Here is a 144,179-nt window from a genome sequence, read left to right as displayed (position 1 = left end):
GAGCAGCGGGGAGGTTCATGGTAAATTCATCCCTAAACCTAACCCTAAAGCCTAACACTCAAAAGAACCTCTACATTTTAAATCCGGCCCCTGAGCATAAATCCTAACTGTCACCCCAATGAGGGTGGTTTGAGGCTAGTGAGGGTGGTTGTTACAGGTTAGGATGATGATTATTATTTCGGTGTTTGTGGTTATTGTTATCATCCTCATATCATTATTATTAGTATTTATTTGTTTCCCTTCCACAGATAGTTAGGTTAAACGAATTACGATGATGGCCAGGCCGTACTCAGCTTTTCAGACAGGAGACGGGGCTGATGTTCAATCTTTTGAGGGGCCCATCACCACCTGGGCTATGTCAGGAAGGGGCCAGGGCGGATGAGTCCCAAGGGCCTGGCCGAGGTGCGAAATAGTTGGCGGTAGTCTGCCCAGCCTCCCCAAGGTGACAACAGCAATTCTGCTGCAGGGCAATCCAGCACATTGATTTACAGACGAATCTGCAGATCTTGGAGGGTCATTATGAGGAGGTGATCGTGGATGGAAGGGTGGACCACCAACAAGCATGGGTGGTACTAAGTGACTGCATAAAAATACATTAGTGAAATCCAGATACCATTAAGAAGGCAGCGGAGGTTTGGAGGAGATGGGGTTGGGGTGGAGTCGTCTCCCAGGAGGTCAGCCGCCTCAGCGGAATCCCCCCTGACTGGCCTCGGTAATGTCAGTGGTGACCCGGGCCTCGGGCAGTGTGGCTATAGACTGGAAGCATGTGATATGCCCGGGTTACTCGGTGAAGGCCAGGGGACCGGTGGGGAGACCTGTGCGGCTTGAGGTCTCCCCTTGGGGCCCCTTCAGGCGGGTTCCCCTTTGATCACAGTCCCTGAGACCCAGGCAGTTGGGGTCTGGGTCTCGCTCGGGAAGAAATTTGACCCTTACAGATATCAGGGCCATAAAGCACCGTGGGAGTGGGAGGGTGGTGGGTGTGGTTGTTGTTGTTGTTATTATTATGATTAGGATTATTATTTCTGTTATTCTTATTGATTATTGTTATTATGTGTATGGCATGATGTTTATGAGGTTTGGTTATGGTAGTCATCAGTTGAAATTGGATATTATTGTTATTTAGGATGAAGTGAGGTTTAAAAATTTTTTGTGGTTATTAATAGTAATATGGGAATGTTGGTATTATCATTCTTTTTATTTGTATCTATTTTTTATTATTATGATAATGATGATTATTATTAAGGGGTTTTTGTGGAATTGAGGATGATGGTAATGACACATTACGTGCATTTCATTAGCTCTGCACTCCTTTGCTTTGCACTCTGTCTATATTTAATATTTTGTGTATTTCAGAAACAGTTTTATTGCCAGGAATGTTTTCACAAACAAACGATTTGATTTGTGTGTGTTGTGTATGCATGTGTGTTGTATATTTACATATATATTTTGTTTATATTTACTTTTATTTTTCTTGTATACTTCTATATCTTTCATCCTGTTTCTTACATTTGTGTTTTTATTCTTGTTATTGTTGCTGCTACTGTCGACAAATTTCCCCTTGGGGATTAATAGTATATATCTATCTATCTATGGTAATCATTGGTAGTTTTGGGGTTGTTATTATTTTGATGGTATTTTGGGGGGGGGTGTTAATTGGAGTAAGTAAGAAAATAAAATGAGTTTCTTATAAAAAATGTTTCTGTTGGTTTTTGGGGTGGAATTTGGGTGGTATATACTTAAAAATCAAAACTTCTATTTGGGGATTATCCAGGTATTCTTAAAGATTTGATTCATTTCCAGTAGAGGAGACATTTTGAACCAAGAAAGACGGAAATGGCATCAAAATGGCTTCCGCTAATTTGGTCGCCACACCCTTTTGGGCAAGGAAATGTATGTTCTCTTAAAGGCTTTATTTAACAGGGTTTAGGGACATCTCCCAGGTGGGGATTATAAAGTTGGGGCCCCTCACCGTGCAGAAGGAGAGAGATGTGGAGGTAGTAATAAAATAAATAATATTTATTATTCGAGGAGAACCATGAGTGAACAGAATTGTTGCGAGGATAGGGGTGAGTGGTACAACAAGTTGATCTACTCACCCATTGAAGTGCCATTAGTGATATATGGGTTCTGGAGAATTCCTTTTTGGAATACATTATTATATAAGTTCAAGTTTTCGGCTTTGTTAGTATTTAGGTGAGGACCCATAATTTATAATTGTTTCTTTAAATAGGTTTACAGGAAGACCAGTCTTGGAGTGTGCGTTGTATGGGACACAAGTACTGGTTCAATATGAGAGGTTAAATGGAGTATCTTACTTACCGCTTTATCTCTCCAATTTTGATATATTTTAAGACTTATTTAAAGAGCACCAAGGTAACATATTTATTGCGATGGAATGCTTTGGCTTAAACATGGAATTTGTTGAAATTTGAGCGTTTCAGGTGGAATACCTTTGACAGGTTCATCTGAATAAACTAGAACAATGACGTAAAAAAAAACTTTATTCAGTGACCCTTTCAGACTTTTCATTGGATAATATAATTCCAGGACTTGTACACCCTGGGAGGGCCAACTCAAGTGAGAGTGTCTAGTGAGGGCCGACACACTCGATGAACTTGAGATCCACGACTGATGACTTGTTCTTTTGGGAAGTCTGAAAAGAAAAAAGGTTACTCTTGTGTAGGTTAGATGTTCATCAAACACCATTAAATGTTGCAATTTAACAAACCAGAGGCTCAATATATACAAATTAATACAATGGCCTTGCATCAGAACAAGCGGAGACTTACCTTATTGTGAATGGTTTGGGTGGGGTTTCTTTTGGTTTGAAGTTTGAAGGGGTAAAGTTTTAGTTTGAGTTTTGAATTCTGAGGTTTGAATTTCAAATTCTCGTTTGGGATTGGAGGTTTGGAGTTTGAAGGGTTGAATTTGAAGTTTGGATGTTGGGTTGGAGTTTGGGATTTGAGGTTTGGATGTGGGAGTTTTGGGATTTTGGGGCTTGGAATCTTAAATTGGTGGTTTGGACTCTAGAGTTTTTGATCCTGGTTGTTTTATGATTGGTTTTTAGGGGGTGGTGTGCCAGGAGGTTCTTATTCGGTTTTACTATAAGGCAATTCAGATTTCTAGCCCCTAACTCTAACCTTGTACCGGACCTCGACCTGTACCTTGACCGGATTCCGCTAAAGCTAACACAGTCACGATGTCGGGGTTAGTGGGTTGAAGATCTAATGTGGACGAGGCATGTCTAAATAATATTAACCGGCCTGTGCCATGGGTCTCCACTAACTGCGAAAGCCTTCGAGGTGGACGTGGGGGGTCTCATGGAGTAGATTTTTCTTTTCTTTTCCATTCAACTGCCAAGCCATCGAGGCGGCGGGAGAATTCATGAGTATATTGATTTCCTAACCCAGCCAGAGCCATCGGATCTCTAGGTGCCTTTCAATAAACCAAGTGATCTTAGACCTACCCTCAATCGCCCCCCGTTGGGAGGGTTCTTGTTGCCATCCGTTTCCCCCCTCTCCGCGACGTCCTTCCCTTAGGGGTTTGGGAGGTGCTTGGTGCTAACCTGCATTACTCCTTCCATTCCGTCCCCCGCGCCCTAGTGGAGAGGGTTCTTGGTGTGATTACACACCGCCCCTCTCTGTAGCCCCCATTTAGATACAGAATGAGTGGTCAGGGGTCAATACACGCCCTCTCTCATCTCTGCCCCATTTAATATTTGAGGAAGGTGTGGATCGGCTTGAGGTTGGTTTCTTTCGCTCCAGTCTGACCCACACAACTGAGGGACAAAATATTAGGATGACGTTAGGTCAACAAAAATAGGAAAGAAAGCAAACTGACAGAAAAGAAAGAAAAAGAGAAAGTAGAAGAAAGAAAGAAGATGACACACCACTTGGAATTTAATGTTAATCTATTCATGGTACTGACGAGGCATTGAAGTTGATCAGATGAGTGACGTTATTTTCTTTTTAATTAAGGAATAACCCGTATTGTAAAATTATACATATTATGCATTCAAATGAATCAGTACTTACTCTCAACAATTTTTTAGCATTTGACGTTTTAAAACATCAAGACATTATTACATCAAAACACATAGGCACTTTACCTGGCTAATTGCTCCAATTTAAGATTAGGCTCCTCCTACCTCCCGACACTCCCTTATGGAGTGACGGGCAGGTATGCAGATCTCACCCTAAACAAGGTGAGGGAAGGGTTCTTGGTGCAACCATACACCTCCCCCTTTCAGTTCACTTCCTGTCCGGTTACACCAGTCGAGTAAACCAAATACTAATATTCACCATCATCCTACCTCCGACACTCCCTGGATGGAGTGACGGAGTGAGTATACGAACTTCGCCTAAACAAGGTGAGGAAGGGTTCTTGGTACAACCATACACCTCCCTTTCAGTTCTGCTTACACAATCCATTTCAAACCTCAATTACTCCCTCTTCAAGATAGGGTAATATACACCTAAAACTTAACCTTAAGATTTTACTCTAACCTCACTGTGCCAATCCCTCCTACTCATCATATTAATTTCAACCTCTACCACTCTTCTAAAATAGTCAACCTCTTGACGCCTCCTTTTCCTCTTTCTCTTCTCCCCAGGCCTGCAGATCAATATGTGTTTGAATATGCATATTAAAGCACTTGTTGATGCATAATGATAATACACACACACCTGGTACATTTAAGAAGAACAAGCCCCAATTAACATTTGTATCAAAAGCGATTCTTATTGGTGAAAAACGCTTTAAAAATCACTTCCGCATTAGGCCACGCCTGACTTGGCCATTTAGGCGCAAATTACCCAACAGCACAACCACAGTATTTTGGACCTAAACATTTTTGAAATAAACGCGACCTATATTAGTATTATAAATACTGGGCCCCCTTCCCACCACAGGCGGACAGTTTAGATTAATAATTAATTACGAAAATATATATATTTTTTCTACCATGAAAAGGGTGTCTGGACAATGAATTGAAGTCAATTGAACACATTAATTGAATCTCCTTGAGTTTCTCCTTTATAGTAAGTGGGTAAAGGTTAATTGGTTTGTATTTAAGGTAGGAACCACTTATGTTATAGGGCCCTGATAGGTGTGTCCTTGGGCAAGACACTTAACCCTGAATTGCTCCCTGTAGCTGCATCTACAGTGTATGAATGGAACAGGATTGTGTAAGTCACTTTGGATAAAAGCGTCAGCTAAATGACATGTAATGTAATAATGTTTCTTTAAAATAGGTTATATAGGAAGACCAGTCTTGGAGTTGTGCGTTGTATGGAACACAAGGACTGGTTTTAAAACGTAAAACTGTGTTAGTATCATTAGCCCAGAGGATTTGAGTTTAAAAGTTTAAACCTTTTTAATTTTTTATTTAAGGTTTTTTCCAGACTATCTAAAAAACTTGATCATTCACTTACACTTTTTTAATAAGAAAACCTTGTAGACCACATATTTGAAGTCACATATTAAATAGTGCAACTCAAACAAAATCTTTGTTCAAATAAACAATAAAATACCCAGTAGACGGTCCACAGAATAAACTAGAAACAATGGCGTCAAATACTTTAGTTAGTGACCTGTTTCAGACTTCTTTTAGTTACATAATTCCAGGGCTGTGTACACCCTGGGAGGCCGCCTCAGGCGAGTGTCTAGTGCAGGCCGAAACACTCGATGAACTTGAGATCCACTACTGATGACCAGTGGCGGTATGTTTACAGAGGCGCGTCCGCAGGGGGCGCTAGAGCCACCCCTCTTAAAATTTTGAGATGAAAAAAAGAAGAAGAAGAAAAAAATATAATATATCCTGTCAAAAAACATTATATACCAAATCATTTAAATAGCAAATATACCGTGTTGATTGGCGCTTAAATGTGTGTGGGAGACCGTCAGCCTGTCAACAACCACTTAAAGCAACACTATGTAACTTTTGGACCTTAAAATAACAGCTTGAAAAAAAATTTGCCGCTACAATGACTTTTAATATGACGATCTATCGCGTCTCCCTATTGCCATCGGGGTCTGTAGGGAAATAACTCCGCTATGTAAGATTCTGGAGCCGCCTGCATATCCGGCGGATGCATTCGACCTGCTTTCTGGCAGTGATTACGCAATGTCATATAGTGCCACTCCACGCTCGCAGGCTCCAGTATATGCGAGCTATGTAGCTGGTGTTGTCAACAATATTGTATTCGATCACACGCATCTACATTTGCAGTCCCCCAAAAACAAAAGGAACGATTGCATTTTACAAGACGCTGCCTTCTGCAAAGCCGCAAACAGCTGATCGACCAGGCAGAGACGGGCGAGGCGCCTGCTACTCAACTCTCGCTTACTCACCCTAGTCCGGGTAGGCAGCTGGACTGCTCACAGTGTTCCCAGGTCTTCTATTCGCACCTACCACAGTATGAATCCAAATAGAAAGTCGCCGTTGCTGCAGTTTCTGAGTCCGCCCGTCAGCCGCCCAAACAAAACCTCACACACACCTCCCTCGTCACTTTTATAACCCGTGACACGACAAATAATAATAATAATAATATTATAATACAGGACAACACATGATCCTGTCACAAAGTGTATGCGAGGGCTGTATCTATCACTGGGTATTTACTACACTGTTCATACTAAATACCAAAAACCTGAAGGGGGCCAAAGAAGAGTTACATAGTGCTGCTTTGCCAATGTCATAAATACAGTATCACACGAGAGAAGCCCACGGCTGGGTCCGCCCAACGTAAAGCAAAGTAGCAAAACATTTCACGGTGGTTTCGCACATTTTCTCATTACGTGGATTTAAACATGAATTAAAGGTGCAAATGCGCCCCACAATGAGAGATACCGCTTATGTCACGCCATCGGACTATTCGGCAAGTCAGAGACTGCATCGCTCCCCTCAGCTCAGAGAGCTCTGACGGAGCATGGAGCAGGTAGCTAACGGAGCTGTTAGCTGAGCTCAGTGAGTACTGTTTTAGTTTCCGTCTGTTGTTCCAAAGTCCTGGGACTGAAACTCTGGACTATAAAACGGTGAGGGATCTAAAGAGCTTCAGACAAGTGCAAAGCACGAATCTTGTCAAGAAGTTATCTAGCTAAGAGCATGGAGCTAACGAGCTAACAGCATGAAGCTAAACTTGTTTGTAAGAGCGGCAGAAGGACCGAATCTGGCAATGGAACACAACGAAGCAAAGTTCTGAAAACAGACACATTCCCTCCAGAATAATGGAAACAGGTTATGACATGATTGACTTTAACCAGAGAGTTAGTGAGGAAGCCTGACCACTTTAAAGAGAGGAGCTGTTTGTGTCTGTTTGGTCAACGAAATGTACAGCGTGATCTCTTCTCATTCTATTCTGTTCTGAACCTTTTCATGAGGAAACTTTATTCAAACCTTCGAAACCCAACCCAATGTTTCTTAAGTTGCTCTTGGAAACCTCTCATGCCAAAAGTTACAGTGTGTTGATATTGTTGTTGGACCTGTTAGAGTACGTGTTCTTTAAATAAATCTTAATATTCTATTCAAACCCTTTTCTTCTCATTGTTGAGTGTTATTAAAACCACGCCTAACCGCGCCGCCTAAAATTCACCAGCCGCCACTGCTGATGACGTGTCTTTGGGGTCTAAAAGGAAAGGGTTGTTTTAATCACGAAGTTAGGCTCATTAAACATTATAAAGTGGCATTTAAAACAACTGGATACTACCTTTAAAAAAAACAATCATTTATAAAAATTAATACAATAATACCTTAAACAAACGGTTACTTCCCTGAAAACAATTTTTTATGGATAACGATAACAAAAGGACATCATTCAAACTTGTATAAAGCTGGGCTTAACGACAGCTACCGCCCGTCTGCAGCATGAAGGGGCTCCTGAGGGCTACTCTAACCCACTGGAGTGAATTTATGAGAGATCCAGCCGGCCAGTCCGACAGATTAAGTTTGAGGACTGTCTCGATGGCCAGGAATACTGCTCAGCCCGTCCGGCATATTGGGTTCTGAGGGCTTTTTCAGAACGCTTAGGATCCAACCCTAACCACTCCTTACAATATATGTATACCAAACTTTATTATCAAACCAGTATTCCTCTTTTTACTGGCACGTTTGATTATTCTTCTCACCGTTATTTTTTGAATCCTTTAGTCAGTTATTTGCAAATAAATGAAGCATTAATACGAGCTGCTGGTCCATGCACAGTGACGCTAAGCAGCTTTGAGAGGCACATCCTGTACTCAATAATAACACTATAACAGATGGATTATGTCTTCGCGCCTATGGGTCCTAAAGGACACCATATTTGGGGCCAGGAATCAATTCCAATAAAGAATGTTTTAGGGTTTCTAGAGGGCATTTTTTTGCACATCATATTTTCGGTGGTAACCTTGAATATTCAGCAGGTCACATGCGTTGCCTATAGGCCAGTTGACTATTGTTCTAGAAGGTCGTTGGTCAAATGGACCCAACTAAAAGGTCTGTTCTGAAAAGGGAAGTGACGTCTCTTCTATTGGCTTCACAGCGTTCCTACATCATGAAAGGTCATAGCACACATCTATTGGTACTATGCCCAATCTCTCTGTGCCAATGAGACACACACACAGTAAACAAAGGTTCTAAATGGTTCAAAAGGCTTTGTGGTTCCCACAAACCATCACCTACTGGAAAAACCATTCTTTAGTTTGAGGCACCTTTATAGGTTCTTTAAAGAACTTTATCGAAAATGGTCTTTCTAAAGAACCCTGGTTTGAAAGGTTCTTTGAGGAACCATAATGTGCCTTAACACATTTTGAAGGTTCTTTGAGAGACCTTTATAGGTTCTTTGAAGAACTCTTTTAAGGACACACCCTTAAAGAACCCTGCTCGAAAGGTTCTTGAGGAACCATAATGAAATGACCTTAGAAGAAATTTATTTTGACTGATCAATATTACACTCCCTCCCCTCTTAGGACTAATTTGACCCATTCAATGTTTAATGTCGGTGTTCTTCGGTAGTCAACAAACAAACATAAAGTGCCCACACTTAAACTCAAAACAATATTAATTCTAATAATTTTCTGGAGGTTTTAATTGTTGGTGTCAAATTGAACCGGCAAAAGGGTAAAATATGTTAGTAAATATAAAGGTAACAGGAGGGGGCAGAAGATTGAATCAACAAATGACCCAAAGGCGGGGGAGGGTGGATATTGATTCGGGCCTCAAAATGACCCTAAGGGCAACACAAGGGTTAAATAACCATTTTTGAAGGTTTTGAGAGACCTTATGTTCTTTGAAGAACTTTTAAGGACACATGGTTCTTCAAAGAACCCTGGTTGGAAAGGCGTCTCTCGGAACCAGAAATGGTTCTTCTATGGCATCACTATGAAGAACCATTTTCAGTTCCACAAAGAACCTTGACGCTTGGTCATAAAACATTTCATCACAATAATGGATATATTTATAGTTTTATACTTTACAGATACAATAAATGTGTCAATGTCTTAATATTATTTATCGTGGATATCTCTTTTCTGAAGTGGTCGCTGTTTCCACACATGTAAGCCTGAAGACGTTGAGTGTTGGAGCAGCGTCCCACCTGTGGTGTGGAGGGTTTCCTCTGATCCATTACCTTCCACCCCCAGAGTCGCATTAGGACCGACGTCTGAGGCTCAATCTATTGGATATGAAACATTAATTCCAGATTGACCCCCTCCTTATGTGTTTTGGTCCTCACCTTGACCAGGAAACACAAGTAAACACAACGCTGATACTACTTCGCACTCCACAGGCATGCTGTGTTAGTGTGTGTCACATGACCAGATGACATGCAATTGTGGGATCCAGGCTGACGGGGCAGCATTGAGACTCATATAGGATGATCTATATAGACGCTTCTTTGACATTTCAACTGGACCATATAGGGCAAAAGAAATGCTATTAATATATTATTATGTATAATTATTATGTCATGTTGATTTAGTTAATGCTTGATAACGTGGAGAGATCAGGAACACAAGACTTAGAGATCATTTAGAGGCTGCTTTCAGGAGTTATTCATATTTTAGTTGGAAATATATATTGCACAAAGAAATGTGCATTTGAGTTTATAAATTAAATATGAACAAATCTATTCATTGAAAACTGGCAACTCACATGAACACAGGACTAGGGGGAAGATATCTCCTCTAACATATGACTGTAAATCCATAAGTCAAATATATGAGTGTAACCATAAGCTACATATGATCAAAATCATAAGTCAATATATGAGTGTAAATCCATAAGTCAACATATGAGTGTTACCATAAGTCAACATATGTGTGTGTAACTGTGTCAACATATGAGTGTAACTACAAGTCAACATATGACTGTAACCATAAGTCAACATGTGTGTAACCATAAGTTACAAATCATTCTTTTCACATGACTCTTCCAACGGACTGAACTTTTTACACGTTACCATAATATTAGGATACTGAATGTACTTTTTTAACCCAAAGAATAATCTTATTTAACCCCGCCCCATATCCCCGTGAATATGGAGGTACATTTTAAAGGCCACCAGACATGTTACTAGCTTTAACTTCCAGAAGTGATGTAAGAGGGGAACCCCGAGGTGGAGTTGGGAGGAGAGTCAGTTGCTTGTGCGCCAAATCATATATTATAAGGGACACTATTGTTCTTAAACAAGGACGGAGGGGCTGGGCATTTACGCATTTGGTAAAAGACGCAGAGCGACGACAACGCTTATGTATTTAATCCGTTGTAACGTATAACACAGATATGACTTCCTGTAACCACCACACAGAGAACCCATAAACCCTGAGAATTGACAGTTGTTTTTCATAAACAGCTCCGATGGTGGAAGGAAACCCAGCGGAACAGGAGTTAAATGAATGAACTCTTCTCCCTTTATCAGAGATTCTTTTTATCGAATGATTTATGTTTTACAAGTGAAAAAGGTGCCTGCGTATCCCAATGAACATGAAGTCACGGGCGCAGCGCGCCAGCGCGCGAAATGCGTGGTGGTCCTCTGAGCGAGTTCTTCGGCGCGCTGGCATGGTAACCACCCTGGACACCCTGCTGCAGCGGCCAGTGCAGCATCCGTCCGGGGTGGTTAGGACTTCCTGGCCAGACCGGTGCTGCTCTTCTTACGCCATGGAGGGTTTAATGACTGATTTGCTAAAGTCCTCGCAGCAATCCCGAGGCTGTCCGGGCCTGTACCAACTCTCGGATACACCACCAGAGAACAATCTGCTTATATATTATGTGCTATTTTTCTATGACGACACCATGTATAATGTGACTGAGTACACCTGGTTCACTTCTACTCAGCTACCCTCATCCATTTACTCCACCACAAATACATATATCACACATTCCCAAAGTAAAACCTTCACTTTGTGTCAACAAATGGTGCAACTTGTCCAAAATGATTAGAAATGAAAAGTATCAGGACCCTTCTCATAAAATGGGATTAAATGTGTGAATCTGGAACCATGAATAACGACTTCCATGGTTATCGGGTTTATAGTTTGAGAAGGAAGGTGTCATCAGCTGATTTCACCTGGCACTGCAATGGCAGCCCTAGTTACCCAATGCTTTAAAAAAGATGATCACATTATTCAGATGAACAGCCTGCACAGACTCCCTCCGTTTGATCATGGGAAGTGACTCATCACCACTTTTAGACATCTCAGAGCTAAGAATCTGGAGAAAGGGCTTCAATCATGACTAATAATTGGAATTAAACTCCCAACTGCTTTTAAATATGAAATATCAAAAGTCAGGCCTTTTGAAATAGTGGATGGAAGGTTCAAGTACAGGACTTTTCCCAGAAGACGACTGTGAAGCCAAACCTGACACATATGGTGAAATAATTGTATTTTGGGTGATGGAAGGCCTGAAATGTAATGTGAAGAGTATCACAGACAACGGCCGGGAGGAATCCTCTTCCTCAGGAACAAGCCACCAGTTAGAGAGCTCTGTTATGGATAGGTAGAAACAGGTACATGTCTGTGTCAACAGGTCTAGGATCCTGGTGGACTAGAAACAAGAACACACATGTATGTGTCGTAGGGTCTAGGATCCTGGTGGACTAGAAACAGGTCCCATGTAGCTGTCATCAGGGTCTGGGACCATGGTGGACTGAACAGATGCACATGGCTGTGTCATCAGGGAGCTAGAGTCCTGGTGGACTGAAACAGGTACACATGAACCTGTCGTAGGGTCTAGGATCCTGATGGACTAGAAACAAGTAATACATGTAGCTGTCATCAGGGTCCTGGGATCCTGGTGGACTAGAAACAGGTCCACATGTAACATCATCAGGGTCTAGGATCCTGATAGACTAAGCTCAGGGCATCTTAGCTGTCATCAGGGGTCTAGGATCCTGATGTGACTAGAAACAGATCCACATGTAGCTGTGTCATCAGGGAATTCTAGGGATCCTGGTGGACTAGAAACAGAAAGCCACAATATGTGGCTGTGTCATCAGGAGTCTAGGATCCCAGATGGACTAGAAACAGGTCACACATGTAGCTGTCATCAGGGTCTAGGATCCTGGTGGATTGTGAACAGGTCACATGTAGCACATCATCGCAGGGTCTAGGATCTGGTGGACTAGAAACAAGAGTACACATGGGCTGTCATCAGGTCTAGGATCCTGGTGGACTGAAACAGGTACACATGTGTGTCATCAGGTCTAGGATCCTGGTGGACTAGAAACAGGTCCACATGCATGGCTGTCATCAGGGCTCCTAGGATCACAATTGTGGACTAGAAACAGGTCCACATGTAGCTGTGTCATCAGGGTCTAGGATCCTGGTGTGGACTCAAAGTCAGGTCCACATGTAGCCAGGTCATCAGGTCTAGGGATCCTGGTGGACTAGAAACAGGATCCACATGTGGCTGCTGTCATCAGGGTCAGGATCCTGGTAGACTGCAGAAACAGGTCCCACATGTAGCTGTCATCAGTGGTCTAGGATCCTGGTGGACTAGAAAACAGGTCCACATGTAGCTGTGTCATCGGGTCACAGGATCCTGGTGGACTAGAAACAGGTACATGTAGCTGTGTCATCGGGGTCCTAGGATCCTGGTGGACTGAAACAGGTTCACATATGGCTGTCATCAGGGTCTAGGATCCAGGTGGACTAGTAACAGGTCCACATGTGTAGCTGTGTCATCGGGGTCTAGGATCCTGGTGGACTAGAAAACAGGTCCACATGTGGCTGGTGTCATCAGGGTCTAGGATCCTGATGGACTAGGAAACAGGTACACATGTAGCTGTCATCAGGGTCTAGGATCCTGGTGGACTGTGGTTCAGGTCCACATGTAGCTGTCATCAGGGTCTGGGATCCTGATGGACTACTGGAAACAGGTCCACATGTAGCTGATGTCAATCAGGGTCTAGGATCCTGGTGGATCAGAAACAGTCTCCACATGTAGCTGTCATCAGGGGTCTAGGATCCCGATGGACTCAGAAACAGGTACACATGTACTTGACTGTGTCATCAGGGTCTAGGATCCTGAGTCGGACTGAAACAGGTACACATGTAGCTGTGTCATCAGGGTCTAGGATCCTGATGGACTAGAAACAGGTCCACATGTAGCTGTGTGTTACGTCCCGCCTCCCTACTCTGCGGTAGTGGCTCTTGAGGGGGACGCTACATGAAATAAAATAAGAAAACGCGAAGCACAGTACAGCGAACAAAAAGCTTTGTTCGCGTAACCACACAACGTCACTGGAGAACGGGTAAAAGAAACAAAAAGACGGAGGGGACTTGGACCAGCCACTCCAGCGGCCGTCGAACCCAGAGTCTTCCTCCGCTGCCCAACACACCACAGAACCTAACGGGACCAACAAAGACACGAAAACAACCTATATAACACGTCCTCCAGGAAACACAACAAAAGGCAAAAGCGCCTCGGCACAGCGGACCCCTCCCCAGTAATGAACTTCCTTCTTCTCCTTCCGTCTCCTCCTTTACACTCGGCTGATTGGCAACGGTGAACACCCGCGCCAAGCTCGGCTGAGTGTCAACTAGGAACACCTGGAGAAGGCGGAGCCAGAGGCGGGCCAAGTGCACCTGCCCAGCAGAGAAACAAGAGGACAACACAAAGGGGGGGGGGAGTACGTAACACCCCCTCCATAAGTTAGTGATTTTTTTAAATTTTTTAATTTTTTAAAACAAAATAATCACAACGAACAACCGTAGTTGACCGGCGTGCTCACCACCACTCATTCCACCCAATAACTGCTATATTATAAGCGTGACAATGCATCCGCCAACACATTATCCTTGCCACGAATGTGTTTGACCTCAACATTGAAGGCTTGCATGAAGATACTCCAACGCATCAACCTTTGATTTGTGTTGCGCATTTTGTGCAGAAACACAAGGGGGTTGTGATCAGTGTAAATCGTGACAGGAATGTTTGATGACCCCACGTATACCTCAAAGTGGTTCAAAGCCAAAACCATAGCGAGTGCCTCCTTTTCGATGGTGGAATACACCCGCTGGTGTCGATTGAACTTCTTTGAGAAGTATGACACCGGATGCTCCACTCCCTCGACATCCTGAGAAAATTTGGTTCATTGAATCAACATAAACAACAAAAAATGGACCGGGATATAGGGGGGTATCTTAGAAGATACGACCCTCCCACCCTCGCAATCCTTTTAGTGGGTTCTTATAGGAATAGGGCAGGCCGAAACACCTGATGAACTTGAGATCCACTGCTGATGACTTGTTCCTTTTCGGTGAGTCTGAAAAGGAAAAGGGTTGCTTTTAATTACTTGTTAGGTTCTCATTAAACATTATAAAATGTGGCATTTAAACAACTGGATACTTACCTTTTTTAAAATCATTTATACAAATTAATACAATAATACCTTAAAACAAACGGTTACTTACCTGGAAAACAGTTTTTATTATAACGATAACAAAAGGACATCATTCAAACCTTAGTATAAAGCTGTATTTAACGTATTGGTGTTCACCGGCCCGTCCGTGCATATGGGGTTCTGAGGACTACTCTAACCCACTCGATGAATTTGAGATCCAAAAGCCGCCGGGCCAGTACGGACGGATTAAGTTCTGGGGACTGTCTTGATGGCCAGGAATACCGTTCCTTTTAATTAGGACCGTCCGTGCATGTTGGGACTATGATATTTTATGGGCAAACTCCATAGTCCTAACCCTAACTTAACCTTAACCACTCCCCCTTTCAATAGAAAGTAATGTACACCTAACCTGTACTTTTACCCTAACCTTAACCACTCACCCTAACCACTCCCCTTTACAACATAAAGTAATATAAACTTAACCTTAACCACTCCCCCGTTTCAACAGAAAGTAATATACACCTAACCTGTACTTTTACCCTAACCTTAACCACTTATCCTAACCCTAACTTTAAAAAAAAGCCAAAATATTCACTCCGTCGGGTTCGGCGTCCCTTCAGAAACACCGCGCCGTGGTCAGCTCGGCTGCCACAAAGAGTTCATCTCTGTGGCTCCGGTGGTTTCATGTCGGACTCGGTAACTGAGCGGAGTGAAGCCCTAACCCGAACGCGGGGAGATTCATGAGTAAATTCATACTCTAGGCCTGACCCCAGTCCTGACCTCAACCATGCCTCTCTCTAAGTACAGTAACTTTAACTCTCACCCTGACCTCAACCAATTTGCAAACCCATTTCCAGGAAGAGGAAAGAATCCCCCCATCCCGGGTTGAAGATCTACCGGACGAGGCAGACGAAGTGACAATCGTCGGCCAGTGCATTCCTTGGATCTCCATTCAACTGCCAAGCCGTCGGACGAACGCGGGGAGATTCATGAGTACGTTTGATATCCTAACCCTCTAACCCTAACCCTAACCCTCTTACCCTAACCCTCTGACAAATTTCCCCTTGGGGATTAATAAAGTATATCTCTATCTAACCCCAACCCTATCCCTTAACTTAACTTTAACCTTAAACCTTAACTCTAATCCTAACCCCAACCCTCTACGGACATACTCTATGGCCCCAATCCTAACCCGAACTCCTACCAGACCAGTCTGTACAGTTTAAGTTCTGAGGACTCCTGGTACCCCCTAGGGCATAACCCCAAACCTATACCTAAACTTAACCTTAGTCCTAACCCTAAACCTAACCTTAACCACTCCCCCATACAACATAAGGTATTGTACACCTAAACATAACCTTAACCATTCTCCCTTTTCAACAGAAAGTAATATACACCTAAACCTATACTGTAACCTTAACCACTCCCCCTTATACCATAAAGGTAATGTACACCTAAACTTAACCTTAACCACTCCCCCTTTCAGTTCTGCTTCCTGTCCTGTTACACTAGCCCCCTTCAACACCGTCTACCTTGGGCCTAAATCTGACCCTAACCCGGACCTTAACCATTTCTCTTTATATACAGTCACTATCCCTGATAGAGGCCTTAACTTTAAGTCCTGAACTCAACCAATTCGAAAACCCAATCCCGGGTTTAAGATCTACCGGACGAGGCATTACTAAACAACATTTGTCGGCCCGTGCATTCCTTGGATCTCCATTCAACTGCCAAGCCGTCGGGCGAACGCGGGGAGATTCATGAGTAAATTCATATACCTAACCCTAAACTTTCAAGGTTTAGCTTTAGATTAGACTCCTCCTACTTCCTGACTCTCCCCGGGGTGGAGTGACGGGCAGGTATGCAGACTCGCCTAACAGGGTGAGGAAGGGTTCTTGGTGCAACCGTACACCTCCCCTTTCAGTTCTGCTCCCTGCTGGTTTGTCCCTTCAGAAACACCGCGCCGTGGTCAGCTCGGCTGCCGCAAAGAGTTCATCTCTGTGGCTCCAGTGGTTTCATGTCGGGACTCGGTAACTGAGCGAAGTGAAGCCCTAACCTGAACGCGGGGAGGTTCATGAGTAAATTCATGTCCCTAAACCTAACCCTAAACCCTAACACTAAAAAAAACCTCTACATTTTAAATCCGGACCCTGAGCCTAAATCCTAACTCTCACCCCAATAGGGTGGTTTGAGGCTGGTGAGGGTGGTTGTTATTGGTTAGGATGATGATTATTATTTCGGTGATTGTGGTTATTGTTATCATCGTCATATCATTATTATTAGTATATATTTGTTTCCCCTTCCACAGATAGTTGGGTTAAAACAGGGTACGATGATGGCCAGGCCGTACTCAGCTTTCCAGACGGAGACGAGGCTGATGTTCAATCTTTTGAGGGCCCATCACCACCTGGGCTATGTCAGGAAGGGGGCCAGGACGGATGAGGTCCCAAGGGCCCTGGCCCGGGTGCGGGAATAGTTGGCGAGGGTAGTCTGCCCAGCCTCCCCCAAGGTGACAACAGCAATTCTGCTACGGGGCAATCCAACACATTGGTTACAGACGAATCTGCAGATCTTGGAGGGTCATTATGAGGAGGTGATCGTGGATGGAAGGGGTGGACCACCAACAAGCATGGGAGGTGACCACTAAGTGGCTGCATAAAAAATACAAACTGGTAAATCCAGATACCATTAAGAAGGCCGCGGAGGTTTTGGAGGAGATGGGGTTGGGGGTGGGTCGTCTCCCGGGGAGGCGGTCCAGGCCGCCCCCTCCTTCCGGGTCCCCCCCTGACTGGCCTCCGGTAATGTCAGTGGTGACCGGGCCTCGGAGCCGGTGGCTATGGAGCTGGAAGCGTCGAAGTACGCCCGGGTTACTCCGGTGAAGGCCAGGGGACCGGTGGGGAGACCTGTGCGGCTTCGGGGTCTCCCCTTGGGGCCCCCTTCCAGGCGGGTTCCCCTTTGATACGGTCCCTGAGACCCAGCAGGCAGTTGGGGTCACGGGTCTCGCTCGGGGAAGAGAGTTCGACCCTTACAGATATCAGGGCCATAAAGCACCGTGGGAGTGGGAGGGGTGGTGGGTGTGGTTGTTGTTGTTGTTATTATTATGATTAGGATTATTATTTCTGTTATTCTTATTAGGATTATTGTTATTATGTGTATGGCATGATGTTTATGAGGGTTTGGTTATGGTAGTCATCAGTTGGGGGTGGATATTATTATTATTGTTATTTGGGATGGTGAGGTTAAAAAAAATATTTTTTGTGGTTATTAATAGTAATATGGGAATGTTGGTATTATCATTCTTTTTATTTGTATCTATTTTTTATTATTATGATAATGATGATTATTATTAAGGGGTTTTTGTGGGGGTGAGGATGATGGTAATGACACATTGCACATTGCATTTCATTAGCTCTGCACTCATACACACACTTTGCTTTTTGCACTCTGTCTATATTTAATATTTTGTGTATTTCAGAAACAGTTTTATTGCCAGGAATGTTTTCACAAACAAACGATTTGATTTGTGTGTGTTGTGTATGCATGTGTGTTGTATATTTACATATATATTTTGTTTTGTATTTTACTTTTATTTTACTTGTATACTTCTATATCTTTCATCCCTGTTTCTTACATTTTGTGTTTTTATTCTTGTGTGTTGCTGCTACTGTCACGACAAATTTCCCCTTGGGGATTAATAAAGTATATATCTATCTATCTATGAAGGTAATCATTGGTAGTTTTGGGGTTGTTGTTATTTTGATGGTGTTTTTTTTGGGGGGGGGGGGGGGTGTTGGTGGAGTGAAAGTAAGAAAATAAAATGAGTTTTCTTATAAAAATGTTTCTGTTGGTTTTTGGGATGGAATTTGGTCGGTATATACTTAAAAATCAAAACTTCTATTTTGGGGATTATCTCCAGGTATTCTTAAACATTTGATTCATTTCCAGTGAAGGAGACATTTTGTAGACCAAGAAAGACCGGAAATGGCATCAAAATGGCTTCCGCTAATTTGAATAACCACACCCAGCACGGGCAAGGAAATATTATGTTCTCTTAAAATACTTTATTTAACAGGGTTTAGGGGACATCTCCCAGGTGGGGATTATAAAGTTGGGGCCCCCTCCCCACCGTAGAAGGAGAGATGTGGAGGGGTAGTAATAAAATAAATAATATTTATTATTCGGAGAACCATGAGTGAACAGGGTGTTGCGGGGGATGGGGTGGAGGTGAATTTTGACAGGTTGATCTGCTCTTCGTTGAAGTCCTTCGTTGGTAAGTATATGGGTTACGGAGAATTCCTTTTGGAATACAGTCGTATGTAAGGTTCTGGGATTTTCATTTTGTTGGTATTTAGGTGAGGGACCCTTAATTTATGGTGTTTCTTTAAATAGGTTTTACAGGAAGACCAGTCTTGGAGTTGTGCGTTGTATGGGACACAAGTACTGGTTCAATATGAGAGGTTAAATGGAGTATCTTACTTACCCGTTTATCTCTCTAATCTTGATATATTTTAAGACTTATTTAAAGAGCACCAAAGAACCAACATATTTATTGCAAGTGGAATGGTTTGGCTTAAACATAGATTTGTTGAAATTTGAGCGATTTCAAGTGGAATACCTTTGACAGGTTCATCTGAATAAACTAGAACAATGACGTAAAAAAAAACTTTATTCAGTGACCCTTTCAGACTTTTCATTGGATAATATAATTCCAGGACTTGTACACCCTGGGAGGGCCAACTCAAGTGAGAGTGTCTAGTGAGGGCCGACACACTCGATGAACTTGAGATCCACGACTGATGACTTGTTCCTTTTGGGAAGTCTGAAAAAGAAAAAGGTTACTCTTTATTACTTAGGTTAGATGTTCATCAAACACCATTAAATGTTGCAATTTAACAAGCCAGAGGCTCAATATATACAAATTAATACAATGACGCATCAGAACAAACGGAGACTTACCTTGACGCGGACGGTTTGAATTTAAGGGTTTCTTTTGGTTTGAAGTTTGAAGGGGTAAAAGTTTTTAAGTTTGAGTTTTGAATTCTGAGGTTTTGAATTTCAAAATTCTCGTTTTGGGATTGGAGGTTTGGAGTTTGAAGGTTGGAATTTGAAGTTTGGATGTTGGAGTTGGAAGTTTGGGATTTGAGGTTTGGATGTGGGAGTTTGGGATTTGGGGTTTGGAATCTTAAATTGGAGGTTTGGAATCTAGAGTTTTTGATCCTGGTTGTTTTATGATTGGTTTTTAGGGGGTGGTGTGTGGGGGTTCTTATTCGGTTTACTATAGCAATTCAGATTCTAGCCCTAACTCTAACCTTGTACCGGACCTCGACCTGTACCTTGACCGGATTCCGTTAAAGCACACAGTCACGATCGGGGTTAGTGGGTTGAAGATCTACCGGACGAGGCATGTCTAAATAATATTCGCCGGCCTGTGCCATGGGTCTCCACTAACTGCGAAAGCCTTCGAGTGGACGTGGGGGGTCTCATGAGTAGATTTTTCTTTTCTTTTCCATTCAACTGCCAAGCCATCGGGCGAACGCGGGGAGATTCATGAGTATATTGATTTACCTAACCCAGCCAGAGCCATCGGACCTTTAGGTGCCTTTCAATAAACCAAGTGATCTTAAACCGACCCTCAATCGCCCCCCCGTTGGGAGGGTTCTTGGTGCCGTCCGTTTCCCCCCTCTCCGCGACGTCCTTCCCTTAGGGGTTTGGGAGGTGCTTGGTGCTAACCTGCATTACTCCTTCCATTCCGTCCCCCGCGCCCTAGTGGAGAGGGTTCTTGGTGTGATTACACACCGCCCCTCTCTGTAGCCCCCATTTAGATACAGAATGAGTGGTCAGGGGTCAATACACGCCCTCTCTCATCTCTGCCCCATTTAATATTTGAGGAAGGTGTGGATCGGCTTGAGGTTGGTTTCTTTCGCTCCAGTCTGACCCACACAACTGAGGGACAAAATATTAGGATGACGTTAGGTCAACAAAAATAGGAAAGAAAGCAAACTGACAGAAAAGAAAGAAAAAGAGAAAGTAGAAGAAAAGAAAGAAGATGACACACCACTTGGAATTTAATGTTAATCTATTCATGGTACTGACGAGGCTGAAGTTATCAGATGAGTGACGTTATTTTTAATTAAGGGAATAACCCATTGTAAATTATACATATTATGCATTCAAATGAATCAGTACTTACCTCAACAATTTTTAGCATTTGACGTTTTAAAACATCAAGACATTATTACATCAAAACACATAGGCACTTACCTTCAATTGCTCCAATTTAAGATTAGGCTCCTCCTACCTCCCGACACTCCCCTTATGGAGTGACGGGCAGGTATGCAGTCTCACCTAAACAAGGTGAGGAAGGGTTCTTGGTGCAACCATACACCTCCCCTTTCAGTTCTGCTTCCTGTCCGGTTACACCAGTCCCGAGTAAACCAAATGCTAATATTCACCATCATCCTACCTCCCGACACTCCCCTGGATGGAGTGACGGGTGGGTATGCAGACTCGCCTAAACAAGGTGAGGAAGGGTTCTTGGTACAACCATACACCTCCCCTTTCAGTTCTGCTTACACCAATCCATTTAAACCTCAATTACTCCCTCTTCCAAGATAGGGTAATATACACCTAAAACTTAACCTTAAATTTTACTCTAACCTCACCTTCTTAATCCCTCCTACTCACCATATTAATTTCAACCCTCTACCACTCTTCTAAAAATAGTCAACCTCTTGACGCCCCTCCCTTTTCCTCCTTTCTCTTCTCCCCCGGGCCTGCAGATCAATATGTGTTTGAATATGCATATTAAAGCACTTGTTGATGCATATGTGTGTACACACACACCTGGTACATTTAAGAACAAGCCCCAATTAACATTTTATCAAAAACGATTCTTATTGGTAGAAAAACGCTTTAAAAATCACTTCTGCATTAGGCCACGCCCACAACGGCCATTTTCGGCGCAAATTACCCAGCAGCACAACCACAAGTATTTTGGACCTAAACATTTTGAAATAAACGCGAACCTATATTAGTATTATAAATACTGGGCCCCCTTCCCACCACAGACGGACAGTTTAGATTAATAATTAATTACATGAAAATATATATATATTTTTTCTGCACCATGAGTCAAAGGGGTGTCACGGACAATGGGGTAGAAGTCAATTGAGACACATTAATTGAATCTCCTTGGAAGTTTCTCCTTTATGGTAAGTATAGGTAAAAGGTTAATTGGTTTGTATTTAAGGTAGGAACCCTTATGTTATAGGGCCCTAGTCGATGTGTCCTTGAGCAAGTCACTTAACCCTGAATTGCTCCCTGTAGCTGCATCTACAGTGTATGAATGGAACAGGATTGTGTAAGTCACTTTGGATAAAAGCGTCAGCTAAATGACATGTAATGTAATAATGTTTCTTTAAAATAGGTTATATAGGAAGACCAGTCTTGGAGTTGTGCGTTGTATGGAACACAAGGACTGGTTTAAAATAGGCTGTGTTGGTATCATTAGCCCAGAGGGTTGGGTTTAAAGTTTAAACCTTTTTTAATTTTTTATTTAAAGGTTTTTTTCCAGACCTATCTAAAAAAACTTAAATCATTCACTTACCTTTTTAATAAGAAAACCTTCATCAAAAGACCCACATAATTTGATCACATGTTAAATAGTGCAACTCAAACAAAATCTTTATGTTCAAAGACAAACAATATAAAATACCGTAGACCGGTCCACCTGAATAAACTAGAAACAATGACGTCAAATACTTTAGTTAGTGACCCTGTTTCAGACTTCTTTTAGGTTACATAATTCCAGGGCTTTGTACACCCTGGGAGGGCCGCCTCAGGCGAGAGTGTCTAGTGCAGGCCGAAACACTCGATGAACTTGAGATCCACTACTGATGACCAGTGGCGGTGCGTCCATAGAGGGCGCTAGGGCGCCACCCCTCTTAAAATTTTGAGATGAAAAAAAGAAGAAGAAGAAAAAAATATAATATATCCTGTCAAAAAACATTATATACCAAATCATTTAAATAGCAAATATACCGTGTTGACGCGCTAAATGTGTGTGGGAGACCGTCAGCCTGTCAACAACCACTTAAAGCAACACTATGTAACTTTTGGACCTTAAAATAACAGCTTGAAAAATTTTTTGCCGCTACAATGACTTTTAATATGACGATTTGCGTCTCCGCTATTGCCATCGGGGGTCTGTAGGGAAATAACAACGCTATGTAAGATTCTGGAGCCGCCCGGTATATCCGGCGGATGTACTCGACCTGCTTTCTGGCAGTGATTACGCAATGTCATATAGTGCCACTCCACGCTCGCAGCTCCAGTATAAGGGAGCTTTTATGTAGCTTTTTGGTGTTGTCAACAATATTGTATTCGATCACACGTACTCCACATTTGCAGTCCCCCAAAACAAAAGGAAACGACTGCACGCGCGCACGCGCCCCCCCAAAAGCCGGCAAACAGCTGATCGACCAGGCAGAGACGTGGCGAGGCGCCGCGTTCAATCCCCGCGCTACTTCACCCTAGTCCGGTCGGTGCTGGACCCGTTCACAGTGTTCCTGCGCAGTCTTCTATTCGTGATCCCGCCCGTTGTTATGAATCCAAAATAGAAAGTCGCCGGTTGCTGCAGCTCTGAGTCCGCCGTCGGTCAGCGCGCTCCAAACAAAAAAACCCTCGCGTCACCTCCCCCTCGTCACCTTTTATAACCCGTGACACGTACAAATAATAATAATAATAATATTATAATACAGGACAACACATGATCCCAACTCAATACAAGTGTATGCGAGGCTGTATCTATCGTCACTGGGTATTTACGACACTGAAATCGATACCTAAATACCTAAAAACCTGAAGGGGGCGCCAAAAGTGAAGAGTTACATAGTGTTGCTTTAAGTTAAATGTGTCATAAATAATATATCGTCACGGAGAGAAGCCCCGCCCCATTTTCGGGGCTCCGGCCCAACGTGTGTGTGCGGCAGCGAGCAAACATTTCACGGTGGTTTCGGCAAGGACGGCTTCTCATTGGCGGACGAAACATGAATCTTGGGGCACAAAAATGTGCGCCCTGGCCAATGACATCGTTTCTTATGTCACGTCACTGGACTATTCGGCAAGTCAGAGACCGGTATCGTTCCCTCAGCCCAGAGAGCTCCACGGAGCTACGGGAGCAGGTAGCTAACGGAGCTGTTAGCTGGAGCTCAGTGAGTAATGCTGTTTAGTTTCCCCTGTCTGTTGTTCCAAAGTCCTGGGACTGAAACTCTCTGGACTACAACGGGGTGAGGGATCTAAAGAGCTTCAGACAAGTGCAAAGCACGAATCTTGCCGCAGTTATCTAGCTAAGAGCATGGAGCTAACGAGCTAACAGCATGAAGCTAACCCTGTTTGCAGAGCGGCAGAAGGAGACCGAACTGGCATCGAAAACACAACGAAGAAGTTCTGAAAAACAGACACATTCCCTCCAGAATAATGAAGCAGGTTACAGACATGATTGACTTTAACCAGAGAGTTATGGAGAAGTTTGACCACTTTAAAGAGAGGAGCTACTTGTCTTTACAGTAGTGGGTCTGCTCTGTCACCCAATGTAACATGTGATCTCTTTCTGACTCTATTCTGCTCTGAACCTCTTTCATGTGAGGGTGAAACTCTTTTATTCTGCAAACCTCTGAAACCCAACCCAATGTTTCTTAAAGCTGCTCTGAACCTCTCATGCCAAAAGTTACAGTGTGTTGATAGTTGTTGTTGGACCGTGTTGAGCACGCTGTGTTCTTGAAATAAATCTTTTTTTACAATATTCTATTCAAAACCTCTTTTCTTCTCATTGTTGAGTGCTATTTAAACCGCGTCGCCCAACTGCGCCGCCCCCCCCCCCCCCCAAAATTCACCAGCCGCCACTGCTGATGACGTGTTCCTTTTGGGGGGTCTGAAAAGGAAAAGGGTTGCTTTTAATCACTTAAGTTAGGTTCTCATTAAACATTATAAAGTGTGGCATTTAAACAACTGGATACTTACCTTTAAAAAAAAAAAAATCATTTATAAAAATTAATACAATAATACCTTAAAACAAACGGTTACTTCCCTGGAAAACAATTTTTATGATAACGATAACAAAAGGACATCATTCAAACCTTAGTATAAAGCTGTATTTAACGTATTGGTGTTTACCGGCCCGTCCGTGCACATGGGGTTCTGAGGGCTACTCTAACCCACTCGATGAATTTGAGATCCAAAAGCCGCCGGGCCAGTCCGGACAGATTAAGTTCTGAGGACTGTCTCGATGGCCAGGAATACCGTTCCTTTGAACTGGGCCCGTCCGGGCATATTGGGTTCTGAGGGCCTTTTTCAGAACGCTTAGGATCCTAACCCTAACCACTCCCCTTTACAATATAAGGTTATGTATACCTAAACTTTTATTATTCAAACCAGTATTCCTCTTTTTACTGGCAATGTTTGATTATTCTTCTCACCGTTATTTTTGAATCCTTTGGGTCGCCGTTATTTTGCAAATAAATGAAGCATTAAATACGAGCTGCTGCTGGTCCATGCACAACAGTGACGCGAAGCAGCTTTGAGAGGCACATCCTGCACTAATAATAACACGATAACAGATGGATTATGTCTTCGGCGCCCATGGGTCCTACACACTCATATTTGGGGTTGGTGAATCAATTCCAATAAAGAATGTTTTAGGGTTTCTAGAGGGCATTTTTTTTTGCACATCACATTTTGTGAACTCGTGAATATTCAGCAGGTCACATGTTGCTCATAGGCCAGTTGACTATTGTTCTAGAAGGTCAGTTATCAAATGGACTCCAACTAAAGCGTCTGTTCTGAAAAGGGAAGTGACGTCATCTCTTCTATTGGCTTCACAGCGTCTCCTACATCATGAAAGGTCATAGCACACATCTATTGGTACTGAGCTCCACCCTCTTGTGCCAATGAGACACACACAGTAAACAAAGGTTCTTAAATGGTTCCTTAAAAGGCTTTGTGGTTCTACGAAGAACCATCACCTACTGGAAAACCATTCTTTAGTTTGAGGCACCTTTATAGGTTCTTTAAAGAACTCTTTAATGAAATGGTTCTCTAAAGAACCCTGGTTTGAAAGGTTCTTTGAGGAACCATAAATGGTGCCTTAAATAACCATTTTTGAAGGTTCTTTGAGAGACCTTTATAGGTTCTTTGAAGAACTCTTTAAGGACATGGTTCTCTAAAGAACCCTGGTTTGAAAGGTTCTTTGAGGAACCATAAATGGTGCCTTAACCCTTGTGTTGCCTTAGGGTCATTTTGACCCGAATCAATATTACACCCTCCCCCCGCCTTAGGATTAATTTGACCCCATTCAATGTTTAATGTCGGTGTTCTTTCGGTAGTCAACAAACAAACATAAAGTGCCTCACACTTAAACTTGGAAAACAATATTAATTCTAATAATTTTCTGGAGGTTTTAATTGCTGGTGTCAAATTGAACCCAAAGGGTAAAATATGTTAGTAAATATAAAGGTAACAGGAGGGTGAAACATTGAATCGGGTCAAAATGACCCAAAGGCGGGGGGAGGGTGTAATATTGATTCGGGTCAAAATGACCCTAAGGCAACACAAGGGTTAAATAACCATTTTTGAAGGTTCTTTGAGAGACCTTTATAGGTTCTTTGAAGAACTCTTTAAGGACATGGTTCTCTAAAGAACCCTGGTTGGAAAGGTTCTCTGTGGAACCAGAAATGGTTCTTCTATGGCATCACTATGAAGAACCATTTTCAGTTCCACAAAGAACCTTGACGTTTCTGTCATAAAACATTTCATCACAATAATGGATATTTAGTGAGTTTTGAGGTACTTTGACAGATACAATAAACAGGCCAATGTCTTAATATTTATCGTGAGACCTTTTTCTCTGAAGTGGTCGGCCATGTTTCCACATGTGTTTCCAGAAGACGTTGAGTGTTGGAGCAGCGTCCCACTCGTGGTGTGGAGTGGTTTCTCTGATCCATTACCTCCACTCCCCAGAGTCGGCTAGGACTCGACGTCTGGAGGCTCCTAATCTATTGGATATGAAACATTAACTTGTGATTGACCCCCCCCCCCCCCTCCCTTAAGGGTGTTTCTGGTCCTCTCACCCTTGACCAGGAAACACAAGTAAACACAACGCTGATACTACCAAACACTCCACAGGCATGCTGTGTTAGTGTGTGTGTGTGTGTGTCACATGACCAGATGACATGCACCGTGGATCCAGGCTGACGGGGCAGCATTGAGACTTAGTGGATGATTCATAGACGCTTTCCTTGACATTTCAACTGGACCATATAGGGCAAAAGAACACATTAATATATTATGTATAATTATTATGCTCAGTTATGTTGCATTTAGCACGTTTGATAACGTGAGAGATCAGAAACACAAGACTTAGGAGATCATTTAGAGGCTGCTTTCAGGAGTTATTCATATTTTAGTTGAAGAAATATATATTGCACAAAGAAATGTGTGCATTTGAGTTTATAAATTAAATATGAACAAATCTATTACTGAAAACTGCAACTCTCACATGAACACAGGACTAGGGGGGAAGAGCATTCTCTCAACATATGACTGTAACCATAAGTCAACATATGAGTGTAACCATAAGTCAACATATGACTGTAACCATAAGTCAACATATGAGTGTAACCATAAGTCAACATATGAGTGTTACCATAAGTCAACATATGTGTGTAACCATAAGTCAACATATGAGTGTAACCATAAGTCAACATATGACTGTAACCATAAGTCAACATGTGTGTAACCATAAGTTACAAATCATTCTTCACATGACTCTTCCAACGGACTGAACTTTACACAAGTTACCATACATAGGATACTGAATGTACTTTTTTTTAACCCAAAGAACAATCTTACGCAACCTCACCACATTCCCCGGTGAATATGGAGGTACATTTTGAAAGGACACCGTACATGTTACTAGCTTGTAACTTCCAGAAGTGATGCAAGAGGGGAACCCCGAGGTGGAGTTGGGAGGAGAGTCAGGCTGCTTTCAAAGTGCCAACCATTATATGACACTATTTGTTCTTAAACAAGTGACGGAGGGGTTTTTGGGGCATTTGATGCATTTGGTAAAAAGATGCAGAGCGACGTACAACGTTTATGTATTTAATCTGTTGTACGTATGTAACACAGACATGACTTCCTGTAACCACCACACAGAGAACGACAAAACCCTGAGAATTGACAGGTTGTTTTTCATAAACAGCTCCGATGGTGGAAGGAAACCAGCGGAACATGGGAGTTAAATGAAATGAACTCTTCTCCTTTTATCAGAGATTCTTTTTTTATCGAATGATTTTCATGTTTTACAAGTGAAAAGGTGCTCAGTGTATCCGAAATGGAAACATGAAGTCACGCAATGCGTGTGGTCCTCTCTTGAGCGGTTCTTCGATGCGTTGGCATGGTAACCACCCTGACACCCTGCTGCAGCGGCCAGTGCAGCATCCTCCGTCCGGTGGGTTGTGATCTCCTGGCGTCAGATCGGTGCTGCTCTTCTTTACGCTGCGGATATTTAATGACTGGATTTCCATAAAGTCCCCGCAGCAACTCGAGGCTGTCCGGGCCCTGTAACTAACCTCGGATACACCACCAGAGAACAATCTGTTTATATATTATGTGCTATTTTTCACATTTAACACCATGTATAATGTGACTGAGTACACCTGGTTCACGACTAGCTACCCCCCATCCCATTTACCCAACTACAAATACATATATCACACATTCCCAAAGTAAAACCTTCACTTTGTCCAACAAATGGTGCAACATTCAAAATGATTAGAAATGAAAAGTATCAGGACTTTCCGCAAATGATTAAATGTGTGAATCTGGAACCATGAATAACGACTTCCATGGTTATCGGTATAGTTTGAGAAGGAAGGTGTCATCAGCTGATTTCACCTGCACTGCAATGGCAGGCCCTAGTACCAATGCTTTAAAAAAGATGATCATTATTCAGATGAACAGCTCACAGACTCCTCCGTTTGATCATGGGAAGTGACTCATCACCACTTAGACATCTCAGAGCTAAGAATCTGGAGAAAGGGCTTCAATCATGACTAATAATTGGAATTAAACTCCCAACCTTTTAAATATGAAATATCAAAGTCAGCTTACCGAGAATAGTGGATGGAAGGTTCAAAGTAACAGGACTTTTCCCCAGAAGACGACTGTGAAGCCAAAACCTGACACATTGGTGTTAATTGTATTTTAGGTGATGGAAGGCCTGAAATGTAATGTGAAGGTATCACAGACAACGGCCGGGAGGAATCCTCTTCCTCAGGAACAAGCCACCAGTTAGAGAGCTCTGTATGGATAGAGTAGAAACAGGTACACATGTAGCTGTGTCATCAGGGTCTAGGATCCTGGTGGACTAGAAACAGGTACACATGTAGCTGTGTCATCAGGGTCTAGGATCCTGGTGGACTAGAAACAGGTCCACATGTAGCTGTCATCAGGGTCTAGGATCCTGATGGACTAGAAACAGGTCCACATGTAGCTGTGTCATCAGGGTCTAGGATCCTGGTGGACTAGAAACAGGTACACATGTAGCTGTCATCAGGGTCTAGGATCCTGGTGGACTAGAAACAGGTCCACATGTAGCTGTCATCAGGGTCTAGGATCCTGGTGGACTAGAAACAGGTCCACATGTAGCTGTGTCATCAGGGTCTAGGATCCTGGTGGACTAGAAACAGGTACACATGTAGCTGTGTCATCAGGGTCTAGGATCCTGATGGACTAGAAACAGGTACACATGGAGCTGTCATCAGGTCTAGGATCCTGGTGGACTAGAAACAGGTACACATGTAGCTGTGTCATCAGGGTCTAGGATCCTGATGGACTAGAAACAGGTACACATGTAGCTGTCATCAGGGTCTAGGATCCTGGTGGACTAGAAACAGGTACACATGGAGCTGTCATCAGGGTCTAGGATCCTGGTGGACTAGAAACAGGTACACATGTAGCTGTCATCAGGGTCTAGGATCCTGGTGGACTAGAAACAGGTCCACATGTAGCTGTCATCAGGGTCTAGGATCCTGGTGGACTAGAAATAGTTACACATGGAGCTGTGTCATCAGGGTCTAGGATCCTGGTGGACTAGAAACAGGTACACATGTAGCTGTGTCATCAGGGTCTAGGATCCTGGTGGACTAGAAACAGGTACACATGTAGATGTGTCATCAGGGTCTAGGATCCTGGTGGACTAGAAACAGGTCCACATGTAGCTGTCATCAGGGTCTAGGATCCTGATGGACTAGAAACAGGTACACATGTAGCTGTCATCAGGGTCTTGGATCCTGGTGGACTAGAAACAGGTCCACATGTAGCTGTCATCAGGGTCTAGGATCCTGATGGACTAGAAACAGGTCCACATGTAGCTGTCATCAGGGTCTAGGATCCTGGTGGACTAGAAACAGGCTGCATGTAGCTGTCATCAGGGTCTAGGATCCTGATGGACTAGAAACAGGTACACATGTAGCTGTCATCAGGGTCTTGGATCCTGGTGGACTAGAAACAGGTACACATGTAGCTGTGTCATCAGGGTCTAGGATCCTGATGGACTAGAAACAGGTCCACATGTAGCTGTGTGTTACGTCCCGCCTCCCTACTCTGCGGTAGTGGCTCTTGAGGGGGACGCTACATGAAATAAAATAAGAAAACGCGAAGCACAGTACAGCGAACAAAAAGCTTTGTTCGGTAACCACACAACGTCACTGAGAACTGGTCAAAAGAAACAAAAAGACGGAGGGACTTGGACCAGCCACTCCAGCGGCCGTCGAACCCAGAGTCTTCTCCGCTGCCCAACACACCACAGAACCTAACGGGACCAACAAAGACACGAAAACAACCTATATAACACGTCCTCCAGGAAACACAACAAAAGGCAAAAGCGCCGGCACAGCGGACCCTCCCCAGTAATGAACTTCCTTCTTCTCCTTCCGTCTCCTCCCTTTACACTCGGCTGATTGGCAACGGTGAACACCCGCGCCAAGCTCGGCTGAGTGTCAACTAGAACACCTGGAGAAGGCGGAGCCAGAGGCGGGCAAGTGCACCTGCCCAGCAGAGAAACAAGAGACAACACAAAGGGGGAGTACGTAACACCCCTCCATAAGTTAGTGATTTTTTAAATTTTTTAATTTTTAAAACAAAATAATCACAACGAACAACCGTAGTTGACCGGCGTGCTCACCACCACCATTCCACCCAATAACTGCTATATTATAAGCGTGACAATGCATCCGCCAACACATTATCCTTGCCACGAATGTGTTTGACCTCAACATTGAAGGCTTGCATGACGATACTCCAACGCATCAACCTTTGATTTACGTGTTAGCGATTTGTGCAGAAACACAAGGGGTTGTGATCAGTGTAAACCGTGACAGAATGTTTGATGACCCCGCGTACCTCAAAGTGGTTCAAAGCCAAAACCATAGCGAGTGCCTCCTTTTGATGGTGGAATACACCCGCTGGTGTCGATTGAACTTCTTTGAGAAGTATGACACCGGATGCTCCACTCTCTCGTCATCCTGCAGCAAGACGGCCCCAGCCCCAAATTCACTGCATCAACTGCCAGTTTAAAAGGCTGACGAGGTTTGGCGCTACAAGCACCGGAGCATTAGTCATTAATGATTTAATTTTCTGGAAAGCATCTTCACATCGCTCAGACCACACACGTGAAGGAACCTTGGGCTTAACAGATTTAAAGTTAGCGGGCAGCAATAGCTGAGAAATTTCTACAGGACCCTCTGTAGTACCCAGTCATCCCCAAGGAAGCTTAGCGCCAGGTCCGTCTGGAAGCCGGATGAAATGCCAGGATTGCTTTCCACCCACCTTGAGCTTGGACGGCCGATAGCATTTTAACCACCTTCCTAAACCGGCCAGGCGTTTGTCAGGGTTTACACGATATGCATGTTGTTTAATCGGCGGTGAGTCACCCACATCAATATCATGTTCCAAAACTGTCGTACAGGTAGGTACGTCAGAAAATAGTTGCTTGTTGGACTTGGCGCGGGTAACGGCACAGGCGAAATGTACATCAGGGAACTTTCGGCCCACTTTATCAGAACAATTTCCCATAGGAACTGCAGTCACCTCCGGCTTAACGAGTACTCTGCCCCCAGCTAAGTCATTCCCCAAGATCAAATCTACCCCCTCAATAGGAAAACAAGATCTAACCCCGACAATCACCGGCCCTGTAACTAGATCTGACTTGAGGTAAATATGATGCAACGGTGAATCTACATACTGCATTCCAAAGCCCCTCACAAGAACCCCGGAATTCACAGCCGACTCCTCCGACAGGGGCAACACACCAGTCACGATAAAAGATTGTGATGCCGCTGTATCCCTCAGAATTGTCACTGGAACCCCGTTGTTCTTTCCAAGCAACGACACCACTCCCTGCATAAGAAATGGAGCAAACATTTCCAATTCTGAATTGAGTGGTCCCGGTCGAGAAGTATTGACAAAGGACTGTCTCAGAATTTTTTTTTTCTTCCTGCAAAACATAGCAATTCGCCATAACATGACCTCTTTTCTTGCAGTGATGACACACCGGCCTATCCGTAGATCCCCACTTCACCTCTCCTGATTTGTCCTCAGTAACTCTTGGCCTGCTGGACTGCCATGGCACCCCAGCAAAGACTGGGGTTTCTCTGATTGTATTGTCCACAAACCCGGTTTGTGCCCGAGTCCTGTCACTGCCGATAGCCTTATGAGTAAGCACATAGTTATCCGCCAAAACCGCAGTATCAAACAATTTAAGCGGTTTTTGCTCATTGAAGTATGTGGCCACTGTGTAAGGCAAACAGTTCTTGAACTCCTCCATGAGCACTACGGTTTTCAGATCTTCTAGAGTTTTTATCCCCACCGATGAGCACCATCGTTCAAGCATGGAACCTCTTTTTCCGCGTGCGAATTCCACATAAACGCTTGTCTTGTTTTTGAATCTGCGAAACTTTTTGACGGTAAGCCTCAGGCACCAGCTCATACGCTTCACGGCAGAATAGCAGCTTTCATTTGCTTGGCATAACCTCGACTGACCTCCTCAGATAACGCAGCGTAAAACCGCCCGCATGCTTTTACCCACGACAGAACGCACTGCAGCATAACCGGCCACATGCATCTGTCACCGGCCATTTAAAGCGTGGTTGCAACACGCTCAAACAGGACAAAATAACTATCAACGTCTATCTCGTCAAATACTCGGGACAAACCGAGAATGTGATTTGCTTACGAAATCGCCAGTCTCCGCGATCCCAACTGCTGAGGCTGGCGGGGAGCAGCTACCTCCAGCTCCCTCAAGCATTGCCTCGCGTCCAATTTTCCTCATCTCCAACTTAAAATTACGCTCGTTCTCCTTCTCTCTCAGCTTCAGCTTAAGTAGCTCTAGTTTACGGTTGCTCAACGTCTGAGAGCCCTCTGTCTCAACGTTTGTATCACCGTGAATCTCCTCCTCCGACAACACCTCCTGGTCTATAAGCGCTGCCAACAGCTGTCCTTTAATAACTTGTTTCTTGCTCTGTTTATTGACTACAACCTCGAATTTGCCTACGATTTGACCAAGCTCCTGTTTGGTACACGCATCCAACTTCTCCCTAGTTGGATCCTCAACAAACCCTTCCAAGTCAAAATCCATCACTGCAATTCTCCGCTATACAGCCAATAACACAAATACATACGCTGTCAAGGGCCTTTTCCCAAGCACACTACTCATCAGCCCGAGACAGCCTTTGGGCCTTTGAGACGAAACCCCCCCCGCCAAGTTGCGTCCGCCTCCCCACTACTCTCGGTAGTGGCTCTTGAGGGGGCCATGAAATAAAATAAAGAAAAGCGAAGCACAGTACAGCCCGAACATAATATAATAATTGGGCTGGGGTGTATAATACTTTTGGGAAAAGCATCCTAGAAAAAATATGTTGATTCAGTCAAATGTCAACACATTAATAACTCACCTTTTCACCTTGTTTTTCATGAACATTTAAAAAAGAATTATTGCTTTTTTCAATAGTTACTATGGACACGTTATTTAGATAACTTTATGTCTGGGAAAAAATTGGATTACATTTGTTAACAATAATTATATTTTAACAACGCAGATCAAGTCTTGGATGGGAGGAGGCATTGACTTATCTGGAGTCATATGTCTTTTATTTAGAAAGTTCATATATAGTATTTTAAAATAAAGGTCATAGTATAGTATGTCAGAATAACCAAGAAGGAATCATTACAGAGTAACAACACATTCAATGAGTATGACAGAGTGTCTGAATAGTTGGTCGTCGGCATGGATCACGATCCAGACCTCCATGATCCATCAGATGGAGGTAGAGAGGAGGAGTGGGCGGGGCATCAGCAGCGCTATGGCATCAGACCCAGCTCTCTAGTGGGGTAATATGGTACTACAAGCTCTCTAGTGGGAGTGTGTGGTGCCTGGCTCTGTAATTGGGGTAATGTGGTACTGGGCTCTCTAATTGGGTAATATGGTGCTACAAAAGCTCTCTGAGTGGGGTAATATGGTGCTACAAGCTCTCTAGTGAGATAATATGGTACTACAGGCTCTCTAGTGGGGTAATATGGTACTACAAGCTCTCTGATGTAGAGGTAATATGGTACTGGATTCTCTAGTGGGGTAATATGGTACTACAGGCTCTCCTGGTGGGGTAATAGTACTACAAGCTCTCTAGTGGGAGTAATATAGTACTACAAGCTCTCTAGTGGGGTAATATGGTACTACAGGCTCTCTAATTAGAGGTAATATGGTATACAAGCTCTCTGAGTGGGTATGTGATTTTTACAAATACTCTGGTGGGGAATTATTATGGTACTACAAGCTCTCTGGTGGGGTAATAAACCACCAGGCGCCTGGCAGAGACTGATTATCACAAACTGAGAGCAGACCCAGCGCAATGGTGGTGCAGCTGTCCCTAGCGGACTGACCTGAACTCATTTATGTACGGTTGGGCACTAGCAACAACAGCGCTTCGCTAGCCAGCTAACAACATAACACCGTTTAGCGTAGCCAATTGAGTTCTACCGCTGGGGATAGACACACACTCTGGCATTGAGCACAATTGTGAGGGAGGGCTCTGTTGAGGTGAACACAGGAAGCTACAGAGTCCAGATGGCATATCTGAGGCAGTACTGAACCTGTGCTAACCAGCTAGCTCAGAGTGTTCACCACAATATTCAACCTCTCTCCCTGGCTGAGTCAAGTGGTCCCATATAACTCGAGATCACCCCTATTGTCTAATGCCCAGGAGTACTTCTCCAGCATGTATGAATGACTACCAGACGGTGGCCCTCACCTCGGTGGTCATGAAATGCTGAGAGAGCTGATAAGGACTACATCCTGCTTCCTCCCTTCCACCATGCACCCGCTGCTGTTTGCTTATCGCCCTAACTGATCCTCGGATGATGCTGTCACCCTGGTACTGCACGCCACACTCTCTCATCTGGACAGCCAGAGGGGGCTATGTGAGACTACTGTTCGTGATTATGGTTCGACTTTCGCACCATAGTCCCCTCAGACTGGCGGCAAACTGATTGAGCTGGGACTGAACACCCCTGTGTGTGGATCCTGGACACCTGACCCATGAGGCCACAGGTGGTCAGGAATTGTTCAGGCTACCTCAAATCCTCACCCTGAACACAGGATCCCCCAGGGGTTGCGTCCTCAGCCCCCTACTGTGCTCCCTGTACACACATGACTGTGTGGGTTCAGCTCAACACCATCATCAGGTTTCGGATGACACAGTGGTGGTGGGCCTGATCTCCGACATGACGAAGGCCTACCTGGAGGAGGTGCTGATCTGTCACTCTGGTGCCAGGACAACAACCTCATCACATGAATGTCACCAAAACTAAGGAGCTGATTGTGGACTTTAGGAAGGCACAACAACGAAGACGTACTCACCACTGAGATTAGCAGGACTACTGTGGAGAGGGTGAGCGGTATAAATACAAATTACATACCAGGATCGACATGGTCAACAAACACCAGACACTCTGGTGAGAAAGGCAAGGCAGGCGCCTCTACCACCTCAGACGCTGAGGGAAATTTAAAGTTTCCCAGAGGATCCTTCCAGTCCTTCTACTCTGGAGCTGTGGGGAGGCGTCCTGACAGGAAGCATCACAACCTGGTTTGGCAGCTGCTAAGCTCAGGACAGGAGGCTCCTGCAGAGTAGTGGATTAGGCTGAGCTTTATTCAATTTCACTCCCCACCCTGCGGGACTTGCTTTTCCAGGGGTGCAGAACCAGAGCTGGCAGGATCATGAGAGGATCCTCACCACCCCAAGCAACAGACTGTTTCAGCTGACTGCGGATCAGGCAGGCGCCTCCCGTAGTCACAGCTGCAAGAACAGAGAGACACTGAGACGGGTTTCTTTCCTCAGGCCATCAGGATTGTGAACTCCGACCTCACCAGGACCCCCCATAGACCCACACAGCTGCCCCTCTTAGGCACACACACACACACACACACACACACACACTTACTGTAAATGTTGTGTTGTTTTTGTTGTAAATAATTGTGTACTTATTTGCTATGCACATTCCTGCTGAGCATTGCCACTTTCATTTTCACTGCACACCTGTGTGTGTATGGCAAATAAAACATCTTGAATCTTGAATCTTGAATCTTGAATGTGGTACTACAGGCTCTCTAGTGGGTAATATGGTACTACAAGCTCTCTAGTGGGGTAACATGGTACTACAAGCTCTCTAGTGGGGTAACATGGTGCTACAAGCTCTCTAGTGGGAGTGCTGTAATTTTCTAAGCTCTCTGGTGGGGGTAACATGAATTTTACAGCTCTCTAGTGGGAGTAATATGGTACTACAAGCTCTCTAGTGGGGTAATGTAATTGTGTAATTTTTCTAAGCTCTCTAGTGGGGTAGAGCCACTACTAGGCTCTCTAGTTGGGTAATGTAATTTTCTAAGCTCTCTAGTGGGGTAACATGGTACTACAAGCTCTCTAGTGGGGTAACATGGTACTACAAGCTCTCTAGTGGGGTAACATGGTTCTACAAGGTCTCTAGTGGGGTAATATGGTACTACAAGCTCTCTAGTGGGTCACTATGGTACTACAAGTTCTCTAGTGGGGCAATATGGTACAAACAAGCTCCTTAAGATATGATGGAGCATCATCAGACTTTGTAGGTTAGGTAAATCATTTTAAATGTGGATTTTGATGTTACGGGGAGCCAGTGCAGAGCAGCTGAGTCATATGCTCATGTTCTTGTGTTCAATGGGGGACAATCATTTTTTAATTGGTTCAGTTCTGTCCGATAATCATCACACATAGCTATTTTAACATCCCATGAAGAGTTCTGATTTTTAATATATGAGTCTGACGTAAAAAGGAAAGAATCTGGCTCCAGGAAAAGTCATGTTTTTACATTTGTCTGGGGGACTTATGGCGGAGGCTTTGCTTAGAGGAACAGCTTTCCAATGTCACGCCGTCGGGGGGTACTCAACCACCCACTCTTAACCCATCATATGTAGCTCAACCAAAAGTTCAGTCAGGGCTAGTGAGGGTCCAGTTAGGGTCTAGTGAGGGTCTAGTGAGGGTCCAATGAGGGTCTAGTAAGGGTCTAGTGAGGGTCCAGTGAGGCTCTAGTGAGGGTCTAGTGAGGGTTCAGTGAGGGTCCAATGAGGGTCTAGTGAGGGTCTAGGGAGGGTCCAGTGAGGGTCTAGTGAGGGTCCAATGATGGTCTAGTGAGGGTCGAGGGAGGGTCCAATGATGGTCTAGTGAGGGTCGAGGGAGGGTCCAGTAAAGGTCCAGTGAGGGTCCAGTGAGGGTCCAGTGAGGGTCTAGTGAGGGTCCAGTGAGGGTCTAGTGAGGGTCCAGTGAGGGTCTAGTGAGGGTCTAGTGAGGGTCCAGTGAGGGTCTAGTGAGGGTCTAGTGAGGGTCTAGTGAGGGTCTAGTGAGGGTCTAGTGAGGGTCTAGTGAGGGTCTAGTGAGGGTCTAGTGAGGGTCTGAGGGTCTAGTGAGGGTCTAGTGAGGGTCTAGTGAGGGTCTAGTGAGGGTGCAGTGAGGGTCCAGTGAGGGTCTAGTGAGGGTCTAGTGAGGGTCCAGTGAGGGTCCAGTGAGGGTCTAGTGAGGGTCCAGTGAGGTTCTAGTGAGGGTCTACTGAGGGTTACCGCCTCATTTGGTTCATAGGAAGAAGAACAAAGATGATGGGTCTGAGTCATTAGTGTGGGTGTAGGCTTGAACTCTTTCCACACTTGACATGACAAAATAAACAAAGACGTGCAACTGGACTTCCCCTCCAACTACCTCAGGTGGGAGTTGAATACTTTTACTTCAATAGCAGGGTACCTTGAACCAGGTGGAGGGTTAGCCCAGGTAGCCTGAACCCGCTACAAAAGGCACAACATACACAAAACCAATCAACTGTATGGTAGTGGGTTACCTAACTGGAAAAGGTCAAATCAAAATGATCTGGTTTGAACTCAAAACCGTCTGAAACTTAATAAGAGTTCAGATATGGAAATTAAAGGCCCGTTTGGTAAGTATATTAAACGGGGACTCCAGATAATTAGAAGGCAAATCCAAAGCTTTACTTGAATCATTTGGTTTGGGTCGCTGTTGAGAAGTCCCGCTGTGAACTGTCAGAGTCTCTCTAAGTGCTGCTGGCATTCAGTGATATGAGTTTGAACACACTGAAGGAGAAGGTTTTTATTTCTGCCTGAATATTTCTTTTGATGCCTAAAGATGAGAATAGCTGTGACTTATGAGCTGGAAGGCACAATGGCACCTCACGAAGCCGTAAACCCTAGAGGTAGATAACAACCCCACAGAAAATGAATCTTTTAGAAATGTTTTTCTAAGGGTATGTCTCGGCATTTTCCAATAAAGTCCACTTGGAGACTGCAAAGCACCCTTAGAAGTGGTCACATCCCTATGCTAAGCACTTCAATGGACGATCCAGATGCAATAGACACAGAGTAACTGAAGCATAAACGCATTAAAGTGCTAATGGACACTGGATTGGCACCAGCTGTTTACCTATAATTCAATTCAACTCAGTCTACCCCCTGAAGCAGCAACTCAGTTCAGTTCAATGTTTGTGGTTCTGATGACAGGCAGTTCATTGTGTGTGTGTGTGTGTGAATTTTGTTTTTTTTGTTTAATTGTTGTATTCATTAAAAGACATAATTAATAGGAATATGATTTTCCTGTCCATACCAATTTAATTCACCCTATAAGATGTGAAGTCACAAGGACTCCAGGGAGGAAGCAGAGTTAGTAATATGTGATGGAGAGATGAACATTCATCCATGAGTAGAGAGCAGGAGAGGAGAGAGGTGCTCAGTGTATCCTAAATGTCCATAAGGAGAGAGGAGAGGGTTAGGGTTACCACCCAACCACTGTGACTTCATCGCAATACCACATATTAACGTATTCTATTGAATGACTTTTCTGAATCCACTAATCAACTGAACCTGAAAGCAGGAAGAAGAACAACCAGGAGGGAAAACAGCCAGGAGGGAAAACAGCCAGGAGGGAAAACAGCCAGGAAGGAAAACAGCCACAGGAAGGAAAACAGCCAGGAAGGAAAACAGCCAGAAAGGAAAACAGCCAGAAGGGAAAACAGCCAGGAGGGAAAACAGCCAGGAAGGAAAACAGCCAGGAAGGAAAACAGTCAGGAAGGAAAACAGCCAGCAAGGAAAACAGCCAGGAAGGAAAACAGCCAGGAAGGAAAACAGCGCTATTCTTGGAAGTGGTGTTATTCTGCTTTGTCTGTGCTCATGTGGTGGAAGAAGCCTCACGATGATCGAACCGGACTCGTTTCTGATCCCGTTTCCAACCACCAGGGTCATCGGAACCGTTAATACATGTTTCAATTAGTCATTTATGAGCCTAATTTCTCCAATGGTGACACACAGCAATACTGAGACAGCGCCTGACTAAGCAGTTTGTGGTCTAAGCCTGACTAAGCAGTTTGTGGTCTAAGCCTGACTAGGTCGTTTTGTTGTCTAAGCCTGACTAGGTAGTTTTGTTGTCGAAGCGTAACTGAGTAGTTTCCTGTGGAGACTAAAGTTTATTTGTAAAAGACTGTCTGCATATAACAAATATAAACTATTTGAAAAGGAGAACACCCAAAGTATTAGGACTAACTTTTCACGACATCATATCTGAGCCGCTGATGCATAAAACCAGTCAGACACAGACAGATCTCAGTCAGATGCTAGAAACAAAATGGTTTCTCTTGGCAGGTTCTGCAGGAGAAAAGATCAAAGGCATCGGCTGCTGAGGGGAGATTACTACATGAGACGTCAATGCATCTCAAAGAGGCAGTCAATAATAACTTATTTTGCACTTTACTGAACTATTATTGCCTAATATATACAGGACTGTCTCAGAAAATTAGAATATTGTGATACAGTTCTTTATTTTCTGTAATGCAATAAAAAAATTATTAAATATTAAAAGAATAAAAGGCTTGCAATATTTCAGTTGATTTGTATTGAATCAGAATGCATGACATTTTGTTTTTTAATTACAGCATTACAGAAAATAAAGAACTTTATCACAATATTCTAATTTTCTGAGATCCTATATATATAGAGATTAAACAGTGCAGGTCAGGGGACAATATTCCACCTTTTGGGACACCATTTGTCACTAGGAAGGGTGCAGATACCTCTGACCCCATCTCCTCGCACTCATGGTTTGACGTGCATACCAAAAGTGCAAAATCCTAATCAAATATGGTGGCACCCCTCGCTCTTGTAATTTGACAAACAATTTGGAATGATTAATTCGATCAAAAGCTTGAGATGCATCCAGGAAACACATAAATATTGTGGTGTTATGTCTCCTGTACTTACTAACAACTTACTTCAGTGCATATATACATAAGTCTGTGCTTTGTTTACTTTTAAAACCAAATTGATTATCAGTTGCTAAAATGTAATCTTGAAGCCTATCTAAGAGGATTCGTTCTAATACTTTAGAACAGGGGTCCCCAAACTTTTTCCTGAGAGGGCCACATAACGTTTGCCTTGTCTGCTGGAGGGCCAGCCGGGGGGGGGGGGGGGCGGTCCAAATGGGGAGGCGGGCCCGCGAGCCGTAGTTTGGGGACCACTGCTTTAGAAAGTATACTGGCCAGAGCAATTGGTCGATAATTGTCAATGCTTCTCTAGCTTCTCTCTGGAGTTCAGACACATATTCATTCCATCCTGGCTTAAGATTATGTTGTTTCGCCTTTTTTTTACAAAATGATTTGCTTATATTATTTAGACAATTCACAATGTTATCATACATTACACAGAGATTATTATTGTGGTTTTGATTTTTACAGTCGATGTTGCCACACAGAATCGCATCAAGCGGTATATCAATATTTCTGAGGCTCTTATCAGTTTGTGAATTGTAATGCAATAAATCATCTTCTGTGAGCTTTGACCAATCGACTTTAAAGTGGTGTTCATGGTTATCATCATCACTGGTCAACTCAGGTAGACTCTCAACATGCAGTGTCATAGAGACAGGTAGTGATCTGCTGTAGCTCAGACAAGATGCAACATCCTGGAGACATCATGAGCATCAGCTGTACATACACAGTGATGCAGCCAAGACGCGGTACGCCTGCTTCACTGGGAGACGTGGAGCTATTTACTGGCAAGAGCACTTTGCTGGAAAGAACCAACTCATTATCGTGACAAAATTGCATTAGGTGTTGACCAAACAGGGAGATATTATCTGAAATATCAGCGTTCATATCCCCCAAAATAAATATATTTGTAAATGCACTTTCTTTGACAAAAGAACTAATAAAAGCGAGCCTATGAAGGTATTCATCCTCGTTTTGGTTACTTTCATAAGGGGTGTAAACATTAAAAATGACAAAAACAGTCTTATTATGTACAACTTTAATTGCTATGCACCAGTCCACCTCCAGCTTAATCACACGGATTCAATTCAATTCAGTTTATTTGTATAGCCCAATAAAAAGCAACACGAGGGGGGAGCGGATTCTCGACCACTGCTACACTCCCTTCCGGGATGGATACAAAGCCCTCCTCCGCCCACCGTTCGGCAAATCGGACCACCGCTCCATCCAACTACTGCCCGCCTACAGGCAGGAAGCAAGCAGCAACCAATCGCTGTGAAGGAAGTGCAGCGCTGGTCGGACCAATGGTCTATGCTACAGGACTGTTTTGAGCGTGCTGACTGGGATATGTTCAGGGTCGCGTCCGGACAACAGCGTCAGTAGTCGCGTCCTCAGTCACGGGTTCATCAAGAAATGCATAGATGGCGTTGTTCCTACAAAATCGGTTGGTTATCCCAACCAGAAACCGTGGATAAATGGCGATGTTCGCTGCACTCCGCCGCGTAACACCATGCTGACTCGAATATGGCGGAATACAAAAAGCCGCTCGACCTCCGTAAGACCGCCGGCTCTGTAGCGGGAGTTCAGGAACAGGTGGAGGAAAAGCTCAAGAGCCATGGCGTGAGAGGTGTGTGGAAGGGCTACAGACAATCACGGACTTCAGAGGAGAACCAGCGGTGAAGAACTCCTCTACCTCCCTCCCAGGCGGGCTAAATACATTCTTTGCTCGGTTCGGCGTGAAGCGGCAGCCCGAGAAGGCAGCGCCGCCGAGGAACCAGCCTGCTGATCATCTCAGAGGCTGGCGTGCGCAAAGCCTTCAGCGGGTGGACATCCGGAAGGCGGCGGGTCCGACCACATCCGGGCGCGCCCTCAGAGCATCATGAGACCAGTTGGCAGGAGTCTTCGCAGACATCTTCAACCTCTCCCTGTCCCAGGCTGTTTTCCTGAGAGCTTCAAGATGTCACCATTGTGCCTGTCCCCAAACACCCCAAGGTAACCTGCCTGAATGACTGGAGACCCGTAGCCCTCACCTCGATTGTCAGTAAATGCTTGAGAGGTTGGTCAAGGACTTCATTTGTTCCATGTTGCCTGCCACGCTGGACCCATGGCAATTGCATATCGTCAAAACAGATCCACCGACGGCGCGGGTGCCATGGCACTTCTACCGCCCTTTCCCACCTGGAGAGGAACTGTTGTGTGCGAATGCTGGTTGTGGACTACAGCTCAGCGTTCAACACTATTGTTCCTTAAGCTCGACACTGTAAGCTCAGAGGTCTAGGCCTGCACTCTACCATGTGCAGCTGGATACTGGACTTCCTGTCGGGCCGCCGCCAGGTGGTGAGGATGGCGGTACCACCTCAAACCGCTGACCCTCAACAGGGAGCCCCTCAGGATGCGTGTTGAGCCTCTCCTCTACTCCTGTACACCCACGACTGCACGGCCATGCACAGCTCCGCGTCATCATCAAGTTTGCTGACGACACAACAGTGTTGGGGCTGATCACCCGGCGACGGCGAGACAGCCTATAGGGAGGAGGTTGGATCACTGGTACAGTGGTGCCAGGAGAACAGCCTCGTCCTCAACGTCAAGAAGACCAAGGAGCTGATCGTGGACTACAGGAGGCGGAGAGGAGGCACACCCCCATCTCCATAGGCGGAGTTGCAGTGGGAGGTCAGCAGCTTCAAGTTCCTCGGCGTGCACATCTCAGGGACCTCACATGGACCACGCACACCACTCACGTGGTGAAAAGGGCCCAACAGCCTGTATTTCCTTAGGCGACTGAGGAAATTCAACATGGCCCCATCCTCAGAACATTCTACACCAGTACCATCGACAGTGTTCTGACAGGTTGCATCACCGTCTGGTGCGGGAACTGCACCGCCCTGGAGCGTAGGGCACTACAGAGGGTGGTGCGGTCGGCACAGTACATCGTTGAGTGAGCTTCCTCCATCCTGGACATATACACCAAGCGGTGCGTGGCCAGGGCCAAACGGATGATGAAGACAATAACCACCCGGCCACAAACTGTTCACCTTCTACCGTCAGGCGAGGCGATACAGCAGGATCAAGTGCTGCACAAACAGACTCAGGAGCAGCTTCTTCAGTCAGGCCATCAGGCTGCTGTACAAGGGCTGAGACCCTCATTAACTCTACACACCAGAACATATTCTGTGAATATCTATGGCCATGGTGTATATTTTATTACATTGTTATATATATATATATTGTATATATACATATATATATATATAGTCTCAAAAAGTGTATATTTTATTACATTGTTTTATATATATATATTGCCATGATGTATATTCTATTACATTGTTTTATATATATTGTTAATACTTTCTTCTTTTTTGTGTGTGGATATTGTATAGTTTATTCTCATTCTTATTCTTTTTTTAGTCTGCTACTGCTGTCGGGTGTTTTGCACATAAGAATTTCACGAACCGATTATACTTGTATAAAAGGGGATGTGACAATAAAAACTTGAAACTTGAAACTTTCACAAATTACAAATTTGTCTCGGAGTGCTTTACAATCTGTACACATAGACATCCCTGCCCCAAAACCTCACATCGGACCAGGAAAAACTCCCAAATAACCCTTCAGGGGAAAAAGGAAGAAACCTGGAGGAGAGCAACAGAGGAGGATCCCTCTCCTAGGATGGACAGATGCAATAGATGTAATGTGTACAGAAGGACAGATTTAGAGTTAAAATACATTCAATGAATATGACAGAGTGTATGAATAGTTCATAGTAGGCATATTCCACGATGGAGACCTCCACGATCCATCAGGCAGATGGCGGTGGGGAGGAGGAGGGCGGTGTCTCAACAGGACAGTGGCGTAGACATGAGCAGGAATTCCACGGCACGGACGATCCATCAGGCAGATAGGATCTATGCCGTCTCATAGGGTCCGATGACCCCATGAGGCGTAAAGTCAAAAGGACTTCCGGGGAGAAAGCAGAGTTAGTAACGTGTGATTGAGAGATGAAAATTCATCCTTAAGGAGAGAAAAAAGAGGAGATAGGTACTCAGTGCATCCTAAAACGTCCCCCGGCAGCTATAAGCCTATAGCAGCATATCAAGGGGCTGGACCAGGGCAAACCTGATTCAGCCCTAACTATAAGCTCTGTCAAAGAGGAAGGTCTTAAGTCTACTCTTAAACGAGGTGATCAGGGGATCATACTCTTTATGCCACAGGATGGCGACCCCACCCGGTATTCTGCCACGCACTATTCTCTGGCTTAGATCTGTTGTGGATTCTCCTGCCCCATGAAAGTCTGTATTGATAGAATTAAGTTTATCCAGGTCTTGTTTGGCTAAAAAAGTCTCCTGTATCCACAATATATCAGCACTCTCCATTAAAGTGTCAATAACAATGCGTCGCGCTTTGTCCCCGGCGGACTGTCCTAGGCGCAAGCCACGAGTTATAGGACACAACTCTGATACTCATGTTTTCACAATCATAACTGCATGGCAGCAGATGTCCCGACCTCAACATGTCCCTTACAGCAACACGTGTTTTACCCCCGGGGACCCCTCAGCCGCAGCCTTGCGGGCTTCATAGAAATGCCGTACAAAAGTCCCTTCAGGCCAAAGCTGTGGCTCGTACATTTCGCCTACCTCTTTGCACTCGGCAGTACTTTTAAAGGAGCTAAACCGACTTGAAGTCGTGTCTATCTTTTGACAGGTTACATCGCGGCACAGTTTTTCCCTTAGATACCTCGCCCGAGCCTCGGAGTCCAAATCGGGCGAAAATGTTGTCGCGAACACACTCACCAGTTTAGTCTTTATAGTCTGTATGTCTCCCCCAGCACCAGTTCCAACAGTACCAGGATCTTCTTCTTTCTTGGAGGATGTAGACGAGCTCCGGGCTGTAATTCAGTGGCAGGTTTCAGGCGGCGACCCTCTCTGACCACACGGCTCCACACAGGTGACATTGAACTCTCAATCCAATCCGATCCGAAGTGGTTCACAACTAATAAAATAATATCGTCATGACTCAGAGTCTTCATTTTTATGACGAGGAAGTTTAAAAGTTCATCTTCCACAATGATTTTACCATCAAAAGCCTTGTAGATTTCTGGTTTAATTCGAGATAATGTGAGATAAGAGAATCAATTGGACTTCAAGGATTTTAAATTTGACTGAAACAGCGATAACATGTGTAACAATCACATTCAATAAGTTATAGAGGTAGCCAATTAAAATTAATGTGCTGATATGTATGTATTTAAAAAAAACAGATCCGGTCAAATTTGTATCAATTCATCTGTGCAGGTTTGCATCTAAATACACATGAAAAAACCCAGATCAACTGACCCCAGAGCCCACCAGAAGGTCAGCTGGCTTCCTGCTTCCTGCTTCCTGGTAAGTGGATCAGTCCCAAGATGCATCTGGGGATTAAACCCTGGTCCCGATCACCTTGATGCTGATGATACTGAAACCATCCAAGCTCACAGTAACAAGAACTGCATCTTTAAAAGAAAATCTGAGTCGTCATACCGGTGAGAATAATGTGCATACTAGCTTTTCAAAGTAAAAGCCCGAGAGTTGATGGGCGAGGACAACCTTGAACCACTTGGACCCGGAAACTGGACATTCCAAACTGGGGAAATAGTGGATGAGAGCAAACGTCCTCGACAGGACTGCTGTCTTACAATCCTAGTGATGAGAATAAAGGAATGAACATCAACATTCTTTCACTTTTTAAATGAATGTGTCATTTGCGGCCGGCTTTAAAAGGATGTGTGGACGAATCCAATTTGAAAGCTAACACGCCATTAATTCAGCATTATCCACATCATTAACTCTTCAACCGATCAGATTTAAATGGAAAATTATACCTGCAAAGGAAACAAGTTGGACTTAGTTTGGATGTGGTATGGTGAGGAAACCTACTAAGATATTGGATTTAGGACCTCAATCATTTTAATGGAAACGACTTAAAAACTCCTGAGTCAATAACAACCCATTTAAGCCAAATTAAATATTACTAGTATTTGTTATTAATGCAAACATGTGCAGGGTCCTTCACTTACATATTATAACAGAACTCTAGACGAAAATATTAACACAAGTAATAAGGGATAAACAACTTTCCTTTTCATTTGAATTCTGAGCAATAACCCCGTTGACATAACATCTCCAAACACACTAACCATCGGAGACCACTATGTTTTCAACCAGTTGGCAACCTTCGATACCCCTTTGGCAGGGCACTGGGACCGGTTGAAGATGGACAGGACGCTGGTGGGGCCAGAAGAAGACAGAGCTGGAATCTGTCTATTCCAAAAATCTGTTTGTGACTCCTGTGATGGAGTCTAGGAGTCTCCCTCTTCTAATTCAATTCAGTTTATTGTATGTACCCCCAAAGTCACAAACTCCCCTCAGAGTGCGTTACAATCTGTACACATAGACATCCCTGACCTTTGACCTCAAATCGGATCAGGAAAAACTCCCAAGAAATATATAAAAAAAACTTTCAGGGGGGAAAAAAGGGAAGAAACCTTTCGGGAGAGCAACAGAGGAGGATCCCTCTCCAGGATGGACAGAACAATAGATGCAGCCAATCGGATCAAGCAGGAGGCCCAAGGCAGCCAATAGGATGAAGCAGGAGGCGGGCTTTCCTTCCTGTTTTCCCGACGAGACGCTCATATTAGCGGTATTTAATTACGATAGCTTTATAATTCTAAATCAACTGACTCCTGCTCGGTCGGAAGTGCAACTGAAAGCCTCGCCATCGAGGCACGATTCACGGAATAGAGGGCGGTGTTCGCCGTACTCTTTCCTTTCTTTAAAAAAAAAATCTTGAACCCCAACTCAACGTCGGTTGCTCCACAGGCGCGTTTTTGCCGAGGCGTTTTTGGTGCGGCTGCGCTTTTAAAAGTGGCGTCTGGCGCGATCGTGCCCTGAAGGCGTTTGTCCTTTCTCTTCTCGGCTCCTGTTCGCCCATGGAGCCGCCGGCCGCTCGACATGAGACACCGGCATCCAGGAATTGAGATTATCCCGAGTTTCGGATTCCAATCTGAAGGTTGGAGGCGAGAGTATTCTCAGCCGCCTGAAACACAATCTAAAAGTTTTGCCGTGGTCTGTTCCACAACAACAATATGTTGGGTTTTTTTTGGGGGGGGGGGGTAGAAGGGAATGCATATTTCATTTGCTCCAGCAGAATATTAATCTCTGCCACGCGGTATGAACAGTGGGGGTTATTGATTCAGTTTTTATTTTCTTATCTCAGAAGAATGTACCACGGGCCCCCGTGTGTCTGTCGCTGCACCCCCCCCCCCCCCACACACACACACACACTGCTATCTGTCTGGTTATGGAAAGAATAGCCATGAATAACTCTATCGATTTTTCCACCATACATTTATTTTAATTTTTTTATTTTACTATGGGTGATTTAGAGTTGCGAGCTTAATGTCACACACACACACACACACACACACACACACACACACACACACACACACACACACACACACACACACACACACACACACACACACACACACACACACACACAGGTCTGTAGAGTTTAAGAGTTTTTAATTAAATAAACATTAAAGAAGTGAAAGTGTCCTCAACTCTATCCACTCCTCACAAAAGCGATCGGAGCCGGCTTCACCTCCTCCAGGCCGAGGAGAAGTCTCTCTCTCCTCCCTCCTCCAGGCCGAGGAGAAGTCTCTCTCTCCTCTCTCTCCTCCCTCCTCCAGGCCGAGGAGAAGTCTCTCTCTTCTCCCTCCTCCCTCCTCCCTCCTCCCTCCTCCAGGCCGAGGAGAAGTCTCTCTCTCTCCCACCTCCTGTTTTCGCCCTTTGTGTGTCTCCCTGACGAGGAGATCACCACCAGGTGGTCTCTTCCCACAGCTGGTCCCCATGCTCTCCTTAACGAGGGGCGAGGGGGTGGAGCCTCCTGGAATGTAGACCCCAGCCCCCACCTTTCCCCTCAGGCCCTTACAACACACACCTACACACACACACATACACACAAACACACACATGCACACACATAACTACACGCACACCTACACATCTACACGCACACATACACACATGCACACACATAACTACACACACGCACACCTACACATGCACACCTACACCCACACACACACCCTACACACACTACACACAACACACCTACACACACACACACACACACCTACACTCCACACACCTACACACACACACACATGCACACACACACACTGCACACACCTACACACACACCTACACCCCCACACCCCACTACACACACCCTACACACACACCACCCACACACACATGCCTACACACACCTACACCCCCCCACACACACACACACACCTACACACACACACACACACACACACACACACACACACACCTACACACACACATGCCACACACCCTACACCCCACACACATGCCTACACCTCACACCACACCTGCACACACACACATGCCTGCACACACACCCCCCACACACACACTGTACATGCCTACACCCACACACACACACACACACACACCTACACCCCCACACACACTTACATGCCTACACACACCTACACCCCCCCACACACACACCTACACACACACACACACACACACTTACACATGCCTACACATCCCTACACACACCTACACACACCTACACACCCACACGCTCCTCCTCCTCCTCAGCTGCTTGTTGCTCTCTGTTCTTCGTCACCTGTCAGCGGCGACGTGAGCTTCGTGTAAAAGTCATGTTAACACACCGTGCAGACGCCGATGTGGAAGAGCTGCCAGTGATGGAACAACACACACACACACACACACACACACACACACACACACACACACACACACACACACACACACCGTGTACGCAACACAGGAGCCGCCCCCCCACAGGGCTCCAGAGCTCCCAGTGACAGAGTGATGTTCTGCCGCCTGTGTTTACCTCATGTGGCTCAGCCGGCCTCAGAGCGCATGTTCATTGCTTTTTGTTCTTATTGTGTGTGTGTGTGTGTGTAAAAATAAATGGAGTAACCTGCCGAGCATGATATTGATGTTTCAGCTTCTCTCTCCGCTTCACTCGGCGACGCCTTCGTCTTAAAACAAGTGTCATGATCTGGAGTTTGTGTCTCGTTTTGTGTCTTATTTTGAAGTCCTTGTGTCGTCTGTCTCCCTGTGATTGGCTGCCCTGGTCCTGATTGTTTCCTCCTGTGTGATTGCTGGCCCCGCCCTCATTGTGTCCACCTGTGTCTCGTTCCCCGTTGTCCAATCACCTCCGCCTGCCTGTGTATGTAAACCCTGTTCGTCTCATTCTGTGTGGCTTCGTTCCGTTTGGTCCGCATTTTGTCGTCCTGTCTGGTTTGTTGGATTAAATATTGTTTTTTGCAGAAGTTGTGTCGGCATTTGGGTCCTCTCTCGCTGCGACATCCGTGACACCTCATGACAGCAAGAGCGTGAGCCTCGTCTCTCGGTTCATATTTAACAATCGCCGACGTGTTGAATACATGTGTGTATCTATCTGAATGACAGATTAAAGATTGATTTTGGACATATTTGTTTCGCTTCCTGAAAAGATACTCACGGTGGAAAATAATTTAAAAAAATTCTGAGTTAGTCCATGTTTGTTATATTATTATAACATTATATATAATCTGGTGCACACAGCAGGGGGCATAATCACAGGCAAGTGGGCGATGGGAAGCTTATTACTGACAATGTAATATTGCTTTCTAAATTGTGCCATTCAAACACATGTGTGTACATAATGTGTGTGTGTCAGAGTGGATTCATAATAATGGATGTATTGCTGGAGATCAGCGGCTCAATTGTGACTCGGTTGAGTCTTCACGAGATTCGTGGTCTCCTCTGTTTTTAGATCAAAATCAAAATATGTGGGGAAATATTTAAGATATGTGTCCAGGTCTAAACTATAACCTCTAAAGTCAAGATCAGCACACATGGATAGTCCCCCACTTCCATCTCCGGGACTACAGCAGAAACAACACGGAGGTATTTCATTCTACGAAAGACAAATAATGTGTACATAAAAATAAAAAAAAATGTATATTTAGAAAATAACGTGTATATTTAGAAATAGCGTGTTTATTTGGAAGATAACGTGTACATTTTGAAAATAACGTGTATATTTAGACAATAACGTGTATATTTAGAAAATAACGTGTATATTTTGAAGATAATGTGTACATTTTGAAAATAACGCGTATATTTAGAGAATAACATGTACATTTTGTAAATAATGTGTATATTTTGAAAATAACGTGTACATTTAGAAAATAACTTGTATATTTAGAGATAAACGTGTATATTGTGAAAATAACGTGTACATTTAGAAAATATCGTAAATTTAGAAAATAACGTGTACATTTAGAAAATAACGTACATTTAGAAAATAACGTGTACATTTTAAAGATAACGTGTATATTTTGAAAATAACGTGTAGGCTACATTTAGAAAATAACGTGGACATTTTAAAGATAACGTGTATATTTTGAAAATAAAATAAAGTGTATATATTTGGAAACAAGCGTGTATATTTTGAAACTGCGCCTCCTGTTTTGCAGTTAGCCTATCAGCATGCTGCGTCAGCAGAGAGTCGCTGCTTGACGACGTCCACGGACCAATAGGAGCCTTCAGCTCAACGAATTTTGCCGAATGAAACCATTTGTGGGAGAGAGGATGCTCTCCGACGGTCTGTGGACCTGGAGTCACGTGAATGACCGACATGTGGGCATACAGGTGATCCTGTCTGTTAAAATAAATACTGTTTATGATAAATTAAAGGACTTCGGGCTCCACCAGATTCGTATGAATTACCACACCACCTGGTATGTTTGAGACTTCATACGCTCGTCATCGCCAAACTGCATTCTGGGCTTTCTCCGTGTGATGGTGAATGGCACAGCGGGTCCGATTCTCATGGTTCCTGCCATCGAGCGTGTTCTGATTCATGAGGACCGTCACACTGAATGAAGCAAGACTTCAACCTGGGAGTCTTCTTGGCCCCTCCCAGGCGTGGAGATGGTGAAGGTCTGATAGGATCACCTGTCCACAGACGCATCTCATTGGGGAACGTGGAGAGCAAGAAGGACATTTATTCAAGTATTGAACTCACTTGGAAACCTTTCTGCCTTCTCCTACATTTCAGAGGAGGACATTTGATATTGTATCCAACTGCTTCGATCTGACAGCTATATTAGACTCATTTATTACTGTTGCCAAGGAAACATCGTACAACTCCACACTGTCAGTTTTCCAAGAAGCAGAGCTGGGTTTTTTCAACTGTGCATTTTAGATAAAGACATGAGAGCCCTCTCCACTGGACCATGTGACCCTTGGAGTGATTGAAGGTCACTGACAACATGACGGTCGTGGCCCGTAATGCGGTCCACATATGAACGCTTTACTGTCACACGGATGTGAATCACACACGTACTGCTGGTTTTGTGGTTCAGTTAAATATGAGCATGAGTATGGGAGCCCAGAAATGATGAACAATGATAATCAGATTCTGCTGTGATTAATTCTCATTCTTTAACCCTGACATACCTTTAGGTGGTTCTCACTTTGAACATGGCCATACCTTTGACTGTGAAGACTTGTTAGGGCTGGACTGGTCATAAGCTGAGAGTTATGATCAAGTAGCCAACAATAAGCAACATAATGGTCAGAATATGGCCGATATGCTCCGAGATTTCCGTGAATTCATACCTATATTCATACCCCACTGGCTGAGTGATGTGTCCTGCAGCGCGGACACATTGACATAGACACTGATGCAATTGAAACAAATGATTGTCTTATGCCACTAACAGCGTCTCTGTTTTCTGTATATTGTGTAAAATCTTAATTAAAAAAAAATGTATAATACATATTTATTTGTAAAAAAAATTCCAACGGTCATCCCCCCCCCCCCCCAGCACATCTGACCTCTGACCCTCACTGGACGTGTTCTCCTTACCTGACCCCTCTCTGTGAACCCCAGAAAGGATCGTACATCCCAGTAGATCAGTCACTTACATCACCTCTGAGACGAGTGGTCACAGTCTCAGAGAGGGATAGAGAGAGAGAGCTAGAGAGAAGAGAGAGGTGGTGAGGGAGAAGAGAGAGCAAGAGAGGGAGAGAGAGATGGTATGAGAGGGAGTAGAGAGAGGGGAAGAAAGCGAGATAGGAAAAGAGAAGAGAGAGAGGGGTAGAAAGAGGGAGAGAGAAAGGTGGTGAGAGAGCAAGAGAGAGAGACAGAGGGAGAGAGGGAAAGGGGGAGATTGTTTCAGCTGTTGGTGTAGAGGACATCATATTTGTACTCCCACATCTCTGTTCATATTGACTCATCTCCTGTGTAATGTGAAGATGATGTCATCACCTGTGTAACGTGAAGATGATGTCATCACCTGTGTGAGCGTGGATGCAGACGGTACGGGGGACGCTGGCTCGACCAATCACTGCCTCCTAGAGGGCTGAGTGGTGGGCGGTCCGTTGTTCAGAGGGCCGGCGGCTCCATGTGGATGAATTAAGAATTTCCACTCTGCATGTAAATGAATATTAGATTATTACCAGCCCTGCCTTTCAGCCCTATGTCTTGCATTGTTATTGTGTATTGATTTCATAGCCGTACAGAACAAATCATCTTCAAAGCATATAATATTTGTGTCATAAACTGCTGATATTTTACCAAATTGAACTCTAAAACCTCTCTTTGCTCCAGGTATTCGTGTTCATGTGATGCATTACTCCAGTGACTCTCAACTGGTGGGTTCGCGGAACCGTTTTCAGTGGGCAACATTTTTTCTTTTATGATTTAAAAAGTCCATCCTGTGATTTTATTTTGAAGGGTATTTTTTCATGCACAGTATTGTCGTCCATTAACACTGTTGGATTTGGATTGGATTCAATCTATTGTCATTGCACAGAGAACAGTACACAGGCAACGGAAGGCATCCTCTGCATTGAACCCCTTACCCTCAGTGGGGTCAGGGGGTCGTCCTGCAACCCCAAGGTCGTCGGTTCGATCCCCGCTCTCCCCATTAGTTGCAAGTCAAAGTGTCCATGAGCAAGGCACTGAACCCCCAGTTGCTCCCCGGGCGCATCACTGCAGCCCACTGCTCCTTAATAACTAAGGAGGGGTTGAATGCAGAGAATACATTTCGTTGCCTGTGTACTCTGTGCAATGACAATAGATTGAATCCAATTCAATCTCAAAGAATAAAACTATTCGAGAAAAAGCACTGGACCATGGAAAGAAATTCTAAAAATACTTCACAATACTGGACATTTTATCTTTAGAAGATGTTTTTCACTCGAGGATGACAGAATGAGTATTATTGTGTACATTGATGACGTTGTGGTGTGTACTCCCTTCCATCCTGACAAACACTCAAGTCACAGCTACATATTGGGTGTTGGGATCAACATTGGCATTATTTATTCAGAGGTATTCTGTGGAAGCAGTTTGGATTCCACAGATCTTCAAAGCTTGGAGGAAGATAGTTTAAAAAATAAGTGTGCTTTGAGTCTGAAACACATGTGTGGTTACCCTCCAGATGTTTTACATGACCTTCTCGAGGGCATTGTTCTAGTGGAATTGGGGTTGTCCATTGATGTCTTGATCAAGAATATTGTTTTTGTTATCCTCTCATGGAATTCAACAATGAACCCTATGGTCTACTTGGACCCTGTTTCTGATGCTTCCTGTCATGGCCCTGCTAATGCCCCCCCCCACACACACACACTCTACCTCCTTCTTCTGCCTGATGGGTCATGGAGGTCTGGATCGTGGTCCATGCCGACTACCAACTATTCATACACTCTGTCATATTCATTGAATGTGTTCATTCTGGTCACATGACATCTATTGTTCATCTGGTCACATGACATCTATTGTTCATCTGGTCACATGACATCTATTGTTCATCTAGTCACATGACATCTATTGTTCATCTAGTCACATGACATCTATTGTTCATCTGGTCACATGACATCTATTGTTCATCTAGTCACATGACATCTATTGTTCACCTGGTCACATGACATCTAATGTTCATCTGGTCACATGACATCTATTGTTCATCTGGTCACATGACATCTATTGTTCATCTGGTCACATGACATCTATTGTTCATCTGGTCACATGACATCTATTGTTCATCTGGTCACATGACATCTATTGTTCATCTGGTCATATGACATCTATTGTTCATCTGGTCACATGACATCTATTGTTCATCTGGTCACATGACATCTATTGTTCATCTATTGTTCATCTGGTCACATTTATTCTCACATTCAGTTGTTCCTGATCCGATGTGAGGTCAAAGGTCAGGGGTGTCTATGTGTACAGATTGTAAAGCCTTCTGAAGAGAATTATGTAATTTGTGGTATTGGGCTAGATAAAATAAATTGTGTTTCTTGATCAGATGTTGCTCTTTTAAGTTTCCATGAACCTTTTATCTAGCTGAAAATAATCTCCTTTCAGGTTCCGTGTTGAAAGTAATCGGAGAGATAAAAACGTCCTCTCAAAACTTTTGATGAAGTGTTTGTGTTTTTGCCTTTCTTGTTGGCAGCACTGATTTAGAAATGGTGTGACTGGCGGTGTGAACCGGATCACATCCTGTGTGTAGTGCTGTGTCTGGGGCCTCTTCAGTTGCCAAGTAAAGGTCCTATATAGTTTAAATGAAGCTGTTTGTTCGAAAGAAGACATTTTATTGAATAAAAGTGGCCCAGATTAAAAATGCAACAAATTCATAGTAGTAGTAGACATTTTGTGGAAATATTACTAAATAAATCTCAATAGAACAATAAAGAAAAGCTACTTATGTAACCCTGGGTTTTGAAATGAGATGCTTAGGTAGCCCGAGTAAAGATTACCATCAAACCCGAGTACATTTCATGTCTAAGGACTACATTTGCAAGTCAAATGTACTGGCTTATTTTGAATAAAAAAAATATTCCTACTAGTTAATCAGCTTAATTTGAGAATATCTTGAGTAGAAATTATATATAATTTGTGCGGAAATTGTTACCTAGCTTTTTTAAAATGTAAATGCCACTCCAGTTGTTCTCAGTGCAGGATGTCGGCCCTGAAAAGAGGTCAGTTCCATTTATAAGCCCGCTGACCATTAGTGACGCCCTTGAAGCCGCAGGGTAATCTCCCAGAGACCAGATCTGAATATGAAGTTGAACTCATTAATATTCGCTGCAGCAGTTATTTAGTATTGGAAGTCCTGTTTTTCGCACGACAAATTAAGAATAAAAAGTCTGTGTTTGCAAACTGGGGCTGGCTACGGAGTTTGACATTTCTTTTGTATTATGTAACAGTATCAAGTTGCATTGTGGGAAATATAGGAACTAGTATATTGACTCATATTAGGCACTAAAAGTTCGGATACTTGAGCCCTGCTGCTTCCATTTAGTCATTATAATCGTTTTATGTTCTTATGAGCTCTCCGACTGTGTGGGTGTGCGAGACACTATCACGGAAATAGCCCTCTGAATTTAAGGGTTTGAATATATTTCCCGCTTGGTGATGACAAAATGCACCAAGTAACACCAATGTGAAAATGATATGTGAAAATATTGGGAGAAACTAAAAGCTGCAAATTATGCAGTGATTGCATGAAGAGGTGTTAATTATGTAGCTTTGAGCCACGTGTGATGAGTTCTGGTTCTGGTGTGAGAACATCTGCAGAGAGGGAACCGCACTAGAACTAAAGCACGGGAAGGCCGAGGGTGACATGCGATTATCTCCGCTGTCATTCCCATCTGAAGGTCAGACGTCACACTGAATTATTACCAGGCTGGGATTGCATCCGCTAATTCCCTCCAGCTGTGAATATTAATAATGACGGTAATATAAGGCAGTCTTGTAAAAAAGAAAGAAAAGAAAAGTCTTGTAATTCGTATCTTCCTGTGTGATTGATTGTTGGCGTAATGATCCTTCTGATCGATGGTTACACGGGTCATCCTCCCTGACGACATCATGGATCCCAATGAGGACGCTCCTCTATTCCTGTCATGTTCAGTGTGGATTATATTAAATGCATATCACGTGCAACAAATAAGACAACCATGTGACGGCTATTCGGGTTTCTCAGTGTGGCGAAGGCGTCTCTGCTGCCTTCGCCACACATCTTTCTTTTTTTTATAACTTTTTATTTTGCATTTTCCACGAACAGATTATTCATTGACATCTAGAAAAAAATAAAAAATAAAAAATAATAATATATCTACAACAAAATAAAATCAGCACACATCCAAATCCATCCATATCCACATAAACACCATAAAGATTCCCACCCATCCCCTCCCACATGTTTATACCCTCCAAGAGTAGGACCCAATGAGGAGGGAGGGAAGGGCCAAACAATCAAACTACATACCACCAAATGATAAGCATGGAGTACAAAGTAAAATAACTAAAGAAAGGTAAAAGGCATTAATGTGAAAAGTAAAAATAAAAAATAAATAAAAAAATCTCTTTTGAATCTCTCTGTAATGAGGAGAGAGTAATCCAGGCTAATAACTAGGTGCAAATGAACCTGAGCTATTCCAGGCCACATTACAAGGCGATCACACATCCCCACTCAGACTGAGCTTTCATGATCGAGGCGGAATAATCAAGTGGGCTGGAGATAAAGGGCGGGTAATCTGTCACCGGACAGCGGGGGCTCTGGGGTTTCTCAGCCACGCGGGTCCTTTACACTTCCAAGAGGACGATCCCTCATTTAACATGCTCACAAGGCGAGGGGCTTTTCACATGAAAGATAACGCAGGTGCGGCGTTATCGGGCGCTCCCGGAGTCCTCGGCCTGCGCTGATGGTGGAAGTGCTCCCTTATTTTCACCCGAGAGAGAATTGACCTCGTGGGAGAGAGTCCTCAAAACACAGGGTTCCACTTCCAAACATCTCGCAGTTATTTCATGGAAACATTTCACAGGCAAGGTCAGGGGATCGTTCCTCTTATGAAGCGAAGCAATTTTACTCAGAGATACGAACACGAGGACACGGGTGATCCATAAAACACGAAGAGACGTACAGAGGAGTGGAGTCTTAATCAAGAGAAGTAATACAGAGCATAGAGTTCATGTGAAGTTACTATACAATCAGACTAAAGTTGTTTCACTTCATGGATTACGTTTTCAAACCTCTCAGCTTCTGCAAAACGGAGTCACGGTCGACGACGAGACTCATTCAACATCCAATGTCGATGTTTTTTTTGAATGACCGTTTGGCCAATGCAAAGGGCATGTTGTGGTTATGTTTGATAGAAGGCCGACGTTGGATGGAGGTCCATGCAGACATGTGATCTCTGGACTCTTGCGTTGCTCCATCAGGACACGGAGGCGCTTTCTGCATTGGCACTGGCGCATTGAGGACATCGTATGACCTGCGCAAAGGCCAACCTCTGCCATTATGCACGAACACTGTACAACCCGACTGATGGAGAAGTGGCGTGCAGGAGGGATATCATTGAGACTCAGGGACTCTGATTCTCTGGAGTTGTTAGCGTTTCATCTTGAAGAAGAAAATAAAGGTCCCAATGCTGGTCGCTCAGATTGGAATGTTGCCTTCCTCTCCATTCACTGGAAAGCGTAAAGGACGTATCGTGGTTGCGTTTGACAGGAAGGCCGACGTTGGTTGGAGGTCTGAGCAGAGATGTGATCTCGGACTCCTGCATTGTACATCAGGACACATGTTTCTGCATCGGCACTGAACGTGTCGAAGAAGAAGCAAAGATTTGTCATCAAAGGTCAGACAATGTCCCCATTATGCGAACATTGTACAACCTGATTGATGGAGAAGTGGCGAGCAGGGAGGGATATAATTGAGCCTCCGGGGACTCTGATTGTTTGGGAGTTGTTCAGGAATGGCTGGGAGCCACGGGGAGGAGAACTCAAGAAGTGGGAGTCAGATTCAGGAAAACCAGGTCTTTACTTGGCTAAACACTGGAGACGAGCTGGCCCAGAACAAGAGGAACAGTCACACAGAGCAAACACAACAGACAGTGAACACGGATCAGAAGGTCTGGCTGGAACAGGTGTTCGCTTTTCATCTCGAAGAAGGAAATAAACGGCTCAATGCTGGTCGCTCGAATTGGAATGTCGCCTTCCTCTCCGTTCAAGGTAAACCGTAAAGGACATGCGATGGGCCTTTCACCTGTACTTCTAACGTCTCTCTAGCTCATACGGCTGTGGTGTGTTTTGAGTGTTCACGCTAACGAGAGGTCAAACGCAGCCCACTGTGCACCGGATGTCGCGGTCAGAGAGTCAAGTGTTGAGCCCCGAACGCTTGTCACCATTAACGGTTACACTGTTTATGTACTTTTGGCTGGCGAGGTCAACAGCTGCTGCAGTGTTGCTCTAATGAATACAGCACTTGACACATTTCATGTTATGTAATATTTTTTTATTGGGTTGATTTTACAGTTTTTTATGATTTGGTACAGTAACTATTAGCGAGCTAACAATTGTCATTTCAGAGACAACACTAGTCTGTAGAAATCCACGCGCGATGTAAATATACACATATAGTACACAGTGTACTACGGGAGGTGTACAAACAGTCCCATTCTTAATGAAAAGCAGCCTATTGCTGTCCCAGTCTGTACATCTGTACGTGTGAACAGATACAACCTGTTCATCCCTTTCAAACTCATCCATAATGATTGGCATTTTTTGTGGCATTTCTTCCATCATAATAATTTATGGAAGTAGCTGTTTGTGTTCTGGCTCCGTTAGATAGCGTCCTCATTCTGCCAACACAGCTGATCAATTGGTCAATTGATTCTCCGACCACGGGAAACAGATGTCAATGAGCGCAATAACTGCTGAACAAATCAAATGTATGGGCAATAATTCTGAGGTCTAATTATATATTCAAAACATTCCCGCCATGTTACACTTTTGGAAATATATTTTATCTGGATGTTCTATGATTACAGAGACTGAAGCCGAGCCTCTGTTCCACGAGCTTCTGTCACTCAATACAAACAATATCCATTTTCTAAAATAAATAATTAACTACGTTGTGCTTTCTATTAAATTGTCATTTTTATCAGTAACTCTATATTATGAGTTTTATTCTCTAACTGCTTTTCAGTTTATTATGTACATGTTATTGATGTCAACCATGTTTAAAGACGGAGCTTTTTAAATTAACCCTTTATTGGGCCAGGAACCATATATGGTAACTTTGTTGATGTTGATTTTCTACCTAAAAACACTTTTGTTTTATGTCACAACAATAAAACAGTATTGTTATGTCCTGCAATAGCACTGTAGTGTTGATTTTTTGAATTTCAAAGTATTTTGAAAGTATTTCAATGGGCAAGTTCAAGAATAGAGCTGAAATATGGATTTTCCGAAGGCATCTCGATGTCTGAAAGAGATCGGAACAGTTGTTCCTTTCGTGAGTTTCCATCCATTTGCACATCCAGTAGTTGTTGGGAAATGTGTCTGAATATAATATTTCAAGGACATGCTTTTACAGGCCCGAGAAAACTACTTGCCAAGCACGATTCAGTTTCCCTTGTCTGCGTCCAATCAATGCAATCAAAGACGTTGCCAGTTCTGTTCGCCCTGTGAGGACGGTCCCACTTTTCCCAAAAGTCCACCACGGTAGTCACGCTCTCTGTTTTCTCCCCCCCCCCCCCTCTCAAGGGCAGAGGGGCGAGGAGCAGATACTGTGCTGCAACCTGATCTATATTCTGGACAGGATGTGTACTATATAAAGACGAGGACGGGCCTTTGTAAGTCTGCCTGCCCCACTTTCCTCACACATCTTCCTGAGGCCTTCCAGTACAAGCGAGCGTCCGATAAGACGGTTGGGGAGGTGAACATCTTTCTTCACTGCTCCCGTCCCTCTCCTCCTCGATCTACTCACTTGCTATCACAGCACATTTTCTTGTGCCGTACTTGTTTGATATCATCTTGTTTAATACCAGATGGAACCGTTTTTTAAATTCAACCCTGAGCTCCAATATTAATATCATATTCACGGCGTAAAAGGACGTTTCTGATGAGATTGTACTGTTTCTGATCAGTAATGAGGGCACGGATAACTTGGGTCAATAGATTGCCTGTTCAAACTTGAGGATACAATATAACACTCGTCCACAGAATCCATCAATTCCATGGTTACGGCAGGGGTGCTCACACTTTTTCAGCAGGCGAGCTACTTATAGATTGACCAAGTCAAAATGATCTGACGCGACACGTAGAGACAGAAATGACATGCTGCTGTGTAGAGACGATCAACAACAGACGGCTGTTTAGTTTAATTAAAGAACAAAGACGTGCAATAGAGAAAATTACAGGGTGGCGGGCCAATTTTTTTTAATGTCATGCGATCTACCAATACTACGCCGCGATCGACTGGTAGGTCGCGATCGACGTATTGAGCACCCCTGGGTTATGGTTAGGGTTGAGCAGCCTTCGGGGGGCATTGGAGAGACGGATCGTCACGTTGGCAGCTCCGAAGTTACATAAAGTCGGAGGGCTCCGGAGACTTATCACCTCTGGAAACTCTGGAGACAGATTGAGAAACTGCATGGCTTATTTCTTGCCTCAAAGGTTTTCAAAGACACATATCAGTGAGCATACGAGAAAGATAAAGAGCCGCCACGTTAGTCCGTTTGGAATTCCAGAGGCAGCATCTGGAGCCTGGAGCCACGCCGATCAATTACCTGGCACCAGATGCAAGTATTTCAATTTTTTAATGGACCAAAATGCTTTTGTCTGGGCCTTGTCCAACTGATAGTCTCTGTAAAACAGAAATGACTCATGTTGTGAAAGAGAATAGTGATTATGACACTTTTTCTATCGCATTTTAAATGCGTATTTCTTCCCCCAGACAGCTTAAAGACTATGTATTACATGCTGCACACGCAGGTATATGACTCTAATTGTGCAACAATGAAACTTGTCAGGTTTATTTTTTAGTTATTAGGTCTATTCTGATAAAGAGCTATAAACTATTCACTTATTAAAACACGCCTTAAACAAACTATGAGTGGTAATGAGTGAACTACAACATGCTACATTATGTAGCTACACATACGTGGTTCAAGCTCATCCTACCCAGAAAATGTGCGTCTGTGTATCAATTGATTTTTATTCATATTCTCGTTTACTCGGAGACCGCAGAGAATGCACCAAGTAACACCAATGTGAAAATGATATGTGAAAATATTGGGAGAAACTAAAAGCTGCAAATTATGCAGTGATTGCATGAAGAGGTGTTAATTATGTAGCTTTGAGCCACGTGTGATGAGTTCTGGTTCTGGTGTGAGAACATCTGCAGAGAGAGAACCGCACTAGAACTAAAGCACGGGAAGGCCGAGGGTGACATGCGATTATCTCCGCTGTCATTCCCATCTGAAGGTCAGACGTCACACTGAATTATTACCAGGCTGGGATTGCATCCGCTAATTCCCTCCAGCTGTGAATATTAATAATGACGGTAATATAAGGCAGTCTTGTAAAAAAGAAAGAAAAGAAAAGTCTTGTAATTCGTATCTTCCTGTGTGATTGATTGTTGGCGTAATGATCCTTCTGATCGATGGTTACACGGGTCATCCTCCCTGACGACATCATGGATCCCAATGAGGACGCTCCTCTATTCCTGTCATGTTCAGTGTGGATTATATTAAATGCATATCACGTGCAACAAATAAGACAACCATGTGACGGCTATTCGGGTTTCTCAGTGTGGCGAAGGCGTCTCCGCTGCCTTCGCCACATATCTTTTTTTTTTTTATAACTTTTTATTTTGCATTTTCCACAAACAGATTATTCTTTGACATCTAGAAAAGAAAAGAAAAAATAATAATAATATATCTACAACAAAATAAAATCAGCACACATCCAAATCCATCCATATCCACAAAAACACCCGCCAAAGATTCCCACCCATCCCCTCCCACATGTTTATACCCTCCAAGAGTAGGACCCAATGAGGAGGGAGGGAAGGGCCAAACAATCAAACTACAAACCACCAAATGATAAGCATGGAGTACAAAGTAAAATAACTAAAGAAAGGTAAAAGGCATTAATGTGAAAAGTAAAAAAAAATAAAAAAATAAAAAAAATCTCTTTTGAATCTCTCTGTAATGAGGAGAGAGTAATCCAGGCTAATAACTAGGTGCAAATGAACCTGAGCTATTCCAGGCCACATTACAAGGCAATCACACATCCCCACTCAGATTTAGCTTTCATGATCGAGGCGGAATAATCAAGTGGGCTCGAGATAAAGGGCGGGTAATCTGTCACCGGACAGCGGGGGCTCTGGGGTTTCTCAGCCACTCGGGTCCTTTACACTTCCAAGAGGACGATCCCTCATTTAACATGCTCACAAGGCGAGGGGCTTTTCACATGAAAGATAACGCAGGTGCGGCGTTATCGGGCGCTCCCGGAGTCCTCGGCCTGCGCTGACGGTGGAAGTGCTCCCTTATTTTCACCTGAGAGAGAATTGACCTCGTGGGAGAGAGTCCTCAAAACACAGGGTTCCACTTCCAAACATCTCGCGGTTATTTAATGGAAACATTTCACAGGCAAGGTCAGGGGATCGTTCCTCTTATGAAGCGAAGCAATTTTACTCAGAGATACGAACACGAGGACACGGGTGATCCATAAAACACGAAGAGACGTACAGAGGAGTGGAGTCTTAATCAAGAGAAGTAATAAAGAGCATAGAGTTCATGTGAAGTTACTATACAATCAGACTAAAGTTGTTTCACTTCATGGATTACGTTTTCAAACCTCTCAGCTTCTGCAAAACGGAGGGTCACGGTCGACGACGAGACTCATTCAACATCCAATGTCGATGTTTTTTTTGAATGACTGTTTGGCCAATGCAAAGGGCATGTTGTGGTTATGTTTGATAGAAGGCCGACGTTGGATGGAGGTCCATGCAGACATGTGATCTCTGGACTCTTGCGTTGCTCCATCAGGACACGGGAGACGCTTTCTGCATTGGCACTGAGCGCATTGAGGACATCGTATGACCTGCGCAAAGGCCAACCTCTGCCATTGTACGAACACTGTACAACCCGACTGATGGAGAAGTGGCGTGCAGGGAGGGATATCATTGAGACTCCGGGGACTCTGATTCTCTGGAGTTGTTAGCGTTTCATCTTGAAGAAGAAAATAAACGTCCCAATGCTGGTCGCTCAGATTGGAATGTTGCCTTCCTCTCCATTCACTGGAAAGCGTAAAGGACGTATCGTGGTTGCGTTTGACAGGAAGGCCGACGTTGGTTGGAGGTCTGAGCAGAGATGTGATCTCCGGACTCCTGCATTGTACATCAGGACACATGTTTCTGCATCGGCACTGAACGTGTCGAAGAAGAAGCAAAGATTTGTCATCCAAAAGGTCAGACAATGTCCCCATTGTACGAACATTGTACAACCTGATTGATGGAGAAGTGGCGAGCAGGGAGGGATATAATTGAGCCTCCAGGGACTCTGATTGTTTGGGAGTTGTTCAGGAATGGCTGGGAGCCACGGGGAGTAGAACTCAAGAAGTGGGAGTCAGATTCAGGAAAACCAGGTCTTTACTTGGCTAAACACTGGAGACGAGCTGGCCCAGAACAAGAGGAACAGTCACACAGAGCAAACACAACAGACAGTGAACACGGATCAGAAGGTCTGGCTGGAACAGGTGTTCGCTTTTCATCTCGAAGAAGGAAATAAACGGCTCAATGCTGGTCGCTCGAATTGGAATGTCGCCTTCCTCTCCGTTCAAGGTAAACCGTAAAGGACATGCGATGGGCCTTTCACCTGTACTTCTAACTTCTCTCTAGCTCATACGGCTGTGGTGTGTTTTGAGTGTTCACGCTAACGAGAGGTCAAACGCAGCCCACTGTGCACCGGATGTCGCGGTCAGAGAGTCAAGTGTTGAGCCCCGAACGCTTGTCACCATTAACGGTTACACTGTTTATGTACTTTTGGCTGGCGAGGTCAACAGCTGCTGCAGTGTTGCTCTAATGAATACAGCACTTGACACATTTCATGTTATGTAATATTTTTTTATTGGGTTGATTTTACAGTTTTTTATGATTTGGTACAGTAACTATTAGCGAGCTAACAATTGTCATTCGCAACATAGCCTAAACAGGTTCATCCAGTGAAAATGAAAGGTACACATGTACCAGTGTACAACTTCATCCATCTTAATGAAAAGCACCCATGCCAATGAACAGGTTCATCCTCTGACCAATGAACAGTCCTGTTCACCTTGAACGTCCATATGATTGGCATTTTGGGTTCTTCCTCATGACCAATTAACGGCAGTACTGACCAATGTTCTGGTTCATAAATGACCTGAACAGGTTCAAACACTGATCAATGAACAGGTTGATTCTCCGACCAATGAACAGATGTCAATGACCAATAACTGGTTCAATACAAAATGTATGGGTTCATTCACTGCTAATGAACAGATTCATCCCATGTTAATTTTCAGGTTATCATTTTATCATGAACGGTTCATCCACATGACCAAGACAGGTTCTTTCCACGAGCATGCTGTTCATCCAAGTGACCAATGAACAGTTTTCATAAAATGACCATGTGTTTCATTCAATTGTCCATTGAACAGGTTCATCTACATGTTTACCTAACTGCTTATCATGTTTAATGAACAGGGTTCATACACATGACCAGTGAACAGGGTTCATCCACACTGTGATCAATGGGTTTCAAGGACTTTACCATGACTTTAAACCAAATTTCCATGACCAATCATTTTGTGGAATCTTGATGCATACTTGAAAAAGTGAGAATATGTTCTATTTAAACTAACAATGAGAATTCCAGAGCATACAGTATATAAACTTAACTCACACAAATGAATGAGACAATTTTATTAAAACTCTGAAAATGGATTATGAATGATCTCTTTTTGAAAGGACTTTACCAGGTTGAATACCATTAGAAAGTTTCCACACTTTTCTGGTTTTGTGAACTTCGAACCCTGACTGGGCTCCCGTTTGGTTAGAAAGCCGATTAATTAAACAGATGCAAATAGTTATTTCTTGTCTGGGGTTTTGTTATCGATACTGAAGATACTGATCTGCCTGTTGGGGGGGAAACCCAGCAGGAGTTAATTGCTAAAGATCTGCGACACAAAATGGTGTCATTCTACGTCCGACCTTGGCTCTACTGATTTGTATCAGAGTGTTTTCACAGTGCTCTGATGAAGGAGGGAGGGCTGTCTGTGGTCTTTAGAAATGTTCAAATGCACCCCAGGCCAGCTACACTTGGTGCATCAGAAGATTGAAATCCAAGCGCTGTCTAATATGTAAATGCACATTAAAAAAAAGAAAAACTTCGACAACACGCCTGTAGAAACCTTCAGTGGAAAAACCCATGTTGAACTCAATATTAATCTGAGCAGTCTTTTCTTCTTCTTTTTTAAAGTGTGTAGGAGGGGAATATACATTTCAGTATCCAGCATTCTGTAAAATGACCTTCACTAATTGTGGTGATGTAAATATAAAAAGATGTGGTCTCGTTTTGTAGCTTAGGGATCAGTGAAGTTGCATTCGTTCATGCTCAGTATCATTAAATAAACATACGTTTGGCTACCAGCTAACTGGCGACTCCCGTTTTCCTTCTAACTATGAGTTTACATCATAATACTAATATCCTGCTTTCCCACGGACAATTCTGCAACTCTCATCATCGATCTACCACCTTCAGGTGCGATTGAAGCTTGTTTAGGGTAAGCTAACTTCTTAGCTTAACAGGGTGAGCTGAACTTAGCTAACTACTTAGCTTAACAGGGTCAGCTGAATTTATCTAAGTAGTTAGCTTAACCCTCTTGTGTCTCTACTGGCTACGCTAATATACTAATATTAAAAAAAACTAGACGGCGATAACCAAACTGAATAACTTGAAGTTTCAACCTCCCCCCGGATCTAAAGTTATTTTCCCTTCAAATTTATAATTTTTATTCTCAGTCCTTCTTGTCAAACCAGATGTTTCTTCATCTACACCCTCCTCCTCCGCCAAACTTGACCAGTTCATTAATCGGCTGCACTTTGGATCAAAATACTTCACACTAAATTCAACTTGGCTGCGTAACCGTGTCTCCGTGTTTCTATCTATTCCAACATTGAAGGCGAGCGGACACTTTGAACACGTCTTGTTTGCTCTGGCTGCTCCTGATGTTCTCTCAGACATCCAGTAAGTGAATGGCCTCTAATTTCTTGCTCCGTCCTCCAGTCTTAACCGGATGGTATTGCTCTGCCCGTCCAGCGTGAAGCGCAAAGCGATCGTCCTCTAATGAGGAAAAGTCGAGAAGCAATCTAAACCTGGAGCAGGGGTAGCATTGTCCCCCCTCCAACATCCAATTTGCACCGGATTTGGCAGCGGCCCTTGTAGCTCTGGATTAGTGATGTAACCGCGGCGGCAGGAGCTTAAAGTCCCAGACGTCGCTGATTGATTGAGCTTTCGTCAGGTTCATTTCTGCGCCACCATATCCAGCTCATTTGCTCTTTTTTTGGGTGCTCTTTCCTGCGTGTACCTTTTCAGCACAATGCAGCGCGCAGGAGAAGCGACTTGTTATCTGTGGCGCTTTCCCCTCCAGGGCCGACGGACTGAAGGGTCCAGCTGCGTGTTGATAGGCTGAACTCAGGTGGGCAGCAGGACCAAGGTCGCCCCGTTGAGGGAGCGGGTTGCGTTCAATAGGGAGACAATGACAGAGGAAACAAGCATCTTTTATCTTGTGAAGGTGAAGCAGCGTGGACAGGGTCGGAGCACCAGCCTGACGCAGATTAATAGCTGTCTTGAAGAAAGGTTAGAGGACGGCACACTGGATGCACATGTGGAAATGTGTGCTCGTGGTTTTTTGCCCTTCTAAGTCCAGCGGCTGCATCAGCGGCCTCGTTCTCTCCGTTGGCCCCAGACATGGTGCTGCAGCCACAAGCAAAACATAACCAGGCAGATTAGTCACATTAGTGCACATTTTCAGAGGATAAATATTTTGTGCAATATTATATACATTTAAGTAAAGACAAATATTCACTAGAAAAAAAGTCTCACATTTAGCTTTGTATTGAATTTGATTCATTTGAAGGACTGTTGTTCTGACATGGTCGAGGTGGAGGGTCCTGAAAGATACGCGTTTTCTTTTCATTTCCACACAATGGTATGCACTTGTATGCATTGTACTTTTCAATTCAGTTCATTTTATTTTGCCCCAAAATCACAAAGTGCCCTCTGGGGTCTTTACAATCTGTACACATGCGACATCCCTGACCTTTGGCCTCACATCGGATCAGGAACAACATTTAAATATTGCATACTTTCACCACTTCAAAATATCAAGGGAATACAAGTAATCAATTGGTTTAGCTGCTCACACCCTGACCTACGACGAGGGGTTGTGTTGAGTAGATATGGCTTCATTTGAAATAATAATGACCCCAAAACATCTGGCAGCATATGGTGGTGAAGCAGTTAGGGGAATTCAGACCTTCAATATGGGAGCTAATAATAGTTTGATGGATGTGACACTGCATAGGAAATGAGGATAACTATTCTTTTTTTTTTTTTTAATGGGTAGTAAATCTATTTACAGGCTCAGGACTGTAAAGTGAAGCCTGACGGGATAATCATCTAAAATGTGTATATATATATATATATTGTCACAAACAATTATAGGATACTAACTACTTTCTCAAGGAGACACTTTTCAATTCAATGCAGTTTATTTTTTATTTAGCCCAATATCACAAATTTGCCTCAGAGGGCTTTACATTCTGTACAAATTGACATCCCTGACCTTTGACCTCACATCGGATCAGGAAGTCACAAGAAATAGAAAAAACTCTTTCAAGGGGAAAAAAGTAAAGACACCTTCAGGAGAGCAACAGAGGAGGATCCCTCTCCAGAATGGACAGAACAATACATGTCATGTGACCAGATGAACAATAGATGTCATGTGACCAGATGAACAATAGATGTCATATGACCAGAAGGAATCATTACAGAGTAACAACACATTCAATGAATATGACAGAGTGTATGAGTAGTTGGTAGTAGTCATGGACCACGATCCAGACCTCCATGATCCTTCAGATGGAGGTAGAGAGGAGGAGTGGGCGGAGTCTCAACAGGGCCATGACTACAGACCCAGCCAGGTCCAATGGACCCTATGAGACGTGAAGTCACAAGGACTCTGGGGAGGAAGCAGAGTTAATAATGTGCAATATAGAGATGAAAATTCATCCATAAGGAGACAGGTGCTCAGTGTAATCTAAAAAATGTTCAGAATCACTAAAATTTCCTTCAGTTGAAGTATTTAAAAAATTGTAATCCGTGACAACGTCGGCCATTTTAACCCAAAAACCATTACAAAATATTATTAAATACTATTTATATATATATATATATATATATATTGTGGCATCACAAGGGGCCAGGTAGTGGAGGGACACGACATTCCCACTCAAATACAGCGGCCACAGGTCAAAATGGCCGCTCAGTTGGAAACTACAGCTCCCAGACTGCCTCACCACTCACCCAGCTGCAGGTGCTTAGGACAGCTAATTGAGGAAGAGCTGGGAAGCTGAAGAGGAGACAGAGGGGAGAGCAGAAGGAGGGAAAGGAGCTGGACAAGCCAGGAGGGGAAGGGCCTCCAGAACGAAGACGTGCCCAAGAGGAAGAACCAGAGGAGGACTTTGTTAAGAGGACTTTGCTTAAAGATATGTTTTTGTTTCAGGAACCTTTTTCTCCCCCGGGACGCTTTTTGTTGAGCAATGGACTTTTAGTTATTTTTGTTTGAATGAATAAACTTTCCTATTCATTTTAAACCTTACCATTTTGCTATTTTTACTCCTCCCTTGCACTGCCCCACCCTAGACGGCACTAGGGACAGCCCGTGACGTGACAATATATATATGTATATATCTATGTTCCCCAAATAAACAAGCTCTGGTCATACCATGATTCCTGAGATAGCTACATACCAGCTAAATTGTAATTGGGAGATGTGTCATAGTTTGTCAACGGATCTTTGAGCATCTTAATCATGTTGTGTCGATCAGGGACGTCATCAGGCCTCTGTCTCTAACAATGGATATCCGGGGGCCCCCAAAAATTGCACGGACATAACCAATCATACAGCCCCCCTTAGGGCTTAGCCCCCCCTTTCTCTGAATCCTACAAACGCCCCTGCTGTCGATAGTGGCCAGAAATGAGGTTGGAAGATGGTGGCACCATCCTTGTTGGCGAAAAAAAGGTTAAGTAGGATTTTGTTGTCTCAGATGTGTAATAAGTGGTCTATTACAAGCTTATAACAAGTAATGTTGGACTTGATTACTTAGCATGTGTTTCATTAGCAGCTTTACATGGTTTGGATGGGCTATGGGGTGATTTTGGTTCTTGGGACCTCACACACACACACACACACACACACACACAATCCCTTCAGACAGTTTCTATTCAACCCCCCATCCAGCATACTTAAAGTATTCTGTATGTATCAAAGGCGCTGCAACGAGTCTGCATAGCATTACACCTCCTTTGTGCTCGCTTTGCATCGAAGCTCCTCGCCGTGATTATCATTCAGCCCGACAGCGGGCTTGTGTGGAGCTGGGCGGACCGGCCGGGCCCGTCAGCGCACGGCATACTAATGAACACAGACAAGTCGCTCTGATGTGACGCTTTGCTTTCATCCGACAAACAGCAATCTGCGCGGTGGCAGAATCCACGCGAGGTAAAAGAAGTTCAAGCTGCATGAGACTCGGAGCCAGTCCGATTAATATTCAGGGGCATATTTTTCCAATTCCGTCTGACACACGGACCGTGTCACATCAAGTCAAGAGTTCCAATTTCGAGCTGCTTCTCGCGGTGATGCCGGAGTGCTGTAACTGCACATCGGAGGCCATTAAAGGATCAAACAATTTCCGCCACGGCCTGCAAATGAGGCTCTGCGGCTACCTGTCTAATTAAAAGCCAAAAGGAGTGGTGGCGCTCGCCGGAGGAGGCGCTCGTCGGAGGTCCCGAGGGAGCCCCAACTCTGCTGTTGACCAGAGGGGTGTGCTGCTCTCTTCTCGCGGGCCGATGCCGCATCGTGCCTCGCAGCATCGAGAGCAGATCTATGCATCTGAATATCGACACGTTGTGTTCAAGTGGAAGAAGTGTGGGTTTGCTCGTCTCAGGTCTTGTAACTGAGTTTTTCAAACTCATTCTTCCAAATTGACATTTGCCAAAATAAAAAAAACAAAAAGGGAATTTTGCATTGCTGCATACACATAATATTCTATCGGTCCTCAAAGTGAATGAAAGGACTCAACAGGACACTCATTTGGGATCTGGTCAAACTAGTAGCCAGCAAACGCGTCTTTTAAAACATGACTCTACTTCTCACTTGATTCATCGTAAACATGAGTTCATGTCTCAGTCTCTCGTTTCAAGTCTTCTTCAATACAGCATGATGTCATCATTTAGGACACTATGGCCATTTAGAGTCACGTCGATAAAGCAGGGGACGCTTTAGGCTGATGTCGTGAGTGTTTCTGTCTTAAAACTTTAACCGTTCATCAGAGAGAAGTGACACTGGCTCCGCCTTCTCATCACTTCTGGTTGCCAAAAATGTAAATGGCGAGAGCCCAAAAAAACAAGATGTTGACCGACGGACTACAAAACTCAAAGCTTCAAAACACAAACTAATGTTAAGAATGTATTACATACAAATTAGAATTTCACATCCCCAAAAATCCCCAAATAAAAGAATTCAACACAATAATGACCGTGAACGTTGGTCTCACATATACCGTTGGAAACACTAAAGGGCAAGGGACATGGTTAAATGTCATGTATAGTTGAACTCAAACACAAGATGACAGGCCCATGCATTGCATAATATACTATATATCTACACATGTGAGGCCAGATGTCACAAACTGTCCTGCAGAAGAGTTCACAGCAGAGTTAATGTGTCCGTTGACTTCCTCCACAGGGACCAGTCCAACATGGCTGCCGAGCCCCCATGTGGCAGAACCACAGATGTGAGATGAGGTCGCTCCGGAAGTTCATCAACGCCTAATGAGTGCAGGAATAATTAAAAGTGCCCTCCGTGAAGTCAGGAATCCTCCTGCTGATAGAAACACCTGAGCAGCTTCACTGTTCACGCTGACTGTCACTGAAGGTACAATTAACGAGGGCGGGAGGTGGTGAGGCGGCAGAGCCCCGACGTTTATGCGGCATTTGACACCAAGCACCGCCCGGGGAAGGATAACAATACACAGTGACACAAGGCATTCTGGGAGATTTTAAGTGAGAGGTGGTAGGTTAGGGTTTGAATGGGATCCGGTCCCATCTGGTGCTGCGTCACCGGGGACAACAGCTCCACAAACCTGCTCACTGGCTGGAGGACTCGGACATTTGGGTGAATTACGGTTCCGCTGTCACGGGAAAAAAGTGAAGTAACCTTCAGGAGAACAAAAGAGGAGGATACGTCTCCAGGACGGACAGAAGGATGGATGTCATGTGACCAGATGAACAGAGTTACAACACATTCAATGAGTATGACAGAACTAATGAGGAATAGGCATGGACCACGATCCAGATAACCACAATCCACGGAACAGAAGAAGGCAGAGAGGAGGACTACAGCGAGGCTCCGGGGAGGGAGTAGAGACGTGAATTCATCCAGAAGGAGAGAGAGGAGAGGAGAGAGGTGCTCAGTGTATCCTAAACGTCCATAAGGAGAGAGGAGAGGAGAGAGGAGCTCAGTGTATCCTAAACATCTATCAGGAGAGAGGAGAGGAGAGAGGAGCTCAGTGTATCCTAAACGTCCATAAGGAGAGAGGAGAGGAGAGAGGTGCTCAGTGTATCCTAAACGTCCATAAGGAGAGAGGAGAGGAGAGGGCTCAGTGTATCCTAACGTCCATAAGGAGAGAGGAGGAGAGAGGGCTCAGTGTATCCTAAACGTCCATAAGGAGAGAGGAGAGGAGAGGTGCTCAGTGTATCCTAAACGTCCATAAGGAGAGAGGAGAGGGCTCAGTGTATCCTAAGCGTCCATAAGGAGAGAGGAGAGGAGAGGTGCTCAGTGTATCCTAAACGTCCATAAGGAGAGAGGAGAGAGGAGCTCAGTGTATCCTAAACGTCCATAAGGAGAGAGGAGAGGAGAGAGGTGCTCAGTGTATCCTAAACGTCCATAAGGAGAGAGGAGAGGAGCTCAGTGTATCCTAAACGTCCATAAGGAGAGAGGAGAGGAGAGAGGTCTTCAGTGTACCCTAAACGTCCATAAGGAGAGAGGAGAGGAGCGCTCAGTGTATCCTAAACATCCATAAGGAGAGGAGAGAGGAGCTCAGTGTATCCTAAACATCCATAAGGAGAGAGGAGAGGAGAGGTGCTCAGTGTATCCTAAGCGTCCATAAGGAGAGAGGAGAGAGAGGGCTCAGTGTATCCTAAACATCTATCAGGAGAGAGGGGAGGAGAGGAGCTCAGTGTATCCTAAATGTCCATAAGGAGAGAGGAGAGAGGTGCTCAGTGTATCCTAAACGTCCATAAGGAGAGAGGAGAGGAGAGGAGCTCAATTCAGTTCATTTTATTTTGCCCCAAAATCACAAAGTGCCCTCTGGGGTCTTTACAATCTGTACAGCACATCCTGACCTTGGGCCTCACATCGATCAGGAACAATATTTAAATATTGCATACTTTCACCACTCAAAATATCAAGGAATAAGGGCAATCAATTGGTTTAGCTGCTCACACCCTGACCTACGACGAGGGGTTGTGTTGAGTAGATATGGCTTCATTTGAAATAATAATGACCCCAAAACATCTGGCATATGGTGGTGAAGTTGTTAGGGGAATTCAGACCTTCAATATGGGAGCTAATAATAGTTTGATGGATGTAACACTGCATAGGAAATGAGGATAACTATTCTTGCTTGGTTTTTTTAATGGGTAGTAAATCTATTTACAGGCTCAGGACTGTAAAGTGAAGCCTGATGGGATAATCATCTAAAATGTGTTTATATATATATATATTGTTAAAAACAATTATAGGATACTAACTACTTTCTCAAGGAGACACTTTTCAATTCAATGCAGTTTATTTTTTATTTAGCCCAATATCACAAATTTGCCTCAGAGGGCTTTTGTTATCTCTGTACAAATTGACATCCCTGACCTTTAACCCTCACATCGGATCAGGAAGTCACAAGAAATAGAAAAACTTTTCAAGGGAAAAAGCAAGACACCTCAGGAGAGTAACAGAGGAGGATCCTTCAGGATGGATAGAACAATAGATGTCATGAGACCAGATGAATAATAGATGTCATGTAGACTAGGTGAACAATAGATGTCATGTGACCAGATGAACAATAGATGTCATGTGACCAGATGAACAATAGATGTCATGTGACCAGATGAATATAGATGTCATGTGACTAGATGAACAATAGATGTCATGTGACCAGGGTGAACAATAGATGTCATGACTAGATGGAATACAGATGTCATGTGACCAATGAACAATAGATGTCATGTGACCAGATGACTGGTTAGATGCTGTGTGACCAGATGAATACATGCCGGGTGACCAGATGAACAATAGAGGTCATGTGACCGAAGGAATCATTCCAGAGTAAATAACACATTCACGAATATGATGATTGTATGAATAGTTGGTATTAGTCATGGACCACTATCCAGACTTCCATGATCCATCAGGCAGATGAGGTAGAGAGGAGGAGTGGGCGGAGTATCAGCAGCCATGGCATCAGACCTAGCAGGTCCAATGGACCCTATGAGACGTGAAGTCACAGAGACCTAGGAGGAAGCAGAGCATTAATGTGCAATATAGAGATGAAAATTCATCCATAAGGAGACAGGTGCTCAGTGTAATCTAAAAAGGAAATGTTTCCAGAATCATTAAAATTTCCTTCAGTTGAAGTATTTAAAAATTGTAATCCGTGAATAACGTTTATTATTTTAACCTAAAGAAACTATTATAACTATTATTATTAAATACTATATATATATATATATATATATTTATATATATTGTGGCATCACAAGGGGCCAGGTAGTGGAGTGACGCGACATTCCCACTCAAATACAGCGACCACAGGTCAAAATGGTCAGCTCAGTTGGAAAACTACAGCTCCCAGACTGCCTCACCACTCACTCAGCTGCAGGTGCTTAGGACAATAATTGAGGAAGAGCTGGGGAAGCTGAGAAGAGGAGAGACAGAGGAGAGGAGAAGGAGGGGCGAGCTGGACAAGCCAGGAGGAAGGGCCTCCAGAACCAAGAGCGAGCCCAAGAGGAAAGAACTAAGAGAGGACTTTGTTAAGAGTTTGACTTTGCTTAAAGATAATGCTTTTGTTTAAGGAACCTTTTCTCCCCGGACGCTTTTTGTTGAGCAATGGACTTTTAGTTCTTTTTGTTTGAATGAATGTCCTTCCCTGCTCATTTTAAACCTTGCACCATTTTGCCTGTTTTTATTTCTCCCTTGCACTGCCCCACCTTGACGGCACCTAAAGGACAGCCCGTGACGTGACAATATATATATATATATATATATGTTCCCCAAATAACCAAGCTCTGGTCATACCATGATTCCTGAGCGAGCTACATACCAGCTAAATTGTAATTGGGAGATGTGGCATCGTTTGTCAACAGATCTTTGAGCATCTTAATCATGTTGTGTCGACTAGGGGCGCCATCAGGCCTCTGTCTCCTAACAATGGATATCCGGGGCCCTCAAAAAATTGTAATGGATATAACCAATCATACAGCCCCCCTTGGGGCTGAGCCCCCTTTCTCTAGATCACAAAAGCTTCTGCTTTATGTCGATAGTGGCCAGAATGAGAGTTGGAAGATGCAGGTACCATCCTTACATGCGAAAAAAAGGTTACAGGAAGTTTGTTGTCTCAGATGTGTAATAAGTGGTCTATAACAAGTTTATAACAAGTAATGTTGTACTTGATTACTTAGCATGTGTGTTCCATTAGCAGCTTTACATGGTTTGGATGTAATATGGGGTGATTTTGGTTCTTGGGACCTCACACACACACACACACACACACACACACTCACAATCCCTTCAGACAGTTTCTTCTTCAACCCCCATCCAGCATACTTAAAGTATTCTGTATGTATCAAAGGCCTTCTGCACCCAGTCTGCATAGTATTACACCTCCTTTGTGCTCATGGCATCAAGACTCCACCGCCGTGATTATCATTCCAGCCCACAAGCGGGCTTGTGTCAGTTAGGCTGACCGGCCGGGCCCACAGCGCACTGGCATACTAATGAACACAGACAAGTCGGCTCTGATGTGACGCTTTGCTTTCATCCGACAAACAATTCCGCGCGGTAAAGGTAACCGCAGCGAGGTAAAAGAAGTTCAAGTTGCATGAGACTCGGAGCCAGATCCGATTATTATTCAGGGCATATTTTTTCCAATTCCGTCTGACACACGGACCGTGTCACACATCAGTGTCAAGAGTTCCAATTTTGAGCTGCTTCCTCGCGGTGATGCCGAGGCGGTAACTGCGTTAACGGAGGCCATTACCAGCGATCAGCCAATTTCCGCCCACGGCCTGCAAATGAGGCTCTCAAGCGGCTACCTGTCTAATTAAAAGCCAAAAGGAGTGGTAGGTGGCGCTGGGGCTGAGGAGGTTTGAGGTCCCGAGGGAGCCCCAACTCTGCTGTTGACCAGAGGGTGTGCTGCCTTCTTCATGGCCGACGATGCCGCGTATCGATGCCTCGCAGCATCGAGAGCAGATCTATGCCATCTGAACATCGACACGCCAGGGTTCAAGTGGAAGAAGTGTGGCTTGCTTGTTGGCCCATTACCCCCCCTGCCTCAGGTCTTGCCTTAACTGAGTTTTTCAAACTCATTCTTCCAAATTGACATTTGCCAAAATAAAAACAAAAGGAACAAAAAGGGTGCATTGCTGCATACATAATATTCTGCTCCAGTCCTCAAAGTGAATGAAAGGACTCAACAGGACCCCACTCATTTGGGATCTGGTCAAACTAGTAGCCAGCAAACGCTGCCTTTTTAAAACATGAGCTCTACTTTACTCTGATTCATAAATAAACATGAGTTCATGTCTCAGTCTCTCTCGTTCAAGTCTTCTTCAATACAGCACATGATATCATCATTTAGGACACGATGGCCATTTAGAGTCCGTCGAGCAAAGCAGGGGACGCTTTAGGCTGATGTAAGTGAGTGTTTCTGTTCCTAAAACTGTCTAACCGCTCATCAGAGAGAAGTGACACTGATCACTTCTCATCACTTCTGGTTGCCAAAAATGTAAACATGGCGAGCTCAAAAAACAAGATGTTGACCGAATGGATTGCTAAAACCTTCAAAGCCCAAAACACAAACTAATGTTAAGAATATATTACATACAAATTAGAATTTCCCACATCCCAAAAATCCCCAAATAAAGAATTCAACACAATAATGACCGTGAACGTTGGTCTCATATATATACCGTTAGGAACATCTAAAGGGCAAGTGGACATGGTTAAATGTCATGTATAGTTGAACTCAAACAAGAATGACAGGCCTATGTACTGCATAATATACTATATATCTACACATGTGAGGCCAGATGTCACAAACTGTCTCCTGCAGAAGAATTCACAGCAGAGTTAATGTGTCCGTTGACTTCCTCCAGTGGTGGGACCAGTCCAACATGGCTGCCGAGCCTCCATGTGGCAGAACCACAGATGTGAGATGAGGTCGCCCGGAAGTTCATCAACGCCTAATGAGTGCAGGAATAATTAAAAGTGCCTCCCGTGAAGTCAGGAATCCTCCTGCTGATAGAAACACCTGAGCAGCTTCACTGTTCACGCTGACTGTCACTGAAGGTAAATAATTAACGAGGGCGGGAGGTGGCGAGGCGGCAGAGCCCCTGACGTTTAGCATGACATTTGACACCAAGCACCGCCATCCCGGGAAGGATACAACAAATACACAGTGACACAAGGCATTCTGGGAGATTTTAAGTGAGAGGTGGCAGGTTAGGGTTTGAATGGGATCCGTCCCCATCTGGTGCTGCGCCACCGGTTGACAACAGCTCCACAAACCTCAAGCTCACTGGGCTGGAGGACTCCGACATTTGGGTGATCTGATGTTTCACTTGCCACGGGGAAAAAAGTGAAGCAATCCTCTCAGGAGAACAGAAAGGAGGATCGTCGCCCAGGACGGACAGAAGGATGGATGTCATGTGACCAGATGAATAGGAGTTACAACACATTCAATGAGTATGACCAGAACTAATGAGGAACAGGCAGCGACTACGATCTAGATAACTACAATCCACGGAACAGAAGAAGGCAGAGGAGGACTGGTGCCGAGGCTCTCGGGAGGAGTAGAGAAGCGTGAATTCATCCAGAAGGAGAGAGAGAGGGAGGAGAGAGGCGCTCAGTGGATCCTAAGCGTCCATAAGGACAGAGGAGAGGAGAGAGGTGCTCAGTGTATCCCAAGGCATCCATCAGGAGAGAGGAGAGAGGAGAGAGGAGCTCAGTGCATCTTAAACGTCCATAAGGAGAGAGGAGAGGAGAGGTGCTCAGTGTGTCCCTCGCGTCATAAGGAGGGAGGAGAGGGCTCAGTATGTCCAAACGTCCATAAGGAGAGAGAGAGGAGAGAGGTGCTCAGTGCATCCTAAACGTCTACAAGGGAGAGAGAGGAGGAGAGAGGTGCTCTGTGTATCCCAAGCGTCCATAAGGAGGAGAGGAGAGAGAGCTCAGTGTATCCTGTAAACGTCCATAAGGACAGTAGAGGAGAGGAGAGAGATTGCCCAGTGTATCCTAAGTTACCATAAGGAGAGAGGAGAGAGGGCTCAATTAGCCATCCCTGGCGTCCATAAGGAGAGAGGAGAGGAGAGAGGAGCCCAGTGTATCTCTAAACATCCATAAGGAGAGAGAGAGGAGAGAGGTGCTCTGTGTATCCTAAACGCCAATAAGGAGGGAGAGGAGAGGTGCTCAGTGTATCCTCGCGTCCATAAGGGGAGAGAGGAGAGGAGGAGGTGCCCAGTGCATCCTAAACATCCCATAAGGAGAGAGGAGAGGAGCCTCAGTGTATCCTAAACTTCCATAAGGGAGAGAGGAGAGAGAGGTGCTCAGTGTATCCCAACGTCCATAAGGAGAGGGAGAGGAGAGGGCTCAGTGTGTCAAGCATCTATGAGAGAGGAGGAGAGGGCTCAGTGTATAAGCGTCCATAAGGAGAGGAGGAGAGGAGCTCAGTGTATCCTAATCGCACATAAGGAGAGGAGAGGAGAGGAGTTCAGTGTATCCCAAACGTCCATAAGGAGAGGAGAGAGGAGAGGGTGCTCAGTGTCCTGGCATCATAAGGAGAGAGAGAGGTGAGGCTCAGTGTATCCTAAACGTCCATAAGGAGAGAGGAGAGGAGCCTGTCAGTGTATCCCAGAAGCGTCCATAAGGAGAGAGGAGGAGAGGGCTGGTGCCATCCCTAAATGTCCATAAGGGAGAGAGAGAGAGGAGGTGCTCAGTGTATCCTAAATGTCCAAGAGGAGAAGAGAGGAGAGAGGTGCCCAGTGTATCCTGAAGCTGGCCCATAAGGAGAGAGGAGAGGAGAGAGGGTGCTCCAGTGTATCCTAAACGCCCATAAGGAGAGAGGGAGGGCTCAGTGTGTCCTGGGCGTCCATAAGGAGAGGAGAGGAGAGAGGGAGCTCAGTGTGTCTAAACGTCCATAAGGAGAGAGGGAGAGGAGAGGGCTCAGTGTATCCTCGCGTCCATAAGGAGAGGAGGAGGAGAGGTGCTCAGTGTATCCTGGGCGTCCATAAGGAGAAAGGAGAGAGAGAGGGCTCAGTGTATCCTGGCATCCATAGGGAGAGAGAGGAGAGAGAGCTCAGTGTATCCTAAATCACGTCCATAAGGAGAGAGGAGAGAGGAGGGCCCAGGTGTATCCTAAGTGTCCATAAGGAGGAGGGAGGGAGAGGTGCTCGAGGTGTATCCTCGCGTCCATAAGGAGAGAGAGGAGGAAACAGTGTGTCCTAGCGTCCGCAGGAGAGAGGAGAGAGAGTGCCCAGTGTAATCCTAAGCGCCCATAAGGAGAGGAGAGGAGCTCAGTGTATCCAAGTGTCCATAAGGAGAGGAGGAGAGAGGAGCCCAGTGTATCCTAAGCTGCCCATAAGGAGAGAGGAGAGGAGAGAGAGAGAGCTCAGTGTATCCTAAGCTGGCCCTTATGAGAGAGGAGAGAGGAGCCTCAGTGCATCCTAAAACATCCATATGAGAGAGGAGAGAGGAGCTCAGTGTATCCTAACGTCCCCCTCAGCCGCTCAGCCTATAGCAGCATCTCCAGGTCTGGACCAGGTGAACCTGAGCCATGCAGAACTATCGGCGCTATCAAAATATGACTGGTGCACTTAAAAGACAAAGGAAAATTATTTGCGAGATCCGTTAGGACTCTCGGAACTACAAGTAGTCCCGCATTTCGTGAGCGCAGCTCTCTAGTGGGGCAATATGGTACTACAAGCTCCTTAAGACATGATGGTGCATCACCAATCAAGGCTTTGTAGGTTAAGAGAAGAATTCTTAAAGTGATTCTTGATGTTAGAGGGAGCCAGTGCAGAGCAGCTAGTGCAGGAGTGATGTGATCTCTGTTCTTAGTTTCAATGAGGGCAACCCACATTTATTTCTGGAAGGCACACAGATAATTACAATATTTGGGCAGTTAACTTCAACAAAGTCATCAATTCTATTATAAGTCATACAGAGGCTCAGGAGTGAGAAACACTGCATATGTTCCTATTCCAGGGTCGACTTCATAATTGAATAGCCACTTTCAAGAAAGATAATTGTATAATAACACTAGTTTAATATCTATTTAAAATGCACGCACCGGTGAAACTATTTATTAATGCACATTTTTGATACTGAGAAGAGAATGAACACAACGTTAATGTTATATTCCTCCTTCAAAGAAACATTGAGGGGGGGTTCGAAATTTGGCAGGCCAGAGAAAATCTGTTTGGGGAGCTTCAAAAGCTTCAGTGTGTGGGCTGAATATACAACACGGGCTGAAAAGAACACAGAACATGGAAGTTTAATCAACTTCCGGATAAGGAACTAAAACTCTCCAAAAACAAATGCCAGTTACACAATATACTGTATGAAATAAAAAAAGGCAGAATGGCACCGTACAGGTACAACACAAATGAAGTGTTATGGACGAGAAGAAAGAAACTAAAACTATTTGAAAGAAAACTTTTTTAAATACGATACCAATGGAGATGGGCACATTTTTTTCATTAAACAACACAAATAAGGTATTTCAGCAGTATTATGAACAGTTCTATACATCTTAAATATCTACAAAATCATCATTAGGGAGATAAAACCAGACTAAATGTGCGTTCACATCAAAACCGATGCGATTTTTTCGCACGACCGAATCCCATGAAAAGTCAACGTACAGACGCAACATTTGACCGGGCGGCGCGTTTGGGGCGACGCAATGTGGGCGACGCGTTTCCAGCGGCGCAATTGTCGCTTCGGCTTCAGTTTCAACTCAGGTTGCTCCGCGTCATCACTATTGAATCAGAACAAGACGGATAATAATGTTATGAACACAATAACATATATTATATATTATAATGTTATGAACACAATAACATTTATTATATATTATAATGTTATGAACACAATAACATATATTATATATTATAATGTTATGAACACAATAACATATATTATATATTATAATGTTATGACCACAATAACATATATTATATATTATATGTTATGAACACAATAACAGCGTTTAGATGTTCCACTCTCGTAGCGCTGGAAGCGGAAATCTTTCAGACGTAACAAATAACTTCATCGGGTGATGTCATGAATAAATATATATCCTGTATATATATATATATATGACATTAATGTCATGAACCCAACACGAGGGCGTTAGTGTGTGGGATGTCCACAACAAGTATAAAGCAGAACGAGTGGTTGTAGTTATCCTGGTGGATGAAGCTGAAATGATGCACCTGCCCACGGAGACGCAGACACAGAGATAAGCCTCACCGCGTCAGCGACGCTATGGCGTGAACACGGCAAATGGTTGAGCTAGCAACGCACAGTGGGCGACGCCAAAAATCTTTAGGCGCTTTTGCACCTTTACGCTTTTGCACCTTTACACATTTAGATGTACCCAGGATGCAGCCTATAGAAGCCAAGGGACTAGCACCCTGTGGCCCCGCCCACATTAGAGAAGGGAGACGCGGTAGAACCTAGCAGGACTTCAGAGGAACACACAGAACTCATGCAGTCAAATAAGAGCTTAAGTAACGGAAGCTCAGAAACTCTACCAATGGAATGTGGTTGAGCCATGATTAAACAAAATCCAATTATCAGCTTGGTTAAGAGAAAGTCTTTGATAAGATTGAATGGTATTGTGTCTCCTCCCCATATGTCACTCTGGCTTAAATGATGTGGTAAGTGGGTAAATATGTTGTATAAAGAACCAAAGACTGCAATGATGACCAATGGATTGGAGTCCACCTTTTGAACCTGGTCCAGAGGGATTCCGTCGGGACTTCATTAAGTCTGTAAGGCTGTTCATTATTCTCTCAGAGAGGCCCTGACAAGAGAGTCAAGGGAGGAACACAAGCTGCTACTTTAGTCGATATGCTCTATGCAGCCATCATTGTCTTCACGGTGAAAAGGTTCAACTTTTATAGGGTGCTATTCCAAAAACAAAGGGGAGGTCCTCTCTATGAGGGGGACACGATGATGTAACACAACCCCAGGGTTCACCATACGGTGGACCGGCTTATCAGGTTCATCCATTACGGCCAATGCAAAGGGTTCATCCACATGGTGACCAATGAAAGGGTTCATCCATTACGGCGACCGGCGAACAGGTTCATCCAGTTACGGCCAATGAACAGGGTTCATCCACATGGTGACCAATGGCGCGGTTCATCAACATGGTGACCAATGAACAGGTTCATCCACATGAATATGAACAGGGTTCATCCACATGACCAAGCGCTGAACAGGGTTCATCCATTACCAATGAACAGGCTCATCCATGTGCATCAATGAACAGTTTCATCCACATTACCAATGAACAGGGTTCATCCACATGGTGACCAATGAGACAGAGACTTCATCCACATGACCAATGAACAGGGTTCATCCACATGACCAATGAACAGGGTTCATTCACATGACCAATGAACAGGGTTCATCGCACATGGCAGGACCAATGAACAGGGTTCATGGCTATTACGGATCAACGAACAGGGCATATCCGCGATGACCAATGAACAGGGTTCATCCATTATGGTACTAATGAACAGGTCTATCCATACACCAATGAACAGGGTTCAGGAATCTGCTTAATATGACCAATGAACAACGGCTGGTTCATCCACATAGACCAATGAACAGTTCATCCACACACCAATGCACTGTTACGGACCTGGAATCTTTATCATTCACTGCAAACCTTCTCCCCGTGAGTTAGCCATTCATCCTGGCGGGTTTACATGCCGCCGCGAAACGTGCACGAGCACATCAGACCCTCGCTGAACAGATACGGTGTGGGGAGGCGGACCTTCCGGACTCTTTAGTTATTGTACTCGAGTTTTAACAAGGAAACCTCAGCCACGAACTCCTAAATATAGACAGTTAATTAAATGCCCTACTAGAGAGCATTCTGGACCACTGCTACACAACAATCAGCAAGGACCTATCCGCCATCCTCGACTGCACTGAAACTCTGACCATCCTGGATATCACTGCAGGATGGTGCATTCCAGGAGTGGGGACAGGACCTGTACACAGGAGTCCAAAATACAGGTTTAGCAAGGCGGTTGAGTTTGATTGATTGATATATTTGTTTTGTCGTTTGCCCAGGTACAGGTGCAAAGCATGTCGAAATTACAAGAAAGAATTGGATGAAAGATTGCAGCATAACATGAGGGGAAGCGAGAAGTGACACCAACCTTTGACTATGCCCGAGAGAGGAGTACAATTGTGAGAGCAGGAAAAAAAACACCTTAGCACATAAGCACATGCATTTTAGACATGACTTGCAGTGAGTAGGAAGGGGAGGAGGTAATCCAACAGCTGGGTGATCTGACCCATCCATTGGGAGCAGAAAGATATCCAGCACCCGACAGAAGCATCCAGCCGGTCGGCGTATCAACACTGCTTAGCGCCAGCCACAGCCCGTCCGGTCACACTGGGGGTAAAAAGCTGCGTAGGCGTGGGATGGGGGAGATGGTGAATGCAAATCAGCATTATTATTGAAAGTTCGACGTATGCGTGTTCCTGAGCATATGCGTCCTCCCCAGGCCACAACAGACAAAGTTCTCAGTCCACTTAGATAGTGATTGCCATGGGAATAGCCTTGAAAGGTCCTGGGGAGAAAACAACCACAGGTGTCTGTGGATAGGGGGAAGGGAATGAGAGAGATTCTCACTTCAGTGATCTTCGGGGGAGTTGTTGATCCAATGTGGCCTTGGCCAAGGCCCGTCTTAGTGAGGGGCGAAGGGCTAAACCTAAGTTGACTGTACTCCTGAGAAACTGCAACAACAGCTCTCAACAAACGACTCTGCTTCTGTCTGGAGAGGCTCAGGCAGATCACCAACTACAGGCCCCAAATCACCCCACTCCATGAACAATAATAGCTACGGCAGGCGAAACTCAATGGGATTCTACTGCCGCTTTGAAAGAACAATGGGTGAGTCCTGAGACAATCCCCACAAGCCCCATCAACAGGCCACAGACCATCAGCCCACCCACCCCCAGCCCAACAGGGACTCACACCTCTGGAGCACCCTCCATCGCCTCAGCGACGACCCTGCGTCATCCCTGGAAGAGGCAAATCCAACTTAGGCTGTTCTAAAAGCAGAACCCCGGTTTCATCTCCCCTCCACCCTGAAGCACTGTGCTGACCAGCTGTCTCGGTGTTCACCGACATCTTCAACACCTCCCTGGAGACATGCTTACGTTCAAGCCTGCTTTAGGGCTCCACTCCTACATCATCCCAGTCCCAAAAACCCAGAAAAGAAAGATCACCAGGACTCAGGATTGCAAAGATTTCAAGATGTTTTATTTGTCACATACACACACAGGGTGTGCAGTGAAATGAAAGTAAGTGGCAATGCTCAGCAGGAATGTGCAAGGGCAACAAGTACACACTGTTTACAATAAAAACAACAACACAATATTTACAGTAAGTGTGTGTGTGTTGTGTGTGTGTGTGTGTGTGTGTATGTGCCTAAGAGGAGCAGTTATGTGGGTCTATGTGGGGTCTCAGTGAGTCCGGAATTCACAATCCCTGATGGCCTCGAGAAAAGCAAATCCGTCTCATTACCTCTGTTCTTGCAAGCGTGACTACGGGCGCCTGCCTGACCGCGGCAGCTGAAACAGTCTGTTGTGACTGGGTAATAGCCCCGTCGCTGACCTCTGTGGTCACCTGAGAGTCCTTTGAGCGGCTTGGTCTACTGTCACCTCAAGACCATCCACCACGACCACTCCTGGACCCCTAGCGAGGTTCGCCTACAGAGCCAACAGATACCTGTATGAGCGATGCGATCAACATGGCCCTTCACTACATCACTCCAGCATCTGGACTCCCCAGGAACCCTCATGAGATCACTGTTTATGGACTTCAGCTCTGCTTTCAATACAATCATCCCGTCCTACTGCTGCAGGACAAGCTCTCCCAACTGCCGTGCCGACTCCACCTGCAGGTGGATCCACCCAGACTTCCTGACCGACAGGAAGCATACGTGAGCTGGGAAATGCATCTCAGGCTCCCGGACCACCACCACTTTGGGGTTTCCCCAAGGCTGTATTCTTTTCCCTCTGCTGTTCTTCTCCTGTGCACAACAGCTGCACCTCAAGTCATGAGTCCGTCAAGCTCCTAAAGTTCGCGGATGGACAAGCTACCCTCATTGGGCTCTCATCTCTCTGGGGACGAGACCGCTACAGAGTGGGAGACGACCACCTGGTGACCTGGTGCAGCCAGGAACAACTCAGGGCCAGTGGAGATGGATTTGTGGATTTCACAGGAGGAATGCAGCCCCACCCGCCCTCTCATCCTGCATGACTCCCCGTCGACGCTGTGAGTCAAATCCGCTTCCTGAACTCCATCGCCACCCAGGACCTCAAGTGGGAGCTGAACATCGGCTCCATCACCAAAAGGCCCAGCAGAGGAATGTTCTTCCTGGAAGCAGCTTCAAATTCAACCTGCCAGGAAGGAATGATGGTACAATTCTACCACGGCCATCGTTGAGTCATCATCTGCTCCTCCATCACCGTCTGGCACCCTGCGTGCCACAGCGAAGACAAGTGCAGGCTGCGGAAACTCATCCATTTCGGCCGAGAGGGTTATCGGCTGCAATCTGCCTTCCCCTCCAGGTCCTGTTCGCTTCCAGGTCACTGAGGCGGGCCAGAAAGATTATCGTGACCCTTCCACCCTGGACACTCCTGTTCGGGTCCCACTCCCTGCGGGAGGAGGCTGCAGATCCATCATGACGGGCTACCATACACACCAAAGTTTTTTCCGTCGACGATCAGCGGGCTCATCAATGGAGCCGGGACGGACCTGACTATCTTCCCAAGGACTACCACCTCTTCTGCCCACTTCTATCTCCCTTCTTCCCGCTCCTTCCTCTTGCTCCTCCCTCCCTCTTCCTCCCACTCCTCCTCCCTCCTCCCTTCTTCTTCCCTCCTCCACACGTCACTTCTTGTACACTTTAACAGGGCCTCCTCCCACACATGCCACTTTGTTTGCATGCACTTGTAAACACCTGCATACAGCGTAACATACACACAACTTCAAACACACCACTTGGAAACACACCAAACACTTTCACATTGCTTGTTGTCTTTCTGTCGTGATGATTGTTTGTTTATGTTGTCGGCATCAAATCTTGCACCTTCCACCCAAAAATTCCTGGTTTGTGTAAACATTCCTTGTAAATAAAACTGTTTCTGATTCTGATAGCAGATCTTTCTACGGAAACAAGGACACAGAGATAAGCCCGCCCCTCGCGTCCCATGACGCTTATGGCGTGAACACGGCAAATGGTTGAAAGCTGAGTAAGCGCATGCAGCGTTTTAGGCGACATCTTAAAAAATCTTTTTTTGGCGATAAGCTTTTCTGCTTCGCTTTTGCACCTTTACACATTTAGATGTACCCAGGATGCAGCCTATAGAAGCCAAGGGACTAGCACCCTGTGGCCCCGCCCACATTAGAGAAGGGAGACGCGGTAGAACCTAGCAGGACTTCAGAGGACCGGTTGTCAGAACCTGCTGCAGTCAAATAAGAGCTTAAGTAACGGAAGCTCAGAAACTCTACCAATGGAATGTGGTTGAGCCATGATTAAACAAAATCCAATTATCAGCTTGGTTAAGAGAAAGTCTTTGATAAGATTGAATGGTATTGTGTCACTCCCATATGTCACTCTGGCTTAAATGATGTGGTAAGTGGGTAAATATGTTGTATAAAGAACCAAAGACTGCAATGATGACCAATGGATTGGAGTCCACCTTTTGAACCTGGTCCAGAGGGACCTGCCGGGGGACTTCATTAAGTCTGTAAGGCTGTTCATTAATCTCTCAGAGAGGCCCTGACAAGAGAGTCAAGGGAGGAACACAAGCTGCTACTTTAGTCGGATGGCGTTCTAGCAGTCATTGTCTTTTCGGTGAAAAGGTTCAACTTTTATAGGGTGCTATTCCAAAAACAAAGGGGAGGTCCTCCTACTGGGGGGAGAGTTCATCCCTATGAGGGTTCATCCACGATGATGTAACACAACCCCAGGGTTCATCCACATGGTGACCGATGAACAAGTTCATCCACATGGCCAATGAAAAGGGTTCATCCACATGGTGATCAATGAAAAGGGTTCATCCACATGGTGACCGATGAACAGGTTCATCCACATGGCCAATGAAAAGGGTTCATCCACATGGTAGAAGTCAATGAAAAGGGTTCATCCACATGGTGACCGATGAACAGTTTCATCCACAGACCAGCCGAACGAGTTCATCCACCAATGGTGGGATTCATCCACATGGTGATCAATGAAAAGGGTTCATCCACATGGTGACCGATGAACAGGTTCATCCACATGGCCAATGAAAAGGGTTCATCCACATGGTGACCAATGAAAAGGGTTCATCCACATGGTGACCAATGAACAGGTTCATCCACATGAACAAGGAACAGGGTTCATCCACATGACCAATGAACAGGGTTCATCCACATTACCAATGAACAGGGTTCATCCACATGATGACAATAAGTGACCAATGAGCCCAGGTTCATCCATGACCAATGAACAGGTTCATCCACATGAACAAGGAACAGGGTTCATCCACATGACCAATGAACAGGGTTCATCCACATTACCAATGAACAGGGTTCATCCACATGACCAATGAACAGGGTTCATCCACACGGTGACCAATGAACAGGGTTCATACACATGACCAATGAACAGGGTTCATCCGCGCGGCCAATGAACAGGGTTCATCCACATGGTGACCAATGAACAGGTTCATGCATGACCAATGAACAGGGTTCATCCGCTGACCAACGAACAGGGTTCATCCACATGACCAGAGAACAGGGTTCATCCACGGATGACCAATGAACAGGGTTCATCCACATGACCAATGAACGAGGGGTTCATCCACATGACCAATGAACAGGGTTCATCCACACGGTGACCAATAGAACCGGGTTCCATACGCGGAAAACTCCAATGGTGAGGGTTCATCCACATGACCAATGAACAGGGTTCATCCACATGACCAATGAACAGGGTTTATCCACATGGTGACCAATGGGGTTCCAGGACTTTTCCAGGACTTTAAACCAAATTTCCATGACCAAACATTTCTTTAAATCTCTGTGTATACATCACAAAGTGATAACATGTTGTATTTAAACTAACAATGAGAATTCAAAGCATACATTATAAACTTAAATGACTCAAATGAATTTTTTATTTATTTTAAATTTATTTAACCAGGAAATGCCTCATTGAGATTAAAAATCTCCTTTACAAGAGTGTCTGTGGCCCAGAGACAGCAGCAGCATACGTCACTAAAGAAGTTCCATACAATACAACATAAAACAGTGACAGACAATATATAAAACGAAAAGCTAAATCACAGCATGAATAAAACCAAAACTAAGACTCAAGCCAACACAACCCAGCTCACACAGGAGCACATACCTCCGTCATATAAAACATCTACAGCTAGATGAATTTCCCTCTAATATTTTCAATCTATTTTTAAAAACACCTAAGGAGACCGGCTCCCGGAGACCCAGGTCTGTCTGCAGCACATTCCAATAGTTTGATTAAAAGGATAAACATGTATGTCTTTTCAGTTAAGGTGCGTTCACTTGCAACGCGACGAATGTGTGAGTATGAAAGAGCATATGCCGGCTTATAATTCGAGCCTCATTCAAGCATGTTAATGTTAAGGTCAAAATGATGTCATTTTGGACCGACGTGGGTGTGGGCTGTAAATTGACTGGTTGGTGGAGGTCTTCAAGTTGGTTGTTCTAATCTAGACCTTTAACTTTCTTAAATAGACAGAAAAAAACAAGATTATTGTATTATTAGTTTCTTATTACTAACGTAATGTAATATTCAAGGTAGGTGTTCTCGACCTTTTACTTTCTTAATCAAACGGGAAAAAAAGAGATTATTTTAAGATTTGTTTCAATGGTTTATGACTCATGAGTGCATTCATGGTAGACATCCAGTGCTACTTTTGCTTCTCTTGAAATACATAAATGGTTTCTGAAAAAAATAATCTATATAGAGTGGCTTCTTATGTGTCACTTAATCCATCACAGCGATCATATTGTGTGGTGTTTTATTCTCGTCTGACTGTTGCCGGGCAGACTCGCATAGATGAAATACGCTACATCCGTCACAATAAATCAACCGCAGGAAGCCATTAGTCATTTCAGGTATGCAAATATCAAATTAATATCACATTACGCAAGTCACATTTTTTTCCCACATCCTCCCCCACCCCCCCATCAGGGATGGATAAACAGGAGATGTCCTTCTAATTGAATAGCGGTAGGAGAGCTTTCTCTGTCTTGTGAAATAGAGGGGAGTCGTAATCCAAAATCAAACATGATGCTCTTCTAAGCCATGACTTTAATGAACAAAAGACTAATTAATTGCACTGGCACTGAATTATAGATAAACTGCGAGGGGTGGCGGGCTCACGGAGTAATGAGATATATATATATACTGTATATATATATACGTATATATAGACTATGGAACAATTAAAACGCCAGTCCAGTGTTTCTACGATGCGAAGCCACGTATTACAGTGGAAGGCAAATCGGTAGGACGATGTTGGTAATCACCTTTAAATACCGTGATAACTATATTGCTCTCTGAATCGACTTCATACTAAATGTCTGGGAATAAAATACAATTCCAGGCAATTGGTTTTCTCTCTCCAGTTAGAACCAAAATATTCCAATACGAATAATTGTATCTACATTTGGAGATAAAAAAATGTGACAAATATGTAGCGTGAATGCCAGAGACCGGAGAGATGCTCCATGCTCTCTTCTTATCTTTCATGAGGTCGTTCCATCACTTTCCTGATTGTCAGCTGTCCAACGTCTCTTCATTAATATTATTATTGCTTCCGTACAAAAGTACAGTAATTAATCATCAGTGGTGTAATGAGCTCAGGTCCATCTTCTACACAATGTTTAAGTGTCAAATCTTTCTTTAGTTCCTTTTTCACTTAGGATTATTATTAAAGATCCCCGCATTGATTTCCAGCTCAGGGACAGCAGAAGAACACATTCTGGAGATGTAATGTTTACCGTTCTGTGTTCAGCTAAACCGTCCTTGGTGTTTCCTGGTGGTTGCTGTGTGAACATGCCGAGTGGCCTTGGAGCAGAGCGGAAGTCTAGAAGAGTTAGAGAAGCTCATTGAAGCGAATGAAGATCAGAATTATTGGGTAAGCTGTCAGAATTTTTCAAACTGCTTTTTGGCTGCTGGTGATTGGCAATCACTCAGCAGCGAGGCCACTCGAGAGTGGAGGAGGTGAGCAGAGGCACGTGTTGGCGGTCTGCCTGTCGTGTGGTGCGAATAAATATGTCTTGGCAACTCTTGCTGTCTGGGGATCCTTGGTGCTGGAAACCCACGGGTGGCGGCCTCGGGCTGCTACATTGGAGCCCAACGTGGGGCCCCTGAGGACCCAGTGCCTGAGGGAGCCAGACCAGGAGGAAGAGCTGATGAGCAGCTTGGGCCAGATACTGGCGGATAGAGAGATGGGGCACAGGCGGAGGCCGCCTGTTCCTCGAACCTCGAAACCGGTGTGGCCACCACCGCCCGAGCCAGGCGGGCTGGACCCGAGTCCAGGACCGTCGGCTGCCGACCCGAGCCCCAGGACCGGCTGCGACCCCGGTCAGGAGCTGCGACCCGAGCCCAGGACCCGTCGGCTGCCGACCCCGAGGTCAGGACCGTCCTGCGACCCGAGCCCCAGGACCGTCGGCTGCGAACCCGAGGTCAGAACCTGACTGCCGACACCTGAGTCAGGACCGGCTGCGGACCCAGAGCCAGGACGTCACTGACCCTGAGGTGGACCGGCTGCGGACCCAGAGCCCCAGGACTGACTGCAGACCCGAGGTCCAGAACTCGTCGAGCTGCCGACCGCTGAGCCCCAGGACACGCGGGCTGCCGACCCCAGAGCCCCAGGACCCGCAGCTGCCGACCCCGGGTCAGGACCGCGGAGCTGGACCCAAGCCAGGACTCGCGCTGCGAGTCAGGATCCGCGGGCTGCCGACCGCCGACCCGGGTGGAGCGACTGACGCCCTGTCGGTACCAGCTACCGCTGCTCCCCCGGCGGTCGGCCCCTCCCGGGCGTACCCCCCGCCAACCCCAGAGCCCCCACCTCCTAAGCAGTCGACCCGGGCCCCTCCTGCCAGAGGTCCCCAGGGCACGCTCCGCAAGCTCTCATGGGAGGGAATGAGAGGCGGAGGGCCCGGCCTGTCGAGTGGTGGTTGAAGCTGTGTGATTTGGCCTCGGCTGCTGGTGATTGGCAATCACTCGGCAGCCAAGATAGCTGCCACTGAGTTGGAGAGGGAAGTGAGCAGAGCGTGTTGTCGTCGCTGGTGTCGTGGTTTCAGAAGGTTGACTTGCACCTTCTGGTTGGAAACCTTGGGCGGGGAAACCCAGGGTGGGGCGGTGAGTTCAACCCAACTCACCAAATTGGGCAAGCTGGTCAGGCTTGGTGAAAATAGCGGATGACACGCCCAAATTAGCTTTAATTGGCAAGCGACCTGGAAGTTTGACCGGGACGCCCCTCACCCAGTTGGGTTAAATGACTAGCTTTTTTAGCCCAAGTCCACTTGGCCCTTGCTCTACAAAAAGCTTCAGGACCCTAAGCTCCGCCATAAATTTTCGGAATTTTGAGGTGAAAGGGGATCAAGGGCGTTTGAACAGACATACGGGGGTCCAATTAAAACCCAAAACTATTGGAGGTAATGATTTTGGGCTAGAGACTAAGATCTATCATCTTTGCGAAATATTGATTGTGGCAAGTCTTCGGCCTAACGAACATTTTCGTGTCCGTTTGTAATGCTCATAACTTCAACACATTGGGAGAAAAAACAACCACGGAGCCGGAGAGGATTTCCGAACTGGTCGGGTCTTAAAAGGACAAAGAATCCAAGAGACAAAGACAGGGAGAGAGAGAGTGTCCATGCAGAGTTAGGAATGCATGAGTGAGAAGGCTAGTTGAGTTGAGGGAGAGCAGATAGGATGAGGAGGCCAGGAGAGGAGGGGCAAGAGGGTGTCGTTGCAGCATGTTGCGCGACAGGCAGAAAGTCTGTAGATATGCGGGTGGGTTGTCAGTACCAGAGAGCGAGAGAGAGAGAGCAAGAGAGAGAGAGAGAGAGAGAGAGAGATGAAAGAAGTGGCTGGGAGACATGGAGAGGGAGTCATGAAAAGTGAGGTTAGGAGGTAGAGGAAGTTTCAGAAAATGTATACAGTGGCCGGCTAGGAAGTAGAGGGAGTGGGACTGAGTGAGGAGGTTAAAAAGACAGTAAGAGTATAAGAGATCACATGACTTCTCTGTCTGACAGTTAAAGTCACCCAGAAGGATGAGCGGGGCCGTGTTCATGTAGTGAGGAAGTTCGGGAGCAGGGGAGGACGCTTTCAGCTCAGCTCCAAGAAATCTCCCAAAGAACTGGCCAGGGGACGGTAGAGAACAACAATGTGAAGTTGAACCTGGATGAGTAACGGTCAACGAAGAAACTCCTGAAAAAGTCAGTGTGATGTAAAGAGGAATGCGGGTAGGGCCACAGAAACACCATGGTGGGAAAGAGATGTGAGTAACTAGGACTTCCACCCCACCAGAGGGTCTGGGTGTGTGTGGCTAAAGGAGAAGGCAGAGGAGAGGAGCAGCAGGGTAGACGTGTTGTCTCAAGGCTGTGATCCAGCGTCTCAGTGAGAGCCAGGAAGTCAAGCGACTGCTCCACAGCAAAGCCAGAGATGAAGTCGGCCTGCTATGGGGCTGGCTTGACTTGGCAAGACAGTTCCAGAGGCAGCCTCCTGTGACCAGGTGCTGGTGTGAGTAGAACGGGTAGGAAGGATACACAGAGGAGGAAGCCCTGCATGAATGAGCGAGTCCTATAGTAACTCACGGTAGCTGAGCAGATAATGTGACAGGTATGGAAAAAAGGCTACACACACATATTCAAAAAATGGGCCAATACTCAGCCACCCCTGAAGACTCAAACGGAAGACTCCTATGTCTTTGTCCTCCCAGTCTTGTCCGATGAGTCACGCCTGGACGCCACAGCTGACGCCAAACCCCACCCCGGTTATATGAGCCCAAGTTAGTACCACCGCCATTACAGCCTCCAGCCGCTTGGACACCGCCCTGGCTTTCGGTATCTCAAATGACACCTAATAGAAAACCAGGACACTTCCATCGCTGTCCAATCAGTGAAGATTCAGGTGTCGGAACACAGGACACACCTCTCTACCAAAACAACTCCTTAAAACAGGACAGACTAACAATCTAGCAGCTTTAGACAACAAATACAACAGTAACTTTAGCAGATAAAACTAGTTTAAAGAAGATACTTAGCAGGATCCAAGTAGTCAGTAGTCTCGCCTCACAGGTAGAAAATGCACACTATATAGAGTGGCTTCTTATGTGTCACTTAATCCATCACAGCGATCATATTGTGTGGTGTTTTATTCTCGTCTGACTGTTGCCGGGCAGACTCCACGCAGATGAAACACGCGCTACATCCATTACGGCAAATCAACCCGCAGGAAACCGATGATCATTTCAAAAAAGGTATGCAAATATCAAAATTAATATCACATTCGCACCAAGTCACATCCCACATGTCCTCCCCCCCCCACCCCCCATCAGGGGATGGATAAACAAGGAGATGTCCTTCTAATTGAATAGCGGTAGGGAGGGGGGGGGGGGCTTCCTTCCATACGTCTTGTGAAATAGAAGGCTGCCAGAGTACAAAGTAATTAAAACCAAAATCAAACATGATGCTCTTCTAAAAGCCATGACTTTAATGAACAAAAAGACTAATTAATTGCACTGGCACTGAATTATAGATAAACCGCGAGGGGTGGCGGGCTCACGGAGTAATGAGATATATATATATACTGTATATATATATATATATACTGTATATATATATATATATATATATATATATATATATATATATATATGGGCTATGGAACAATTAAAACGGCCATGTCACAGTTCGGGCTTCTCCCTCGTGGAAGGTCCACATATTTTACAGAGAAAGGCAAATTCCCGTAACACGATAATTTAATAATCACCTTTAAATACCGTGATAACTATATTGCTCTCTGAATCGACTTCATACTAAATGTCTGGGAATCAAAAACAATTCCAGGCAATTGGTTTTCTCTCTCCAGTTAGAATCAAAATATTCCAATACGAATAATGTTGTCTACATTTGGAGATAAAGAAATGTGACAAATATGTATGCAGTGAGATCCATGAGGACCAGGAGAGATGCTCCATGCTCTCTTCTTATCTTTCATGAGGTCGTTCCATCACTTTCCTGATTGTCCAGCTCCCGTCATACGTTCTCATTCATTAATATTATTATTGCTTCCGTACAAAAGTACAGTAATTAATCATCAGTGGTGTAATGAGCTCAGGTCCATCTTCTACACAATGTTTAAGTGTCAAATCTTTCTTTAGTTCCTTTTTCACTTAGGATTATTATTAAAGATCCCCGCATTGATTTCCAGCTCAGGGACAGCAGAAGAACACATTCTGGAGATGTAATGTTTACCGTTCTGTGTTCAGCTAAACCGTCCTTGGTGTTTCCTGGTGGTTGCTGTGTGAACATGCCGAGTGGCCTTGGAGCAGAGCGGAAGTCTAGAAGAGGTTTCAGATGAAGCTTCATTGAAAGCTGACAGCAAAAGATTCACTGCAATTATTATATTTGTATTTCATTATTTTTCATAGAATCTATTCATTATTATCCTTTTCATTGAGTGAGCACCATTTGATGTGTGTTGTACACTGTATACTGTATATCACGTGGACCAAGACATACAACTGGAACATTGACAAAGAAAGACACTGTATGAAGATACATATTGTTATGTTGTTGAAAACTAAATAAAAAAAGTGAGTTAAAAAAATAACAAATATTTACCGGTCACCAGACACCTTATATACATAGCTCCCTCTAATTAGCCCAGATATACCATCGACAGGTAAGTATATATATATGTGCCATGGCGCTGCTGATGCCCCGCCCACTCCTCCTCTCTACCTCCATCTGATGGATCATGGAGGTCTGGATCGTGGTCCATGACAACTACCAACTATTATACACTCTGTCATACTCATTGAATGTGTTGTTACTCTTTAATGATTCATTCTGGTCACATGACATCTATTACTACCATCTGATCATGACATCTGTTGTTCATCTGGTCACATGAGCATCTGTTGTTCATCTGGTCCACTGACATCTATTGTTCATCTAGTCCTGACATCTATTGTTCATCTGGTCACATGTCTATTGTTCATCTGGTCAAAGTGCAAGCATGACATCTATTGTTCCTCTGGTCACATGACATCTATTGTTCATCTGGTCACATGACATCTATTGTTCATCTGGTCTCATGACATCTATCATTCATCTGGTCACATGACATCTATTGTTCATCTAGTCACATGCCATCTATTGTTCATCTAGTCTCGCAGCATATTGTTCATCTGAGATGCAGCATCTATTGTTCAAGCCTAGTCACGCAACTCCTTTGTTCATCTAGTCTCGCTGACATGTGTCATCTGGTCACGGCATCTATTGTTCATCTGGTCGCCGCCATCTATTGTTCATCTAGTCTCATGACATCTATTGTTCATCTAGTCTCATGACATCTATTGTTCATCTGGTCACATGACATCTATTGTTCATCTGGTCACATGACATCTATTGTTCATCTGGTCACATGACATCTATTGTTCATCTGGTCACATGACATCTATTGTTCATCTGGTCACATGACATCTATTGATCATCTGGTCACATGACATCTATTGATCATCTGGTCTCATGACATCTATTGTTCATCTGGTCACATGACATCTATTGTTCATCTGGTCACATGACATCTATTGTTCACCTGGTCACATGACATCTATTGATCATCTGGTCACATGACATCTATTGTTCATCTGGTCACATGACATCTATTGTTCATCTGGTCACATGCCATCTATTGTTCATCTGGTCACATGACATCTATTGATCATCTGGTCTCATGACATCTATTGTTCATCTGGTCACATGACATCTATTGTTCATCTGGTCACATGACATCTATTGTTCATCTAGTCACATGACATCTATTGATCATCTGGTCACATGACATCTATTGTTCATCTGGTCACATGACATCTATTGTTCATCTGGTCACATGACATCTATTGTTCATCTGGTCACATGACATCTATTGTTCTGTCCATCCTGGAGAGGGATCCTCCTCTGTTCTCTCCTGAAGGGTTCTTACCTTTTTTCCCCATGAAGGGTTGTTTGGGAGTTTTTCCTGATCCGATGTGAGGTCAAAGGTCAGGGATGTCTATGTGTACAGATTGTAAAGCACTCTGAGGGGAATTTGTGATTTGTGAAAATGGGCTCTACAAATAAACTGAAACTGAATAAATATCGACATGATTTCACGAACACAAAGATATCAATACTAATTGTACACATATTTACAATCTCTATAAATAGAGAGAAGTATCCAAACATAATGTATCTACATAAACAGAGCAAAGCATAGCTTCACCTCCCCCTACCGCTTCCTGTAGTTGGTACTTCCCAGAACTCATTGTATTACTGATGGTATTACTGATGGTATTACTGATGGTATTACAGATGGTATTACTTAAGGTATTACTCATGGTATTACTGATGGTATTACTGACGGTATTACTGATGGTATTACTCATAGTATTACTGATGGTATTACTTATGGTATTACAGATGGTATTACTTACAGTATTACTCATAGTATTACTGATGGTATTACTTACGGTATTACTCATAGTATTACTGATGGTATTACTGATGGTATTACTGATGGTATTACAGATGGTATTACTTAAGGTATTACTCATGGTATTACTGATGGTATTACTGATGGTATTACTCATAGTATTACTGATGGTATTACTTAAGGTATTACTGATGGTATTACTGATGGTATTACTGATGGTATTACTCATCGTATTACTGATGGTATTACTTATGGTATTACAGATGGTATTACTTATGGTATTACTCATAGTATTACTGATGGTATTACTTACGGTATTACTCATAGTATTACTGATGGTATTACTTACGGTATTACTCATAGTATTGCAGTGGTGTTACTTGTATTACAGATGGGTATTACTCATGAGTATTACAGTGGTATTACTGGTGGTATTGCAGTGGTGTGCAGTGTGGTATTACTGATCATTGTTAGCAGGTGTGCTCGCTTGGTGTTACTGATGGGTGGTACTGATGGTATTACTTATGGTATACAGATGGCATTATTTAAGGTGTGCAGTGGTGATGCCTGATGGTATTACCTTGGTATTACTCATCGTATTGCTGATGGTGTGCTTGCTGCTTGTAATTACAGCCGGATGGTGTGCTTATAATTACTCCATGGTATTACTGGTCGGTGACGTACTTGCGGTGTTACTCATAGTATTACTGATGGTATTGCTGTGGTGTACAGATGGTATTATGGTGTACCCATGGTATGCTGATGGAGCAGTACTTACGGTATTACTCATAGTATTACTGATGGTATTATTCATGGTATTACTCATAGTATTACTGATGGTATTACTTATGGTATTACTCATAGTATTACTGATGATATTACTGATGGTATTACTGATAGTATTACTTATGGTATTACTCATAGTATTACTGATGGTATTACTGATGGTATTACTTATGGTATTACAGATGGTATTACTTAAGTTATTACTCATAGTATTACTCATAGTATTACTGATGGTATTACTGATGGTATTACTTAAGGTATTACTCATAGTATTACTGATGGTATTACTGATGGTATTACTTATGGTATTACCGAAGATATTACTGATAGTATTACTTATGGTATTACTGATGGTATTACCTATAGTATTACTCATAGTATTACTGATGGTATTACTCATAGTATTACTGGTGGTATTACTGATGGTATTACTTATGGTATTACTCATAGTATTACTGATGGTATTACTGATGGTATTACTCATAGTATTACTGGTGGTATTACTGATGGTATTACTTATGGTATTACTCATAGTATTACTGATGGTATTACTGATGGTATTACTCATAGTATTACTGGTGGTATTACTCACTGTATTACTCATGGTATTGCTTATTGTATTACTCACTGTATTACTCATGGTATTACTTATTGTATTACTCATTGTATTACTCATTGTATTACTCACTGTATTACTCATGGTATTACTCATTGTATTACTCATTGTATTACTCACTGTATTACTCATGGTATTACTTATGGTATTACTCATTGTATTACTCATTGTATTACTCACTGTATTACTTATGGTATTACTCATTGTATTACTCATTGTATTACTCACTGTATTACTCATTGTATTACGCATTGTATTACTCATAGTATTACTCATGGTATTACTCATTGTATTACTCATTGTATTACTCATGGTATTACTCATGGTATTACTCATGGTATTACTCATTGTATTACTCATTGTATTACTCACTGTATTACTCACTGTATTACCTGGTGGCCCTCGTTTTCTTCTCGCCGTGCCTCAGCGATGTTGCTGGGTGTTATGGTATTACTCATGGTATTACTCATGGTATTACTCATGGTATTACTCATTGTATTACTCATTGTATTACTCACTGTATTACTCACTGTATTACTTATGGTATTACTCATGGTATTACTCATGGTATTACTCACGGTATTACTCATTGTATTGCTGATGGTATGCCGGTGTTACTGTGGTGACCTCCGGGTGACACTCCTTGTAGTTTGAGTTTCTAGCAGACACGTTCCTCTAGTTTCTTGTTGTTCTGAGCTGGTCCTCGTCGTGAGTCCCTCTGGAGGCCAGCGTGTCGTACCGTTACCCGTGATGCTCTGAACAGCAGCGCTCCAATCACATCCAATGATCACACATCCTCCAATCACTCCACATTTCTTCCACAGAAGCTTCAACGGAGGAAACAAACAAGCCCAGCTGAGCCGTGCGGCATTGCACCATCACACTCACAGCAAGAGGAGCAGCCCAGACACAACCTCCCCTGGTCTGCAGGTGCCCCTTGTGGCGGGTACTGGTGGTGCGTTCACACCAAAAGCGTAAGGAGAATTGTTCGCGCAGGTAGATCCTGAGGAAAGTCAATGTACAGAGGCGTGAATTTCCGACAGACGCGATATTTCGTCCTCTTCCAATCTCTAAACTGCACACCCGGTTTTTGTTTTCATGTATATGAGGAAGTATTTTGTTCCACCAATGGTCACAGGTAGAGCCTTTCTATCAGTGGACCGGCGGTTTGATGTCCGTTTCTCTGTCATTGGGGAGGTAATGAGGCAGAGAAGCCAATAACATTTAAAAACAGATTACTGTCAAATATGTCAGTGTCACAACAATATACCACAATTCAATGTTCATAATTAAGCTTCATAAATGTATTATGATCAAAGTAATATTTCCACTGTAATAATCAGGAGGGCAGGTTTAAGGTGTTCACACCTTGTCATATCTAATAAATGCCTTTACTTACTATCGTTATCATATTTTCAATAAGAACAAGAGATCACACACTACGAACACAATCCACAACTTGTTGAACCAACTTGTTGTGATTCCAGACTTCCACTTGGAGGCCGATACCTCGATGAATACCCACGTTGGAACATCTAAGCAACCCATTACACAACTGTGTGTAGACCTTCCAGCGCTACTTCACACAACTTCAGTCGCCTCCGCAGAGAGCCGCTCGCGTCTGATTGGCTGCTGTTGGAGGTACTGTGAGAAGCGAGCTGGCCTTCTGAAGAGAGTGGCACTTAGCCGGGGCATCGCTCCCAGCTAGTGTTCAGCACTTCCTGCTGATGAGACGCCGTTTATACCTCGTCTTTCCCCTCGCTGTGCAATCAAGTAAAATTACTGTCATTTCCATTGATATCAACACTGAAAAAAACCGTCTTGGCAACCAGAGGCGAAAAGTGCTTCTGCTTTTTATGTCAGGAGTCTTTACGCAGCAAACGGCAATTCCATATATTAACAGCCCTGATTGGATCACTACTCCACTTCCTGTCTGCCTTTTGAAATGAAAATATCCCAATGACACGTTTGACCGTGTTTGAGTGGGAATAGATCAGCAACAGTGCGTCCGAGTTGGCCGGATATGAATAAGCCTTTTGAACCTTTCTGTCTCTGTGCCGCGCCGGCACGGTGGCGCTCAGTGGATACCAGCGTCGGTGACCCCGGGTGATGGCAACACAGTGGGGGTGGGTGGGGGGGGGGGTGGTTCCTCCACTCACTTTACATCAGGTGGTCAAAGAGCTCCGAGGCTCCTCTTCAAAGGGGAGTGAAGGGTCCACGGTGGGCCTTTGCCGGGCGGGTGGTCGCCCTCGTCCATGCCGGGAGAGCTCAGTCGTCTCCTGAAGGGAAGCATGTAGCAGTCTGGGGTTAGTCATTGAAAGGGTTGGGTACCGGAAAACGGTGACAATGTGGCACCGGTTTCAATACAACCGGTGCTACCCGGACCGAAACGCAACGCACATTTCGGTGCTTCCTTCCGGTGCCTGAGCCGATTGAAATTGAAAAAAACTATTGTTTTGAACTTCTCTGGTGACTCCGCCCTGTCAGCAGGTTACGAGCCTCTCATTGAACTCTGACAGAGGAGGCGTGGCCGTGTGACTAGTGAACTGTAGGAGCACACCAGCGTCAGGCTGGACGACGGGGAGACCGTCACCGGTCCCCCTGAACACGTGGAGACCGATGATGATGAGCAGCCGGAACTCAGATTAGTACCGGAACATTGATTGCAAGTCTTGAATTCATAAAAGTAGGCAAACAAATAATGAATTAGCCATTATAACCATGTTTAAGCTAGCTCGTAGCTAACGCTAGCTCGTAGCTAGCGCTAGCTACGAGCTACGAGCGTGACAGTCTGCTAGCAGATGTGTTGGTGTCCAGCGGTCCCGGCTGTATACCCGGTGTTACCGGAATATAATGACGGAGGAATAAAGCCCGTGGGCGCCACTTTGTTTCATTGTAACTTTCAGAAGCAAAACTTTATGTGTCACGTGTCATCTTCAGTCCCTCTGATTGGTTGTTCTCTTTGCCCATCAACACAGTGACAGGGTTAACCCTATAAGGTCTGCACATGACAATACATATCACATCATATAATGGAGAACATTGTGTCTGTTAACAGTCTGATATCCGTTGTTTGTCAGTGCTCCATGATAACGGCTTCTACAGGGAATATGGCCAAAGAGGTTTTTAATGTCCTCATTGTGCGTTTAAAAAAAAAAAGTATCGGTTCAGGCATCGTTTAGGCACCGGTATCGTTTAAAAAGTACCGGTTTAGCACCGGTATCGGAAAAAACTCAAACGATACCCATCCCTAGATTGAACGTATGAGATTACAGTTATGCCTCTATCAATTACGCTGTTTGTGTTCCCTCATAGAAACATTCTGGAGAGTCTTTCTGACATCTGATAACCTTACCTGGTCTAGGATACGAGAACTCCATTATCTATGTGGAGAATTCACTTAAGCTGAGTTGGAGGTGGGGGCATGAATACATATGTTTGAATCAAAAGGTACACTTTTTTTCTGAACTTAAATACAATATAGACTCATTTTGATGGTTTATCCAATTTTTTGTGACCTGATTTTACTTGACGGCCTTGGATGAGTTTAGCTAGAGCTCTGCAGTCAGCTCCTCGTGTCTGAGTGAGGCGACACTGAGCTCCTTTCAGGACCAGGAAGAGCAATGTGTGGAATTAGAGAGACAATTCCTCTGCTTCTGGCATCGGTTTTGTCCTGGAAAATAAACTCTCCCGATGTTATAGACGTGCTACAGCAGCTATTTAAAATCATCTCGTGGGCCTCGGATGAAATAGAAAATGTTTGGTCAGTTATTAACCTCGCTATTTTTATTTATAATGTGTTTATTTGAGTATTTCTCTCTTTTGCGGTGTGTACTCCAGGGTCCAAACTGTGTGAACACGATCATGCAAATGAGCGCGGGGGTGGGGGTGGTGGGGGTTTGCCACCCAAAACTATGATCAAGTGCTCTCAAGTGATGAGCGTTCAGTGCAAATAGCTCAATAAAAGAAAATGAATACAAAAACCCTCACTCATTGCTGCGCTGGGAACAAGAGCGCGGCCCGCGCTGCTTCCTAATCCGTAATGCGGCGCTGATGCAAAGGTTGCGCCGCATTTCCTTTCACTGCGTTTTCATTTCATGTTCAGCTGAGCGGAGGTGTGAGCGTGTTCAAGGAGTGTTAGTGCCCGATCACACGGCCAGCGGAACGTATTAGGACGCCTCGAGCCTCTCACAAACAAGGAGTCACGGGACCGAGATGAAGAGGATTGTTAGCTAACGTTAGATGAATAAAAGCTCAACCGGTCGTATAGTAGGAGTAGGGTCCACATGTCTCCTTCTTCTGAGGGTCCACATGTCTCCTTCTTCTGAGGGTCCACATGACTCCTTCTTCTGAGGGTCCACATGTCTCCTTTTAAGGGGTCCACATGACTCCTTCTTCTGAGGGTCCACATGTCTCCTTTTAAGGGGTCCACATGACTCCTTCTTCTGAGGGTCCACATGACTCCTTCTTCTGAGGGTCCACATGTCTCCTTTTAAGGGGTCCACATGTCTCCTTCTTCTGGGGGTCCACATGTCTCCTTCTTCTGAGGGTCCACATGTCTCCTTCTTCTGAGGGTCCACATGTGGAGAAGAGTCCGTTGCCTGCGAGCCGGTAGAACCGAAGAAGCTGCTTCAGTGACTGCAAAGACCCGATCGAGAAGTGAACGAGGGCGTCTACGTCTTCGTTTATGAACACTCGCATTCACACATGTACAACCTCGGAGGTCAAGAGTTATCCATTCTTTATACGTATACATTTCTGGTGCTCTAAGACTCCGGCCTAGTGTGGATGCTCAGTGTAAACGTAACCAGATATGGGTTGTGAATGGGAAGTGTAGTATTGGAGACGTGACGCACAAACAGACCAATCACTCTCCATTAGTGCGTCAGACTTCACAGCTGTATGTTAAGACTATGATTGACGCAAACCAATCAAGTCCATTCATGGGTAAAGCAGTACATACATGCACACACAATAGCGGCTAACACAGTCCCATGGGGTCCAACACTAATCCAATACAAGGCTATTACACTGCCAGTGGGGAGTCTGGGGAAATGTACACACTTCCTGTTTAAAATAATCAGTCCTTTTGTTTATTTCCATTCAGACAAACCATGGGGAAAAAATAATTCAGACTTCGATAGCGCTTTTCTAAGTACCCAAAGACGCTTTACAGGGAACAAGAGACAAACAGAACAAAACAAAAAGAAAGCAGACAAGACGAACAAACAGGAACAGTAACGTAAAGAAAGGAAAACAAACTGGGGAAGCTGTATGAGTCATATCAGGGGAAGGGATTAGCAGGTGAAAGCGAGTTGGAAGAGGTGTGTTTTGAGGGCTTGCTTAAATAAAGGTAGGGTGGGAGCCTGACGGATGTGGAAGGGGAGAGCGTTCCAGAGGGGGGGTGCAGCTGCCGAGAAGGCGCGGTCACCCCAGGTCCGGCGTATTTGTTGAAAATCAGTCAAATGCGTTCAGCACACACACTTAATGTGCATAGCCAAAGCTCAAAAGGTTATGGCATTTGGAGCAGCTCTGTGTTAACTGGCTGTCTTTTTGGGGTTGTTGGAGCCGGATTGGATGATGGAAGAGTAATGAGAGGAGCGAGCGGCGTTGAGTGCATCTTTGTATTGTTGTTGGTGGAGTTTGAAGGCATCCAGGTAAACAGTGAGTCCAGTTTTTTTTTTAAAGGCGTTCCAGTCGACGGCCCTGTTTTTTGAAGAGGCGGAGTTGGTCAGTGTACCAGGGGGCGGAATGGGTGAAGGAGACAAGCTTGTTTTTTTGGGGGCGATAAGGTCAAGACAGGTGGAGAGTGCATGATTATAGTAATTGACCAGGGCAGTGGGGGAGGCGGTCGGAAGAGGAGCAGAGGACAAGGAGGAGGAGAGCGAGGGGAGGTTGATGGATTTAATGTTCCGGAATGTTATGGTGGCACTCTGCTTCACATGGGGGGTGGGGATGTCAATGTCCAGGGTGATAGCCAGGTGGTCGGAGATGGTGAGGTCAATGCTGGTGAGATTGGAGATGGTAATGCCGGAGGTGCAGACCAGGTCAAGTGTCTGTCCTTTTTTATGGGTGTGAAAAGTCAAGGGCATGTTGGGTGATGTTGAAGTCGTTGAAGATGTCCAGGAGTTCTTTGGTGCTTGTGGAGTCAGGAGAGTCGACGTGTTTGTTGAAGTCACCGAGTAGCAGGATGGATGGAGAGATGGAGCTGAGTTGTGTGAGGAATGCAGATAGTTCAGAGGGGAAAGCAGGGTTCGGTTTAGGGGGTCGATAGATGGCTGCAGTCATCAGGGGTTTGGGACCAGACAGCTTAAAAACAAGGTGTTGGAACGAGGATGGAGCCGAGGGGTTATTGCAGTTGTGTTGATGTCATTTCGCATAATTGTGGCTATTCCACCACTACGCCCATGGAGGCGGGGCTTGTCAATGTATGAATATCCAGGGGGAGTGGTTTGATTTAATGAGAAATAGTCATGTGGGGTTTGTCATGTTTCAGTTAAACAGAGAAAGTCCAGATTATTGTCCGTGATGAATTCGTTGAGGAGGAGGCCCTTGTTGTTGTTGATGGAACGGGTGTTGACCAGAGCAACCTTGAGGTGTGGGTGCATTTTGACATGCTGGGATGCTTTGGAAAGTGGGCGGAGCCAGGCAGCGCGCTCGTTCAGGTTGCTGTGGTGGGGACGTCAGTAGTTGCTGCGATGCGATGTGCGGACCAGAGGGAGGGGATGGAATGAGTGTATGGAGGACTTAAAATGACTTATGTATAAATAAATAAATAAATGAATGCATGAATAATACAATAATAAATAAATAAATGCTTAAATAAATGTATAAATAAATAAATAAATACAAGAATAAATGTATAAATACAGAAATAAATACAGGAATGAATAAATATAAGTTGTAACTCAACAGGACATCATTAAATAAATATATCTCTATATTTCTGTATTTCTTCATTTATTTATTTATCTATTTACGTGGTTCATACACGTATTTCTTCATTTATTTATGTGTGACATTTATGTGTCCGTATATTCAAATGAGCTGGGCGGTCCCGAACTCATTAAGACGGGACAGGATTGGCTGTCGTGGGAGCAAGACCTGGAAGCAGTAGATCCTCAGCACTTGGACCTGTGACCAACAGGTGTTTATAATCTATTCTTGTCTATTACATTCTAAATACTACCAAGTTGTTGGAGTCACGGAATTTGAATTTAAGATGGCTGGGCGAGAAGTTAGAAGTTTAGCATCAAATCTGTGGTCGGTTCACACAGATTCAGCCAAATGCAAGGATATGCGACGGAGATTTGAGGTCCTGCTCAAGGACCCTCTGAGCTTCTCCAGGCTGCCAGCTGTGTGGCTGTCGGCATGGGAGTTTTGATCTCAGCAGGACTTTGAAATGCTCCGCTGGCTCCTGACAGCTCTCCGTAGGCGGCTAAACATGAGATATAATTAGGTTTTAGGAGGATCTAAAGAGCAATAAAAGAGTTTAGCTATTTATTAAAAGATAACGCATTCGTCAATTGACTTGAGGGATTACGATCCACAACTTCATATTGTAGAAAATTCTGGGTCAGGAAAGCTACGTGACGTTGTATAGTTATTACCGGTTTATTCACTTTAGCCTACGCCAAACAACAGTGAACACCAAGCAACACATTCTACTCCACTGTAAAGCATTTGAGGGTTACCTGGTTAGTCCATCATGGAGGGTTATCTGGTTAGTCCATCATAAAGGGTTTACCTGGTTAGTCCATCATGGAGGGTTACCTGGTTAGTCCATCATGGAGGGTTACCTGGTTAGTCCATCATAAAGGGTTTACCTGGTTAGTCCATCATGGAGGGTTACCTGGTTAGTCCATCATAAAGGGTTTACCTGGTTAGTCCATCATGGAGGGTTACCTGGTTAGTCCATCATAAAGGGTTTACCTGGTTAGTCCATCATGGAGGGTTACCTGGTTAGTCCATCATAAAGGGTTTACCTGGTTAGTCCATCATGGAGGGTTACCTGGTTAGTCCATCATAAAGGGTTTACCTGGTTAGTCCATCATGGAGGGTTGCCTGGTTAGTCCATCATGAAGGGTTGCCTGGTTAGTCCATCATGGAGGGTTACCTGGTTAGTCCATCATAAAGGGTTTACCTGGTTAGTCCATCATGGAGGGTTGCCTGGTTAGTCCATCATGAAGGGTTGCCTGGTTGGTCCATGATGAAGGGTTTACCTGGTTGGTCCATGATGAAGGGTTTACCTGGTTAGTCCATCATGAAGGGTTGCCTGGTTGGTCCATGATGAAGGGTTTACCTGGTTGGTCCATGATGAAGGGTTTACCTGGTTAGTCCAACATGGAGGGTTTACCTGGTTAGTCCATCATGGAGGGTTGCCTGGTTGGTCCATGATGAAGGGTTTACCTGGTTGGTCCATGATGAAGGGTTTACCTGGTTAGTCCATCATGGAGGGTTGCCTGGTTAGTCCATCATGAAGGGTTATCTGGTTGGTCCATGATGAAGGGTTTACCTGGTTAGTCCATCATAAAGGGTTTACCTGTTTGTCCATCATGGAGGGTTACCTGGTTAGTCCATCATAAAGGGTTTACCTGGTTAGTCCATCATGGAGGGTTGCCTGGTTAGTCCATCATGGAGGGTTACCTGCTTAGTCCATCATGGAGGGTTTACCTGGTTAGTCCATCATGAAGGCTTTATCAGGCACATCTTGTCTCCTAAAAAGATTCAGAAAAATTGGTTCACGCGTTCGTTACTTCTAGACTGGATTACTGCAACTCCTTATTATCAGGCTGCTCTAATAAGTCTCTTAGGTCCCTCCAGTTGATCCAGAATGCTGCAGCTCGTGTTCTCACTAAAACTAAGAACAGAGATCACATCACTCCTGCACTAGCTGCTCTGCTTCTTCTCTTAACCTACAAAGCCTTGATTGGTGATGCTCCATCATATCTTAAGGAGCTTGTAGTACCATATTGCTCACTAGGAGCTGCTCACTAATTGCGGGACTACTTGTAGTTCCTAGAGTCTTAAAAAGTAGGAGGAGCCAGAGCCTTTAGTTATCAAGCTCCTCTTTTATGGAACCAGCTCCACCTTCAGTCCTGGAGGCAGACACAGTCACCTCATTTAAGAGTAGACTGAAGACTTTCCTCTTTGACAGAGCTTATAGTTAGGGCTGAATCAGGTTCACCTCGTCCAGCCCCTTGATATGCTGCTATAGGCTTATAGCTGCTGGGGGACGTTTAGGATGCACTGAGCACCTATCTCCTCTTTTTTCTCTCCTTATGGATGCATTTCTATCTCTCAATCACACATTACTAACTATGATTTCTCCCCGGAGTCCTTTTGACTTCACGTCTCATAGGGTCATCGGATTTTATGAGACGTCATAGATCCTATCTGCCTGATGGATCATCGAGGTCTGGATCACGGAAAATGCCTACCACCAACTATGCCACTGCCCTGTTGAGACTCCGCCCACTCCTCCTCTCTACACATCTGCCTGATGGATCGTGGAGGTCTCCATCGTGGAATATGCCTACTATGAACTATTCATACACTCTGTCATATTCATTAAATGTATTTTAACTCTAAATCTGTCATTCTGTACACATTACATCTATCTATTTCTTCCCTTATTTTCCCCCTGAAGGGTTGTTTGGGAGTTGTTCCTGATCCGATGTGAGGTCAAAGGACAGGGATGTCTTTGTGTACAGATTGTAACGCACTCTGAGACAAATTTGTGGAAATGGGCTATACAAATAAACTGAATTGAACCTGGTTAGTCATCATGAAGGGTTTACCTGATTAGTCCATCTAGAAGGGTTTACCTGGTTAGTCCATCATAAAGGGTTTACCTGGTTAGTCATCATGAAGGGTTTACCTGGTTAGTCCATCATGAAGGGTTTACCTGGTTAGTCCATCATAAAGGGTTTACCTGGTTAGTCATCATGAAGGGTTTACCTGGTTTGTCCATCATAAAGGGTTTACCTGGTTAGTCATCATGAAGGGTTTACCTGGTTAGTCCATCATAAAGGGTTTACCTGGTTAGTCATTATGAAGGGTTTACCTGGTTAGTCCATCATGAAGGGTTACCTGGTAAGTCAATCAAGAACCATCATCCTAAAATAGTTCTTCATAGAACCTATACAACATGGTACTTTAAGGCACCATTTCTGGTTCCACAAAAAATCTTTCACACCAGGGTTCTTTAAATAACTTTCCTTAAATAGTCGTTCAAAGAACCAATAAAGGTGTCTCAAAGAACCTTTACAAAATGGTTATCTAAGGCAGTATTTCTGGGTCCACAAAGAATCTTTCAAACCAGGGTTCTTTAAAGAACCCTCTAGAGTACTTCAAAGAACCTGTAATGGTGCTTCAAACGAGAGAAAGTATTTCGACTACATTGCACGAAAGGCCAGAAATATGTTCAAAGACCCAAACCAACGATTGTTCCGTCTAACTCTAAGCTCATGCGTTCCTCCACCAATTAAATTTTTTCTTTTTTAAGATCTCCTAAAACCGCCGATGACGGGACATAATTCTACCTTTTTTTCAACATACGTTTACACATTAATGGTTCTGGCTTATGTGGGAGGATGTAAAACTGAGTCAATGGGTAACAAGAAACATTGGTTTTTTGTAATGTACAAAGGAACATTATGAATATTTGTAGGGCAAAGATTTGGTTGAATTGAAATCATATATCAGAAAGACAACTGCATCTCTTTGATATTTTTGGGAACTAAACTCATTGATTGATCACACTAAATATGAAGCTTTTGTGTTTGAGTGTGACTCACAGTCTTCTGCCTTTGTAGGAGAACTTCTTACATTCACTAACATTGATCAATAGGCTCTTCTCCACAGGAATATATTGACTCGTAGTAACTGACAGATGCCCCCTGGTGTGAATACAAGAGGATGAAACAGATTCAAGGATATCAATGACACATGCAGGGCTCTCAAGTTTTGAAGACAGGCAAGCGTGAGATTTCCATCAGCACCCGATACAGCTGACCGTGACTATTTCTACTCCGAGAAAAGTTGTTGACGGGTGCTAGTGACTATTTCTACCCGAGAAAAGTTGTTGACGGTAGTGACTATTTTTGCTCCACCCCAATGCGCGAGACCGGCGGAGCTCTGCAGCTACAATCGATCGGGATTGAGCGCCCCTGCATTCAAGCATTAAATAGCCGAGAGGTTTTTTCAGCGTGAGGAATTCGATGTGTGGCGGGAGTGCGTGAGATAAGACCGAAATGCGTGAGTCTCACGCTCAATGCGTGAGACTTGAGAGCCCTGCACATGTTCAACGTCGACCTCCATGCTGTTCCCAGAGGAGTGCCGGTAACGGGAATATATGTGACAACGTCCATGTTTTCTTTTCTTTTTGTTTTACTCCATGTGAAGTTTGCATCTTTATATGTATTTTCATATTAACTAAATAATGTAGGATCATGCTTGGTGTTTAAATCAAATATAACCCAACATTTTAAATTCAGAACCACATTAACATTTATTTTTATTTAACATGGCAGGTCTAGTGTTTGTTATTCTTTTATTATTTAAGAATATAGATATTTTTCTTTTTGCATTATTTTTCTTTTTTGACTATATGAAGTTTTACTACTTTTAATTTATTTAATATTAACTGAATAATGTAGTATTATGAGATTTCAAGATTTCAAGATTTCAAGATGTTTTATTTGTCACATACACACACAGGGTGTGCAGTGAAATGAAAGTGGCAAGTGCTTGGTGTTTAAATCAAATATAACCCACAATTTCACATTCAGAACCACATTAACATCTATTTTATTCAACATGGCAGGTCTCGTGTTCGTGTTATTTCAAAAAAAAAAAAAATATGTATTTTTTTGACAATGTGAAGTTTTACATCTTTTGATTTATTTAATATTAACTGAATAATGTAGTATTATGCTTGGTGTTTAAATCAAACGCATCTCCTAATTTCACATTTAACGTATTTTCTTAGTTTTTTACTCAACATATTTGTATTTACTGTGGCAACGTGTTTGTGTTCTTTCTTAATTGTTTTTATTGAAAGTAGGCATCAATTAGATATATACCGATGTCTTTCAGAAAATTGACATTACATGTGCAGATTTTTGTAGATGATGCTCATTTTAGTGATACATATTTATAACAAGGAGTGTAAAACATAGGATAAACAACAACAAAGAAACAGAATGAGAAGAAAAAAACGTAGCCAAACAGCCCGACGCTCACCAAGCGCATGATTGAGACGGACTGGTAACGGCTGCCGGGGCTCCAGTCCTGTCTTTTTTCACCTCTCCATTCATGTCAGGAACATCTCGCCAGTTTGCGAATTGCATCACGTGTTGCTCGTCGAACTCCCTTTGTCGTCGTTACAAGCCACAACCTCACGGCTACTTGTCTTTCCGTTGTACATCATATTTGGCAGGAAAACATTTGGCTTTCGGTTGTGATATACATGCCTAAAAGGTGCCTAATATTTATAGACTGAAATAATATCGGCATTATAATTATTATAACTATGAGGATTATTTTAGTTGCCTATTTTGTGGAGCCCCCTCAGGACTTGGTCCCTACGCACAGCGCGTAGTGCGCTATGGGAGCCGCGGCGCTGGTCGTAGTTTAAAGCACAAACAACAATGAACTTGTGGAGGCGGCGAGGTGCTCCGTGTTGCCAGATTGGAGATGGTGAAGTATCGTACCAAAGGCTCAAAATGGTCGTATTTGGAGGATAATTATCGTGTATCTGGCAACCCTGAGATCGGTCGACCAATGACTGTCCTCTCTACAGTCAGAGCTCGCGCAAGAAGGTGGAACGTAAGGGAGATACCATTTCCAAAACTTGTAAGGGGCGCTCTGGAGCTCACTGGTTCCGCGAGCAGAACATCAAATATACGGCGCAGATCTTTATTAGGCTGAATCATAACAAACCGACCACAGATTTGATTTTTAAACTACTAACTTCTCGCCTGAAAACATCCTAAAATTACATTCCGTGAATTCACAACAGTAATATTTATAAAAAGTCATCTGTCAGTTGTTTATTTTCTCCTCCGCTATTGTTTCCAGTTGCTGGTGTGAAATGCATTCTGGGATATCAGCTGGCCAGAGTACGCACAAGTCTCCTCTGATGCATCCTCCGGAAAGTGGGAGGATCAAGTCACATCCGGGCATTTTGACCGTGCTTTGCGAGAAGCGGACTTTGAATTGGGACATGTACTCGGGCTGAGACTGATGACGTTTCACGAGTCCACGAGGACACGAGGAGAGGAAAGAACACACAAGTACGCATATTGAGAAACGCCGGAACTGACCCAGAGCAAGGGGGTCACACAGGGTGGATACACAGGGAACAAGGTGCAGGTGGAAACAATGAGGGCGGGGTCTGCAATCACACAGGAGTGGGAGGAGTCTGACAGAAAGGGTGAACACAGAACTACCCAGAAGGTCTGGGTGTAACAATGTCTTGACTATATTTTAAGTGTCAGTTTTCTTGGGAAACACCAAATTAACTGGGTGAAGCCAAACTTTTGAACGGTCGTGTATATTTTATTTACCAGTGCACAGCGGCAGGTGAATGGTTTCCGCTCACTTGTGAACTTTTAAAGCACATGGAACGCATTCAGACCCCTTTAAAATGTGCACTCTTTGTTTCATTGCAGCCATTTGCTAAAATCAAAAAAGTTAATTTTATTTCTCATTAATTTCACTCAGCACCCCATATTGACAGAAACAAACAGAAATTTTTGCAAATTTATAATAAAAAAATAAAAGTTTTTATATATATATATGTGTGTCCTGGTCATTCAATTCAATTCAGTTCATTTGTATAGCCCAATTTCACAAATTACAAATTTGTCTCGGAGTGCTTTACAATCTGTACACATAGACATCCCTGCCCCAAAACCTCACATCGGATCAGGAAAAACTCCCAAATAACCCTTCAGGGGGAAAAAAGGGAAGAAACCTTCAGGAGAGCAACAGAGGAGGATCCCTCTCCAGGATGGACAGATGCAATAGATGTAATGTGTACAGAAGGACAGATTTAGAGTTAAAATACATTCAATGAATATGACAGAGTGTATGAATAGTTCATAATAGGCATATTCCACGAAGGAGACCTCCACGATCCATCAGGCAGATGGCGGTAGAAAGGAGTGGGCGGAGTCTCAACAGTGGGCGGAGTCTCAACAGGGCAGTGGCGTAGTTGGTAGCAGGAATTCCACGACCCAGACCTCGATGATCCATCAGGCAGATATGATCTATGTCGTCTCATAGGGTCCGGTGACCCCATGAGACGTGAAGTCACAAGGACTCCGGGAGAAAGCAGAGATAGTAATGTGATGGAGAGATGAAAATTCATCCCTAAGGTGAGAAAAAAGAGGAGATAGGTGCTCAGTGCATCCTAAATGTCCCCCGGCAGCTATAAGCCTATAGCAGCATATCAAGGGGCTGGACCAGGGCAAACCTGATTCAGCCCTAACTATAAGCTCTGTCAAAGAGGAAGGTCTTAAGTCTACTCTTAAACGAGGTGACTGTGTCTGCCTCCAGGACTGAAGGTGGAAGCTGGTTCCATAAAAGAGGAGCTTGATAACTAAAGGCTCTGGCTCCCATTCTACTTTTTAAGACTCTAGGAACTACAAGTAGCCCCGCATTTAGTGAGCGCAACTCTCTAGTGGGGCAATATCGTGGACTACAGGAAGCGGAGAGGAGAGCACACCCCCATCTCCATAGACGGAGTTGCAGTAGAGAGGGTCAGCAGCTTCAAGTTCCTCGGCGTGCACATCTCCGAGGACCTCACATGGACCACGCACACCACTCACGTGGTGAAAAGGGCCCAACAACGCCTGTATTTCCTTAGGCGACTGAGGAAATTCAACATGGCCCCCCGCATCCTCAGAACATTCTACACCAGTACCATCGAGAGTGTTCTGACAGGTTGCATCACTGTCTGGTACGGGAACCGTAACCGCCTGGAGCCGAGGGCACTACAGAGGTGGTGCGAAGTCACACAGCACATCGTTGGAGGTGAGCTCTCCATCCTGGACATATACACTGAAAGCGGTGCGTGCACAGGGCCAAACGGATGCTGAACGACAATAACCACCCCGGTCACAAACTGCTCACCCTTCACTGGCCAGGCAGGCGATACCGCAGGTCAAGTGCCGCATAAACAGACTGGAGGGACAGCTTCAGCTGTGGGCCATCAGGCTGCTGAACAAGGACTGAGACCCTATTAACACTACACACCAGAACATATTCTGTGAATATCTATGTCATGGTGTATATTTTATTACATTGTTTATATATATATATTGTATATATATATAGAGAATATCATGATGTATATTCTATTACATTGTTTTATATATATTGTTACTCTTCTTTTTTTTTTGTGTGTGTGATATTGCATAGTTTATTCTCATTCTTATTCTTTTTTTAGTCTGCTATCATGTCGGCAAGTTTTGAGTACATAAGAATTTCAACAGAACCGTGATTATACTTGTATAAAAGGGATGTGACAATAAAAACTTGAAACTTGAAACTTGATATGTACCACAAGCTCCTTAAGATATGATGGACATCACCAATCAAGGTTTTGTAGGTTAAGAGAAGAAGTATGTTAGTGGTGAGTGATGTGATTCTGTTCTAGTTTTAAAGAGAACACGAGCTGCAGCATTCTGGATCATCTGAGGGACCTAAGAGACTTATTAGGAGCAGCCTCATAATAAGGAGTTGACTTGAGACTTATTAGAGCAGCTTGATATTATGAGTTGAATTCTAAGAGACTTATAGAGCAGCCTGATAATAAGGAGTTGCAGTAATCCAAACAGAATTAACGTAACGCCATGGAACCAATTTTTTCTGCATCTTTGAGACAAGACGCTCTGATTTTGAAATATTACGTAGATGAAAGAATGCAACCCTGAGATTTGCTTTACGTGGGAGTTAAAGGACAAGTCCCATCAAAGATAACGCCAAGATTCTTTAAGTGGTGTTGGGATGCCAGGCAATGCCGCTCATGAAACCACATCACCAGATTGGCTGATCTCAAGGCGCCTAGAGTAAAATTACTGGTTTTGTCTGAGTTTAACATCAAGAAGTTGTAGGTCATCCATGTTTTTATGTCTTTAAGACATGCTTGAATTTTACCGAGTTGGTTGGTCTCCTCTGGTTTTATCGATAGATATAGTTGAGTATCATCTGCATAGCAATGAAAGTTTATGGAGTGAACTGTTGATTTATCTATTATAAACTCTACAGTGACACAAGTACTACATACATTATAGTTCCTACCTGTTATTATTTCCATTTTCTTTCTACACTTACATACTCAATTCATTGTCACTGTTGTGGTTTTATTTGGGACATACATGTTGATATTCTGCGGTCTGCAATGTCCTTTTTATATCGCGGTAATGTTATTAGTGTTTTAAGTTGGTATGAGTCTTACAGTGCGCTCATGGACTCCATACAAGTTACAACCTCCAGCACACAGACAAATAATGGTTCTGTAAAAGGCTTTGTGGTTTTTACAAAGAACCATCACCTACTGAAGAACCATTTTTTAAAAGGTTCTTTGAGACACCGTTATAGGTTATTTGAATAACTCTTTGAGGAAATGGTTTCTTAAAGAACCTTAGTTTGAAAGGTTCTTTGTGGAACATGGTTCTTCTATGGCATCACTGTGAAGAACCATTTTCGCTTCCAGATGGCAGCTTCACCTTAAACCCTGAAGATGAGTGGTTCTTGAGACACATGATTAACACGCACAAACAGACAGATTTCTAGTTGTATTGTTTGATGAGCAGTTCTGCACTTTTCGTAGCAAATCAACTCTTTAGTGTCTAATATAGGGCCCCTTTTTTTTGGGAAAAACCTTTTGGAACTGTTACTTTGCACGTTGTTGAGTTTTAAAACATGTGTTTTCTTCTAAATAAACGTTGTCTTCCATTGTAACTGTTCTCCTTCTTTTGTTTCAACAACTTACAGTTTTAGTTCAGCTTACTTGATCATTTTAAGGCAATCGGTTTCCTCACTATTTCTAAGTAATGGGATCTCATTGACTAGTAAAGTTAACTAGTTCTTATTAGTACTGTTTACTTAATATAACTTGGATCTTTTAAGTTGTCTTTTAAGTTAACCTAACTAATAATTGTTAAGTTAACTATACTAATGTTTACTGCAATTACATGAGTTGCCTAAACTTAGTTTCTTTTAGCTTTAAGAACTTAAAATCATTGAGCTACTTTACTTAGAAATGTTGAGGCAATCGGTTTCCTCACCTTTTTCAAGTAAAGACAACTTATTACATACTTAAAGATTTTTAAGTTACCTTCACTCGTATAATTTAGTTGTCTGAACAGACGTATTATGAGTTGACTTAACTTACGTTTACTCTAATTACATCAGTTGCCGAAACTCATTCATCTTTAGTTTTAAGAACTTAAAATTATTGAGCTACTTTACTTAGAAATTTTGAGGCAATCGGTTTCCTCACCTTTTTCAAGTAAAGTCAACTTATTACATGATTAAAGATTTTAAGTTACCTTCACTCGTATCTTTTAAGTTGTCTGAACTGACATATCATGAGTTGACTTAACTTATGTTTACTCCAATTACATCAGTTGCCGAAACTCATTCATCTTTAGTTTTAAGAACTTAAAATTATTGAGCTACTTTACTTAAAAAATTTGAGGCAATCGGTTTCCTCACCTTTTTCAAGTAAAGTTAACTTATTACATTTTACAGTGTACATCTCGATATTATGAATGTGTATTTACTAACATGTACTAGTCCTTCATAGTACTACCTTTAGTTAGTAACTCTAGATATTATCAATGTGTCTTTACTAACATGTACTAGTCCTTCATAGTACTACCTTTAGTTAGTACCTCTAGATAGTATCACTGTATTTACTAACATGTACTAGACCTTCATAGTACTACCTTTAGTTAGTACCTCTAGATATTATCACTGTCTTTACTAACATGTACTAGTCCTTCATAGTACTACCTTTAGTTAGTAACTCTAGATATTATAAATGTGTCTTTACTAACATGTACTAGTCCTTCATATCACTACCTTTAGTTAGTAACTCTAGATATTATCAATGTGTCTCTGACTGGCAGCATATCATTTGTGTATAATGATTCCTTCTGGTCACATGACATCTATTGTTCATCTGGTCACATGACATCTATTGTTCTGTCCATCCTGGAGAGGGATCCTCCTCTGTTGCTCTCCTGAAGGCTTCTTCCCTTTTTTCCAAGAAGGATTATTTGGGAGTTGTTCCTGGTCCGATGTGAGGTCAAAGGTCAGGGATGTCTATATGTACAGATTGTAAAGCACTCCGAGACACATTTGTAATTTGTGAAAATGGGCTATAGAAATGAACTGAATATCATAGGACTCTATATCTCTATTGGTTTATCTAATACACATGGTTAACACAAAATCCTTTATCAAATCAAGCTTTCCCAGTTTGCTTAACTCCTGTTGACTATTGCCGATTGAAATATAATGCATACATTATACCATTATACCATGGTATGATATACAGTAGAGTCCGCTCCATGCCTAATGTTGAAGAAGGTCGTAAATCTCTCAACTATAACGCTCCTTGCAACACAATCTGCTTGTAAATGGCGTGTTACACGATTAGTATTTTGTGGTGGACTACTTTTGCTGTTGACCGTCACAAATAACTTTCAAATGAGTTCACGGAAGTCCAGGTCAGGGAGGGGGTCGGGTGGTGGATGGGTTCAAAGACATAGCCAGGAGCCTTAACAAGACAATTCAACATTCAGGACACTCTAGAGCAGGGGTCCCCAAACTACGGCCCGTGGGCCGGATTCGGCCCGCCTCCACATTTGGCCCGGCCCCCTGAACAATACCAGAGACGCGTTCCGATTCAGACAAGGGAAACGTTCCGTGGCTATCACGACTTGACGGGGCGCCACGGAACGTAGGACTCAATCGCGGAAATGAGGAAGTCAGAATTCAGGAAAAAGTAACATCTTTTACTGGCAACATTTAGAGACGAACCGACACAGACAAGAGGTCGACAGACTAAACACACAGGGGAATGAGGCACAGGTGGAAACAATGAGGGCGGGGTCTGCAATCACAGGAGGGCGGCACACAAGGAGGGAGGAGTCTGAAACGAGAGACAAGGCGAGTGACAGACAACACAACAGAAACAGAACAGTGAACACAGAACTACCCAGAGGGTCTGGGTGTAACTGTGGCCCTCTCAGGAAAAAGTTTGGGGACCCCTGCTCTAGAGGATGAAAAGTGTTTTTTCCCCCTCATTTTGGTGAGCAAGAACAGCGGGGGGGAAGGGGGGCTTGCTCGGCTGCAATATAGGATAAGAGATGCAATACCCCTCAAATGAGGTCCTCAACCCCCGCATCTGGACTTCAACGGTAATCTCTTTCTGCCGCTTGGAAGAGAGAGAGACACGAGGTCTGCACTTGTATAGGCTTGCTTTGATTGGATCTTGCAGAGGCCATGTTGCATTCACAATCATTTCAATTCAACACAATTGCGGTGACCTAAAAAAAAAAAGTCAGTTGAAAGGGAAAAAAGGTCCTCCACGACATCCAGAACGGTGTAATCCCGTTAGACATGAAGCATCACAACATCCTGTACATTTGTTGAGAAACAGGTTTTCATATTCCAGGTTGAGGGGTGGTTTGCATGCATCCTCCATGCTGGATTACTAATTGATCTGGTTTTACATTGCAAATAAGTCTTTCATGTTAGTGTTGGCTGAGGCTCAAAGGGAGGGGTGCAGTGGTCTTATCCCACCGCTGCAGGATTTGATTAGCATTGCACGCAGAGTGCGTCTTGGCAGCCTCCGACACAACCATGCAAATCTGAATGAATAGCTAATGCATCATGGGGACGAGGACGTTTGTTTCTCTCGGTTTGGGGGATTTCCGAAGGGAAATGCATTTTCCAGGAGATCAGAACAGGCAAACACCGCCGGTCCTGATCTCTTTCTATTTTAGGAAGAATAAAATACACCTTGTGTTCAGTGTGTAGCAGTGTGTAGCCATGTGTAGCAGCGCCGTACGAACAGCAAGACGCGCGGCGGTAAAGTGAAGGAGCGTTTAGCTGCCGCCAATGGCTACTGCCAGCGCTGGCGGAGAGTCAATCGCGAAGACCTCGGCGAGAAATCATGGAGGGTTACCTGGTTAGTCCATCATGGAGGGTTACCTGGTTAGTCCATCATAAAGGGTTTACCTGGTTAGTCCATCATGGAGGGTTACCTGGTTAGTCCATCATGGAGGGTTACCTGGTTAGTCCATCATAAAGGGTTTACCTGGTTAGTCCATCATGAAGGGTTTACCTGGTTAGTCCATCATAAAGGGTTTACCTGGTTAGTCCATCATGGAGGGTTATCTGGTTAGTCCATCATAAAGGGTTTACCTGGTTAGTCCATCATGGAGGGTTTACCTGGTTAGTCCATCATAAAGGGTTTACCTGGTTAGTCCATCATGGAGGGTTTACCTGGTTAGTCCATCATGGAGGGTTACCTGGTTAGTCCATCATGGAGGGTTACCTGGTTAGTCCATCATGGAGGGTTTACCTGGTTCGTCCATCATGAAGGGTTTACCTGGTTAGTCCATCATAAAGGGTTTACCTGGTTAGTCAATCATGGAGGGTTACCTGGTTAGTCCATCATGGAGGGTTTACCTGGTTCGTCCATCATGAAGGGTTTACCTGGTTAGTCAATCATGGAGGGTTACCTGGTTAGTCCATCATGGAGGGTTTACCTGGTTCGTCCATCATGAAGGGTTTACCTGGTTAGTCCATCATGGAGGGTTACCTGGTTAGTCCATCATGGAGGGTTTACCTGGTTCGTCCATCATGAAGGGTTTACCTGGTTAGTCCATCATGGAGGGTTACCTGGTTAGTACATCATAAAGGGTTTACCTGGTTAGTCCATCATGGAGGGTTTACCTGGTTAGTCCATCATGGAGGGTTTACCTGGTTAGTCCATCATGGAGGGTTACCTGGTTAGTCCATCATAAAGGGTTTACCTGGTTAGTCCATCATGAAGGGTTACCTGGTTCGTCCATCAAAAAGGGTTTACCTGGTTAGTCCATCATAAAGGGTTTACCTGGTTAGTCCATCATGGAGGGTTTACCTGGTTAGTCCATCATGTAGGGTTACCTGGTTAGTCCATCATGGAGGGTTACCTGGTTAGTCCATCATAAAGGGTTTACCTGGTTAGTCCATCATGGAGGGTTTACCTGTTTAGTCCATCATAAAGGGTTTACCTGGTTAGTCCATCATGGAGGGTTTACCTGGTTAGTCCATCATAAAGGGTTTACCTGGTTAGTCCATCATGGAGGGTTTACCTGGTTAGTCCATCATGGAGGGTTACCTGGTTAGTCCATCATAAAGGGTTTACCTGGTTAGTCCATCATGAAGGGTTTACCTGGTTAGTCCATCATAAAGGGTTTACCTGGTTAGTCCATCATGGAGGGTTACCTGGTTAGTTGCGGCTACCATTTAAAGAAGCTGCCAGTTGAGGACCTGTGAGGCGTCTATTTCTCAAACTAGAGACTCTAATGTACTTGTCTTCTTGCTGAGTTGTGCACCGGGGCCTCCCACTTCTCTTTCTGCTCTGGTTAGAGCCCGTTTGTGCTGTTCTCTGAAGGGAGTAGTACACACCGCTGGAGGACATTTTCAGTTTCTTTGCAATTTCTCGCATGGAATAGCCTTCATTTCTAAGAACAAGAATAGACTGGTGAGTTTCACAGGAAACTTCTTTTTTTCTGGCCATTTTGAGAGTCTTATTGAACCCACAAATGTGATGCTCCAGATAATCAACTAACTCAAAGGAAGGCCAGTTTTATAGCTTCTCTCATCAGCAAAACAGTTTTCAGCTGTGCTAACATAATTGCACAAGGGTTTTCTAATCATCCATTAGTCTTCTAAGGCGATGATCAAACACAATGTACCATTAGAACACTGGAGTGATAGTTGATGGAAATGGGCCTCTATACACCTATGGAGATATTTCATTAGAAACCAGACGTTTCCACCTAGAATAGTCATTTACCACATTAACAATGTATAGAGTGTATTTCTGATTGATTTAATGTTATCTTCATTGAAAAAAACAATGCTTTTCTTTGAAAAATAAGGACATTTCTAAGTGATCCCAAACTTTTGAACGGTAGTGTATATATTTTTTTTTTGACTATATGAAGTTTTACATCTTTTAATTTATTTAATATTAACTGCATAATGTAGTATTATGCTTGGTGTTTAAATCAAATATAACCCACAATTTCACATTCAGAACCACATTAACATGGCAGGTCTCGTGTTTGTGTTATTTCAAAAAAATTAAAAATATGTATTTTTTTGACTGTGAAGTTTTACATCTTTTGATTTATTTAATATTAACTGAATAATGTAGTATTATGCTTGTTGTTTAAATCAAACGCATCTCCTAATTTCACATTTAACGTATTTTCTTAGTTTTTTACTCAACATATTTGTATTTACTGTGGCAACGTGTTTGTGTTCTTTCTTAATTGTTTTTATTGAAAGTAGGCATCAATTAGATATATACAGATGTCTTTCAGAAAATTGACATTACATGTGCAGATTTTTGTAGATGATGCTCATTTTAGTGATACATATTTATAACAAGGAGTGTAAAACATAGGATAAACAACAACAAAGAAACAGAATGAGAAGAAAAACGAGCCAAACAGCCCGACGCTCACCAAGCGCATGATTGAGACGGACTGGTAACGGCTGCCGGGGCTCCAGTCCTGTCTTTTTCACCTCTCCATTCATGTCAGGGACATCTCGCCAGTTTGCGAATTGCATCACGTGTTGCTCGTCGAACTCCCTTTGTCGTCGTTACAAGCCACAACCTCACGGCTACTTGTCTTTCCGTTGTACATCATATTTGGCAGGGAAACATTTGGCTTTCGGTTGTGATATACATGCCTAAAAGGTGCCTAATATTTATAGACTGAAATAATATCGGCATTATAATTATTATAACTATGAGGATTTTTTAGTTGCCTATTTAGTGGAGCCCCTCAGGACTGGCCCTCTCACCAGCAGATGGTGGTTATGGGGGGCGGCGGCTGGTAGTGGTTATAGCAACAACAACAATGAACTAGTGGAGAGGCGCGGGTGCTCAGTGTTGCCAGATTGGAGATGGTGAAGTATATCGCACAAAGGCTCAAAATGGTCGATTGGAGGATAATTATCGTGTATCTGGCAACCCTGAGATCGGTCGACCAATGACTGTCCTCTCTACAGTCAGAGCTCACAAGAAGGTGGGCGTAAGGGAGATACCATTTCCAAAACTTGTAAGGCGCTCTGGAGCTCACTGGTTCATGAGCAGAACATCAAATATACGGCGCAGATCTTTATTAGGCTGAATCATAACAAACCGACCACAGATTTGATTTTTAAACTACTAACTTCTCGCCTGAAAACATCCTAAAATTACATTCCGTGACTTAACAACAGTAATATTTATAAAAAGTCATCTGTCAGTTGTTTATTTTCTCCTCCGCTATTGTTTCCAGTTGCTGGTGTGAAATGCATTCTGGGATATCAGCTGGCCAGAGTACGCACAAGTCTCCTCTGATGCATCCTCCGGAAAGTGGGAGGATCAAGTCACATCCGGGCATTTTGACCGTGCTTTGCGAGAAGCGGACTTTGAATTGGGACATGTACTCGGGCTGAGACTGATGACGTTTCACGAGTCCACGAGGACACGAGGAGAGGAAAGAACACACAAGTACGCATATTGAGAAACGCCGGAACTGACCCAGAGCAAGGGGTCACACAGGGTGGATACACAGGGAACAAGGTGCAGGTGGAAACAATGAGGGCGGGTCTGCAATCACACAGGAGTGGGAGGAGTCTGACAGAAAGGGTGAACACAGAACTACCCAGAAGGTCTGGGTGTAACAATGTCTTGACTATATTTTAAGTGTCAGTTTTCTTGGGAAACACCAAATTAACTGGGTGAAGCCAAACTTTTGAACGGTCGTGTATATTTTATTTACCAGTGCACAGCGGCAGGTGAATGGTTTCCGCTCACTTGTGAACTTTTAAAGCACATGGAACATTCAGACCCCTTTAAAATGTGCACTCTTTGTTTCATTGCAGCCATTTGCTAAAATCAAAAGTTAATTTTATTTCTCATTAATTTCACTCAGCACCCCATATTGACAGAAACAAACAGAAATTTTTGCAAATTTATAATAAAAAATAAAAGTTTTATATATATATATGTGTGTCCTGGTCATTCAATTCAATTCAGTTCATTTGTGTAGCCCAATTTCACAAATTACAAATTTGTCTCGGAGTGCTTTACAATCTGTACACATAGACATCCTTGCCCCAAAACCTCACATCGGATCAGGAAAAACTCCCAAATAACCCTTCAGGGGGAAAAAAGGGAAGAAACCTTCAGGAGAGCAACAGAGGAGGATCCCTCTCCAGGATGGACAGATGCAATAGATGTAATGTGTACAGAAGGACAGATTTAGAGTTAAAATACATTCAATGAATATGACAGAGTGTATGAATAGTTCATAATAGGCATATTCCACGAAGGAGACCTCCACGATCCATCAGGCAGATGGCGGTAGAAAGGAGTGGGCGGAGTCTCAACAGTGGGCGGAGTCTCAACAGGGCAGTGGCGTAGTTGGTAGCAGGAATTCCACGACCCAGACCTCGATGATCCATCAGGCAGATATGATCTATGTCGTCTCATAGGGTCCGATGACCCCATGAGACGTGAAGTCACAAGGACTCCGGGGAGAAAGCAGAGATAGTAATGTGTGATGGAGAGATGAAAATTCATCCCTAAGGTGAGAAAAAAGAGGAGATAGGTGCTCAGTGCATCCTAAACGTCCCCCGGCAGCTATAAGCCTATAGCAGCATATCAAGGGGCTGGACCAGGTGAACCTGATTCAGCCCTAACTATAAGCTCTGTCAAAGAGGAAGGTCTTAAGTCTACTCTTAAACGAGGTGACTGTGTCTGCCTCCAGGACTGAAGGTGGAAGCTGGTTCCATAAAAGAGGAGCTTGATAACTAAAGGCTCTGGCTCCCATTCTACTTTTTAAGACTCTAGGAACTACAAGTAGCCCCGCATTTAGTGAGCGCAACTCTCTAGTGGGGCAATATCGTGGACTACAGGAAGCGGAGAGGAGAGCACACCCCCATCTCCATAGACGGAGTTGCAGTAGAGAGGGTCAGCAGCTTCAAGTTCCTCGGCGTGCACATCTCCGAGGACCTCACATGGACCACGCACACCACTCACGTGGTGAAAAGGGCCCAACAACGCCTGTATTTCCTTAGGCGACTGAGGAAATTCAACATGGCCCCCCGCATCCTCAGAACATTCTACACCAGTACCATCGAGAGTGTTCTGACAGGTTGCATCACCGTCTGGTACGGGAACTGCACCGCCCTGGAGCGTAGGGCACTACAGAGGGTGGTGCGGTCGGCACAGTACATCGTTGGAGGTGAGCTTCCTCCATCCTGGACATATACACCAAGCGGTGCGTGGCCAGGGCCAAACGGATGATGAAAGACAATAACCACCCCGGCCACAAACTGTTCACCCTTCTACCGTCAGGCAGGCGATACCGCAGTATCAAGTGCCGCACAAACAGACTGAGGGACAGCTTCTTCAGTCAGGCCATCAGGCTGCTGAACAAGGACTGAGACCCTCATTAACACTACACACCAGAACATATTCTGTGAATATCTATGGCCATGGTGTATATTTTATTACATTGTTTATATATATATATATTGTATATATATTGTATGTATATATATATATATAGTCTCAAAAAAGTGTATATTTTATTACATTGTTTTATATATATATATTGTCATGATGTATATTCTATTACATTGTTTTATATATATATTGTTAATACTTTCTTCTTTTTTTTTTGTGTGTGTGGATATTGTATAGTTTATTCTCATTCTTATTCTTTTTTTAGTCTGCTACTGCTGTCGGGTGTTTTGCACATAAGAATTTCACGAACCGATTATACTTGTATAAAAGGGGATGTGACAATAAAAAACTTGAAACTTGAAACTTGATATGGTACTACAAGCTCCTTAAGATATGATGGAGCATCACCAATCAAGGCTTTGTAGGTTAAGAGAAGAAGCAGAGCAGCTAGTGCAGGAGTGATGTGATCTCTGTTCTTAGTTTTAGTGAGAACACGAGCTGCAGCATTCTGGATCATCTGGAGGGACCTAAGAGACTTATTAGAGCAGCCTCATAATAAGGAGTTGACCTAAGAGACTTATTAGAGCAGCTTGATAATAAGGAGTTGACCTAAGAGACTTATAGAGCAGCCTGATAATAAGGAGTTGCAGTAATCCAGTCTAGAATTAACGAACGCGTGAACCAATTTTTCTGCATCTTTTTGAGACAAGATGTGCCTGATTTTTGAAATATTACGTAGATGAAAGAATGCAGTCCTTGAGATTTGCTTTACGTGGGAGTTAAAGGACAAGTCCCGATCAAAGATAACGCCAAGATTCTTTACAGTGGTGTTGGATGCCAGGGCAATGCCGTCTACAGAAACCACATCACCAGATCATTGATCTCTAAGGCGCTCAGAGTAAAATTACTTCGGTTTTGTCTGAGTTTAACATCAAGAAGTTGTAGGTCATCCATGTTTTTATGTCTTTAAGACATGCTTGAATTTTACCGAGTTGGTTGGTCTCCTCTGGTTTTATCGATAGATATAGTTGAGTATCATCTGCATAGCAATGAAAGTTTATGGAGTGAACTGTTGATTTATCTATTATAAACTCTACAGTGACACAAGTACTACATACATTATAGTTCCTACCTGTTATTATTTCCATTTTCTTTCTACACTTACATACTCAATTCATTGTCACTGTTGTGGTTTTATTTGGGACATACATGTTGATATTCTGCGGTCTGCAATGTCCTTTTTATATCGCGTAATGTTATTAGTGTTTTAAGTTGGTATGAGTCTTACAGTGCGCTCATGGACTCCATACAAGTTACAACCTCCAGCACACAGACAAATAATGGTTCTGTAAAAGGCTTTGTGGTTTTTACAAAGAACCATCACCTACTGAAGAACCATTTTTAAAAGGTTCTTTGAGACACCGTTATAGGTTATTTGAATAACTCTTTGAGGAAATGGTTTCTTAAAGAACCTTAGTTTGAAAGGTTCTTTGTGGAACATGGTTCTTCTATGGCATCACTGTGAAGAACCATTTTCGCTTCCAGATGGCAGCTTCACCTTAAACCCTGAAGATGAGTGGTTCTTGAGACACATGATTAACACGCACAAACAGACAGATTTCTAGTTGTATTGTTTGATGAGCAGTTCTGCACTTTTCGTAGCAAATCAACTCTTTAGTGTCTAATATATCTGTGAATCTAAAACCTGAATCACTGTGAAGCGACTCAGGAGACGTTTGAAGTGTCACTACACATCCAAAGGCAGGAGTTTGACATTGCAGCTCTCTTATACAATGGTAGCTGCGTATCTTTTCCGTGCCCTAAATACATATTCTAGAATATGCCAGCACAGAGTCTTGGCTGATACCTCAACACAGTGCATTAACTCCACAAACGATGACATGCACAGTTATAGCTCCATGCATGCTTCTCGGGTTGATTTGACTTGCAAATCATCACGGTGGGAGGAATTGAATGAGACCTGAACACTCGCCTCACGCACTCAACATCCCATAATAAGTAAGCTGTTTTGAAGTGAGAACTGAGATCCTCTTGTGAGTATTACATACAAGGTGATATGATTCATCTGAGAAGACATATTTTTCGCTGAAATAATGAATCATCCAGCGCTGTAAACGATCCCTTTGTGCCAAAACATGATGAATAAATATGTAAGTGATGTTGAAACGATATGGAGATTGGGCTAAAGTTAACTTAGTCTATCTTTTTAAGGTGCATAGTAGATTTATACATATATATATACACATATATATATATATATATATACAGGACTGTCTCAGAAAATTAGAATATTGTGATAAAGTTCTTTATTTTCTGTAATGCAATTAAAAAAACAAAAATGTCATGCATTCTGGATTCATTACAAATCAACTGAAATATTGCAAGCCTTTTATTCTTTTAATATTGCTGATTATGGCTTACAGCTTAAGAAACCTCTAAAATCCTATCTCATAAAATTTGAATATTTCCTCAGACCAAGTAAAAAAAAAGATTTATAACAGCAAAACAAAATCAAACATTTGAAAATGTGTTTCCAGGTGTTTCGAGTTAATTAGACGATTCAAGTGATTTGTTTAATACCCTACTAGTATACTTTTTCATGATATTCTAATATTTAGAGATAGGATATTTGAGTTTTCTTAAGCTGTAAGCCATAATCAGCAATATTAAAAGAATAAAAGGCTTGCAATATTTCAGTTAATTTGTAATGAATCCAGAATGCATGACATTTTTGTTTTTTTAATTGCATTACAGAAAATAAAGAACTTTATCACAATATTCTAATTTTCTGAGACAGTCCTGTATACACATATACATCTATATATATATACATATATATATACATATATATATATACCAAATATTCAGGTCTACTTCTGCCATATGGAAACAGAAATAATAGCTTCTCCCTTTGAGAATGTTCTCAGTAAAACAATTAGGTCAAAACCAAGTAAAACACATGCACAGAAAACATGCCATGTCTAACACAAACTGGAATATATATGTGAGCCCTAAAGACATCTGTCCTTCTGTACACATTACATCTATTGCATCTGTCCATCCTGGAGAGGGATCCTCCTCTGTTGCTCTCCTGCAGGTTTCTTCCCTTTTTTCCCCCTGAAGGGTTATTTGGGAGTTGTTCCTGGTCCGATGTGAGGTTTTGGGGCAGGGATGTCTATGTGTACAGATTGTAAAGCACTCCGAGACAAATTTGTAATTTGTGAAATTGGGCTATACAAATAAACTGAATTGAATTGAATTGAATTCTTAAAACTAGAGTTCACATGTTTTTGTGGTGCAATCTGAAAGAATATGACAATGAGAAGATACATTAAAATATTTTAGATAGACCCTTAACCATCTGGAATTCAAGTAGTTCATGGCCTCGGTTTGCCAATTGTCTATTCATTCCCTTATACCTTTAATATGCATGTTATTCCTATTCCAACACAAGCTCAGAAATATATCTGACTCATTTAAATGTTTTAATTTAAAGCATTTATTCAATTTAAAAAAGCACTGTTGGAACTATTGCAAATAGCAATGTTAGCATCGTTAGCACCATTAGCGTCATCAGCCGCCAGTTTCTGGCTCAGCTGTCCACATGTCAAAAGACTCATTGAGAGACAATAGCCACGTTTCCTAATCTTGTATTTAGGACATTAAATTAAAGGTTGTGTACATGTTAGTGGACCAACAGACCAGCATTGCATCTTAAAAGACTAACATAAAAATAAAAAGACACATGAGAGGGAAGCTTTTATTGTGACATTACAGGAAGTGCCCTGTGTTTAGAGAGCAGTGCTTCATGAGCTGGGCTTGCAGTCCCCCCCCCCCTCTAGGCTAGGCTAACCAAAGTCCGAATTATCCATTAATTTCCGTCTCACAGCAAACCGCTCAACCCAAAGAGGTTCAACTATTCCTTTCCCATCATGGATGGAAATAACTTTTCCTTCTGCAGTGACTTAACTCTGCCCTCTGAAAGCAGCAGCTTCAAACACATTATTATTCCTCCTTGATCCCCGTGTTTTAAGAAAAGTTCACTGAAGGACTTTATATTTGCCGTTTAATCTCTAGCTCTATTCGCTCCAGCAGCCACTCCACTCCCCTGTGACTTGTCCTCACAAACACATTATAGAGAGGGCATGCATTTAACGACGGCTACAGGTGTGACATGTCCAATCTGGATTTAGGTACTTTATGAGCTGTGAAGACAATAGCCCCAACGTGTCACAAGTAATCCAGCAATCTGAAGCCGTCTCATGGTCCACTGCCTCTGGGCTAAGTGTCCAACCAATGGCGTGTTGAATTGCAAATAAAGTCTACGGATAGACATTCCACTGAAAGCATAAATCCTCATATTAAATATACACATCTTGTGTGACAAAGGCAGTGTGTGTTCACATGAAGGTTCAACCACACAGAAAAATGAAGGCGCCATCTGGAACCGAAAATAGTTCTTCAGAGTGGTGCCATAGAAGAACCCATTTCGGTTTCACAAAGAACCTTTCAAACCAGGGTTCTATAAAGAACCATGTCGTAAAAGAGTTCTTCAAAGAACCTATAAAGGTTCTTTAAGGCACCATTTCTGGTTCCACAAAGAACCTTTCAAACCAGGGTTCTTTAAATAACCATTTCCTTAACCCTTGTGTTGCCTTCGGGTCAATTTGACCCGATTAAATATTACACCCTCCTGTCGCCTTCGGGTCAATATGACCCGATTCAATGTTTAACCCTCCTGTTACCTTTATATTTACTAACATATTTTACCCTTGAGGTCAATATGACCCCAGCTATTAAAATCTCCAGAAAATTATTAGAATTAATATTGTTTTCCACGTTTAAGTGTGAGGTACTTTATGTTTGTTTGTTGACTCCCGAAAGAACACCGACATTAAACATTGAATCGGGTCAAATTGACCCGAAGGCGACACAAGGGTTAAATATTGAATCGGGTCAAAATGACCCGAAGGCAACACAAGGGTTAAAGAGTTCTTTAAACCTAAAATGGTGCCTCAAACAAAAAAAATGGTTCTTCAGTAGGTGATGGTTCATCGTAGAACCACAACGCCTTTTAAGGAACCATTTAAGAACCATTGTTTTTCTGTGTGCAGTTTCCCCTCAGTAGCTATTCTGCCTTCCATCTCTGGTTTTCTTCTGTGTCACACTGCAGTGACAGTGATCATTGAAGTGTCGGTACATCAACAGTGATCATTGAGGTGTCGGGTACATCCACCGCAGCCACAGTGGTGCCATTCGGACGGCTCTTGTATGGTTCCATGTGGTACATCTCTGTAACACGTGACCATTACGGTTTCTACCCATCTGAGGAGTGTTTCTCAGAGAGCTGTTTTCTCTTCGTCAACCCCCCCGTATTCTTCGAATTCAGTTCAGTTTGGATGATTTATAACTCACATTAGGTGCCAATGTTCCGTGCTGATACAAGGAGAGGTGCATTCTTCACAAACAGAGATGGGAAGTAGGATGCAGCTGTTGTTCAGTACATTTAAGGGGTCCATTAATGATGATGGTTAGTGATGGGATCCACGACCGCTTCAGTCCACATGTTGAAGTGTGAGATACGAAATCTCTATCCAAATAGGAAAAACATGTAATGTATAAAAACATCTGCCTAGTGAATATCTATGGTCAGACATTTCCCCAAAAGGTTTGATGTCTCCCCATGTCAAAACAGAGCTGAACCAGAAGGAAGCTCTGCAATAATTGGACATTTCTGAAGGGCAATTTTTTTACTGACCTTGCTGAATTTTCTTTTCTATCATTTCGATAAAAATACTGCTCACTCTTTCAAGAGTTTACATTTTGTTACAGCGACATTTCTTTGGAGTTTGAGAAATGTTCAGCTTCACCTTCAGCGGATGTCTTGGCCTTGTTCCCTTGCCAAATTTGTTCACACATACAATCACTAGAGGGCTCACTGAAATGCAGGACACTGCTAATGTGAACAAAATGCACCATGTGATCGATCCATCTCACTTTAATGTTGCTGTATGACGTTATCTGATTCTTGTTTGGCTATTAGGGTGAAACGGTTTGTCTTGTGGCTTCTTTTATGGCTCACTGGTATCAGTCGGATCAACAAACATGCGTAGTTTATCAGCATTGTAATTTATCTCTGAAGACAACTTAATAGTCTTTTTACAAGGACACATCAAGAAAGCAATGAAAAATAGACCATTAAACAGTTGTCTCTGTTGTGTTGTGTCTCACAGTCAGCCAGCATCATATTATACCTGTATCAAAGACAACTCCAAAGACCTCTATGAGCCATATGCCTTTGATTGAAGAACACTTCCAATCTGTTAAAACAGATTAAAGATACACGGCTGAACTGAAGGTAATTTAATTCTGTCTGGAAACAAATCTCTCGCTAATTCTGACGTAGAAAGCTAAGAAATATAATTACTCTAATGTGGAGGGTCTGGCTTGAAATGCTAGTTTGAAATCAACTTTGAGTCAGTGTCTACCAGCTGGTTGCTGGATCAAACAGCATTTACAGAACGCAGCAGAAAGCCTGACAAATGGAATAATCATAGATTTTTAGAGAAGACACATGTTTAAGTAATCACCTAAGTTCTGCATTTACCTAAAACTGAGAAGGATGCTGGAACTGGCCGCTGAAGCTGTGGAGAAAAAGGGGGATCCGTTAGGGTGGGTAGACAGAGTTGAGGTGAGAGGGGTTAACCATGGTGGTGTATTGAGACATGAGAGGAAGAAGCAAGAGAACAGAAAAGGGTGCTTGGATGGAGGGATGAATGTGAATGGGTTGGAGGTGAAGGTGAGATGTCTCTGGTACAGAGGCAGCTTGAATAGGGTGCGGTACGACCTGGACCTCTGAAAGGACTGCAGTGGGTGACTGGGTTCCTCCTCCATGACGTCATCGGCGCTGAGACTGACACGGCTTGGGGAACCCAAAAGTGTTCTGCTCGGAGATGGAAAGTGGTGTTCGTGTCGAGTCCGTTCGGGATCTCCGGTTATTTCCAGGCCTGGAATAGTCATTGAAAAAAATTAAATCCCCAAAGTTTTGGAAAAGTCTTGGAAATGTGTTATATTCATCTGTTAATTAACGCTGTATACACTGTATGCTTTGGAATTCTCATTCTTAGTTTAAATACTAGTTTTAACAAAATGTTTGGTCATGCAAATTTTGTTTAAAGTCCTGGAAATCCATTGGTCTTTCAGTATTGCAATATAAATACAACAGTACATGTTGTGACTGATAACGATTCCCCAACACCTCTAAAACAAGACCTGAACTATAACAAAATGTCATTTTTTTCACAGTAAAATGGATATGAAATCTGAAGGCTGACATACTGACATGGCATTGCAATCCAGTACAACTACCTGTCCGAAAAGCGGATTTCCTGTCAAGTCAGACTCAGCAGTGCAGAGACAGCAGGAGTCAATCTGCTAAGGGGGCCACCGACGCTGAAATAGCAACTCACTTACAGCTGGATCTGCTGTGAATTGTACGCACACTTCCTGTCTGCCTGTCAGCAGGTGGCTGCTACACATGTTGAGAGGTCGAGGAAAAGACTGCAAAGTGCTTTGAGGAATTAGAAAACGGTCATGCAAATCTCTTGTGCCTTGTTATGGACCTTTTATTCTTCATTAAGTATATAGAAAACATTCCATCTTGAGATAATAAAATCATTGAAGAAGCAGCTACAATATTTACAAATAAACACTGATCTCTTTAAAGTGTACTTCTAGTTGTAATAGTGTTGTCCATTCATGAGAGAATACATTATGTTATCTGGTCTACGGCATGGCCGATGTTAGAGACTGACGATCAACTCCTAGACCTTCCTTTTGGACCTTCTTCTTGGTAAAATCAGTTGGCCAAATAATCTCATCAAGGTCCAAACACTCGCTTGTTACAGTGCTTTCAACTGTATTGCGTGAATAAGTTTGCAAATAAAGTTAGCTAGTTTGAACCGAACATTAGGACGATACATTTCTTACAACTCTCGAGAGGCAATTATTGTGCAAATAATGAGACCAAAAAAAAAGTGCTTCACTTTCTATGTGACTGCACATTTCGGTGTGTTTGGATGTGTACAGACAGCATTATTCCTCTGTCATTACATACCGCAGCTCGGTTTCCAAGCAACAGAATTTAGTTTGAAAAGACAGGGTGTGTATGGAACAAGCCGAAAATAGTAGTGCTAGAGAAGCGCAGAAGGTAAGGGCCGCCGGGCAAGATGCCATATTTGACGAGCTGAGAATGCTGTCACAGCAGGATTACCACGTCATTATTATTTTTTAGCAATGCTTGGTTTTGTCGTTTCAGATATTTCCTAGTAGGACTCCATGTGGAAGGCAATACGGGAATTATCCTTTAACATCTCTTGATCAGCCTGTCCAAAATGTTGTTCTCAAGAAACAGATTGTTGGTCCCTACACACACACAATAATGGTTGTTAAATGGTTCTCTAAAAGGCTTTGTGGTTCTATGAAGAACCATCAACGACTGAAGAACCTTTTTGTTTTGCTTGAGGCACCTTTATAGGTTCTTCGAAGACATTTTTAAGGAAATGTTTCTTTAAAGAACCCTTGTGTGAGAGGTTCTTTATGGTGTGTTACATGTCAGTTTTGTGTGTTCTCCCCTCCCTCATTGTTCTCCCTTCAGGTGCCATCAACACCTGTACAGGCAAATCCGACTGCACCTGGGTTCCAGAAGCCGAGCTGGCCAATCGGCTGAGTGGGCCCGGTTTAAAAGGAAGAAGCCTGAAGTGTTCCGGAGGGTTCTGGCTTATGTAAAGTTTACACTGACACTGCAAGGTGTGCAGGTTTCAGTGTAAGAATACATATGATGTTTAACCTGTTACTCCTGCTTTTGATCTGTTCACGTATTCTTTAACTGTCATCTTGTTCTCATTTCCATGGCGTCAAAAAACAACACAAGAGGGAATAAAGGCCAATGACAAGTTCAACTTGTAAAGGGTCATGGGTTACATTAGCCTATACTTAATGTACATGTTGAGTCCATGGGTGGCGTTTAGCGCTCAAGGACACTTGGAAATTATGTACAAAAATTACGTTCGCCACCACTTTGAGTGGAGAGTCCCAACAGTTGTTCAATTTAATGTTGAACAATATCCCGGACGCCTATATGGGCCACAAGCAGAGCGCACATGTGTTTAACACAGAGCGTTGTGCAATGTAAAAAAGACTTATCGTCCCTCACCCATCACCACTCACACACACTGGTCCTTAATAGAACATCTAAATGTTCAAGTTGCCCATGTTTCTGTTAAAGTAGATACTTATTTTGCCCTTAAAGCTATTAAAATGCAAATGGCTTGTTTGTGGCTTGTAGCTGTTGGTTACCATAGATAAGGGTGAAGAGCCACATGGCGACGCCTGTAACCGGGTGGGTAAACAGCATTGGGCTGCATCCCGGTCCCTGCACGGCATTTTGATCACACTCCTGTCAGAGAACACCTGTGGACGACGGCTGAAGATAAGACTTGTCAAGCGGCACCGCCCCCGCATACCGATGGCCTGGAGGGGGGGCGAACGGCGTCTCAAGCAAATTCTATTGCGAAGGCCTCTACAACCCAAATGGGCGAAGACATTTTTTAATTAGTTCCGTTACTGCGGATTAAATCAACCTGTAAACCAGTAATCTCTCAGCAGAGAAAGAGGTTGAATGCACCGAGATTTCCTGCCCTTCCTCCAACAGCCTGGAGTGCATACAGTACGTCTCATTTAGATTCTAGACCAGTCGGCTTTTATTTGTCTCCACTCAGATAGCAGGTAGCGAATGGAATGAAATGTGAAAGTATTTTACTCATAAATACCAGATAGCAATGTCTGTTTTCTGCACACATATCCACCTATATCCCAATCCGTCTCTGTTATTGTAAAGTAATACAAGGTCGCCACATTGTCCCATTTGGATGGTATGAAATACATGCATTCACAAGATGTCAGGACAATGCTCCGAGCTGTGTCACACATTCACAATGAAGGTCTTCACTGGAAAAGAGCAATTCAAAATAGTAATGTGGAGGAAAATATACTACTCATGGGTTAATGTAGTGTCCAACATTCAAGTATGTGAAATATTTGCACTCTATTGTTTGCTTATGAATTAGCTTTTAAAGACTTGACTTTGAGGTTCAATTACTTATGATGAGCCACGTTCAAAAAGTGTCATATTCAAAAAGGACCGCATTCATAAAGGACCACAATCAAAAAGGTCCAAAATCAAAAGGTAGCATATTCAACAGGGACCACATTCCGAAAGGGACCGGGTTGTTGAAGAAGACCAGTGAAATAGAGATAATCTTGTAAAAGCACAAAAATCTTAAACATAAATGATATTACTAATGTGACATTGCGAGTGAATAAAACCAGCAAGCTAAAATTGTTCATTCTTAAATCTAATAATTAGTGATGGTCATTAGTGCATTTGCAATTTTTTCGTTTTGAAACTAAAAAGTACCGAGAGATATAATTGGCAATGTGCCCATTTAATTATGCATTTAAATACTTTAAATGTGTTCCAAATCAGCTTGAAATAGTTATTTTCAATAAATAAATTAATAAAGATCTTTGCAATGCGTTTGTAGTGTCGTGCTTTTTTCCGGCTCACAGCGTAATTCTAAAAAAAAAGGTTTGCATGGTCTTCTAAATAAAGAAGATAATTATCTTAGTTCTCACGGGGAAAGAAATATCCATTCCTCTATAATAACGGGTTACAGAAAATTCCCATGAGAAACTCTCATTTACTTGAAAGTTAAAACGCAAGGAAGCAAACATGTTAATTTAAACCAGTTTTATTTTGGCTTTGGTTTGAGACGATGCGAGATACTTTGTGTTTTGAAATAATATAGTCAGTCCTGTTACCGGGCCCTCCATTGGGATCCAGTCTTTTAGGAATTGCCTGATTGCCTCTCGAGTCACCACAAGCCAGAAGGAATGCATTTCATATGCATCAACCTATAACCATAAAGCCTCTAATATCAGTTGGACTGATCCGAAGAAGCTGATCCGAATGGGCTCTAACATCCCAACAAAGTCCTGAGCCTCTCTGCATCATGTGTTACCTCGGAACCAAACACCTTATTTTCTGGAATTCCAGAAGGATTGGTCTATTGACAGAAGCAATTTGTTTGGCAGGACTCACCATCACATAAATCCACCTCAGTCCTTCCTGCACGGAAAGGTTTGATAAAGAACGGCACGTTATTCACTCCTGACCGACTCTCTGAACTCCTCTTTCCCAGACTGCCCTTGCATGTGAATCCAAAGATACATTCTCCCCTCATTACAGATAGCGGTAATGAGAAACAGGGAAAAGAGCATGTACTTGTCACACTATTGGCTGGAGTGTGTTGATGAATAGTACCAATTAGCAGTAACCTTCAAGGAGCCACTCGAGGTTTTGTTTGTCTGGAACTGGTCCTCGTGTTGAAGTGATTGAAGGTCTCAAAAAGTGTGACGAAGTAAGTTTATCCTCAGCGGTGTATGCCTCCAGAGTTTCAACTTAAGTAGGTCCTGAACTGAAGGACTCGTTTCTGAAGAATGGGGCCTTTCCATTTTCGTAGGAGGGGTTTATTGCTCCAAAAGTGCATTTACTCCATCAACATGTTCTTTTTTATCACAATATTATCCTGCATTTGTCCATTTAAACCTGATGCACTGAGTGCCAGTAAGCCCTTCCTCAGAGATCCCATTGATGAAGGAGCTTATATATTCGTTACAGTAGATTAGTGTTTTATAGGGAGAGAGTTCCTATCACGTCACGATGACTTCCTGTACGAGCACTATCCATTCTGCCCACCAGGAGTCATTTATTTACAGACCTTCTGGAGCCAGACATTGAACACCACACGCAGCAGCCGAGCATTGATCAGTTGATTTTCACTTCTTCAATTGATTGAATTTGTGATTATGAATAATAGAGACAAACATACTGCTCACACACAGATTCAAAGTCCTCGTTCTTCATATTCATCTCCACAGACATGTATAGTACATGATACATAAGTGCATACAGTACATATATCCTCATCTATTAATTAGTTTCAATTAGATACTCGTTGGGCTTGTTTTTATCTACTTATTATAAAAGAGTTATCATTATTTGATATCTCATTGGATGATGCATTCCATTAAGGCGACTGCCAGATTTAAAGAAATATGAATCGGATTGATTACGATGATGTGGCACTTAAAATTAGCCGATACATTTTCCCAACACTGACACAACTAACTTGTCTCCAATATTGTTGCCATGCCAAGCCCTCGAAGCGGTGGAAGGGGTTCGATTTTGCCATGATTATGGTCTAGAATTCCTCGTGATCATCTCCTGTTCGTCAGCGGAGAGAAAAATAATTTTGAATTGTTAATAAATAGCTGGTGCATTGTAATCTCCAATTCTCATTTATATCTCCACATGTTATCATGTCTTTCTTTACATTGTTGCTTCCAAACAATTCATCAGATATAGAGTACATACATAGCCTACAGATTACAAAAGTTAGATCGTAACTAGATATGAATAATGCATGTATCGTGCATGTTTTGCTCGATAAGCACACGTGTCCATATAGCTATCAATTGCTCCTAATGAGGAGAGAACATATGTGTCTGGAGAAAGTCTGTTTTACTGCAGCTTCGTATAGAACGTCTCTGAATTTTCAGAAAGAAGCTGCGGTCCTCGGCACCGTGTGAGTGCAGTTCTGCCAGATGGAAAAAGGCTATATTTACACCCAGCTAGAGGTTGTTGGGGAGAAAACTCTATAGGCACAGCAAAAAAACTAGTTAGCTTGTGTTGATACCGTTTTAAGAGAAACAGGACAAAATGTATTAATCTCCAAATAAGAAGAGGATTTAGTTCTGATGGGAGAAAGAGAAGACACTACTTCTCTAGTAGGTTATGAGTCAAATCTGACACACATGTTCTAATAGATGGCACCAAAGAGAGGGTGGCCTTTTCTCATAGTTGAGGTTCTCCAGACACACCGGGGACATATTTTTGTTCAACAGACATGGAGAAGTACAAGTGACCTTTTAAAACCATTGCCTGACTTTGCTATAGCACCCACTGGTGCCCTAAACACAGATCGACGCACTCTAGACTAGTGAGACATGTGACCTGATACAGAAGGTAGGGGGCTCTGGGGGGCTGTGTTCAATGAATCGTCTTACTCTATATCCTGTAGTAATACACACACTACAGAGAAGTAGCTCATACAACCACATTTCATCATCTGAACCTACCCTTCAAATTAGCGTTGATACATTTGGCGGTGGTGCTGACCAATGGCTGGTTTGCAGGGTGCTATCACAGCTATGCTATGCTTCTGGGTCACATGTCATTGCTTTTCTTGGACAGCAACATGGGATTGCAATCTGCATTTCCTTGTGCAACGCTGTTGTATAATGGCAATAAAATAACCTTGTAACATAAAATAAATGGAAAAAATGACCTAATACTTGCGGTTTCTGTTAGCTAATTCTAGCTAGTTTAGCAAATGTTACGCATCGGGAAGCTTTAAACAATTTGTTCTGTAAGGTAGCGACTACTGTAATCATTCACAGGTGACTCAAGACAAACTCTCACATGCCAATATGAAAAAAACATTCTAACGTAATTCACTTGAAATAAAACGCAGCACTGGAGCCTCCGCACACGGCGAGAGTAACGACGCACGTGAGCGTTCGCGACAGAAATAAAAGCGTCACACTCACAAGTTAGAGCGGCAGGTTTCGTACAGTCATGGAAAACCTGGAAGAGTCAAGGAATTTTAAAATGTTTTTTTCCAGGCCTGGGAAAAAAGTCCTTGAAAAAAAAATGTAATCCCAAAAGTTTTGGAAAAGTCATGGAAATATGTTATATTCATATGTTCATTTACGTACTTTGATTAAAAGAATAAACATGTAGATACAGATGTATTATTTGAATCAAACTATTGTCTCTCATTAACTGAGATTTCACAAAACATTTGGTCATAGAAATTTGATTGGAAACCCATTGGTCACTGTGGTTAAGAGCCCTGTAGAGGGTATCTTTGTCACATAGAAATTAATACTAGACTATTTATTGAAGGACAATCTCATAGCAAAGACAAATAATGCACAATTGCAGATGTTACTTATGACAACACTACATACATGTTTGTGAGAATGTTGCATTTCTATTGAACAGGGCCAGATTAGTCATGATCAGTGACATCGCCTGGCTGATCTGATTAGAATGAAATCATTGACCCTCACTTCAAGGATTTATTTTTTCTTTTGTGGCAGCAGAGCATAACTTAATCACATTACCCGCTCGTACAGGGAGCTCCGGCATGTCCGTGACACACAGGATGCAGCTTCATTGAGTTCCTTAACAAGCTCTTAAACTGAGGGGAGCTCCTTGAGATGTTCACCCATCAAAAGTAATTAATTCCTCTAAAGTTGATAATCACAGTGTTAATTATACGTGTTTACATCGTCAGAGGTATAATCAGAAGGCCCTATGCGTATTCATGAGTCCTTGATTATGTATGCAACTTAACATGGAAGAGAGTCGCTCCTGAGGCACTTTAAAAGGAAATGACATTAATGCATGAATAATGCTGTTAATAGAGCCATCACCAGTTTGTCCAAACAGGAAAAGGATGATAAGGTTGAAAAAAAGAGTTCCATGTGGCTTTTTTTCTGTTATAATTGCCGTGTTTGAAACACAACTCAGGGTGATGCATGTGTGACTATGTTTGTTATGGAAAATAGATATTAGTGGAGCATAAATGTACGGGAGAAAGTAAGAAAGGGATTTATCTCGTTAGAGTACATTTCATGTAAATGAACCAGCCAGTATTTTCCTTTTCCCTCGCGGTCATTATTTACTTCTAATGTACTTTACTTTGCTATTATTGTCTGATGAGAAATGAGGAAAACAATGACTTTTATTTTTTAAATGGCTACAAAATGTGCAATAATCACATCAAATAAATTACAGCAATACCCTATAAAAAGAATTACTTGCTCATAGTCTGGAGTCTATGGCACCAAATGAAGTAAAATACCTGGCTTTGTTGAGACACCCACACTCTACACACAACCAACAGTGCTCCACATAAGTAAGGTATAATTTAATTCAGTTTATTTGTATAGCCCATTTTCACAAATTACAAATTTGTCTAAGAGTGCTTTACAATCTGTACACAGACATCCCTGACCTTTGACCTCACATCGGATCAGGAAAAACTCCCAAACAACCCTTCAGGGGAAAAAGGGCAAGAAACTTTCAGGAGATAATGGTCTTTATTGGGAAATCCATCCTGAGAGGGTGAGCAGAACCCCAAAACACGAAGTATATGAATCCTGATTTAGGTATTGATTACCATGGAAGTGTTAAAAGTCTTTGGTATTGAGGGGGTATCTTTATCAAAATAAGAAGACATTTAGAGAAAGTGTTTATTTGGAGGAAAGCGTTTGAGATTTCTACATTTGTCAATTCCAGTTCATATTCTTCCCTCAATCTGGCGGATGATGATCTCACCCAGTAGAGTAAAATCGTAGCGTAACATCGTAGCGTAACATCGTAGCGTAACATCGTAGCGTAAAATCGTAGCGTAACATCGTAGCGTAAAATCGTAGCGTAACATCGTAGCGTAAAATCGTAGCGTAACATCGTAGCGTAACATCGTAGCGTAACATCGTAGCGTAACATCGTTGCGTAACATTGTAAATTAATAAATATATTAAAGTAACATTGAGACGATCATGAACATATCACAACCACCATTAGCAGACTTTCTTATACGTTACACAAACAACGGTCTCCTGGGTGAAAGTCCTATATTGTTGGACCCATCCATCTCATCTTCCACCCAAACCTTAGTGGACTTTTTCGCTTGTTATAATATTATTATAGAACACAACTTGCAATAATAACTTCTCACATTTAGAAGTGATTGTATTACTTCACAGTTACATTCGTTAGATTGCACTGAGCCACTCTCTGTGTCATCTCCTTTCTGATTCAGCCAAGAGGATCAATATCAAAGTGTACATTCTGCACAACTGTCAGAGTGTTGATCAATACCTGTGTCTCAATAACTGGCCTCAGATTTCTGAAACGTTTAGACTCCAGCGAGTGTGTTTCCGTACAGTGCGGACATTGGTTGTGTGTTGACAATAAAACTCAAATTTAGAGTCTCTCATTAGTAAGCATTTGCCTCGCTAAGCTTCTTCTATTCGTACATCCATTCAATAAACCCGCAGCTCTGCAAATGTGAGAAGATGGTACAAGCAATATCCTTTAACATTGTTTTAAAAATCTATTTGTGCTTTTATTCTGCACTCCACAAAAGATCGGCAATCCACAAACTGCTGACGCCGACGGTCCCGTCATGCCGCCTCAGCAACTTGCAAACAAATATCCGCGGCAACTTTCTCGCGGAGTGACTTCCAAAACAGCTGCGTATGAAATTGGACGACAGCTCAAATTAAAAATTCCCCATTTGTTTTCCATCTCCCGGTCTTGACGGAGGGATGTGCATGGGGTGTGTGAGTGCAGGGAGCTTCCATTGCAGATGGCGGTTGTGTGCTGCACCCTGCAGCCCCGGGGGGAGCTCCGGGGGGCTCGGTTAATGAGCAGAGCTGCGAGGACCTGTGTGTGTGTGTCTGGATGACGGACACCTGTAGGAAGAGCTCTGTGGGGGGGGGGGCACTAACGCTGCGTTCACACCGAAAGCGTCGCCAATATTCGAGTTTACTCGCTTGACTATTTGTGGCTTTTCGCATCATTCGCGCCTTAGAGGGGCGGGGCTTATTCCCGTAGCTTGCATGAAAATGTACTTTTAAAACCCTTGTGTGACTCTACATTGGACACACACATATCAAACTAAAAATCTTAAAAGTGCATGTAAATTGTCAAATAATATGCATTCTTTTTTTTATTTCAACAAGAAATAGAAAGTACATTTTGGGAGAGTGCACGCATAAACAGAAAATAAGAAACAAAACAGAGAGGTAGTGCTGCGTTCACACCAAAAGCTTTACTCACGTGACTATTAGTGACTTCGCTTCATTCGCGTCTCAGAGGGGGCGGGGCTTATCTCCGTGGCTCGTCTCTGTGGAAACGGTTATCATCTCCTTCATCCACCATGAAGAACTACCCACTAGTTCTGCTATATACTTGTTGAGGACATCTCACAGACGTCTGAACATATAACGCCCTCGTTTTTGGTTTATAACATTAATATCATATACAGGACTGTCTCAGAAAATTAGAATATTGTGATAAAAAAAATTTTGTCATGCATGATAATATTCTCAGAAATAATTTGAAATTTTGCACCAATGGTTTGAAATATTGAAAATTCATTAATCCTATCTCATAAAAGAAAACTCTAAATATTCTTTTAAAATTTTAATATTTCCTCAGACCAAAAAAAAAATTTTTCAGGAAGATTTTTGTCAAGGCTCAAAGTTGTTAAGGCAGTCAATTAATTTGTTAATTAGATTACTAGTATACTTTTCATGATATTCTATATTTTAGAGATAGATTAATATACTTTGATTTTTATGTTACATTTTCAATAAAGATAAATAAAAATCAGCAATAAATCATATAAATCAGCTTTGGAAGAATCAGTCATGAATGAATGTTTGTTTTATTTATTACAGAAAATAAGCATTACGAAAAATAATTTTTCTAAATTTTCTATTTTCTGACTAATCCTATATATATATATATATATATATATTTATACATGACATCACCCGTAGGCTCTCACAGCTCGGTGACCTTCACCTCTAGTCTGAATGTCTCTTCAGCTCCACTAGAGCAGCAGTTAGATTCACCACCGGCAGAGCAGCTCAATGCTGATTGGCTTTCGCAACTCGGCGTCGGGCACATTTTTTCAACAAAGTTGAAATATTTCAAATTGAGCCAAATTAGGCAAATTTTTACCAGTAAGAAAAATCCTTGAAGTACATCAAGATACGTGAGAAATATATAACTTTTTTGTTGTTGCATAAATTCAAAAATCCTTCATTCATAAAGAAAATAAAGAACATGTTATATATATTCTATATCAAATCAGACACTGATGGCACAGCGCTGTGTTTACATTTGTCTTTTTTTAACCAAAAATGTTTTGTGCTGGTTATGGGTCTTTTTTATTTCACAGAGGGGCACGTCACTGAAAATCGGTTGAGAACCACTGTGAAATATGAATACAAAAACATCACTTTAGTTTACCAGGTCCATTTGGTTATATCTTGATTTATAGAGCTGACTCATAAAACATATAAGAATTAGCAATATATGAGTACAGTGTAGAAATGGGTGATGTTTGATATGATATTCATCAAACACTGAATAGAACCCTGGACATTGAGGTTATATGACATGAAATGTAACTGGCCCATTCTCTCTTATTTCCAACCGAGGATATGTTGAACGTAGAACCCGAACATGCATTTCAATAACAGCATTCTACTTGCTAAGATGTGGTGTGTTCAGGGACCCACATGCAGCTACAGGACAGCAGAGTTCTTTCTTATTTCCAGTGTTCAAACGAGTGTCTAATCCGATCCGAACCAGAAAGTGGCTTTAACGGCAGGTCGACTGGCAGGCTGGCTCGACTGTGTGATGCTCGTGGCTCCACGCAGGAGACGTGAGCCTCACCGCTGATCTCCGTGGAGCTAACGGGAGGTCCTCTTCACGCAGGTGAAACCCGTGGCTCGACACGGGCAGGAAGGTGAAAGCGACCGGGAACGTCAGACAGGCCAAACTCACGGGTCGCTAACGGCTACTCACAGATTGGCTCACGGACGGACTGACACCGGAGATGAAGAACACCGGAATATTCCTCAGATTATGGGAGATGACGATCAGCTGTGCTAACGGAGAGAGACTCGGTTTTCTACTTATTCACCCTTCGGTTTTTATACGGTGTCTTTGCGAGTGTGTTGCTGCACGTCTGGGGTGGACGGCCGACACAAATGGATGCAGCGGGCTGCAGGTGTGACCTCGGCAGCTGCTCTCCCGAGAATCTGTTAGCTCGGGTAAATGTGAGACGGAGCTCCCGTATAAACGAGATGAACTCGGCTTCTCAAAGTCATGCACTGCGTCTCATGCTCACTTCAGAAAGGACATTCGGGGATTTTAGGGACAAGTTATTTTTCTTTCCTTTCTAGCATTTTTTTGTCTCTTAGTACTTCGGTACTCCCCATCTACCAAAATAACCGAGTACAAAGTAGAAACCTCTCCAGTAAATTAATGCCTACATTCGATCCTTTTGGTTCCCAGATCTGGGAAAATATGTTTCTCTTGCAGCCAATAACTACAAGAGCCTTTTAAATTAATGTGTCATGTGATTAGACGACAGGACTGGCTCTACACGCTGTGACGGCTGAGCCTGCGGTTACCAGCTAACGGTTAGCATCATTAGCAGCGTCAGAGCTAACGGTTAAGCACGGTGCGGCAGCAATAAGCTAGCAACTTATACACACACATTCACATGACAGTTATCATTTTTCATGTAGCTTTAAGGGTACTGGTATAAGTACTGACATCATAATAAAAAATACCCAGTCCAACACACGGTGTGTTAATGTTGTATGAATAGGGATGAGAATTGATACGATTTTAACGATTCCGATGCCTTATCGATTCCTGCTTATCGATTCGATTCCTTATCGATTCTTGTATCGATTCTTATTGGGCAAGGGGTGAA

This window comes from Pseudoliparis swirei, chromosome 14 (assembly GCF_029220125.1).
Source record: "Pseudoliparis swirei isolate HS2019 ecotype Mariana Trench chromosome 14, NWPU_hadal_v1, whole genome shotgun sequence".
In the NCBI taxonomy this organism is placed as follows: domain Eukaryota; kingdom Metazoa; phylum Chordata; class Actinopteri; order Perciformes; family Liparidae; genus Pseudoliparis; species Pseudoliparis swirei.
This window is presented reverse-complemented; position numbering follows the sequence as displayed.